At 42.7% G+C, this 144179-nt stretch overlaps 1 protein-coding gene and 1 pseudogene across 1 annotated transcript; both read left to right on the top strand.

Annotated features, from left to right (window-relative positions):
• Positions 1 to 5350: 5350 nt before the first annotated feature.
• LOC124712137 (vitamin K-dependent protein C-like) lies at positions 5351 to 87824 on the top strand. The gene is made up of 3 exons (XM_047242436.1): positions 5351 to 5471; positions 57646 to 57799; positions 87647 to 87824. The coding sequence occupies exons 1-3, from the start codon at positions 5351 to 5353 to the stop codon at positions 87822 to 87824; spliced, it is 453 nt and encodes a 150-aa protein (XP_047098392.1).
• On the top strand, positions 37197 to 37313 carry LOC124712928 (annotated as a pseudogene).
• Positions 87825 to 144179: the final 56355 nt, after the last annotated feature.

Genomic DNA, 144179 nt, shown 5'->3' on the forward strand with positions numbered 1-144179 from the left:
GTATCTTAAATGCGTAATTTTGTGCACACACGACACATGAGGTATCCTTCGTGTCAGCGCACCTTACTCTCATGTTCGCCTTTAAAATCAGTGCTTACGTATCTCCCATTTTTTTTCAAAATATATCCTAAGAGCATAATTTACAACATTTATATCTACTGACTTATTGAATAACAAGAAATAACACTTTTTCTAAACACTAATGGAAAATTCAAATTAAAATTCTTTCAGCATTCTGTGCTGTCATTCACGCTTGAATAAGTCTTTAGAACATACAGAAACTTATGTCATACATCATATTTTTAAACTTTTGAAATGATTTCAACAGCAGTATTGCTCTGCACTTGGTACAGTTACTCACATAAACTAATCTTCATTACTTGGTTTTTTCTACATATAATTATTAAAATATTCTGTCTTCACACTAGGAAAGAAACAAATCACAAGTTTAAACTACTATTTACATATTTAGGTGCTGTTCTGCTGAACAAATCTTTTTAAATCTTTATACGTATTAGTCCTTTGATTTACTGCCTCCTTTTTGGACTGTGAGACGGTGTAGTTAGCATGACAAAATGTGCTATGAGGAACTACTCCTATGTTGTAGGTATATCCCTTGATAGTACTTGGCCTCTCTGAGAACACATTCTCATATTGTATTAGCAACTGAGTCAGTTCTTTTTGTTGTGCAGGAGACAAATATTCCCATTCTAACACTTTAATATTTATGAGTTCCCTTTTTTCTTCGGTGTTCTCATTTGAAAAATTCATTATAATATTCTTTTGGCTCACATAAGCCAGCGTCTAAAAGCATAACCTGTAAACTTTCATAAATTACTCGAAAGCTTCGGTAGTACTTGCCGTGATTTTCTTGCGTGCGTTAAATTTGCAATACGATTCGATTACCCATGTTTACAAGACTTAGTTCTCCGCACTAGAGGTCGATTACTGCGTCCCTCTGGCGTAGGAACTCTATTCCCAAGATGCAAGCAACCATCAACCCTTTAACTAATACGAACGAGCTCTTTATGCTTTCATTTCCTACTCTGAACTCAACTTGCACCTCGTGCCTTATCACTTGAAACCGTGCGCCGATTGCGCCTATCACTCGGCTATTGTTAACCGGTAAGACAGTTATACTGTTATTTCGACTTACGTGGTTTTACAATTCTAGACTCAGGACGTTCGCCGACCCACCTGTGTCCCCTATCATCTGGATCGGAACACCGTTGATATGTGCTTGTAATACGGCCTGCATGACATCTTTATCGGTTTGTTGACACTTCTAAGTCACTTTCATTAATTCAACCTCAAATTTAACTGCATTATTGTACCTCAGCATTTTTAGATTTGCATCTTGTGAGTGGAATGTGCCCTCACAACACCTTCTCACAGCCAGGAATGGAGAGCAGATTGTGGCTGATTTTAGTTTGACGCGTCGGTTACAGTGGGTTGACAGTTGTCGGTCACCTCCACTATCTTCACATTACGATTTTGATTATTATTATGATTGTTGGGTCAGTTGTTTTGTCTCCCCTGTGGTGTAGTTTGATAAGCCGTATTATTTTGATACTGTTGCTGGCTGCTGTGCCCATTGTGGCACCGTATTTGGTTGCCACTGCGCTGGTTTTTCATTGTACTCTCGCCCTTGGTTACGGTTATCCCGCCACTGCGGGTTACGGTTACCATTGTGTCCGTGGTTCATGCGCCCGTCGTGACGCCTTTTCCTACATTGATTCGTATACCCATTACCATTGTTCAGCCCCCGATTCGGTTGCCTCCATTCGTTACGGTTACCATTACCATTAGGTGTTCTGTTAATACCGCTGCAGTCGTTTTCAGCTTTTTGCTTACTACAACCGGCATGATTAAATTTACCTTCGCTTTTCTTATCTTCGATAAGCAAATCAACAGCGTCAACAACCTCCATAAACTGTTCAAAGTCATATTCTGGTACATTAATAAAGAACTTTTTTATGTCACTAGGTAATTTCATTTTAAGTAGCCTTATTATGTCTCGGTCAGACATTATCTCATCCCAGTATCTAGTCTTATTAATATACTTTTCAAAATACTTGCGGAGGGTTCCCAGTCTTGGATTGAACATCTCAGAACTGTACAACTCCTTCCTTAATCTTTCCTGTATACAATTCGACCACAACTTTTGTAGAAATGCGTACTAAAACTGCTGCATGATATGGCATCTCTCGGATGCGTCCGTTACCCAGAGGGCCGCATCACCTTGTATCAGTGATACAGTGAACTGAATTCTTTGCCTTTCCATTCATCCCCGCGGAAAAAAACATTTCGGAAACTTTTAATGAATACCACGGGGTGTACGATACGCTTTTCGTTGTTGAACGGTTGAAACTGCCTATGTTTAATCACATTACCCTCTTTACGGTACGGTGAATTACCATAGTCCACTTCCATCCTTATATCCGGCGGTGAACAGTAAGGCATTCCGCACTGTGAATTACTGTTGTCAACCGGTGGTGCATGCGCGTAATCGCTCTGCACATTGTTTATTTTATTGCTCGTTTCCAAGCCAGGAATCTGACTGGGTACAGGTCTTCGACTGTCAGCTTGCTTTTCCAGTTCGGTTAGTCTCCGAGCGACATCTCTTTGGCAAGTGGGTAGCTCCGCTGGTACACGCGACTCTAGCTGAAGTAATTCTGCTTGAATTGCGGCAGCGCTGGCGTCGGTTTTCGCGCTCAGATCCGCTGTCGCTTGTTCAACAGCTGATTTTACGTTTACTTCGATCGCTGATGTGATTTCACGATCCTTTACAGCTAGCCAATCATCAAACACTTTTTCGGCCTTCATTGCTCGGCGTCTAGATGTTTGTCTACGTTCTGACGTGCCACAAGTTCTACATTTTCGACAAGATTTGCCAAGTTTTGAACTTCGTCTTTAAGGCTAGTGTGAGCTACTTGTAAATTTTGTACCTTACTAGTTAATTTCTGGACTAGATCCGGTATTTCTTTGTATACGCTACGCACTTCCACAGGTTCGGAAAGTATGTTACTCAGTAGTTTCCTAAAAATTTGTTCTCTTTTTTCATGTTTCTGATCGAGTCGTCGCAAAAATTCTGCGAAGTGGTCGGCTATAGGTGAATACACCGGTGTTCTATCCATCCTACCACTTGACTCGCCCCCCCCCCCCCCCCCACGCAGTTCCCTGGCATATGCACTGGGGCCATAGGTAACACTTGTTCATTACTCTGTGGTGTATTATTTGGTATCCACAGAGCCTCGTCCCCGCTTCGGAAAGTATGTTTTGCGATGCGTTGTCTTCTACTTCCATATCTAGCAAATGGTGCTCGTCAGATACAGGTGGCTTTGTCTGACCTACTTTACCCATCATGGATTTAATTTGGGACAACTAAAAGTTCAAACACCAGCACAAATGTAAATATATCCCTTCCAAAATAAAACACACAAATACATACACAAATGCACTCACTACACTGTTAGCACTGCTTACCGCTTTTCGCGAGGATTCTTCAGGCCTTGATATTTCGCACAACGTTTTCAGGACTCGTGCACTTTAAGCCTTTTGTTATACAGGTTTTCTGTTTCAATCCCTTTCGTTTCCTTTCTCAAGAATATCTTCTTTCTTTCGTTTCAGGCAGTTGGTTCTTGTGCATGAAAAAAAATTTTTACATAGACATTAAAATCATACATTGGTTATGTAAGTACATTAAAAAAATCACATACATATACATATATAAATTTTCATGCCCCAAATTGTATTATTGGGTGCCAAATGAAGTGGCTTTGCATGAATAGTAGTACATTTATTTATTGTATTTTATTGGTGACTTAGAAACATGCCTAACTTTAATTGTGTGGTCCAAATGAAGAAATTGTTAACTGATTTCTACTTCCTAGAATATTACGTGAGAATGAAAATATAACAGTATGATAATCAGCCTCGGCGTATTGGTCCTTTAAAGAGCATGGACTCAAAAATTTATTGTTGACCCACACAACACTCGAAAAATCCTCTTACCATCATATTCAGGCTGTGTTAGTAGAATTCTGGCTCTCGGCGTAAGCTGAAAAGTAAAATCTCCGCTGCGGTTCATTGCTGTGAAAAAATGTTTATTAAATGTTAAATCGGGCGATCTCTGCGCGTCCGCAATGATTTCACTTTTTAGATCGACGCGTAATGGCGTCCGTTGAAGCGGCGGCCGCTATTATTGTGGAGTTGTAAACGTCTGACTGATGACCAGAGATGTTAAGTCCCATAGTGCTCAGAGCCATTTTGTAAACGTCTTAAGAAAAATTAAACGAATGCAATGAACATGACACAGGCCTCACTGCACATTGAAATAACTCGAATAGAAACTTTCACGTATTATATTAACAAGGTTAACAGTATAAAAGCGTACATTACTTTTGTGCAGCAAGATGTCTTTTTCTTAACACCAGAAACAAGCGAAGGAAGAGGAAGAGAAGAACAATCTAGGAGCTTTCTTCTCCCTTATTAACATCATAGGTATTATTGCATTTTAAGAGTCTACTGCTTGATACTAAGATTACTATTTAATATTTGCAATAAAACATGGACATTTTCCGTCGCCTGTGAAACACATAACGTTTTTGTGCATTTAGTTCGTCATATAATATTTCTCGTTCCAAGTTTTTGTTTAGTTTTAAATGTCTTTACGACACAATAGTTGCTGGGACGGCACAAGTGGATGGAGTGGAAAAGAAGGTAACTGAAGACGAACCAACCCGCGGTGTTTTTCGTAAATATAGTGCGAGTAGTGGTGGCTAGTTTTAGGGACAGGATGAAGTTAAATTGGTCAATTACGTAAGATTCCCTTTCGATAAGGCCATAGATCTAATTTTGAAAATTATAGAGGACTCGGAGATGTTTTAGCGCAGGATGTTGTGTTCATGCTGAATATCGTAGCTGCTAAATTAGCTTCTCCGAGAGCGTTGTGGAAAAATGCTCCCGACAACTAAACCCTAACGCACGTATATGACAAAATTTCTTGAATAATCAGTGTCCACATGCGCAGGATATTACTGAATTAAAACAGCGAATCTTATCAAATGTCTCTACTGCTTATACTCTCATTTTTAGGAGCAGTAAATACTGCGAAAGGTGTACTGTAGCAAAAATCTGTTGAATGCATTCGTCTGCAGTGTATTTCTATCTCATTGACGTAGATGAGGGATCAAAGAATTATAGATATCTTAAAAATACGTTCCTTAGCCTACGGCTAATAGGGAGTTTCGTAGTTTATACAGATGGCGGCAGCGAGTTCATAACGAATCTAAAACAGACATGTAAAGACTTGCTAAGAGATGACCGAGACGTTATATAAGGTGACGCGATGGCCGGCTACTGCACTACTGATCAGGCAGTTGCAGCGAGAACACTGACTATGCACCTCCTGCTCACACTTGTGTCTGCTACGCTGGCAGTTACGGCGAGGACAAGTACTACCAAACGGGGTGAGTCTACCAGCTAGTGAAGGTCATTTTTCACATTGAAACGTCTAAAACGGACTTTTGAGTGACGATAAAGTTATATAGCCACTGTTTTCATTGCCAAGAGTTAATGTGTTTATAATGTCTGCTGTTTTCATCTCCCCCGTGTGTAACGGCCTGTTATTGTTTCCTCGTCTCTGCCAACCTCTTCATCTCAGAATGTCATTTACGTCGAACATCTTCAATTACTTACTGTTTATAGTCGTTTGATATTGTGCGATGTTTCAAAGAAACATGAAAAATGTCCTTGTTCACAATGGCTATTTGCAATGGAACTGTTACGGAACAAATGCAGTGTGTGAAGAATGAAGACAAAGTAGTAGTTAAAAAGTAATAAATATGACATTATCTATGAAAAGAGTATATATATTGCATCTCTCTTCCTCTGTCAAATTTTGCACTCAGTGAAACTCACTGGTAATATTGAGGTTATATTTTAGTATCTTAACACATGTCCTACCTTATCGTTCCTCCTTTTAATTGGTGTTATTTATATATTCCTTTCCATGACGATTCTGCACAGAATTTTTACGTTTCCTATGTGAGGTACACATGTAGTGCTGTGGGGCGATCGGTATGGTTGGAAACGACGAACAAGCTTCACACACAGCAGTTGCACTATAAAAGCTTTTTATGTTCCAGCATGTTACGCTGCCATCATCTGATATTATGGAACTTCTTATAAAAGTGCCATGTTATACTTCATGAAGTCAAAGCATAATGTGCGCTCCACACACACACACATATATTGATAAAAAACACATCGTTGATAAATTGCTCGTTACTGTGGCAGGCTTGGGACAGTCGTGTCCGACGACGATGTGCACGGATAGGAGGAGGACATTATCAACTGTGTGCATTTTCTCAACAACGTTATTTTTATCGGGATATGTATACACATGTTGTGCTTTGATTTCATATAATATGACATGCCATTTTTATAACACGTTCCGTAAGATCAGATGATGGCAGAATAAGACTATTTCAGCTGGTCATCTTGGAACAATGAAAGTTTCTAGATAGCGATCGCGGCATACTGAACGTGTTCTTCATTTCCAGCCAGTTTCATGCAGTCAGTCAACTTCATCTTCTGTGTCCTTCTGTAAAATTACATCTCTTCTTTACTGGTTTTCCCTCACTCAGTGATTCTTGAACATTTTTTTCCTCCAGGTGTGGTACGAGTCTATACAGAACTTCCAAGTAATGGTCTATTTTTTATACTAGTAGATTTACTCTGTCGACGAATGATATCTTTACCTGTGTTAGCCTGCTTCTTATGTTCTGGAGTAACTCATCACTTAGGAAGTATTGACAAAAGCGAGCAGTAAGAACAATACGTGTTTTTCGCCTATGAACATCATGTTATCTCTTCAACGAACTACGCATTTTCACTGCGCTGTCACAATACGTATATTCGCTAACGAAATTAGTCATAAATAATGGTATGTATGAGGCGGAACTATGGGCCTCATGGAAAGAGGGTGACCCGGCTGAGTCACGCAATTTGACTCTTAGTCTGATCACAAGGGGTGGCCATTATTGCATGCGTTTATCACGTAGGCTGACGTGAGGATCAATGAACTATGCTTAACGGGATGTATCTGGAACATCTTGGGAGGTTAGAAGTTAGTAGACAGGAATACAATTAAATACTTAGCTTTAATTCAGAATCAGCGATGAACGTCGATATTGACTTTGTACTATAATATTTACAAGTGCAGTTATAGACTGAACTGCGAATACTGCTTTACAATTCTGATTGCTTCACACGTACAGATCAGTTGGCAATGCATAAACTGTATGTGGGGCCTGGCTAGGTCGTAGCTAATGACTTAGCTGAAGGCTATGCTAAGTAGCGTCTCTGCAAATGAGATCTCTGAAGCTATTACGAGTGAACCATTCCTATTAAAGTCGGCTGTAGAACTGGGCAGTGCGCTAGCTTGTCTCGTAAGACCAGCCGAGTGGCGGCGCTCGGTCTGCTAGCGTCGATAGTAGCGACTCGATGTTTACTGACGGACCGCGGCCGATTTGAAGCCTACAACCTAGCCAGTGTGGTGACTTGCGGTGACACTACAAATAATCCATCACAGTGTGAGAAGAACGGCACTAAAGGCGATAAGACCTTCATTACTCATTATATAACATGTCAGCGACTCAAAAAGGAGTTCAATGCGCAGCAAAAAATTTTTTTTATCATCTGCTCAACAACATAAAATATGTGGTCTGACAGGTAGCAAAGCATGTTTTAAATGTAATCGAAAATTGTGTCTCCTGGACAGCACCTTCCGTTTCACGGACGAACTTCTATTGAAAAACTGGTAGCCAGCAACAAGAAAACACTCATTGGTTTTAAGTGTACTACGTCTAAAAAATAATATTTTCATTTGTGTTAACATATATACATACCCTGTAAACTTACTCATTCCGCATCATGTGGATAAACACATCGTTCAAACAATACGACTAATAAAAAACCAAGAAGGAGTTGTGAGACATGAACGAATGTCGGTGGGCATGTTTCTTCATCTGAAAGACTGCTTCACTACTATCAACATCTCACTGTGTTTGAACGAGGTCATATAATAGGGCTACGAGAAGCTGGATGCTCCTTCTGCGATATTGCAGAAAAACTTGGCAGGAACGTAGCCATTGGACATGGTTGCTGGCACGGAAGAAAGAAGACGGGGCTCTGGATAGCCATAAGGCACTACCGAGAGGGAAGACCATCGCAGCAGTTGGCACCACAGTGACACAACGAAATATTACAAATCGATTACTTCAAGGAGAACTCCGACCCAGAAGCCCTGTAGCATACATATCACTGTCACCCAAACATCGCCATTTGAGACTTCGGTGGTGCAAGCTAGAGCTCTTTCGAGGACAGAGTGGAGACCTGTTGTGTTTCCTTATGAAAGATGGTTCTGCCTCGGTGCCAGTGATGGCCGGGTAATGTTTCGAAGGAGACCAGCTGCCACCAACCTGTCTGTGTGCTAAACACTATGGGCCTACACGTGATGGTCTATGGTGCGATTTCGTATGGATGCAGAAGGACTCTCATGGTTATCCCACACGCCATAACTGCAAATTTGTAGTCAGTCTTGTGATTCTACCCGTTGTGCTTCTATTCATGAACAGCATTGCAGGGGGTGTTTCCTGACAGGATAACGCTCGCCCACATGTGCTTCTTGTAATCCAGTATGCACTACAGTGTCGGCATGTTGCCTTGCCCTGTTCCATCACCAGACCTGGCTTCAGTTGAACACGTATGGGTCATCATCGGACGACAACTCCATCGTCATCCACGAACAGCATTAACCGTCCCTGTATTGACCGATCAAGTGCAACAGTCATGTAACTCCACCCCACAAACTAACATCTGGCACCAGTACAACACAAGTCATTCACGTTTGCATGCTTGTATTCAACATCCTGGCGATTAAACCGGGTATTAATGTACCATCATTTCAGAATTGCGATAGTTTATCTCACGGTTACATTAACCTGTGATCTTGCAACGTAAAACAACTAAATATGTTGCCTAGACAAATATCTTCACGAAATTTCATTGCTCGACGTTAATTATTTATTTTGATATTGTGATTTTTCCGTTAGGGTATTTATAAATTATTACATTCTTTTTAAGTTTGAAACTATTTCTCCCTTCTCGTGGATCTTACATACCAGGTAGAATAGTTTCATGGCTGGAACTTTAAAGGAGTTCAGAAAGGCTGAAGGAATGCTGTCTACTCCAGGGGCGCTGTTTCCACTTACATCACTAAGTGCTCTGTCACATTCTTCTCACCGTATCATATCACCAATTTCATCGTCAATTTCATCTTCTATTTCTATAATATTGCCTTCAAGTTTATTTCCCTTGTATAACCTTCTACTCCACATTTCACCTCTTTGCTTAGCACTGGCTTGCCATCTGAGCTCTTGGCGTAGACACAGCTGCTTCTTTTCTTTCCAAAGGTGTCTTCAACTATTGTATTGCAGCATGTCTCCCCTACTACTGCATGGTTCCACAGCTTTGCATTTGCTCTCCATCAATTATTTCTTGACTCTTTTGCACTTTCTATCAATTTAACTTCTTTTACTCGTGTATACCCATTTCCTGTCTCAGTATCTCATGCGTTACCCAAGTACGTATTTCTGCTGGGTATTGTCTTTTTCCCTATATAATCTTCTGCTACCTTCACTATCTTATCTCTCAAAGCTAACCATTTCTCGTCTATTGCATTCCTTTCGTGTTTTCCAGTTAAATGTCTAATTCTCTCTCGGAAGCTTTCCACAACCACTCGCTCCCTCTGTATATTCAGGTTACATTTCCTTAATTCCCATAATTTTGCAGGTTATTTAGCTGCAGTTCATATACAATACATTATTGTCTGCGTGCACATCTGTACCTGGAAACGTCATACAGTTTAAAATTTCGTCTCTAAATCTCTCCTTTACCATTATATCATAAATTTGAAACTATCTTACATGGTCTTTAAACTTTCATTCCGTTCTTGCAGACTATAGTCTCCTACTACTTTTCTTTCTCTTTCTTTTCTTGCTATCGAACTCCAGTCCCAAGAAATACAACTAAGTTTTAGTCTCCCTTATGTATCTGGATAATTTCTTGTAACTCATCGTATATACTTTCAGTTTCTTCAACTGCGGAGTTACTTGGCATATAAAGCTGTACTGCTGTGGTGGGGCTTCGTGCATATCTTGTCTATGATAATGCATTCACAATGGCTTATTCATATTTCTATTTACTTATTGATTATTAGGACTCTTCTTCCATTACACCTATTTAATTTTGTATTTGCAACCCTGCACTGACTTAGCCAGAATCCGTTTTCTTCCTGTCACCGCACTATATTCAAACTGTACATAACTTCAACCTATCCGTTTCCCTTTTTAAACACTCTAACTTATTTACCTAATTAAAGATCTAGCATTTCACACTCCAACCACTAGAATACCAATTTCGTTTTTCTGATGGAAACATCTAACTGTGACGTCCCCGTCCATGAAACCGAATGAGGGACTACTCGTATTTTAACTCCGTAATACTTTAGCGAAAAGGGTTTTACCATCATTGAATTATAAGGTATAGCTGCATTCGGTTTGAGCCTTTCGCAGTTCTTACACAGCAAGGCCACGTTGGTTAATATTACAATGCCAGATCTGCAAATCTTGCAGATTGTTGTCCTTGCAACGACTGAAAAATCTGTTGCCCCTCTTCAGGACCCTCGGGTTAATATGATATCTCCTCGGATTCTTCTCCGTTGTGGTTGCATCTCCAGCACATCTGTCGGTGTCTTTGTGACATGCGAACGATGACACATCGTCGAGGTCCAAGGTTCATTCATGGTGGGAGGGAGGGGGGGGGGACCCTTACGTTAAGCCCTTCTTAATTTGAGTAATTCTTTGTTGGCCTCTGGCTCTTTATTACGTATTCCATGTTGTCGGTCTTTCCCTATTGCACGTTTCCGTTTTCATGGAGTTTTAAAACAACTTCCACCAGTTTACGTTGTCGGACTGTACAACAACACTGTACTTTGTCTGTTGTTGGATCTTTAGGGGGCAAAACGGATATGGCCGAGCGGTTCTAGGCGCTGCAATCTGGAACCGCGCGACTGCTACGGTCGCAGGTTCGAGTCCTGCCTCGGGCATGGGTGTGTGTGTGAAGTCCTTAGGTTAGTTCGGTTTAAGTAGTTCTAAGTTCTAGGGGACTGATGACCTCAGAAGTTAAGTCCCATAGTGCTCAGAGCCATTTGAACCAAAACGGATAAAATCGAGTGTGTCGATAGTATTACTCCTGTCAGTGAAAAATAAGCTGTGGTGTTTTATTCATTAGGACTCCATAGTCAGGAGTTAATTTGTCAGTCAGCATAAAGCATTATTAAAGGTTACCTTGACAAAAATGCTTCGGTACGCCAAATCGCATCATCTACATACATCTTTCATCTTATGTATTTGATAGACTGTACCTGTTTATCACACATAAAACTCCGTGTCTCATTTATCATCATCATCATCATCATCATCAGAGTTCTGAGATATAATGAGACACGGAGTACACATGAAACTCCGTGTCTCATTATATCTCAGAACTCTGAGAGCAACAGTTACAAATAAAAAGGAATTGACAGACATTAATAAGTACAATCCATTTTTTTTTTTTTTGTACAAGCGAGGTCATTATACGTCATGGAGACGCAAGTGCATATAATCTGATAGGTGAAAGATAAATCTCCTTCCACATATTAATCACGAAGCAAAAATACACGTATATCAAATAACATCTTAGTTTCCACATGGCGATAACACTGAAAGATATAGACAATGAAAAGCGCATAATACAGGAGAGGAGAAAGCTATGGTCATAGACGACTACCTGATGTTGTGACGATCGCTGCTTGGTCGGTAAAACGCCTGGAAGCTTCACTGCAAGAAGCATCGAGTCAATCGATGACTCGGCAATAGGGCTCCCTGTTTTGTAGACAGTTATCTCTGATACGTCAGTGGTTTAGGGCTTAATCTCTTTAACCTTGATAGCTATAGGATAGTGTCATTCAGACCGTCTATGAAGTAATACATCACCCAACTAATAAAGTAGGAAGTGCATTTTAGAGCTCTTACACCTCACGGAGGAGGGACTAATATATGGTGCCAATGGCCGGCCGCGGTGGCCGAGGGGTTCTAGGCGCTTCAGTCTGGAACCGCATGACTGCTACGGTCGAAGATTCGAATCCTACCTCGGGCATGGATGTGTATGATGTCCTTAGGTTAGTTCTAGGGGAAGTCCTAAGTTCTAGGGGACTGATTATCACAGATGTTAAGTCCCATAATACTCAGAGCAATTTGAACCATTTTATGGAGCCTGTCTTCTTAGTAGTTATCATATACTATCCTCTCTGTGGACTCAGTAGACCTAAAAGACAGCCAGTTGATTCTTGCATTCTTTCTGATATTGTTGAGGGCTGCCCTGCAACACATTCACGTGCATACAACATTCCGCTGACAACCGAGAAGGAAATCTTTGGAACGTAAAGGCCATTATAACGATTGCCTTAACTAAGACGCGAAATAATTAACGACGGTTATTGTCCGCCAGGGAAGCGATGACGAGATACTGCAAAATGGTTCAAATGGCTCTGAGCACTATGCGACTTAACTTCTGAGGTCATCGGTCACCTAGAACTTAGAACGAATTAAACCTAACTAACCTAAGGACATCACACACATCCATGCCCGAGGCAGGATTCGAACCTGCGACCGTAGCGGTCGCTCGGTTCCAGACTGTAGCACATAGAACCGCACGGCCACTCCGGCCGTCCGAGATACTGCAGTACCTAGGCATAAAGATATCAGTAGTCCTTGCTCTGTCTTCAGTTCGGAGGAAACATTCATCATCAACAAACGTAATGAGATAATAAATGACCATTTAATGGAAAATATAAATATTAGTAAAAATTACTGAGTAGGATACATCACATTTATATTATCCACTCCATCCAGGAAATTAATGTTCTCAGTTAGAGGCGAAATACATGGTCATAAGTTGTTTGGTTCGTGTTGTATCTGTGTTAACGTAGACCTTCCGTACCTGGACGAGAAAACTAACACCAGTCTAAAGTAATAAACAGGCTGAATATGATAAGGATGAGTAGTCTCCAAAGTCTTTCCTCATCCTTTGATATGGCCTCATATTTCCTATGATCACTAATTCCTTCCTAATCTTTCCGCATCTGGTCTTTTCACACCTTGATTAACTGCCATCAACACTATAAGCAAATAAAATATGCCCAGCTGTCGGCGTTATAGACCATTAGTCATATACTCCTGGCACATTTCGGCGTCCTTCACGTACCGTATTGTTTTTCCTGTAACTCATGAATGACAGGAACTAAGGGTATAACGTGATAATATTTTTATTCGTCAACAACATAAGGAAAAATGTGAATTGCTAGAAACTTGTAGTTTCATTCCAGTACAGAAGTAAAATCGATTTAAATCCTAATGAATGTATGTCGTTAACTGCATAACATACCTTAAAGACACTCCTATCTCTGTAATTTACCATCACCGTTCGTGTGTGGCTTTCTACACTCTTGAGAATTATCACTATCGGAATTAAATTTTTACGTGAGTTTCGCCTTCCTCATAGATAAGATAACCAGTACGAAAGCATTCTCTGCTTGCTATGGTTACGTACACAGCTGCTCGTCAAAAGTGAAACATCAGGAAGAATAGTTAATAATATTTTACATACTGTACGCGTACAGTGCTATAGAATCTATGAACACCACTCCGACATCTGTCCATAACAGGCCATTCTGTACCAACCGCCTTGTAATTCTCCGCCAATGGCGTCATTCAGATGTATTGTCGACAGACATGGGGTCAGTACACACAACTTCGGCCGTTGCCAACTTACCAGAGCTCGTAGTTGGTACGCCTCACTCAACTAGCTCCGAAGTTTGTATCACGAGGCTTACTGTATCCCGGTACAGACTTCCCACCAAGAAAAAGAAAAAGTCACTGGCAGCTTCGAGAAACGAACCTTGGTCCTCTGCATAGTAATCGGAGAAACTGACCACTCAGCTACAGAAACAGACTTGCAGGATGTGATTTGAGGTTTACAACGTTCAAAATTTAGCACACAGAGCTTTCAACTCTGATATCAACAACGGTTCTAATCCAGCTGCACTATGAATGGTACTGAGGACGGATGATAGATACAGCATTCCAGGCTGCTTTAACTCTGTACCATAGTTCATATACAGTGGCTGGAGGGTGAAGGTGTGCCAATACCTTGGCAATCCATGAGAAGATGTTTTTCACGGTTGGGAGATTTGTAGCTGGATAGGTGAACAGTGGAAAATGCTCTACATCAAGATAGGTCAGGGCAGCACGGGGCACATGAGGTCTTGTGTTATCTTGTTGAAAGATAATGTAATGGAGATCTTGAATGTTGGATAGTCTCCGGTCTTATCTCGTCAAAAATGTAGCGCCTGAGTTCAAAGTACTGGCCGTGCCGACCAGAAGTGATGGTTTTACGTACCCAACGGCAGTGCTGGGCCCTTATTACGATGATGAGTGCTATACGTCAATATAGTCTACTTGAAGCATTTATACTCCGCCTCTATAGCAGACTGATGCGGAAGACATGGGTTTGAATACCGATAGAGCCTAGGGCTATTCCCTGTTTGTACGACTGGTACGGGGTACACTCATCCTCATGATGCCTATTGAGGAGCAACCTGACTGAGGTGACATGGCTCCCAGGTCGCATTGCAGAGGATGACTTGGCGGTCGGTGGATATCCCGCCAGCCTGCACATGGGCCTCATGTATTCTTTTTTTCCTACATATGAACGTCGATCGTGTCGCAGCAGGCACAACGATCGTCGTGCTGACAGCCTGTGCTGCCCCTAGACGTCGTTGTACAGTCCATATGTACGTGTTTTGCCGAAAACAGGCCCATACACGTTGGTGTCGTGTGGCTTACGTTTCTGACGTCGGCCAACAATGTGTCATTTCAGACGTTAGCAGCATGTGAGCACTGAGATCCTGCAAGGCCCTTCTGAAATCATCAAGTCCATATTCGGATGGCAATCGAACTATCATGACACTCGCAAACACCAGTATCGCAGAATGATGAAACGCGAACTCGACAGACGACGATACTCTCCTTGTAGAATTCCGACTCGGGCTGTGGGACGTTTCTCCATCGTATCATATCACGACCTTCTCAAAAAGAAACCTACATCCAAATGCTCTTCCTGAATGAGAAACACTTTGTGTAATCTTTCCGTGTATACACAAAGCAGTTGAAGTTTCTTCTACCTATTTACAGCGATTGTGCTGAAGTGTTAGTAATTTGCATATCCAACATAGACTACTGGCGCCCGCATCTCGTAGCCGTGCGGTAGCGTTCTCGCTTCCCACGCCCGGGTTCCCGGGTTCGATTCCCGGCGGGGTCAGAGATTTTCTCTGCCTCGTGATGGCTGGGTGTTGTGTGCTGTCCTTAGGTTAGTTAGGTTTAAGTAGTTCTAAGTTCTAGGGGACTTATGACCACAGCAGTTGAGTCCCATAGTGCTCAGAGCCATTTGAACCATTTAGACTACTGGCCATTAAAATTGCTACACCAAGAAGAAATGCAGATGATAAACGGGTATTCATTGGACAAATATATTATACTAGAATTGACACGTTATTACATTTTTACGCAATTTGGGTGCATAGATCCTGAGAAATCAGTACCCAGAACAACCACCTTTGGCCATAATAACGGCCTTGATACGCCTGGGCATTGAGTCAAACAGAGCTTGGTTGGTGTGTACAGGTACAGCTGCCCATGCAGCTGTACATCGATACCACATTTCATCAAGAGTAGTGACTGACGTATTGTGACGAGCCAGTTGCTCGGCCACCATTGACCAGACGTTTACAATTGGTGAGAGATCTGGAGAATGTGCTGGCCAGGGCAGCAATCGAACATTTTCTGTATCCAGAAAGGCCCGTACAGAATCTGCAACATGGGGTCGTGCGTAATCCTGCTGAAATGTAGGGTTTTGAACGGATCGAATGAAGGGTAGAGCCACGGGTCTTAACACACATGAAATGTAACGTCCACTGTTCAAAGTGCCGTCAATGCGAACAAGAGGTGACCGAGACGTGTAACCAGTGGCACCCCATTCCATCACGCCGGGTGATACGTCAGTATGGCGATGACTAATACAAGCTTGCAATGTGCGTTCACCGCGATGTCACCAAACACTGATGCGACCATCACGATGCTGTAAACAGAATCTGGATTCATCCGAAAAAATGACGTTTTGCCATTCGTGCACCCAGATTCGTCGTTGAGTCCACCATCGCAGGCGCTCCTGTCTGTGATGCAGCGTCAAGGGTAACAGCAGCCATGGTCTCCGAGCTGATAGTCCATGCTGCTGCAAACGTCGTCGAACTGTTCGTGGAGATGGTTGTTGTCTTGCAAACGTCCCCATCTGTTGACTCAGGGAACGAGACGTGGCTGCACGATCCGTTACAGCAATGCCTGCCATCTCGACTGCTAGTGATAAGAGGCCGTTGGGATCCAGCACGGCGTTCCGTATTACCCTCCTGAACCCACCGATTCCGTATTCTGCTAACAGTCGTTGGATCTCGACCAACGCGAGCAGCAATGTCGTGATACGATAAATCGCAATCGCGGTAGGCTACAATCCGACCTTTACCAAGTCGGAAACGTGATGGTACGCATTTCTCCTCCTTACACGAGGCATCACAACAACTTTTCACCAGGCAACGCCGGTCAACTGCTGTTTGCGCATGAAAAATCGGTTGGAAACTTTCCTCATATCAGCACGTTACAGGTGTCGCCACCAGCGCTAACCTTGTGTGAATGCTCTGAAAAGATAATCATTTGCATGTCACAGCATCTTCTTCCTGTCAGTTAAATTTCGCGTCTGTAGCACGTCATCTTCGCAGTGTGGCAATTTTAATGGTCAGAAGTGTATATTACTCTTCATATGTTTGCTGCTTACTGTATTTATAGTGTTGCAACTTAAATAATCAGCAGCCTATTTTAGAGCATTATGTAGTTTTCTGCTACCTGTCTCAATGGACTATACTGAGGCGACAAAAGTCATGGAATTCTTCCTGATATCGTTTTGGACCTTCTTTTGCCGGAGTAGTGAATCAACTAGACGTGGCGTGGTCCCAACAAGTCGTTGACTCCTGCAGAAATATTGAGTCATGCTGCCTCTACAGCCGTCCATAATTGCAAAAGTGTTGCCGATGCAGAATTTTGTGCACGTTCTGAACTCTCGATTGTGTCCGATAAATGTCAGCTGGGGTGAATGTAGGGTGATCTGGATGATCAAATCATTCACTCTATTTGTCCAGAACATTCTTCAAACCAATCGCAACTGTGGCCCGAAAATATGTCATCCACAAAAATTCAGTCGTTGTGTGGTAACATGAAATCCCTGAATGGCTGAAAATGATTATCAAGTAGCCGAACATAACAATTTCCAGTCAGTGATCCGTTCAGCTCCATGTTAACACAGCTCACACCTTTATGGAGCCACCACTAGCTAACACAGTGTTTTCTTGACAACTTAGGTCGATGGCCTCGTGGGGTCGATCACACCGAACCCTACCATCAGCTCATATCAACTGGAATCGGAACTTATCTGACGAGGTTACGGTTTTTCAGTCGTGTCGGGCTCAACCGGTATGGTCATGAACCTAGGACAGGCACTGCAGGCCGTATCGCGGTGTTAGCAAAGGCACTCGCATCTGTTATTAACGCAAAATTTCCCCTCACTGTTCTAAAAAATAAGTTCATCATACGTCCCACATTCATTTCTGCAGTTATTTCACGCAGTGTTGTTTCTCAGGTAGCATGCCGCTGCTCACGGTCGTTAAGTGAGAATTAATGCCTGAAATTTTGTGTTCTTGGCACAGTCTTGACACTGTGCGTCCCGGAGTACTGAATTCACAAAGGATTTTCGAAATGGATTGTCCCATACGTCTAGCCACAGCTACCATTCTGCGTCCAAAGTGCGTTGACTTCCGTTGTGTGGCTATGAAACGTACCCTTTGAACAATTATACATGACTGTGCTTAAACTGACACACAATATTTTTAGCGCAACGCAATCTGACTTTCAAAAATCCCTACAAAAAAATGGCCCTGACTAACATTAACCTATGCGTTTCACGAATCGCTTACCTCAAAAAAATCTTGGTTACTCGAACTACTGCAATACAGCGAGCGCCACTACTGCCAGCTAAATAAAAGATTCAAACTACGGAAGGCACTAACTACTGATAGGCATAGTTAGCAAATGAAAGATTTTAATAGAGAACAAACAATATATTTACCTTAATAGTCATAATATATATAGCAGTTCATGACATCCAGTCTTACAAATTTCAAAACTCCGCCATTTCTCTCCCCACATCCACCACTGCTGGCGGCTCACCTCCAACTGCGCAACGCTACGCGCTGTTCACATCCAGCTGCCCAACACTACAATGGCAGACTACAATGCAAACTAGCCACAGACTGCACACAGCACAGCCAGTGATTTTCATACAGAGGGCTACGTAACGTTGCCAATAAGAAAACATAAACAGCCTACTTACAGCTATAATCACTTCGGAAACTTATTCATGACAATTACCTGTTTACAAATGAGAGTTCCACCAATGCACTGCTCTTTTATACCTTGCGTACGCGATATTACCGCCATTCGTATATGTACATACCGCCATCCATTACGTTGACATCGTAGTGTACAGTGTTTACGCTCAAATGCTCATTATTTGCATGCCGAAGCAGGAAGCACTCTTCATACTTGTATTGCTTACTGTGTTTATAGTGTTGCAATTTTAATGATCAGCAGACTGTTGTACAGTTTTCTGTAATTTTCTGCTTCCTTTCTGAATTATCTAGCTCATTAATGTACAGAAGTTTTTCTCCAGCGTTTGTCTGGGCGCTTGTGTGGATGAGTGTGTGTGTGTGTGTGTGTGTGTGTGTGTGTGTGTGTGTCAGTCTATGTAAGTGTGTATGTATGGAAAAGAGGGGAAAGTGAGATGATAATAGAAAGTGAGGGAGAGAGAAATGAGAAAAGGTAGTAAGATACGTAGACAGGCAGACGGATATATATATATATACACTCCTGGAAATGGAAAAAAGAACACATTGACACCGGTGTGTCAGACCCACCATACTTGCTCCGGACACTGCGAGAGGGCTGTACAAGCAATGATCATACGCACGGCACAGCGGACACACCAGGAACCGCGGTGTTGGCCGTCGAATGGCGCTAGCTGCGCAGCATTTGTGCACCGCCTCCGTCAGTGTCAGCCAGTTTGCCGTGGCATACGGAGCTCCATCGCAGTCTTTAACACTGGTAGCATGCCGCGACAGCGTGGACGTGAACCGTATGTGCAGTTGACGGACTTTGAGCGAGGGCGTATAGTGGGCATGCGGGAGGCCGGGTGGACGTACCGCCAAATTGCTCAACACGTGGGGCGTGAGGTCTCCACAGTACATCGATGTTGTCGCCAGTGGGCGGCGGAAGGTGCACGTGCCCGTCGACCTGGGACCGGACCGCAGCGACGCACGGATGCACGCCAAGACCATAGGATCCTACGCAGTGCCGTAGGGGACCGCACCGCCACTTCCCAGCAAATTAGGGACACTGTTGCTCCTGGGGTATCTGTGAGGAGCATTCGCAACCGTCTCCATGAAGCTGGGCTACGGTCCCGCACACCGTTAGGCCGTCTTCCGCTCACGCCCCAACATCGTGCAGCCCGCCTCCAGTGGTGTCGCGACAGGCGTGAATGGAGGGACGAATGGAGACGTGTCGTCTTCAGCGATGAGAGTCGCTTCTGCCTTGGTGCCAATGATGGTCGTATGCGTGTTTGGCGCCGTGCAGGTGAGCGCCACAATCAGGGCTGCATACGACCGAGGCACACAGGGCCAACACCCGGCATCATGGTGTGGGGAGCGATCTCCTACACTGGCCGTACACCACTGGTGATCGTCGCGGGGACACTGAATAGTGCACGGTACATCCAAACCGTCATCGAACCCATCGTTCTACCATTCCTAAACCGGCAAGGAAACTTGCTGTTCCAACAGGACAATGCACGTCCGCATGTATTCCGTGCCACCCAACGTGCTCTAGAAGGTGTAAGTCAACTACCCTGGCCAGCAAGATCTCCGGATCTGTCCCCCATTGAGCATGTTTGGAACTGGATGAAGCGTCGTCTCACGCGGTCTGCACGTCCAGCACGGACGCTGGTCCAACTGAGGCCCCAGGTGGAAATGGCATGGCAAGCCGTTCCACAGGACTACATCCTGCATCTCTACGATCGTCTCCATGGGAGAATACCAGCCTGCATTGCTGCGAAAGGTGGATATACACTGTACTAATGCCGACATTGTGCATGCACTGTTGCCTGTGTCTATGTGCCTGTGGTTCTGTCAGTGTGATCATGTGATGTATCTGACCCCAGGAATGTGTCAATAAAGTTTCCCCTTCCTGGGACAATGTATTCACGGTGTTCTTATTTCAATTTCCAGGAGTATATATATATATATATATATATATATATATATATATATAGAGAGAGAGAGAGAGAGAGAGAGAGAGAGGGGGGGGGGGGAGAGAGAGAGACAGAGATAGAGAGAGTTATAGAAATTGACAGAGACAGAAAGGGAGACTGAATGTAAGAGAAAGTCTATCAGAAAATATAAGAACCGAACGTGAGATGAGATTGTCATTGTCATTGTCATTGTCATTGTCATTCATGATTAGCTTTCTCCGCAATACCAGAGTATTTTAAAATCTGTATGTGTGGTTTAGCCAAACTCTCAGCTCATTATGTTCTTCATGAGCGTTATTAAATTGGAACCAAATGATATTTGTTATATCACTAAAGGAATGTATCTTCGTTTGCAGATTCGTCAGAAATCTGTCGAGCTGTGGTTAAGCCTGTGTCGGGTAAGTACATCTAAAGGTTACAGTGTCTTTTACGTTTGGACATCTTATCTTAGGTTTACTCCGCAACTTACAATAAAATACTAAAAAATATGCTTTCTAGCGTTGTTAGCACAACTCATTTGGTTTAGCGTATCGTTTTGTGCCAAGAAAGTACTTACCAACCGTTTGCATTCCAAATACCACACTTTGAGAAAAAGGAGAACAAAGAAGAATGTTTGTCACAAACTAGGTAAGACATTTGTAGTATCTATGTTACACATGATAGTGGGCTGTGCCCAGGCTCATACTTCTTTAACACTAACAGGTAACATTTACGGCAAAAACATGACCTGTTCCTCACGTCGAGGGAGATGATGTAGTGGTTTCCTTATTGGACTCTCATTCGTGGGGACGACCCTTCAAACTACCTTGAGTCCGTCAGAGTTAATTTTTCTGTCATTTCCCTTGATGGCTTAAGGAAAACCCCACGATGGTTCCTCTGGAAGGGCGCGACCGATTTCCTCCCCCATCGTTCCCTCGTCCGAGCTTCTGCTCCGTTTGTAATGACTTCACTGTAAACGTAACTTTAAGCCATATTCTTCCTTCCTTTTGCCTCAGGCAGTCTATCTAGCTACCGTGCTTGAACAGTTTACATAGATACACTGCTGAAATTTGGTTCTTGGAAACGAATTTTAATATGCGTATTCTTACGCAAACTGTAATTATTAATATGGGTCTCGGGGGCTACTGGTTATTTATGTACCAAATTACGTAAAGATTAACTGAGATATTGCGGAATGTAATGATTTTCAATATTTCTTATTCATTATTTGCAAGGCAAAACTGGAGCGAATATCGTCTGCCGTTAGGTGGCCAAAATGAAACATACTGAACTCATTCAGTGCTGTGAATTCGGGTAACTGAAATTAATTTTAATTTCGAAATCAATGAAAGATCAAAATTGAGAAGTCTCTCGCATTTACATTTAATATTATGACTTGAAATTTTAATTAAATGATACAATGAGCGTAATGGCCGACTAAATCCTGCTAGTGGAGATGAGCTCCCTGCACTACGAAGTTATGTAAAAAATTTGTTAATTATAATTAATGGTTGCGATGATGAGAGGTGACAACTAAGTCAATAATACACGCTATCTAATAACAATTTCTATTATATTTTTCAAAAATACAGATAACACGTTAACTATCAGACAGCACTACAATGGCGGCTTACCGCTAGACGAAACAAAACAGGAGCGATCGTTCAATCAAAGCATTGTCCCTGATCTTCATTGCCTATGTTACACAGAGATTATACCAAAAAAACTGTTTTTTTTTAATTACATCGATTTTTGTGTTTTGATAATAATAACTTACGTTCTTTACTATTTGTTATACATCGCTCACATGTACACAGTCTTAAAATAATTTATAATTCACACGTCTCATAACAAAAACTTCCTTTCCCTTTCTCCAAATGTCCATTTATGTGACGTACCGTCACAGAACCATGACTTCACGGCGTCTGCACCACACTCGAACCCTACCACCAGCTCTTACCAACTGAGATCGGGTCGCTTCTGACCAGGCCACGGTTTTCCAGCCGCCTAGCGTCCAAGCGATATGGTCACAAGCCCAAGAGAGCAACTACACGCGATGTCGTGCTGTTAGCAAAAGCATTATCATGGGTCGTCTGCTGCCGTAGCCCATTACCGCCTAATTTTTCCCCACTGTCCTAATGGATCCGTTCGATCTCCGTCCCACATTGATTTCTGCGGTTATTTTCTGCAGTGTTGCTTGCCTGTAAGCACTTGAAACCCTACGCAAACTCCGCCGTTCTCAGTCGGTAACTGAAGCACGTCGGCCCCGACGTGGTCTGTGGGATGTGGTGTTCTCAGTACACTCTTGACACTTGATCAGGGAATAATGAATTCCCTAGCAATTTCCGAAATGGAGTTTCCCATGTGTCTAGCTCCAACTACCATTCCGCATTCAAAGTTTGCTATTTCTGTCATGCGCTCATAATCCCGTCGGAATCCTTTTCACATGAATCAACTGAGAACAAATGATAGCTGCGGTAGGGCACTGCTCTTTTATACCTTGTGTACACTATACTACCAGCATCTGTACTTGTGCACATCGCCTATGCATGTCTTCTGTCATCTAAGTGTGTATACTACACAAGCCACGGTAAACACCATGAGGTAAGTCAACATGAGATACTTTCTGCCTTTTTCCACCTGTGAAAGATAAGTATAACATTATCTAAGTTCTCCCATTATTTTGTTTGAAATTGCACACATGATAGATGATTAGAAACTGAGAGCCGTGAGAAAAAAAACTAATAGCATAAAATGGCTGTTTAACTTTTCTAATAACATAAACACTTCAGCCTAATAATGCCATCTGAAGCTCATGGGAAATGTTCTGAACTACTTAATCTTACACTAAGTTCGTGGCAACTGTTCTAAGTTATGCCTGCAGGTCTCAACATCTGCATTACAACATCCACTGAAAGAACTGGTCTACCTGTTGCATCCATGTCAAACTAGGCGTGTAGGCATCTAGTGCCTGTATATATGAACTATTTTTCATTCTTCTCAAATTGTGATACTGAGTTGTTACAATTAAACTAAAAGTGCTCCGAAAAAATAGTAGTTCCACTTTCCGCCACAGGGTGAAAATATGGCAGTCAGAAAGTGAGGTGGGTGCAGGGAAGGGAAGAAACCTTCAAACATGTGATAATGGTGGTTCTGGCACGTTTATTAGGATATGATCACAAATTGTAACATGTGGTCAGTACGGTCTCCCAAATCAGCAACATGCTGCATCCGTAAGGAAGCATGCTCGACGGTTGCTCGCAATACATCCAACGTAATCAGAGCAGTATATCATTGTATGTTATCATTTAGGTCACAAAGACTCTGGATACGTCCCTGATAGAGACGATCTTTCAGATATCGCCACAACCAGAAGTCACATGGATTTAGTTCTGGGTATATGGCAGGCCACACGTCTTGAAATTACCTAGAGACGATGGTGTCATTATAGATGGTTTCTTGAAGCGAATCTTTCATCAGGCAACAGACACGTGGTGTTATCCCATCTTGTATGAAAACAGTGGGGACGATACGGCTGTCTTCTTGCAAATCTGACATCACGTGTTGCAGAAGGAGGTCCTTATGAAGTGGAGATGTCACTGTATACCTAACAGCCAATGAGATGTCAAATGTTCGAAGAAAAACGGCCTGAGAATGAAGGGGCTTTCGAAACCATATCACACAGTCACACAAGCTGAGTGCAGTGAATGTTTATGCGCAACATACGGAGGAGTAGGACCTCTACGTGGCAGTTCTTTGCCTACACGGAACTGTGCGATGTAACATGTGTCTCGTCTGTCCAAAGAATGTTTCCCGGCCACATGTCATCCACTTCCATGCCTGCCAAAAACAGAAAATTTGAAACCACGTCGTTGCAGCCTTTCTTGGAACTTCATTTGGTACGCATTCTGAAACTTGTGGAGGTACTAGTATAAAATGCATCTCAAAGTCTTTGGAACTGTGGACCAGGGAAGAGGCACGTCCCATGACACTGCTCGAGCTCTGGCTGCAGAATTTGAGGCTTGTGCTGCACGGTCGGCTATAACTACAGCAATTTCATTAACAACTGCCACAGGAATGGGTCGCGTCCCTCTCCCTGCTGTACCACCTAATTTTCCTATTTCTTCAAATTTCTTGTACATGCTATTTGGCCCATTTATTGACATGCGGCCTCTTTGCAGCTGTTTCTGCTGGAAATATTCCCGCAATGCAGCTCTGCTATTGCTGCCGTTCTGATAAAATATATTTACCACCAGTGTACAAACCTTCTTTAACCTATCACTCTAACATTCACTTCAGAAAAGAAATCAACACAGGTTGCCAAACGACAAACAGTACACAGAAGTGAAAGCAGGAAAATGTCATATTTTGTCTCTGTAGAGCGCCGTATTTTCATCTGCTGGCAGGCAGTGGAACAACTATTTTTTCGGCATATATTGTGAGTATACCGATTAATGGACATATCTACGATGTTTCAGTGTCTTGTGATGTACACAGCCCGCACTGCAGCACTCGGAACACTGTAAGTTTGCTTATGACCACCTAGTACCATGACATGTCCAGTGTCCTTGAAAAGTTTTCCACATTGAAATAAAGCTACTATTGCTACTACTACTAGCTCTCCTATTATTACTATCTGTGCTCCGAATCATGTGTCCTTATAAATCAAGTGTCCTTCATTTTTTTGAGTCATCTGTCTTCTGACTGATTTTATGTAGCCCGCCATGAATTTCTCTCCTGTGCCATCTTCTTCATCTCAGAGTAGCACTAGCAACCTACGTCCTCAGTTATCTACTCAATGTATTCCAATCTCTGTCTTCTTCTACAATTTTTGCCGTCTAGAACTCCCTCTAGTACCATGGGAGTCAGTCCCTGATGTCTTATCAGGGGTCCTATTATCCTGTCCCTTCTCCTTGTCAGTATTTTCCACATTTTCCTTTCCTCTCCGATTTTGCGCAGAACCTCCTCGTTCCTTACCTTATCAGTCCATCTAATTTTTAACATTCGCCCGTAGCACCACATGTCAGGTGCTTCGATTCTTTTCTGTTGTTTTCCCCCAGCTATGTTTCACTGCCATACAATGTTGTGCTCCAAACATACATTCTCAGAAATTTCTTCCTCAAATTAAGGCCTATGTTTGATACTAGCAGACTTCTCTTGGCCAGAAATGCCCTTTTTGTCAGTGATAGTCTGCTTTTGATGTCCTTGCTCGGTCCGTCATTGGTTATTTTGCTGCCCGGTAGCAGAATTCCTTAACTTCATCTACAGTGTCTCTCTAGGTCGCCTTGGTCCTTCTTGGCGCTGTGTTCTGCCATGGTTCACCCATTCCTGTCAACATCGTGTCAAGAGTGGCATTCCTCCTGTTCAGACGTCGAGAGGTTCGTCGATTCCTCCAGTTAGTTTCTTTGAACCCAACTGCAGGTCCTTTCTTAAATGCTGAGATCTGCGTATATTGTTCATGCATCTTCCTGCGAGGCACTGTTGCTGTCCAACTGAGTACAAGAAAAGAATTCGCAAAGAATTTATGCCGCGGAATCAACATGTCTCTTGTTTACTATCCGGGGTAGCTGCTTCGTGAAAGTTTAAAATTTAACATCAATACCTCTATGAATATAAATTTATGAACAATTTACATAACTTCTTCGTGGTGCCTTTTTTTTTTAGAATGTAAATCAGGGGCTCCGTGTAGCAGGTGACACTGGTCGATAAGATTGGATTAGGTTATATGTACTTTCGACTGTTGCCTGATGCAGAGACTGCGCTGGTCCGACGCAAGACGTCAAAGACTAATCTGGGAGTATTTATTCTTCCTCTGGAAAGGTGTGTTCTGAAAGGTCACAAACTAGGATGCCGAATCGGTCCCTTATGCTACACCATCTACGTACACAGTGAACCACAGGCTGCGGAATGCCTTGTTGCAGGGTGCTACGACAGCACTAGTGTGACGCCCAGCAGCTTCAGAATTACGTCGTTGGGTGAGCTACATATGACTTGATATATTGTGAGGACCTGCCTGAAGCTCAAGCCACAACACTACTCCATCCCTTGGCAGAGATTTGTCCTCGAAATTCCAGTCTAGTACTATTGTATGAACATTTGTCGCTCTGATCCTTTCCCACAACACTATTTCCATATCACCCAGTATCTGTTCTTCCTCCTTACACTCTCTGTCATATGGCGTATGGTGAGTGCTACAGCAAGAATGCCCCACCAAGGTCACGCGCAATGCGCAGCGACAGGCGCACAGCGTGCATAAGTGGATCAGTGTTTTTGTTAAAAAAAAAAAATCTCCCGGGGGATAAGGAAAGGAGATAAGGAACTTTATTGTTTGTAATAGAACATAGAGTCACCAGTGATCTTTATTTTACAATTATTGTTGCCTACTTTAGCCCATACGAAGAGATAGTCGCCTGCATTCAGCTTCTTTCTTCTCGTAGACAGAGTGAACGGCTTGTCTGGCGCCAAAGTCCCATGAGGAACCTCAGCAAGTACTTCTCTCTGCCGATGGTGTCCACCCAAACGATGATCAAGGTTAAGAAAATTCCCAAGCTCGTAATTCCTATTACCATGATAAAGTGCCCTTAAACACGGTAGTATTACTGCATATGTTGACACAATTGATGGCCACTACTGCGCCCACCTTGTGCTACTGATACCTTGTCCACTGACGACATTATCAAGGGAAGCATTGAGGTACGTCGCTTTCCTTACTGACAAATGAAGTATACAGTAGGTATAAGCAGGATACGTTGAATTCAGAACCGTAATCTCTTAATTGTCAGTGGTAGCTGAAGCGTTGTTCCCGAGTCGTCACGTTGAGTCCTGTTTAGCAGCGTCCAACTGTTTTGTGATTCCAATTGTTCTCGTTCAACTGACCCTCACGGCCCCTACAAGTTGGTGATATCTACGACTTCAGCCTGGAAATTAATTGACTGGAATAGGTCTTTAGTGATGAGTGCCGCTGCGAAACGTGCCCCAATGCCCAGCGGAGACCTGTCTCGAGACGCCCCAGAAAGTGGTGAAATGTCAACCTGAATGTCGTTCGCCATACAGCCCGACAACCAGGAGTGATGGCTTGAGGTGCCATTTCTTTTCATAGCAGGACCTCTTTGGTTGTCATTCGTGGCACCGTTGCAGCACAGCCATACATCGATGATATTTTAGGCCCCGTTTCGTTGTCCCAGCCTGCTGTGCCCTGCCATGCAACATTTCAGCAATATATTATTGCCCACCTGCAGATGGCAAGGGTTTCTAGTGTTTGTCTTCATGCTTACGAAACCCTTCTTTGCCCAGCATGGCACCCGAATCTCGGCCCTGCCCCCCCCCCCCCCCCAACACGCACAAATACACACAGATGAGAACGTTTGGAGCGTTATGTGTAGGACACACCAACCAACTACGGGTTTTGATGATTTAATGCAACAATTGGACAGAATTTGTCGCGATACCGCTCAGGAGGACATCCAACAGTCGATGCCAAGCCGAATAATTACTTACATAAGCGACGGAAGTAAACCAGTGGTTTACTGACTAACTCAATTTGTGAAGCTCTTTCTCTAGAATAGTATAATCCAATTTTCACAATTTTCAAGATTTCTCTCCCATTCAGATTATTCCATCGTGGTGCATCCTTTTTTTTTTTATCTCAGGGCATATGTAAAGTCGCAGAGCTGCTGATAAAATAAATCTCTTTCACAAATTACTATAGATTAATTGTGGACATAATTTGTCATACAAAATCAATATACATTTTCCAGGAGTATCAGCAAATACATTTTTTCAGTATAGTGTGCATAGCTATAAAGTATTAAGTTGCCAACTGATATACATATTAATTAGGGTAAGACAAATTCCATATTTGGTAGTCGATTTTGGTTTTCTTCAATAAAAGACTTTTCTAAAATATCTAGAAAATTTCGAATCTGACATTACCTTTAGGTCCCAAGTAACATTCTACTAATTTCTAACTGGAGCCATCATTTTAATTTCTTTTAATATTCCCACATAACCTTTTTATGACTTTATTGTGTTTTATCCCTTTCATTTATATTATTTTTATGTCATTTTGATGCCTCTTTTTTTAAGTGCGTAATGCCCTCTTAGGAAAATCTAAACAGATTTTCTGTTTCTCTAATGTGTTTATTAGGTAGTGACATTATTTTACAAAAAGTGTCCATCTAGCCTCCTGGCTATGGTTAATTCAACATCCTTAGAGTTAACTGAAAATTTTATGGACGAAGGATATAATCAACTTACACTCCAGCAAACAATAAGACAATTTCTTAAAACGGAATAGGTCATTCAAACCATATACTTGTGCACAATATTTACAGTAACTATTACTAGTTGCTACATACAAATAATGGAAAGAATAAACTAATACTAGAACAACAACATTCCTTTAATGAATGTTGCCCTCAATTACCTTCCCTCTTTCTGTACAAAATGTTGACTGCAATGTTCGCTGCCTACTAATGAACATTTACTCCATTCGACTCCAGCAGCCTGTTTCTCAAACCGAATATTGAAATTATGGCCTGTCTGCTCTATGTACCACGTATCACATTCACTACCCAAAATTTCGTAAATACCACAGCCGTCAAATCTGTTACAGTGATTTCTTACAGAGCGTTTCAGTTTTCTCTGAAGGGAAACCCTAATAACAAAACTGATGTTAATGTCTTTATTCCGAGTAATCTACACATTTCATCTGATACATGATCAATTTGTGTCATACTGACAAAATCATTATTTCTGTGGCTAATATATTCAAAGGTCCATGTTTCATTTTATTCATTATTGTGTCAACCTTAACAGCACTGTAATCGTTAACTCTTACTATATGTTTCGAGAAAGAAATCTCTTTGTGACCTCATTAGGTTCTAGGGATAGCCTTAATATTCTGTGAATTGAAGTACCGAAAAATGCTAGTTTATTTATATGGATGATCATATTTCACATTAATTACAGCTTCAATTGTAGTAGGGTTTCTGTAAATTCCAAAATAATTCTTTTCTTTCTAACGTGTAACAGTCAAAGAAGGACACTGTTTACTATATTCAATTTTGACAACGATAAATGTAACTTTAGGTGGCCTCCAAATTATCTATTTAGCCTTTTCCGCAGGTGTACAATATTTATGTGTCATAAACATATCTTTTACTGTAGATACTTCTGTTTTTTAATACCGGATTTTCTGAAAAAAATTTACATTAAGTATGATTAACTAACATATCAACTACCGCTCAACCTATTTTTGAATGAAAAATAGTTAATTCGCAGCATATTTTCAATGAATTCTACCAGTTTTCTAGCATTCAAGACCATATCAAATTTGCTGTAATAACATTTATACTTTCTTGGAGTGGGATATTAGAGTAGAGGTTTATAAAGTTCAGTGATGCAAATGTTACATCATGATGAATATCAACAGTTACAGTAATCTGCGCCAGTTATAACTATGAATATTTTATAATCAAACAATACTATTTTGTGTATATCAGTAACACGTCATCTTCAGATGTTGCGAGACCTCTTTCGCTACTGTAGTCATGAGACGTATGGGCTCAAGTTTTACATCTTGAAAATTTGAGCCACACACTGACCCCTACTGAGAGGCTTTAGAGATAGTCTTGTTCATTTTCCGTCCTGGGTACAGTAAAGAAGTGCTGGCGTAAGCTGTCTCAAACGCCATCTCGACAGCAAGTATTTAGGCTGCCGCCACTGACCAAATGGACTCACTGACTCACTCACACTCTAGTTTGGCATCTGTCAGTTAGTAACAGTGCTGGTTCATTTCATGTCTCAAGCTATGACAGTACATAGCGACATGGTTAGTGACTATAGTGAGACTAAAGTCTGTGATAGCAAGATACTGGAATTGTCTGCAAGAAGACTGTTACTGATGACCTTGTACCACAACACATGGACTCTATTCGAAATACGTAAATGTTCATGTAAATAAAGAACCGCATTAATCCACGTGTACATTTTCCTTGTAGAAAGAGGATACTGGCCACCCATAATAACATCCTCTCCCTTGCTTACTTGCTGTACAAGACTCTACAGTTGTGACGAGGGTACTGCAGTGGCGACGTGGGTACTACAAAAGATGTTTGTCTTCTAATTAGGTCTACAGTACTTCTGGACATTTCAACCACCTACGTTGTGCAGAGAAACATGGCCACCAAAGGTTATCGAAAGTGTCACTTTTTCGTGTTCGCTGGAGCATATATTAAGTAATATATTATCAACTCCTTGATATTATCAACTCCTTGTTTACCTGGCTCTCGCAACAGTTCTATAATTTCTAGCTAATCACATGAACCAACTGCAGTACCTTTTCATTATCAGAGATGTAGTAGTTTTCTGACCAAGTCTGATAAATCAACTATATTGAAAAGTGAAAGAATCTGGTACACCTACCTTATATCGTGTAGCGCTCGCGCGAGCACGGAGAAGGGCCGCAACACAATGTGGCATGGACTCGACTAATGTCTGAAGTAGTCCTGCAGGACTGTTGATAAATCCGTAGGAGTACGAAGGGGTGGAGATCTCTTCTGAACAACAAGTTGCAAGGCATCCAGGTATGAACAATAATGTTCATGTCAGCGGACTTTAGTGGTCAGTGGAAGTGATTAAACTCAGAAGAGTGTTCCTGGAACCACTCTGTAGCATTTGTCGACGTGTGGGGTGTCGCATTGTCTGCTGGAATTGGTCAAGTCCGTTGGAATGCATAATGGATATGAATGGACCCAGGTGATCAGACAGGATGGTTACGTATATGTCACCTGTCAGAGTCGTATTTAGACATATCCAACTGCACACGACTCACACCATTGCAGAGCCTCCACCAACCTGAACAGTCCGCTGCTGACATGCGGGGTCTGTGGATCCATGAGGTTGTCTCTATACCCGTACACGTCCATCCGCTACATAGAATTTGAAACGAGACTCGTCCAGCCAGGCAACATGTTTCCAGTCACCACTAGTCCAATGTCGGTGTTGACGGGCCCAGACGAGGCGTAAAGCTTTGTGTCATGCAGTCATCGAGGGTACACGAGTGGACGATGATGTTTCGTTGAATGTTTCGCACGCTGAAATTTGTTCATTGTCCAGCATTGAATTCTGCAGCAATTTGCGGAAGGCTTGCACTTCTGTCACTTTGAACGGTTATCTTCAATCATCGTTGGTTCCGTTCTTGCAGCATCTTTCTCCGGCCGCAGCAATTGCGGCGATTTGATGTTTGACCATATTCCTGATATTCACAGTGCACTCGTGAAGTGGTCGTGCGGGATAATCCCTGCCTCGTCGCTAACTCGGAGATGCTGTGTCCGATCGCTTGTGCACCGACTGTAACATTAGGTTCAAACTCACTTAAATCTTGATAATCTGGCGTCGTAGCAGCAGTAACTGATCTAACAACTGCGAAAGACACTTTTTGTCTTGCTTAGGCGTTACCGAGCGTAGCGCCGTATTCTGCCTGTTTATATTTCTCTGTATTTTAATATACATGCCTATACCAGTTTCTTTGGAGCTTCAGTGTACTTCTCCATGCTCGTCGTTAATATATGTCTGTCTATAGTTATTATGTATATTTTTTAATCTCAGTGGTCCTGAAGTCCCTTTTTCTACTGACATTACATTAATAGGATGGAAAAGTTTTTCAAAATAATTACTTATTACTCTACCAAACTCCATATGATCTTCATCGCTATAGTTCGTCCATTTATTAATCCGTTCATGCAGCCCTAAATAGCGGACCTTCACTGGAGTGACCATTAGTTTCCTACTGTGAGAATTGTTGAATGATCTTATCTTACAATTTCACTGCATCTGTGTAGATGTCCCTTTGGCTGCAAATTGTTATTATTATTATATGTAACATTATTATTATAACTATGGTGTTGTTCTTTTCTCTCATAATCTTCATCATTCTGTCTATCAAGTCTGCATATCTCAAAAATTGATCCAATGAGTCATCTGGTTAATGCACTAAATCCCATTGAATTTATGCTGGTAATCTTACTTACAAAAAATATGTTAGCGTGTTCTCTTCAAATGGTTTGTTGAAGTATGGACATTTCTCTGTTTGGTTTTTAGGGAAGTGCTTACCACGCCTATCTCTAGGTTCGGGCCCATTCAGATGGTATTTTTTGTTTCGTTTTTTGTAGCTTGTTCATTCACCGAGCCACACATGCATAAACAGTCTTTTTTCTAAATCTGCTTGTGAAACATCTGCAGAAATGTTTTGATCAGCCCAAGATAATGCTTCCTGGCTAATTATTTTTTAACAGTTTTAATTTTCACGCTGTCGATGAGACTGGGTACAAAATTCTGCCTAATATGTTGCAAAGAATCAATGCAGTGCAAAGTTTCATCATCTGAAACGTTTTTCACTAGAATACTAGGCAAGAATTAATTAAAGGCTTTTCGCTAACTAAATCGCTACGTCACTCTTAATCTTTTGCCGTTATCAGAGAAATATTGTTTTTTCGAGTCTATATACTTTTCATTTTAATTAACAAGCTCACTAACTACTTCGAATTCTCCACAATTTACTGTCACCTGTGTTTCAACATATGATACAAATTTTTAATATGAGTATAAAAATTTTCAGAAGCGTCTGTATTTTCTCTGTCAATAAATAATTCAGATCTCATTTGTCTAATGTTATTCCTGAGTTCTACTTTGTTTGATTTTCTTTCCCCTGCTTTGAATGTAAGTTCGAATTTTTTAGACTTTTCTCAAGATGACTATTATTGGTTGAAAACAATTTTGGATATTTTTCAGTGGTTTCATCACTTAATTGTTCCATGAGTTCTAAACATTCTTCCCGTTTTAACATTGACTATTGAGTGGATTAAAATTATTCCTCGCTTTGTTTCTTGCTCTCAATATCTGATAGTCTAATTTTCACAATCATATTTTCTAAGTGACATCATATTTATCTTACTCTTTCAACTATTTCTTTCTCGTGTTTAATTGTAAACACTAATTCTCTCACGTTCAGAAAATATTCACGTTCTTCTACCTCTGACTCTATAATTTTGGTTCCATTTTCACCAACAAAGTTCGCTTTACACAAGCAAATTAAAGAAAGAAAAAGTGATTATAGACGCTGTACCTCTAAATTTGTAATTGTACTTATCTTCACACGTTAGTTCATTATTACTTTCGTAAACTTTCTCAGTACATGAATTTTATCGTTATAGTTCCAGCAAATTCAGTTTTTAAAGGCTATCTATAAGAAGACAGTAGTGAGGGGTTCTCTGCTGCAGATGGGTGGAGATGCAGGCTATGTTGCAACCAACTTGTCGCTAAACCTTTTGTTAATAATCATAAACTAATGTGCAGTAGCGTGTCTCCAGCACACAAACAGCAGGCGGCTGGTGATGGCCTTTAGGCCAAGTGCGCTAACGTGGGCATGCTACGGCAGACTTTCCTTCAGGATGGGAGTGTAGAGCTTTTGCTGCCTCTGCACTGTAAGGGGAGGCTGCTGGCTGCGTCAGGACGGTGGTTTGAGTTAGCTGAGTGATTACCAGTGAACAAGGATAGGCAGACTCGCCCAGTGGTACTGCTCAATTTGTTCAATACGGACTCCATAGGCTATGGGTCATCGACACCGACCTGGTCGGATCTCACTACATTTTTCGGACTATGGGACAGCAGTGGTGCGGTGGCTGCCAGAAGTGCAGGTAGTAATTTAGCAGTTGTCGTTCGCATCTCAGAGGTGACGACGGCACCTGGGTCATAAGTGTGGCGTCGACTGGTATAGGCTGAGCACCATTATGTCACTCAGTTATACCATTGATGACGGACTGGTTCTGCAGATTTTAAATACCTCTTTCGGAAGGCAACAAGTATGGAAGAAGCCACGCTTCTGCGCTTCAGTTACAAGTGTCACCATGCAGAAAGAGGCTGACGCAAAAGTCGCCAAACAGAGAAAGCTTGCTGCATTGGCAGGTCGTTGTCCACAGCTGCCGGCAGAGATGGCGGCCTGGTTACGACTCTGAACTGTGGCAAAATTTTATGGCGTCACCTTCCCTCCCTCCTTAGACAAATCTGATCCACCGGATTGCTGTTCAGGACTCTTGCTGCAACAGAGACAATGATTTATATATTATTGTTACTACATTTTACATTCTACTGTAAAAATACGGAGGAAATGTTCCTCGTGTAACTTTTCACCACTGTGTGACTTTCCTTCCCTTTTTTGTTTTACACTCTATAAGCAGTCTGACCTCTACTATCTTCAAGCATTAATGTTTTAGGTCCTTTTTTTAGCTTCATTACTTTACTTCAGTCACTGAGGTTGAGTCACTGCTGCTGACGTGGCTACTATAGACCTACAAGTTAAAGTTACGTAAGGGTGGTATTTGCACAACTCTGCCTGTGAGTTCACAGTACGCGGTTCTTATTATTATCAGAATTGTGCAGGTAGCTGACGTGCAAGTTCCAATTCTGAAGAGTCAGTAGCTATGTTCGGTCCTAAGATTCCTCCCATGATCGAGAATGTTTTCCATCTTTAAGTGACTATTTTGTGTGGCTATCATCTCATCTGGAGAAGCAAGAATGGTCGAGTGTAGTGTGTCATTTAACTAAGTTAGGTTTTGGTTGGGGAGGATCTGGAACAGCAGGTCTGCGGGTAGATTAACGAGTAGTTGGTGTTTAATATTGTGGTTCCAGTGGTGGTAGTGGGTAGCAGGAAAGAAAGTCCTAAAATATAGCATGATCTACCGTTTATCTACAACACTTGCCCCTGAAGTTCTACTCGCTGTGTGAAATGACCTTGTTCATACCAAGTGCAAATGACTACTAACGGTTTTGATATTGAGGATAGCCAATGTGACTTCGTGTTTTGAAGGAATTCGGCTCCACTTGTAATAAGCTTCCTGGGGCACATGGTCACAGGCTTCTCGGAGCAAATCAGAGTGTACTCACATAATTCACTGTGTGTATCCGTGTTGTGGGGCACACAGGGAATTTTCCAGTTCAGTACTGCTGTGGAGCGTAGGGTCTGTGACAGTGTTTCGTCTGCCGGTAAGTATACAAATTTCTGCAGATTTTCCAATGCTACTGGAGAGTCTTTACATATTAATGGTATCTTTACCCAAACCCTCGACCTGGTCTCTTCTTCTGTACTGGTGACACCGGCCACAGTGGTAAAAGTTCTTCCTCTACTGCCGTTAACAACTCGTGCTGGCAACTCTGCACGATAATTATATAGCCCTTCTGCAAGGTGTCCCGAAGGTAAGAGAAACGGGGTCACATGGGCAGCATGGAGGAGCGCATCCTGCAGTTCTGTAGTCTCCATGGATTTGTTGGCGATCCTTTCAGCAAAACCATATATAAGTATGGTGATAGTCAGCTTTATCCAGATGGCCCCTGAAGATACACAAGTAGTGGCTCACTGTGTCTGCTGATTTCTAATGGCCAAACAGCCCGAGGAACATCATACGTGTCTCTTGTTTTCATATTCCCCTTCGCCTTCCATTCGATGTTATGAGCTTCAGGCGGTAAGGAGCTAGGTTGGAGCGGTAAGATGCTGGTTCCCAGTCTAAAGTCAGGCACTTGATTAAATTCAAATAAGATGAAGTACTACGTCAAATAAATGGAAGAATCGTGAAGTGAAATCAAAGCAGGCTTAGAAAATTTAAAAGGATTCAGAAACACACTCTTGACGGTTGCTTCAAAATTTGCACTAGCCTTGTAGTCAAAGAAATATCATAACATAGTAACCAATAACAAAACATTTGCTAGTTGAATGGCTTAATGAAAAATGCGGAGGCTCTACGTTTTGGCAGCAACAGCTTCTTCAGACCTAACAGCGGACAACAAGAGCTTATTCTCATTTGGGTTTTCAGGTAACTTCTCCAAGACAATTATTCAAAAAATCTGAAATCCATTAAACGCTACAGTGCTCTGTACAAGAGACAATTTTGAGTTACAATTCAAATGGTGGACCAAAAAATATACCTTTTGTCACACAAGCTACCACGCTGTGGAACCAATTCGGGCGCTCTCTCGGTTTCGTACCACTTAAGTAATCAAACAACAACCCATAGGGTGTGGTCTGCCTTTGAGCATTTAAAGCAACTTGGACGTATTCTTAACATACAGCACAGTAATTACCAAACTACTTAAAATACAATGGTACACAGGTATAAAAACGAAAGGAACAACTTAACACCAAACTGTGTAACATCTAAGGCTGTTTTTCAAGAGTTTAGGCTGTGCAGGTACATTCTGTTCTACCTCATTCTCGTATTTTCTCTATTCACTCCCATTGCCCCTTTTGGAAGACCTGCTGGTGAACGCGGTAGTGATATTGAACACCCTGAAAAGGACGAATTCTTCCTGCATGTACCACTGTGCTTCAGGTCAGAAGTTGTAGTTTTATCTTAACTGGAGGGATCTTCTCGACTGCCTGATAACGTCCTTGGTGATATGAAATGAACTTTTCGGCCCGTAAGGGTTAAATAATATTACATACTGTCATACATGTTACTGAGGCAATTTTACCTCTCTGTTGTGGACGTCCTTCAGTTATTCTACAGACTTTTTATTCATCTTGTTAACGTGGTAGTAACGGCCTTACCACAGTGGATACGCCGGTTCCCGTCAGATCACCGAAGTTAAGCGCTGTCAGGCGTGGCAGGCACTTGGATGGGTGACCACCCGGGCGCCATGTGCTGTTGCCATTTTTCGTGGCGCATTCAGCCTCGTGATGCCAATTGAGGAGCTACTCGGCCGAATAGTAGCAGCTCCAGTCAAAAAAAAAAACATCATAACTACCGGCAGAGCGTTGTGGTGACCGCATGCCTACCCCCCCCCCCCCCCCAATCCACGTCCTCACTGAGGATGACATGGCGGTAGGATGGTCCCGATGGACCACTTGTTGCCTGAAGACGGAGTGCTTTTTATCTGGTGTCAGACACGTTTCTAACATTATAGTATAATTTCAAATGGACTATATATATTCTCCTGGGGTAGGTTCAGATAATTTGAAAGAGGAGGGCACATTTTGGTCAAACGCACGTTATGTAGTGATATGCCCATATGTAAGTGGATCTTCAGTATATGTAGCACTACTACATATGGTAGTAGAGGGTTCCAAGCATTGTGGGTACTATTTACAAATTAACTTTGCATTTTTCCTAACATTCGGTCCTATCGCTTTTTAAGGATGTGGTGTACTAGTTTGTAACTTCTTAATGTATAATACTCGGCACAGTTTCTTCAATAACTCGGACATAATGTTAATTCCTTGTTAGGTTTTTACACTTTCTCGTGTTTCAAATTTCGGTGTCCACTGGTTAACCATAGTCTCTACCACTCATTCTGCCTGTTGATTTGGTATGATGATCACGTGCAAAAAATGTGAGAATTGGTCGACTGTAGTCAACACATGTCTATTTCCATCTGGCGCTAGGGCAGAGAGACTTAAAATGTCCATACTGATCGTTTGTAATTTACATTGAGACGCTACAGAGCCCCCAATGGGAAGGATAATTATATTTGTAAACTTGCCTGTCACCATTTTATTTTTTCTTGCTTCTCGGTGTCAGTTTCTTTTAAGATTTGATGTTAGGCACATCTTTGGTACCAGTCTTTGACTACATAGGGAAGGGTGAAGTAAGGGGTATCTCTAGATGCGCACAAACATATGACTGATATCACAGACAAATCATGGCACAACTGAATCATGTACAATACAGAACAGTTCATATTTAAGCTTAATGTAGTTACGTCAATAAAAGAAGTGACTCTGTTTTTGGATAAAAGTGAAATCAATGCAAACAGTTATTTATATGTATTGACATAAGAAGTACAGTTCGGCAGTTTGGAATGAAATGACACCATAATACCTATTATACGTTTCAGTAGTTTTTATTAATTTGGTGAAAATAATATGAATGGCGTGAGTTTGGAATAAGCTTCCTGGATTATCTTTTTATCCCCCATCCGAACGTGACCTATGTAGAAACAGGGTAAGGCCAAAGACAGGGCCTTCAAACTCATGCTTTGTTGAAGTATGATTTACAAAGAGTTTTTCATCGAGGGTTGATATGACTTTTTTGCATATACGCGTACTACTAGTCAGGACTATATAAATAAGCTGTACACAAAATAATGTCATTGATACGTATCACAGACAGTATTGATTGATACAAATTTTATTTGTGTATATACTATTCGTGTGGACATGCATATTTTAAGAATTTTCTGCCATGAGCCTTAGTCAAATAAAATTATTCTTTCTTCTGGAAGGTGGAGCTCCTCGTAAACCAGCTGCGTGTGCGGTTAAACATCTCTATTAAGAAAGGATCCTCGGTGGAAATCTTAAGCCCAGTATCTTGAAAATTCCATCCAGGAGCATATTTGTGTTATTGACACTGCCTCTATCCCTACCCACAATCAGCATTTTTCGGCTTAATGTGATTTCTCGTAGTGTCCTTGTTCAGAAATGGTTGGAAAGTTATTAATTTCTTCCACCGTTGACTCCGTAGGACAAGTCTTTCAATTCTAATTTTGTGACCTCTCCTGGGATGATCTTGCCAACTACTTACATTCTGATAAGCTGAATTATACTGGTTATCTTGCCAATGTTGTCAGATTGGTGTGACTCAGGCCGACTGCTGTTTGTACCATTATCTCCTTTCTGCGTAATTGTTGTGGAGTGGAATTAATTCTAGTTACTTCGTGTTAGTGCAGATCGCAACCTGCAGCGATAGTGATGTAACATAGCAGTTTAAATTCGGAATATTGTTTTTGGGAACGCCACGTATATTTTGAGCGCGAGTCAATGTGTCTTAAAAATACGTAGCGTGACTTAATCTCAATACGCAGGCAAAAAGTTATTTATTATTAATGGAAATGTTACGCTCACTTTCAATGAATGACAACGTAATGCAACCTGCAACTAACCCAGCGATAATATAGAGCATTAAATGATTTCTTTTCTCAGCAAATTAATCTTATGTTACACAAATAGAAAGAATGGTACAAACACTTGCGTATTTTTTGAAATAATTGCAATTGACGTCAATATTACTATTACCTTAAAAAATTTCACAGTGAGGGAGAGGTATTTTTGAAAGGAAACATGAGATACTTTCAGTTAATAAAGCTTATACAGACAGCTAGTTATACATACAACGATCCATAGGAGAGAGAGAGAACAAGCGAAAAACAGAGATCAAACGGAGGTGCGCAACATGGCTCTTGTGCATATATACGAGTATTACACTTGAAGTTCCATGCTTTCATGGAACGTATTGAAATATAATTTTCTTTGCGATTAATGTTTGACACAGAATGTTATCAGACTCGACAAAATGACTTATAATATTACAGGCATTATTTTCTCTTTTTACAATTTATTCATATCAGTCATAAATCGCGTCATACATTAGATAGGCTTCCAGGTGACGCCATATGTTGCATGCCTCATCAGACAAACTGCTTGCACATCACGATGGAAATTGCGTTTGCCATTTGGACCATCTGTTTTATGTACCATGCCGTCCCTATAATGAAACACATTACTAGTTCCTGGTGTAGCCTCTGCTTGTATAATATCAGTGGAATGCAAAACTAAAATGAATTCCTCCAGGTGAGTTTCTGGGACATCAATCAGATTTTCCCTTAATTCAATAGGACACTTAGCTTAAGCATCAGTAAAATGTCTCGGTTTGAGATTGACTTGTCTCAGTACTTGGTTTGATTAACATATTTTTTTGAACTGTTTCCTGAAATTTCCTTGCTTCAGGTTCTACTGCTACGGATTAAATACTCCTTCTGAAGTCTCTTCCGAATGTCCCTGGACCAGTATTTTGCAAAGAAATCACGTTGAAAATCTTCGTAACTATTGAAAAATTCTGCTGTTTCAGTGCCCCAAAGATTAGCTAAATCTTGCAAAAACCGCGTAACAAATCATGTCATTTGTAATTTGGCCCCAAGTATGGCAATATACATTACCATTCACCAACTCTTTTTCAAACGGAAATTCTGTCATGACACTAATCACTGCCTATTTAAATTTACTTGTTTTTATTTTATCTAACTCATGTTGTTCGCTAGCCTTTCCTACCCACTCAACGGTGTACCCAGGATCTAGTCTGGAGGGAGAGGAGGAGGTGGGCAGTTCATATTAGTCTCAAGGCACACGAGGAGAAGGAACAAAAGGCGGTATTTCTCAATAACTAAAACAGAAAACCAGTGGAAAATTGCTCTTAATAATTACTGTAAACATAACAATGCACTTGCATAACAACAAATTTTTTAAATTTAATGTTAATCTTGTTGAATTTGCCGCAGATTTGTCAGTTACTTTCTTTTCTAACATCTCGCAGTTTCCTTTCACGTAACTTCGGTGTATGCTCTTCAGGCACAACCCAGTACGCCTTTCTTCTCTCATACAGATTCTGAGCCCAGTCTTTACTCTTCGAAGCGTACAGAAGGATGTCTCCTCAGTCACCGTTGCGCGTGGTATATTGAGCAAATTTCGTAGTGCTTATCTCATACTAAGGAAAAAGGTATTGTTCTCGTTAGCTTCAAGTTTTTTTTTCTCCATACATTGTACCATAGGTTCCGTTCTGCGACAGAGTCATCCAAACCACAATTATTTACAACAGTTCTTGATTTTTATGAAATTCTGTTACACTAGTGTCGCTCATATTCAAGGGATGTAGCTTATTTAGAGCAAACGTTGGAATATTTTCTGGTGAAAATCGAGTATTTAACGATGAAAAGAGTGATTCGATGTATGGTATTACCAGTGAACGTCGCCAGTATTCGCTGTCAGTTTCCGATCGCGGATTGTTTCAAAATTTTTGCTTACAAGCAAAGCATGAAACAGTAATTTCTATTTACAGTTCCTCTGCAGTGCCTTGAGCTTTTCTAAGTACTTTTCTAAGTACTTAGTTTCCTTTCGGTCCCTCATCACGATCATGTTTATAGACTTAGATTGCATCACATTAGCCACTGGTTCCAAAATTGCCGAGTATTTGGCTGTTGTTTGCAAAGTTACGAGGAACACTGGTTTCGTAATGGCTGAATGCAACTGATGCACAAATTTCCTAGTTGCATAATTTCCCTCCGTGGACAATTTTTCTAGAGGTCTCACAACCTCTGGGAAATGTTAAGAAAATAGTGTGATAGATTTACATTGTTGAACAGCCATTGAAGCCAAATCCTGCGCGGTCTTCTGCTGGAAGATTATTACTGATCAGGAAAACGTCAATTGCTTCGGCGATTGATGAGGCATCATACAGATTTATCAATTCCTTTTGTATTTTAGCTAATGTGTAAACAGCAATGCAATGACAATTTTCCAGATGACTCCTTAACTTGTTGTCGTCAGAATCAATTCTTAAGTTCAATAAATCTAATAAAACACTTTCATCTGCCCTTTTTCCTCTAGGGGGCATATCATGTGTTCCACAAAAAACCATACAAGAAAGAATTGATGACAATATTTGCCTGTTTTCATAGATCACATTTTGCTGCAGGTTATGCATTTGAATGTACCTGTCCAAGAAAATTTTTGCTGCAGCTGATGCTGTTAAGTGAAGCAGGGCTTTAACATTTTTCCGACAGTCTTCATGCATATTCTTGAATTTTGTCTGCAGCTCGCGCTCTAGTGGCAAGCATTGTTTCCTCTGGATCACGGGGTACCGGGTTCGATTCCCAGCTGGGTTTGGGATTTTCTCTGCACGGGGACTGGGTGTTTGTGTTGTCCTCGTCATTTCAGCTTCATCATCATTCGTGACAGTGGCTAGATTGGACTGTGAAAAAAATTGGATTGCGTAAAAATTAGAACTTTGTATGGGCGCAGCTGTGCGCCCCACAAACCAAACATCATCATCTTGAATTTTGTGAATGGTCTAATTACTAATGATCCCATAATGCTTCTAACAGTGCCAGTGAGAGAGGAAACAAAACACAGTGCTTGCATAGGGCATCTTTCAGTAGCTTGGAATATACGAGCCACGGTGCGTATTGTTCTAACCCAGTATGATTACATTTTCTTTGCAAATGCCTCGCATCACTTTCAGAGTCATAAATCCTTGAAGTGATCCAAGGATTTAATAAGAGCTCTTTCTTCTTACCTAATTATCCCAATATATCACCCGAGATCATTTTCATTGCAGTCTCTTTTAATTGCAATTTCCGAGTCGTCTTTGAACATATAAGGAACTTGGGATACTGTCTGAGAATTATGGACAGGTACTGCTACAGTTACAGATATTGCTGTTGAACCTGAGTGTTCCTAAGTGCCACCTTTAGGTGTCGATCGTGACACTTCATTTTTGTTATGATCGTCATCGCTTCCGCTGCCACTATTTCGACTCCTTTTCTTTACATGAGCAGAAATAGAGAAATGTTATTTATTTCCAACTATTTAGCTATACAAAGAAAACAGAGTTAATATGAATGGAAGATAAATAGTTGAATGTAAGGTCTGCCAGTTATGCAAAACACCGTTTTTTCAAAGTTCCTAAAAATGTTTCAGCACCTCTCTGCCATCATCAGTGGGTTTCTGTTTTAATTAATCTTTAATGTGAACATTTTTAATAAATGATTACAAAATTACGGAAATATTTAGTTAAAACTACTATTTGTTTCTGTTACTATTAGTTAATACCCTCACAGCTAAAAAGTCTACCCCCCCCCCTTCCTCCGTTTCCATGATAAATGAATACACTATACTCTGAAAAGACTCACCATTTTACACAATAAAGGTTGTAAAAGACAACACAAACAGCTAAGAAGAATACAGAGCACACACACACATACATAAAATGTAAACAGAATTCAAATTTGGCACCGAACTCACTGGTGAACAAATGAAAACAGACTGGGCTGGGAAACACAACAACCACGATTGCAGTGTGTTTTGGTGAAGTGTAAAGCGATTTTTACGACAAAATTTCTGAAAATATGTGTTCTATTTACATGTGCTTCTCAACACCTTATCAGGATGCTGAGAAAAAAGGGCTTGCCACACAAAAACGTAAGTAAAAACTAAATTACGTTTCCTGAATTACGTTTGTAGCGTAAAATGACAGGTTAACGCCCAACAAAATTTCTCATCAACATCGTTTGGTTGCAGATGAGAAGCTGCCAGTAGGAAATAATATGCAAGTGGCCCTGCAAAACCACGCGAACGGAATGTAAGATATTAACTAACAGAAAAAAATAGTTGTTTGAACTAGATACTTCCGTAATTTTTAATGATTTAGTAAAAATGTTCACATTACAGATTAAATAATGCAGACACTCAGTGACGATGGTACATAGGTGCTGAAACATGTTTGGGACCCGGCCGGGGTGGCCGAGCGGTTCTAGGCGCTACAGTCTGGAACCGTGCGACCGCTACGTCGCAGGTTCGAATCCTGCCTCGGACATGGATGTGTGTGATGTCCTTAGGCTAGTTAGGTTTAAGTAGTTCTAAGTTCTAGGGGACTGATGACCTCAGATGTTAAGTCCCATAGTGCTCAGAGCCATTTGAACCATTTGAACTTTGAAGAAACGGTGACTTGCATAACTGGCGGACCATACATCCAAAAATTTTAGCTGCAGACACGAAAATACAAGACCTGCAAGTCCAAACGAGGAAGATAAATAGATTTCTCTGAAGTATAATAAGTTTCAAGTGCCAAGTAACTATATTATTTCTTCCATCAGTTCCAGACCCGTAAGAAATTGTTATTATAGTTTGTGAACTTGTTAATTTATCTGAGTCATTTGAACTAATACGGTTGATTTTGATAAATTCAGCAGAAAGTAGATAGGATTTGTAATTGAGGCAACAATCAATTTATGTGTGGGACTAATTTCCTGTTGTGATTCTCTCAGTACATTTCAATCACATTTCATTAATTGTTATTTGTTGCAGGGTTCAGCACAGGTGTTCCAGTATAAATAGCATCAGTTTCCAAAGAAAGTGTTATAAGCCATCCATCTACTTTTCCTAATATGTCTGTAATAATCTTTTTGAAGATCTGTAAATGCTAACTTAGTTGCAACGAAACCGGTTGCCTGCAATAAAGATTTCTATAGCGATTTCTGCTTAGAAGTTCTTCTTCTCCTAGGGGATCACTACACATCGCCCATTTCAGCTCAACATGAGTAAACTAAAAAGAGGACGAGAGCTGCAAGAGTCACCGTAGAACTAAATGTGCCTTCGCGATCCCTGTCTGCACCAAAACAATGCCATGGGAGCTTCATATGCAGGGAATTGCAAGGCGTGATGAAATTCCGAAACCACCTATCAGGGATGCATATCTCCGTAACAGCATACCTTGTCTATGGAGCAATGGAGGAAAGTAATTTGATCAGATGTGTCGTGATCACACTATTTTAATCCACTGTCCGAGTTTACGTAGGAAGAGTGAAATATGGCGGGTGTTCCGTGATGATTTGGGAGCAATATCGTGTTGTTCCGTCGGCCCCACGGTTACTCTGCAAGGTTGCGTTACAGTTAAGTATTGCATGACCACGTAGTGTGACCAGGTCCATCCGGTGGTATAATATACTACTGGCCATTAAAATTGTTACACCAAGAAGAAATGCAGATGATAAACGGGTATTCATTGGAGAAATAAATTATACTAGAACTGACATTTGATTACATTTTCACGAAATTTTGGTGCATAGATCCTGAGAAATCAGTACCCAAAACAACCACCTCAGGCCGTAATAACGGCCTTAATACGCCTTGGCATTGAGTCAATCAGAGCTTGGTCGGCGTGTACAGGTACAGCTGCCCATGCAGCTTCTATTCGATACCACAGTTCATCAAGAGTAGTGACTGGCGTATTGTGACGAGCCAGTTGCTCGGCCACCATAGACCAGACGTTTACAATTGGTGAGAGATCTGGAGAATGTGCTGGCCAGGGCAACAGTCGAACATTTTCTGCATCCAGAAAGGCCCGTACAGGACCTGCAACATGCGGTCGTGCATTATCCTCTTGAAACTTAGGGTTTCGCAGGGATCGAATGAAGGCTAGAGCCACGAGTCGTAACACATCTGAAATGTAGCCTCCACTGTTCAAAGTGCCGTCAATGCGAACAAGAGGTGACCGAGACGTGTAACCAATGGCACCTCATACCAACACGCCAGGTGATACGCCCGTATGGCGATGACGAATACATGCTTCCAATGTGCGTTCAGCGCGATTTCGCCAAACACGGATGCGACCATCATTGTGCTGCAAACAGAATCTGGATTCATCCGAAAAAATGACGTTCTTCCATTCGTGTACAAAGGTTCGTCGTTGAGTACACCATCGCAGGCGCTCCTGTCTGTGATGCAGCGTCAAGGGTAACCGCAGCCATTGCCTCCGAGCTGATAGTCCATGCTGCTGCAAACGTCGTCGAACTGTTTGTGCAGATGGTTGTTGTCTTGCAAACGTCCCCATCTGTTGACTCAGGGATCGAGACGTGGCTGTACGATCCGGTAGAGCCATGCGCAGAAGATGCCTGTCATCACGACTCTTAGTGATACGAGGCCGTTAGAATCCAGCACGGCGTTCCGCATTACTCTCCTGAACCCGCCGATTCCGTATTCTGCTAACAGTCGTTGGATCTCGACCAACGCAAGCAGCAATGTCACGGTACGATAAACCGCAATCGCGATAGGCTACAATCCGACCTTTATCAAAGTCGGAAACGTGATGGTACGCATTTCGTCTCCTTGCACGAGGCATCACAACAACTTTTCACCAGGCAACGCCGGTCAACTGCTGTTTGTGCATGAGAAAGCGGTTGGAAACTTTCCTCATGTCAGGACTTTGTAGGTGTCACCACTGGTACCAACCTTGTGTGAATGCTCTGAAAAGCTAATCATTTGCATATCACAGCATCTTCCTCCTGTCGGTAAAATGTCGCGTCTGTAGTACGCCATCTTCGTGGTGTAGGAATTTTAATGGCCAGTAGTGTATTTGTTCCCCAGTGGTAATGCAGTGTCGCAAGGCGCCAGGGCAGCTGTTCACACAGCTCGCAAAGTCCCGGAATAGTTCTCTGAGTACGAGGATGAATTATGGCATCTGCCCTGACTGCCATAGTCACCATGTATAGTTTGGAACCGCGCTGCTGCTACGGTCGCAGATTAGAATCCTGCCTCGGGCATGGATGTGTGTGATGTCCTTAGGTTAGTTAGGTTTAAGTAGTTCTCAGTCTAGAGCCATTTGAACCATCACCAGGTATATATACGACTGAACCCTCGTGATCTGCGTGGAAGGAATGGGTTCATGATCGCTATCCACCCCCGTCATCATTATCTGAACTTGCCACTATTAAGCAAGAATTTTGATATGAGATTCCTGAAACACCGTACAGGATTAGTATTTATCCATTCAGAGACATATGGAAAATGTTATGAGCGTCAGCTGGTTTTCTACGCCGTATTAGGCATAACACTGCTTCATATTTTTGGTGTTTCCATATTTTTCTCCTATCATCTGTGGGCGGGGCTATGGGTAAAAGTTTATTTTGTCTGTTCTTTAACTTTGCACGTTGTTGTCGCGTGCGATTTTTGGATACCACAACGTTTTACAAGGGTCCGAAAACTATTAGCTTGAGCTGCGAGAGCGCTATGGATGTATAGTCCTAAAGCGTCGACTGCACACCTACCAGCGCAGCGCCGCGAGACGGCGTCAAGAAGGCGCTGCCCTATGCACCAATGAAAGAGCGGGCAGCGCAACACCTCCAGGGAGACAAGTGTTCAGCGCCCCCTGTCAACGCTGATTTAACCAGCCGACCATTGCTGGTCTGCCCGGTTGGGTCGCAGACTTCGAGAGCATCAGTACTGAGTAATACGTATACTTACCCTACGTAATAGCGTGTTAAGTACATGCATGTAGGAGGCACAGGAAACACAACAATCAAGAGAAGCTAAATTTCTTTTCTATTTAGAAATAAAGTTTTCTGTTAATTAGTAAGTGTTTAGTACAGATTTTTTTGGGTTCTCAACTTTCTCCTTCCTCGTTCTTGCTGACTCCCACAGGAGCTGACACAAAAATGGGGAACGTGTTTTTCAATTATCGTCAGTCCACAGGTTTACAATTCAGCTCGCCGAAAGTGATATCAAAATTATGCAGTGGAGTCAGGAACCACCACCATGTACATGTCTACTGTCATTAAAGAGATCAGCATATTCTGATAAGAGTTCACACGCACAAGTAATAAGTATGAAAATGTTTTAACTTTGTCCCATCGTTCTCAGCACTCGAAACAGGTCAGAGACTATTTCTACTCTTTGTTCCCAATCATTGTAAAGTTAACTGGTCGTCTTAAAAGTAGAGATTAGTCTCGGACACTTAACCGCAGTGTTTTCTACTATATAGCGGGCAGTACACAAAACAGAACCAGGAGAACAAAGCACGGGATTTCCAGATAAATCGTTAATCCAATTAAATTCGCTTTTACACAGTTTCGCAAGATATGAGCGACATGTCATTCGACCGGAACACAAAAATGCCAGTCATCTTCAACGCTATCCTAGGCTTATGCGGCCACTGTTGCGAGACTAAATCACGGCACATTCTGTAGTGGAGCGTAGCCCGTTTCCGTATGACTGACAACGATCGAATAACCTCCCGGGTGTAGACACCTCGTTCTTTATGTATACTCGGTGCTTCCAGCTTTGGCAGCAGGGCCCATCCAGTACCTTTCACGACTACAAAATTGTTTATATCGCTGTTGGCTGAAGACTAACAATGATCCCATTTTTTCTGTACGTAAATCCGTACTTTATTTATGTTCAAATAATTCCTTAGACCAATAATTGTTAAATTTTAAACTCGATAATTTTCAAACAAAACCTAGAATAGATAAGGCCTCTGAACTGTTTCTGTTTTAAATTCTGTAGCTTCGTAAAATTGCAGTTTCACACTTGCTACAGCTTCGTTATTACGTATAATAAATATTGTGCCGCAGCCGTGGTTTTGTATCTTAATAACAAAAAGTGGTTTAATCTAACTCGTTTGACAAATTTGAGGTACGATTTTTTTCCTTTTTAATACGAGGGTCACTCCAAAAGAAATGCACACCATTTTTTAAAAAAAATCTGTCTTTTATTCTACATGTTTCAAAGTTTTACAGTGTGTAGATACATCCTTTAGGAATAATATTTTCATTTCTCCACATAATTTCTATCCCTCTCAACTACCTTACGCCATCTTGGAACCAGCACCTGTATACCGCCGGCCGGTGTGGCCGAGAGGTTCTAGGCGCTTCAGTCTGGATCCGCGCGACCGCTACGGTCGCAGGTTCGAATCCTGCCACGGGCATGGATGTGTGTGATGTCCTTAGGTTAGTTAGGTTTAAGTAGTTCTAAGTTCTAGGGGCCTGATGACCTCAGATGTTAAGTCCCATAGTGCTCACAAGGGAACCTCCCCATCGCACACCCCTCAGATTTAGTTATAAGTTGGCGCAGTGGATAGGCCTTGATAAACTGAACACAGATCAACTGAGAAAACAGGAAGAAGTTGTGTGGAACTGTGAAAAAATGAGCAAAATATACAAACCGAGTAGTCCGTGGGCTACATAAGCAACATAATGGAGAACAGCAACGTGGGAGCGCCGTGGTCCCGTGGTAGCGTGAGCAGCTGCAGAACGAAAGGTCCCTGGTTCAAGTCTTCCCTCGACTGAAAATTTTACTTCCTTTATTTTTGCATAGTTATTATCTGTCCGTTCGTTCATTGACATCTCTGTTCACTGTAATAAGTTTAGTCTCTGTGTTTTGCAACCGCATCGCAAAATGGTGCGATTAGTGGACGAAAGGACGTGCCTCTCCAATGGGAACAGAAAACATTTGATCGCAAGCTCATAGGTCAACCGATTCCTCCACAGGAAAACACATCTGATATATTCTATACGACACTGGTGACGGCATGTGCGTCACATGACAGGAATATGTTGTCGACCCACCTAACTTGTACACTTGGCGAATGGGTAAAAAGATTCTTCTACCTTGCCCGATTTAGGTTTTCTTGTGGATGTGATAATCACTCCCAAAAAAGTGATTAAAACATAAGAGTTTGTCACATAAACTGAAATTAAAAAATTAAACTTTCCACTTTTTTTTTTTTTTTTTACTGCAGCGCCTTTTTTTTTTTAATAAATATACTGGTTTCTCCTTCCAGTAAACAAAAATGAGTCTCCTTCGTCTTGTTGGCGAAGAAGCAATCTTTTGGAACAAAAAAGTTTCTCAAAGCCAAAATCAAATTTCTTTTTACTTTAAGAACAAATTGTGAGGAATAAATAAGGAAAAGTTTTTTTTTTAAAGAAAACAAAGACTCCGATTATACTGGTTTCTCTTTCCAGTAAACAAAAATGAGTCTCCTTCGTCTTGTTGGCGAAGAAGCAATCCTTTGGAACAAAAAAATTTTTTTTTTTCAAAGCCAAAATCAAATTTCTTTTTCCTTTAAGAACAAACTATGAGGAAGAAATAAGGAAAAGCTTTTTAAGTCGTCATGCGACTTGTAGTTAAAGTCTAGTTCTTACAGGAGCTCCTGAAGTGTATCCGCCTACAACATGCCAGCTCGTCCAAACGTGTCTTCTCATGGCGTAGGCGTGTGTTCTGGGTAGCAGATCTATTCAGTTCGGTTCGTTTTATACAGTTTTCAGCTTCTCAGGGCTTGGACGTTCCAGCTACTAGGTGGGTCATCGAAAGTGCTCCGTAAGAAATTAGAAAAATATTGTTTATAGCGTGGGTTGCGTATCAGGACGCAGTGACGTTCGTTGAGATAAGTCCAATATCCTATCGTAGACTTGTCGCCTGAAGTAAAAAGATAGCGGATCGTGTGGCCACAGATCCAATTCACAGAGTTAGTTTTGGCGGAGGGGTAGAAAGTCTTATCGGGGTACAAAAGCATGTGGACGTCGATCTGAGCCGGTGTCTGGCGAGTAAGAAACGCCAAAATTCGCCGCGCAAGTGTCCAGACGTCTAGCGCTGTGCCACAGTGGAACCGGTGGACATCCGTGTCATCCACGCCACAGTGGGTGCAGACGGATGAATCGGCGAGATGGATGCGGTGCAGACGATCTCGGTTAACTTGTTTGCCATTCACGGTGATGTACCACGCTGATTGAACGTCTGATTCGAGAAAACGCGCATGGATCGCCTTCCATATGTGTCGCCACACGTACTGTGGATACTTACGTTCGATGGGGTTGGACGGGCGGCACTGTTGTAACAATTCAGAGACTGTTTTCGTAAGGTACAAACGTGGAAGTGGTAAGGACCGGTAGATATAACTGAACTCCAGGAAAAATCGTTGGATGTAATAAAAGGGGGTTGGAATGGTCGATATCAGTACTGGGGCGGACAAGGAGGCCGGTGCAAAGTTGTGAAGCAGGAGGCTAGTAAGGCTCTGCGGGCAACGATGCCAAAGTTTGAGTTGGGAGCTGACGTATAGTGCCTTGACACGAGTCGGCACGTGGATGAGTCCCACCCCGCCCCGATCTCGTGGCAGTGCAAGGGATTCATACTGCACCTTGAATAACATCCCCGAGCTGACGAAGGAGCCGAAAGCCATCAACAGTCGTCGCGCCAGGAGATTTGGGATTGGTAGTACTTGAGCCACGTGTGGTATACGGGAAGCATGATACATGTTCACGTATTGCGCGCGTTGGATAACGTCGAGAGCTCGTAGCCGGTGATCTGCGAGATTTGCTCTGATTGTCTGTAGCAAGCGTCTACCATTGATAGCCGCTGAGCGGCGCAGGTCTGCTGTGAAATCAAGTCCAAGACACCGTATGGTGGCGGCGACACTAAGGGGGGCAGCGCATCTCTCCGGCAAGCCCTCACCAATGAGCAGGACCTTGGATTTTGACACACTGAGGCAGCTCCCCGACGCTTCGCCGTAAGTCGCCACCCATGTCAGTGCTGCTCGTACTTCATCTTCACTGCGCAGATATAGTACTATGTCGTCTGCGTAGGCTGTACAACAAAAACGGTGGCCTTGCACAGCCATGCCTTCCAAACGTTGGCGCATGCCCTGGAGCAGGGGTTCCAAGGCGAAAGCATACAAAATCGTGGAAAGAGGGCATCCTTGCCGTACAGATCGTGCGATGACCAGGGACGGTGTAAGACGACCATTGTACATGATTTTAGAGGTTGCATTACTCAAAAGGCGCATAACCACTGTTACAAAACCGCCAGGAAAACCCATATGCTGAAGAACTGTCCGTAAATAGAAGTGGTCAACACGGTCGAAAGCCTGGCTAAAGTCCAGTGAAGCCAAGGCGCCAGGGAGACGCTGATGATGCGCTAATGCTATCATGTCTCTGTAACGGCAAAGGGCCGTACGGATGTTGTTGTCGCCTCCTAGGGAAGTCTGGTCGCAGGATGTGACGTAACGTGCGACCTTCTTGAGTCGCGATGCCAGTAGCCGTGTGAATATTTTCTGTCGCTGTTGAGCAAAGTAATTGGTCGATAGTCCTGGACCCTCGATAACCCGCGCGGTTTATGTACGGGGATAATAATTCCTTCTAGAAAGGCGCTCGGGACCACTGTCCTCGGTGACATCAGCTCTTGTGCGATTGCCGTCCACGTGGAAGCCAACAAATACTGAAAACTTTTATAAAATTCAATGGGTATACCGTCAGGTCCAGGAGACCTGTTATCGGAACCCGCCTTGATAGCATCAACCACTTCATCTGTGGTTACGTCGTCTTGGAGGTCATGCACAGCATCCTCCGGAAGAGTGTTCGTAGTGAGCTGAGCGACTTCTGTGATCAGTGCTGCAGAATGCGGTACGGCTGCGTATAGCCCGGCAAAATGAGCATGGAGAGCACGACCGATGCTTTGTTGGGTGTCGTGCCGGCGCCCTTCCACATCAGTGAGGACTTGGATCAGAGCTCGTCGTCGTCGTTGTCTTTCCTGAAGGAGGTGGTACATCGACGGACGTTCTTGAGGGATTCGATTAGAAGCTCGAGAACGGACTACAGTGCCTTCCAAGTTACGCCGCATGATCAAGGAGATCTGTGCCTTCGTGCGATGGACCATCGATTGCCGGGCTGGCGAGAAAGGCATCGTCGCACAGTCACGTAGAATGGTGTAGTAGAAGTGCAGGGTATTAGTTTGCCACGCCTTTAATTCCTTCCCAAAATTCATCAGAGTCTTCCTGAGGGTCGGCTTTTCACAGGAGAGCCACCATGATAAGGTGGAGTCATAGGCTTCTCGACGATGGTGGCAGCGTGTCCACGCTTCTTCGACCATACGGCGACAGTCTGAGGAGGTCAGGTGAGCGACATTGAGTTTCCATAGACCACGACTATGCCACACTTGCTGTCGGGCGAGAGTGACATCACAGAGGTATGCATAATGGTCTGAAAAGGCCAAGGGCCAGACTTCCGCATGACGTGTGCCATCAGCAAGGGAGCGGGTAACGTAGATGCGATCTATGCGGCTTGACGAGTGAGAGGTGTAGAATGTATAGCCCGGTTGAATTCCGTGGAGCTTCTTCCATGTGTCAACAAGTCGGAGACGGTCGATGACCACCGAGAGAGATGCACAAGGGGAATGTCGCGGGAGTTGGTCCGCGGGCTCTTGTGTCGAGTTAAAATCCCCACCGAGTACCAAATCGTCCTGCGGACCGGTGAAGAGGGGTGTGACACTTTCGGCAAAAAAAGTTTGTCGGTCATGACGGCGGCCAGTGCCGGACGGAGCGTAGATATTAATAATACGCACGCCGAACAGTGTGAGGGCCATACCTCGCGCAGTGGGGAGGTAGATGACGTCCTCTGCAGGGAGTCCGTCGCGTAGCAGGATGGCGACGCCGCTACCGGTATCGGATGCGGGGGAAACATGGGCGTTGTATCCGGTGGGAACTAGGAAGTCAGCCACAAACACCTCTTGTAAGAGTGCTATATCCACATCCGCAGAGTAAATAGTGTCTCTGAACATGGCCAGTTTATGGGGGGCACGAATGGTGGCAAGATTCATCGTGGCGATACGATATTGCTGCGTGCGGCCATCCTCAGTATGTGCAGAACGTGCGGTAGATGTAGCCGGCAGGTGGAGACCCGCCGGTGGTCCCGCCGTGGTGATAATTACTGGCGGGGCGCCAGCCCCAGTGTCGCCGAGGTGGACTCCTGTGCAGACACGCTGGCAGTCTGTTCTTCTTCAACGTCATCGGTCCAGGAAGCTGACGACGTGGACATGTGATGGTCACGTACTTCCGGAACGGGTGTTGTGGATTCCGCAACATGAGTGGCAGGGGGACCGCCGTCATCATTCGTTGACAACGGCGAGGACACGTCCCTGGCTGGGAGAGTAGGCGTCACAGGAGGGGCTCCTGTTGCTGCCACATCGCGTGACTGGACGCAATGTGGGAGATCACCGTCAGACATCAGGTCGACATCTCGTGGGGCCGTCTGAGAAAGGGCGTCATCGGAAGGCGTTCGTCGTCGTTTCCTGTGTTTGCGAGGCGACCGCTGTTTTCTGATGTGGCCTTCTGAATCAGAATGTGGTCGCCCGTCGTCTGACGCCGAACCCGTCTGGACAAAAGCAGACGTCGGCACGACACCGAGGTCGACGTCCATGGTTCCAACAGGAACATCGGTTTCGGTCTGCAAACCAGACGGTCCTGAAGCGAGCACTGGAGTTGACGCCGTGCTTGTGTCCTCGGCGCGTTGTGCTGCGGGGAGTGGCGTTGACGATGCTGCTGGCGCAATCGAGATTGGTACGACGGGGTCCTGTGAAACCTTGGCGTAGGTGATGGGTAAGGACGTGACCGTCGAAGCCTGGGTCTCTTCACGTAACGGCGTCTGTATTAAACGGCGGTGTAAGCATTCGGAACGTACATGTCCCTCCTGGCCACATCCTGCGCACGTTCGTGGCTGTCCATCATACATGACGATGGCCCTCACACCGCCAATCAGCAGGTACGATGGGACATGTTTCGTCAGCTCAATTTTTATTTGCCTGACGCCATTTAATACGGGGTAGGTCGTAAATGTTTGCCACTTCTCCGCGACGTGACCCAAGACGGTTCCATATGGTTGGAAAGCGGCAATGACCACATCCTGAGGCACCTCGAACGGGAGTTCAAACACCCGCAATGTCCGGAGACCGAATCCAGCATGGGCGACTGTCACAGCACCCATATGTCCATCAGAGTGTTTAAATTTTAGTCCGGTGGCATGACGGTGAATTATGTCATTGCAAATTTCCTCCGTCGACATCTTGATGTAGACAACACTTCCAGTGATGGAAAAATGTATGCCGATTACCTCCTGGGGGTTCAAACGTAGATCCTCACGTATGAACTGTTCGACTTCGAAAGCTCTGGGTCGTGGATGTTCGGCCTGAAACGTTACTTTGATCGTTGCACGGCGGTACGAGTGCGCCATGGTGTACGTTAGTACTGGACTCGATAGATACAAACACCGCGACGCGGAAGTAAACACCGCCAAGAGCGGAGCGTCACACGGCGCGCGGAGCAGCTCCGCACGCTAGCACGGCTGCGAGCCGACTGATACTCGATGGAAGATTTGAACCACAGACCTTTCATTCCGCAGCTGCTCACGTTACCACGAGACCACAGCGTTCCGGCTTTCCCATTGTCCTTAATGTTGCCTATCTTCCTTTGAACTACTCAGTTTGTATATTTTGCTTATTTTTTCACAGTTCCACACAACTTCTTCCTGTTTTTTCAATTGATCTGTGTTCAGTTTTTTAAGGCCTATCCACTGTGCCAACTTATAACTAAATCTGAGGGGGTGTGATGGGGAGGTTCCCTTGTCAGAGGAACTTGAATCTGTATACCCGCACGTAAAATTCTGGACCAACCTGTTGGAGCCACTGTTTGGCAGCGTGCACAAGGGAATCATCATCTTCTAACCTTGTTCCAGGAAGAGAGTCTTTCAGTTTCCCAAAGAAGTGATAGTCACATGACTGTATGATAGTCAGCACTGTAAGGCGGGTGTTTCAGTGTTGTCCATCCGAGTTTTGTGATCGCTTACATGGTTTTTTGGCTGACATGTGGCCGTGCGTTGCCGGGCAACAGCAAAACACCCTGCTTTTGCCGATGTGCTCGAACACGACACAGTCGAGCTTGAAGTTTCTTCAGTGTCAAATAGTTCAAATGGCTCTGAGCACTATGGGACTTAACATCTGAGGTCATCAGTCCCCTAGAACTTAGAACTACTTAAACCTAGCTAACCTAAGGACATCACACACATCCATGCCCGAGGCAGGATTCGAACCTGCGACCGTAACGGTCGCGCGGTTCCAGACTGTAGCGCCTAGAACCGCTCGGCCACCATGGCCGGCTTCTTCAGTGTCATCACATATGCATCAGAATTTATGGTGGTTTCACTTGGCATGATGTCCACAAGCAAGAGTCCTTCGGAATCGTAAAATACGGTAGCCATAGCTTTTCGAGCAGAAGGTGTGGTTTTGAATTTTTTTTCTTTTCTTGGGTGAATTTGCATGATGCCACTCCATTGATTGCCTCTTCGTCTCTGGTGAAAAATGATGGAGCCATTTTTCATCATCTGTCACAATCCTACCAAGAAATTCATCTCCACCATTCTCGTACTGTTCCAAAAGTTCGCTGCATACCGTTTTTCTTGTTTCTTTGTGAGCCACTGTCAACATCCTGGGAACCCACCTGACACAAACCTTTCTTAACGGCAACACAATCAGTATTCTGCAAACACTTGCTTCCCCTATCCCAAGGTAGCGTGATAATTCGTTCACTGTGATGAGTCTGTCAGCAATCACCAATTCGTTAACTCCCTGCACATTGTCTGGAGTGTGTGCAGTACGAGGTCTGCAGTTGCGAGGACAATCTTCAATATTGCCGTGCCCGCTTTCATCACGTAACCTGCTTACCCACCGACTAACTGTACTGCGATGGACAGCAGCGTCTCCATACACCTTTTTCAATCTCTTGTGGATGTTTCCCATTGTCTCGTTTTCAAAGCACAGGAATTCTATGACAGAACGTTGTTTCTGACGAACGTCATTTTTTTTTCCTTTGTTGCATTTCGATTCCCCCTGAAGGGGGCGGGCTGGCAGCAGGTTATTACGCTGCTCTACAGCCTACAGACCTTTTTTTAAACGTAACGAGAAGTTAAGAAACAATAAAAGGAGGCGATAAAACGTGGACTTAAATTGTAAGAAAATTGTGGAAAGTTAAAACATAAAGCAAAGGGTTGGCAAAGCGAATAAAATACACAGAATGCAGACAGGTAACATAATAGACAGACAATTAAAAAACATGGCGACAGTCTGGTTTCTGTTAGCAAGAGATATAAAATCACACCCAGCGACAGTAGATGGCCGTTCGCAACACTTCGGAAAAGACACATCACTGAACACTCACTGTAAACACCACACTGAAATGCTGGCACAAAGAGGATACACCATAGCCTAGGGCAGATGGGGCGGGGGGGGGGGGGGTGGACTTGGCCAGATGAGGGGGAAAACAAGGAAGGAGGAGAGGAAAAACGAAAGGGGGGGGGGAACCAAAGGAGGGAGAAGACTCAAAAGGGGAGAGGGGCAGAGCAGACGAGAGAGGGAATGGGAAAAGGCAGAGGGGGGAATGCAAAAGGACTCGGGGGAGAGAAGGGGGGCAGAAGAGGGTAGGTGGGGAAAAAAGAGGATGGAAGGGGGGGAGAGTGAGCCCAAGAAAAGGATGCAGGAAAGGAGGGGGGGTGAGGACCAGGGTTGATAGGAGGGATAAATGGAGGGAGAGAGGGCATCATCCGGGAGGGGGAGTTGATGAACGTCAAGTATAGCAGCCATCTTGAAGACATGGGGTGACGAAACCACTCACGGGAACAGGTTGAACTAAGTTTGAAAACAAGCGGGAAGGGTGTACCTACAGACTGTAAGACTTCAATACAGAATGAAAACCGTATTTCTACAAAAATAGTGTGCATTTCTTCTAGAGTGACCCTCGTATTTCAAAAAGTAGAAATCTTTTACCGTAATGTAAACGTTCTCAGACTGGTCAACAGAGCAGAGAATGCTCCAGATATGTTTCAGTACGTGAGGTGTTGCTTCAGACAGAGGGCCCCTGCCTCGCGTCGTTAACGGGCAGGACGCAGCGGTCGGCCAGTTCCCCCACCAGGCGCTCGTCGTCATCGGCCAGCGCTCCGTGTGCGGCGGGTCGCTCATCTCCAAGGCTTCAGTCCTCACCGCCGCGCACTGCACCATCGCGTGAGTTGCAACAGCCGCTAGGAGGCGACTTGTATCAGGTTTCCCAAAAGTAACACACGAGTGGCGTTCAGTAAGTAAAGCAGCTATTTTTCTCGGGCAGTTTCTGTTGAAAAAATTAGGAATTTCTTGTGGGATATTGTGGAATACTTCCGCTTCATCCCCTGTAGTTTCATAAAGTTCCGATAGGTGGCGGTGCTTTACGTAGCCTTCAAAATGGAGTCTGTAACGAGGTGCATTCCAAGAAGACAGCCGAGTTTCTTTGGGCGGAAAGTCATGGCATTACAGATATTACACTACTGGCCATTAAAATTGCTACACCAAGAAGAAATGCAGATGATAAACGGGTATTCATTGGACAAATATATTAAACTAGAACTGACATGTGATTACATTTTCACGCAATTTGGGTGCTTCGATCCTGAGAAATCAGTACCCAGAACAACCACCTCTGGCCGTAATAACGGCCTTGATACGCCTGGGCATTGAGTCAAACAGAATTTGGATGGCGTGTACAGGTACAGCTGCCCATGCAGCTACAACACGATACCACAGTTCATCATCAGTAGTGATTGGCGTATTGTGACGAGCCAGTTGCTCGGCCACCATTGACCAGACGTTTCAATTGGTGACAGATCTGGAGAACGAGCTGTCCATGGCAGCAGTCGAACATTTCCTGTATCCAACAAGGCCCGTACAGGACCTGCAACATGCGGTCGTGCAATATCCTGCTGAAATGTAGGGTTTCGCAGGTATCGAATGAAGGGTAGAGCCACGGGCCGTAATACATTTGAAATGTAACGTCCACTGTTCAAAGTGCCGTCAATGCGAACAAGAGGTGACCGAGACGTGTAACCAATGGCACCCCATACCATCATGCCGGGTGATACGCCAGTATGGTGATGACGAATACACGCTTCCAATGCGCATTCACCGCGATGTCGACAAACACAGATGCGACCATCATGATGCTGTAAACAGAAACTGGTTTCATCCGAAAAACATGACGTTCTTCCATTCGTGCACCCAGGTTAGTGGTTGGGTACACCATCGCAGGCGCTCCTGTGTGTGATGCAGTGTCAAGGGTAACCGCAGCCATGGTCTCCTAGCTGATAGTCCATGCTGCTGGAAACGTCGTCGAACTGTTCGTGCAGATGGTTGTTGTCTTGCAAACGTCCCCATCTGTTGACTCAGGGATCGAGACGTGGTTGCACGGTTCGTTACAGCCATGCGGATAAGCTACCTGTTATCTCGACTGCTAGTGATACGAGGCCGTTGCGATCCAGCACGGCGCTCCGTATTACCCTCCTGAACCAACCGATTACATATTCTGCTAACAGTCATTGGATCTCGACCAACGCGAACAGCAATGTCGCGATACCATAAACTACAATCGCGATAGACTACAATCCGACCTTTATCAAAGTCGGAAAAATGATGGTAGCCATTTCTCCTCATTGCACGAAGCATCACAACAACGTTTCACCAGGCAACGCCGGTCAACTGCTGTTTGTGTATGAGGAATCGGTTGGAAACCTTCCTCATGTCAGCACGTTGTAGGTGTCGCCACCGGCTCCAACCTTGTGTGAGTGCTCTGAAAAGATAATCATTTGCATATCACAGCATCTTCTTCCTGTCGGTTAAACTTCGCGTCTGTAGCACGTCATGTTCGTGCTGTAGCAATTTTAATGGCCAGTAGTGTAGTAGGTACTCGCAGAATGTCACGGAGACGAGAGAGTGAGCTAAATCACGGTATCAAGTTGGGCGAGGCGTTTGTCACCATGGCAATGAGGTCACCAAACGCGCCTGATCTTCGGCGTGCCGTACGGCAGCACACGGCTATGTCTCCTGACTCCTGCAATGCTGGAACATGCGGCCACTCTCATTCAAAGTGACTGACGAATCACAAACGCCTCGCTGTTCAACTGGACGTCTCTGTTGGTAGAGCCGACACACTCGTCCACCAGTTGGAATACTCAAAGGTGTGTACCCGCTGGGTACCTCTTTGCCTAAGAGAAGACAATAAAGAGCAATGAAGGCCGATCTGTGCGGAACTCCTTGTGCATTGCGAGGTTGATCGTGATAATTTTTTGTCGAACATCGTTTCAAGCAATCAAACATTGGTTCATGCCTTCGAATCAGAAACAAAAGTTCAATCCGTGAAGTGGCGCCACACTACCTCTCGTCCAAAGCAAAGGCTTCAAACCCGCGCCCTCAGCCGGTAAAGTCTTCTGGGACTCTAAAGCTGCTGCTCTGTTTGATCCCTCATAGTGCAATGATCAACCCTCAGGACACTCAAGATGTCAGAGTGTTCGTCGCACAACAGCTCACAAGTCTAAGCACTGAGAGGAGCTCACAAACTTGATTGAACTGTTCTTCCTCATCCAGCCTACAACTATGATCTCGCACCCACCGACTCGCATCTGTTTGGCACAATGCAGGATGCACTTCCTGAGAAGCAGTTCGTACGCCGGCCGGAGTGGCTGAGCGGTTCTGGGCGTTACAGTCTGGGACAGCGCGACCGCGACGGTCGCAGGTTCGAATTCTGGCTCAGGCATCGATGTTTGTGGTGTTCTTAGGTTGGTTAGGTTTAAGCAGTTCTAAGTTCTAGGGGACTGATGACCTCAGAAGTTAAGTCCCATAGTGCTCAGAGCCATTTGAACAAAGCATTACGTACAAGATGGGGAGCTTACTGACGACGCAAGACTTTGTTTCTGACATCGACCAGTAGCGTGGTACCATGTGGGCATACACGTCCTCCCGGTAAGGTGACGTAAGGCCGCCGCATTGAAAAATAGGGTTTTTTACTCAAAAGAGAGAGGAATAGTTTTGTGTATTAGACTCCTAATTAAAACCAGCTTGGTTTTGGAAAAATATGTCTTTCATTACTTACTGAACGTCCCTCGCAGATTTATGTCTAAATTCGGGTGCCGAAACTTTGTTGTTAAAGTGTATTATGTCACATATTACAGCTTAGAACACACACTACTGGCCATTAAAATTGCTACACCACGAATATGACGTGCTACAGACGCGAAATTTAACCGACAGAAAGAAGATGCTGTGACATGCAAATGATTAGCTTTTCAGAGCATTCACACAAGGTTGGAGCCGGTGGCGACACCTACAACGTGCTGACATGAGGAAAGTTTCCAACCGCTTTCTCATACACAAACAGCAGTTGACCGGCGTTGCCTGGTGAAACGTTGTTGTGATGCATCGTGTAAGGAGGAGAAATGTGTACCATCACGTTTCCGGATTATAGCCTATCGCGATTGCGGTTTATCGTATCGCGACATTGATGCTCGCGTTGGTCGAGATCCAATGACTGTTAGCAGAATATGGAATCGGTGAGTTCAGGAGGGTAATACGGAACGCCGTGCTGGATCGCAACTGCCTCGTATCACTAGCAGTCGAGATGACAGGCACATTATCCGCATGGCTGTAACGGATCGTGCAGCCACGTCTCGATCCCTGAGTCAACAGATGGGGACGTTTGCAAGACAACCATCTGCAAGAACAGTTCGACGACGTTCGCAGCAGCATGGACTATCAGCTCGGAGACAATGGCTGCGGTTACTCTTGACGCTGCATCACACACAGGAGCGCCTGCGATGGTGTACCCAACCACTAACCTGGGTGCACGAATGGAAGAACGTCATGTTTTTCGGATGAAACCAGTTTCTGTTTACAGCATCATGATGGTCGCATCTGTGTTTGTCGACATCGCGGTGAATGCGCATTGGAAGCGTGTATTCGTCATCACCATACTGGCGTAGCACCCGGCATGATGGTATGGGGTGCCATTGGTTACACGTCTCGGTCACCTCTTGTTCGCATTGACGGCACTTTGAACAGTGGACGTTACATTTCAAATGTATTACGGCCCGTGGCTCTACCCTTCATTCGATACCTGTGAAACCCTACATTTCAGCAGGATAATGCACGACCGCATGTTGCAGGTCCTGTACGTGCCTTTCTGGATGCAGATAATGTTCGACTGCTGCCCTAGCCAGCACATTCTCCAGATCTCTCACGAATTGAAAACGTCTGGTCAATGGTGACCGAGCGTCTGGCTCGTCACAATACGCCAGTCACTACTCTTGATGAACTGCGGTATCGTGTTGAAATGTATGGGCAGCTGTACCTGCACACGCCGTCCAAGCTCTGTTTGACTCAATGCCCAAGCGTATCAAGGCCGTTATTACGGCCAGAGGTGGTTGTTCTGGGTACCGATTTCTCAGGATGTATGCACCCAAATGGCGTGAAAATGTAACCACATATCAGTTCTAGTATAATGTATTTGTCCAATGAATACCCGTTCATTTCTTCTTGGTGTAGCAATTTTAATGGCCAGTAGTGTAATTGGTTCCAGCAGTTGCAGCTATGCGTTTCATGAGAGTATTGTTGCAATGGTTCCCATCTTTGTCATGGCGACTCGTTATTGTAAAGTAAATTATGAGTTAATTCAATAGTTCCAGTTCAAGACGAATGTAATGAGCGATTTGTTATGGAACATATACACCGCAAGAAGGCAGAAGTGCCGCAACACGACGTGGTATGGACTCGACTATTTTCTATAGTAGTGCTGGAGGCAACTGTCGCCATTAATCCTGCAGGGCTGTCCTTAAATCCGTAAGAGTACGAGGGGGTGGAGATCTCTTCTGAACAGCATGTTGCAAGGCAACCCCAGATATGCCCAATAAAGTTCATGTCTGGGGAATTTGATGGCCACAGAAGTGTTTAAACTCAGAAGAGTGTTCCTGAAGTCACTCTGTAGTACCACCCCCAGATGTGCCCAATAAAGTTCATGTCTGGGGAATTTGGTGGCCAGCGGAAGCGTTTAAACTCAGAAGAGTGTTCCTGGAGCCACTCTGTAGCAATGCTGGATGTGTGGTATGGCACATTGTCCTGATGGAATTGCATTCGCCCCCTGTCAGATGTCTAGGCAATGTATTATGATCTTTTACTCACTGTAATCTATCTGCCATTAGGTATGCTATAGTCAGTCGTGTGGTTCAAGTCGTGTTGCAGGCTACGTTAGTTTTTGACATGTTTGTGAGCCTTATTGTACGCTACTGTCAAGCCTGGGAACGTATCACGATGTTTTACCTTCTTCCAAACGTATTTACCGTTAATGAGGTGTGTGTACGTACATATGGAACAGTACCTTTACATTCTCTCTCTTCCACCAATTGCTAGCATTGGAAGCCTAGTACTCCACAAGTGAAATGATGTTTACGATATTCTGCTATGCAAATGGACGTAAGCTATGAGTCCATGCCTTCTTCGCTGAGAACGTGCTCTCTGATAATGTGTTCAGCTACCTTTCCCAGCATCTGAGGGACACAGATACCCTTGGACAAGCCTGATTCACGAAGGCACCTCACAGTCCACACTCCTGACACGGAGGAGCGTGTGCTACGTTCAGTGAAAGAAACCCCTTGGACAAGTGTGCGAAAATTAGCAGCCGTGGAAGGCGTGTCGCACTCTTTTATCTGGGGGGTGGTTACTTCATTAACACATTAACACTTGCTGTACCCATATCATCTACAGTGCACTCAGGTCCTAAGGCCACAGGATCATCACGGCAGATGGCGGTTCTTTCAATGCCTGTAGCAGAAGTTTGCCGAAGATCTACTGTTCACATGCAAGATTTTATTTACCGGTGAGGCAGGGTTCACAAGAGATGGTGTTGTGAATTTCCGTAAACAGCATGTATGGCCAGATTTAAATCCCCAAGACATTCAGGAAACAGGGCACCAACACCGATTTTCAGTCAACATACGGGCAAGCGTACTTAGCGACAGATTAATAGGACCATATGTGCTATTACAATGGTTAACTGGAGCACATTACCTGCACTTTCTCATTTAATGTATTTCCTACCTTGCGGGAGGCTGTGCCATTGCAGCAACGAATAGAAATGTGGTTCATGCGTGATGACGCACCAGCATACTTTCGTCACACTGTGCATGAACATCAGACACAGTAGTTTCAGGACCACTGGATTGGTCAGCGGGCGCCACGCCTTGGCCTGCTCGTTCCTCAGACCTCAATTCCCTAGACTTTTGGTTGTGGGGACACTTGAAGGAATTGATCTACACCACGCGAATCAATGATGTGCAGCCACTCCAAGGTCGCATCTTCAATGAGTGCCAACAGGTACAAAAACAACATGGGATACTTCAAAGCGTGGGTCATTCCTCATGCCGGAGGGCAGAGGGGTGCATTGTCATGAATAGGTGTCACGTTGAACACCTCCTATAAACATGTTTTTATCACAGAAAGTATGCATTTCCGGACCCACGTTCATTAGATTGGTTCAAATGGTTCTGAGCACTATGGGACTTAACTGATGAGGTCATCAGTCCCCCAGAACTTAGAACTACTTTAACCCAACTAACCTAAGGACATCACACACGTCCATGCCCGAGGCAGGATTCGAACCTGCGGCCGTAGCGGTCGCGCGGTTCCTGATTGTAGCGCCTAGAACCGCTCGACCACTCCGGCCGGCTGTTCATTAGACTTTTGGACTTATGTCAGAAAGTATACATTTCTAGAAACATGTTTATTGGACACATGTTTCTTATTTCGATGAGTACTACCACCTCTCAAAATAATCGACACTTTATAACATCGAGAAATGTGAAGCGGGCTTTTGGGTGCTCCTGTGTGCCTATTTTGGCCAAGGACTAAGAACAGCAACACTGCGCAACATGCAAGTGTTGTAGGTAGTAGATGCTGCCGATCAGAAGGTGAGTAGTGCGACGGTGTGCGTGGCAGTGCCATCAATGACAACATCCACATCTATCTATTTCCGTTTTAACCAGCCGGTATTACGTATCGTGGCTAGTTGGCATAGGGAAAGGAAACTGAGGAGGAACTGCATTACTATGTATGCATGTTTTAACATGTGATTTTTGTGACCTGGATTTATTCTTAAGGAACGAGTACAAAGAGTCAGAATACAAAACACGACTACTCAGTTATGTCTCAGTTAATCCAGGCGAATACAGTACAGCTGTATAAAGCTAATCTAACATAGAAATACATGACCAGTAGCTGCATTGGCGTTTCTTAAGTAAATTTCAGAATGATAGACACGGTGTATGTGGCAAAATTCAACTCTTTTGCACAAAGGATTGCTGGACATAATCCGTCATATCCGTATCTCTTCGCATAATATCACAGTCCTGTTGTATTGTGCGTCTAACATTTTGACATCAACAATCCTTCCTTCATAAATCACAGATCTCAGATCGCCTCACAAATAAAAGAAAGGAAAGAAAAACAGTGGATTAAGGTCTGACGATCTAGCTGGCCACGCTACAAGGCCTCCAGGACCAATCCGTCTGGAAAGGAAGGAACAGTCCAGGAGCGTGACACAGTGCCGCTGAAATGAGCGGGGGCTCCGTCATCCATGTGCCACTGGTTCATATGAGAGGCCAAACTAACATCTTCCTAAAATTCCAGTAACATAACATCCAGGGAACGCACACATCGCTCTCCTGTCAGCCTTGGTGGTAGCACATGTACCTCTGTGAGATACCGATCTATAACATTACACCAGATATTGAACAGCGTTGTTGTTGATACCCTCGTCCCACCGGGCGTTTTCTTCTGTCCACTCGTCTCGGCTACACAAATTCGCTATGCCGTCCTTCGTGAAATAGGCTTCGTCGGTGGACAGTGGGATAAATTTGCAGAAGTACAGCCTCTGCTGCTAGTCTCGGCGACAATGTTTGTACCTTTAGCATGGAAATGGCTTCTGTGCAGACCTCATCGTAGCAACAGATTGTGATATCCCGACCGATCGAGAGACGTGGTGCTTATTCTTTGGTCCTCTGACCCAGTTTGTCGCAGATTCTCTTAGTCACCCGCACTGTACGTCGACCGTCGGCTCCAGCTACTATGTCCTCGAGCCGCTAAACATGCACCATACGGCATCAAGCGCCTCTCCACGGCGTAAAATGTTGTTGTAGATCGAACGCGACGGTTAGGAAACCTCTCACGATACATTTGTCCGGCAAGAACAGCTCTTCCAGCGGCAAGCCAATAATTAAGCTGAATGTGCGGGTATTCCTCGTACGTGAAACTTTCTACATAGTAACTTTCATACATGTATAATCTCGTTGAATGATACTTCATTCACGATTGTTTACCCTCGGAAATATTGAATTGCAAGACCGATACGAGCGTCCCAAGTGCGGCATTATATGCACCACCGCGGTGGTACGCGCCTGCGAGTCACACACGCAGGTCGGCAGAAAAAAGATACGTTTACACACACGAAGCATGTGGCGAAGGCGTACAGACATTCGATTTGCTTATCGATGTATGTTCTGCGGCGATTACACCATGACGACTTCTCTGCAGTTTAATTATCCCAACAGCCGGATTCCATGCTTTGTCCAAATTAAAACTATTGTCTCCGTTTGTTAAATCGTTAGCTAATCTAAACTCTATAGTTTCTTTGAAGACAGAATCCCAAAAGGAAGAGGTGGATCTTAGAATCTTCGCATCACTGTAGTTCATTGAATGCCTTGTAACAATACAATGTTCGGCCACAGTTGATTTGTCTGGCTGTGATAAACACGGATATCTCAGTTCACCTGAACACAAGACTGAGACCCAAACACAAAGGCTAAATTCAGAATATCAAAGAACAGTTGCTTTCTGTACATTTACTGTAACTAAACGTGACACTGTAAAAATCAGTTTGTACTAAATTAATGCATTCGATTGCAAATTTGCCGATTACAGTAATGATAAAGACAACGAAGCAGGTGAACACATACGTACATCGATGTCAATCGTATTGAAGTGCGGTTGGTGGAAACAGTATTATGACCCGAGCTTGGGATCGCGAGGTACCTGAAGTCTGATTGAGCATAACAATCATAATTGACGATAGCTGACAGCAGCCATGAGAACCCATAGTTGAGCAGTAGGGATAAGGTGCCCACAAAAAACGCGAGTAATCATGTCACGAGGTACGAGTGCGGCGTTAGGAAACAGGTGGAACAGACCAAGGCGGTGCATCACAAAAAGGGAAAATTGTCCATCATAAAATCATGTGTTGTCAGAGTTATATTTTTCTGAGAGTGTCTCCACTGGATCAGTCGAGCTAGGCGAAGAACGAGGATGAGAAGGACGGATATACCGATGGTCTGACGTTACTGCAGCATAGACAAGTTAGGAGTGGGTGTAACAAGCGACTTTTCAGAGTATACGAACAGCCTGTTGGAACAGATAGGACCTGCATCGAATGACAGCTCCCCTTCTATGAAATAATAACCTACTTTTTTTTCTTAATCTCTTGTTGGATTGACAACGTCTAATCAAGTAAAATCGTTAACTTGTGTTGATGAAGCATAGTTTGTTGAGACCATCTACACAGACTTAGATGATGATGAGATAACCCGCAAAATTTAGGCCGTACGATACACCATCACTCTTTCACTAGTCGGTAAGTGTGACGATGTAATCTGGTCGTTTACTGCTTCAACGTTGTCGCTATATCATTCCTGATGACTGCTCGTCGTGCCTGCGAACTTAGGTCATTATGTGTCTTGGAGAATATCATGTAAGTTTTTGTCAGCAGGTCCAATGCGGCAACTTAGAATTGTGAATTCATACGGGTGCAACTGTTTCATTCGTAGCGACAGTGGACTGGAAATATTTGTTCAAAAATGGTTCAAATGGCTCTGAGCACTATGGGACTTAACATCTGAGGTCATCAGTCCCCTAGAACTTAGAACTACTTACACCTAACTAACCTAAGGACATCACACACATCCACGCCCGAGGCAGTATTCGAACCTACGACCGTAGCGGTCGCGCGGTTCCAGACTGAAGCGCTTAGAGCCGCTCGGCCACACCGGCCGGCGAAATATTTGTGGTCGCATGAACTTCACGAAGTCTAATAAACGCACTTGTCGCATAAGCGCTGTAACGAATGTACAGCTACCAAATTGGAGGACAATGAGCCTCAACAACACAAGATGTTCCAGGATTAACGATCATTATTGAGGGATATGACAGGAACGCTCACTGGAAGCAAAATGTCTCAAACGAAGATTTGTCCTATTCCGATAGCTTTCCGTGATACAAAACATTTAATGTATATTTGTTTTTGACCTAGTGGCACACACGTGAAGCCAGAGATAAATTCTGCCGAAATTTTTACAAAGGTACAGACGGTGTTTAGAAAGGATAGATTGCATGCAACCGGTGGTGGAGTGTTCGTCGCTGTTACTAGTAGTTTATCCTGTAGTGAAATAGAAGTGGATAGTTCCTGTGAGTTATTATGGGTGGAGGTTACACTCAACAACCGAGCTAGGTTAATAATTGGCTCCTTTTACCGACCTACCGACCTAGCAGCATTAATGGCAGAACAACTGAGAGAAAATTTGGAATACATTTCACATAAATTTTCTCAGGTCTTAGGTGGAGATTTCAATTTACCAGATATAGACTGGGACACTCAGCTGTTTAGGACGGGTGGTAGGCACAGAGCATCGAGTGACATTATACTGAGTGCACTATCCGAAAATTACCTCGAGTAATTAAACAGAGAACCGACTCGTGGAGATAACATCTTTGACCTACTGATAACAAACAGACCCGAACTTTTCGACTCTGTATGTACAGAACAGGGAATCAGTGATCATAAGGCCGTTGCAGCATCCCTGAATATGGAAGTTAGTAGGAATATAAAAAAAGGGAGGAAGGTTTATCTGTTTAGCAAGAGTAATAGAAGGCAGATTTCTGACTACCTAACAGATCAAAACGAAAATTTCTGTTCCGACACTGACAATGTTGAGTGTTTATGGAAAAAGTTCAAGGCAATCGTAAAATGCGTTTTAGACAGGTACGTGCCGACTAAAACTGTGAGGGACGGGAAAAACCCACCGTGGTACAACAGCAAAGTTAGGAAACTACTGCGAAAGCAAAGAGAGCTTCACTCTATGTTTAAACGCAGCCAAAACCTCTCAGACAAGCAGAAGCTAAACGATGTCAAAGTTAGCGTAAGGAGGGCTATGCGTGAAGCGTTCAGTGAATTCGAAAGTAAAATTCTATGTACCGACTTGACAGAAAATCCTAGGAAGTTCTGGTCTTACGTTAAATCAGTAAGTGGCTCGAAACAGCATATCCAGACACTCCGGGATGATGATAGCATTGAAACAGAGGATGACACGCGTAAAGCTGAAATACTAAACACCTTTTTCCAAAGCTGTTTCACAGAGGAAGACCGCGCACTGCAGTTCCTTCTCTAAATCCTCGCACAAACGAAAAAATGGCTGACATCGAAATAAGTGTCCAAGGAATAGAAAATCAACTGGAATCACTCAACAGAGGAAAGTCCACTGGACCTGACGGGATACAAATTCGATTCTACACAGAGTACGCGAAAGAACTTGCCCCCCTTCTAACAGCCGTGTACCGCAAGTCTCTAGAGGAACGGAAGGTTCCAAATGATTGGAAAAGAGCACAGGTAGTTCCAGTCTTCAAGAAGGGTCGTCGAGCAGATGCGCAAAACTATAGACCTATATCTCTGACGTCGATCTTTTGTAGAATTTTAGAACATGTTTTTTGCTCGAGTATCATGTCGTTTTTGGAAACTCAGAATCTACTATGTAGGAATCAACATGGATTTCGGAAACAGCGATCGTATGAGGCCCAACTCGCTTTATTTGTTCATGAGACCCAGAAAATATTAGATACAGGCTCCCAGGTAGATGCTATTTTTCTTGACTTCCGGAAGGCGTTCGATACAGTTCCGCACTGTCGCCTGATAAACAAAGTAAGAGCCTACGGAATATCAGACCAGCTGTGTGGCTGGATTGAAGAGTTTTTAGCAAACGGAACACAGCATATTGTTATCAATGGAGAGACGTCTACAGACGTTCAAGTAACCTCTGGCGTGCCACAGGGGAGTGTTATGGGACCATTGCTTTTCACAATATACACTCCTGGAAATTGAAATAAGAACACCGTGAATTCATTGTCCCAGGAAGGGGAAACTTTATTGACACATTCCTGGGGTCAGATACATCACATGATCACACTGACAGAACCACAGGCACATAGACACAGGCAACAGAGCATGCACAATGTCGGCACTAGTACAGTGTATATCCACCTTTCGCAGCAATGCAGGCTGCTATTCTCCCATGGAGACGATCGTAGAGATGCTGGATGTAGTCCTGTGGAACGGCTTGCCATGCCATTTCCACCTGGCGCCTCAGTTGGACCAGCGTTAGTGCTGGACGTGCAGACCGCGTGAGACAACGCTTCATCCAGTCCCAACCATGCTCAATGGGGGACAGATCCGGAGATCTTGCTGGCCAGGGTAGTTGACTTACACCTTCTAGAGCACGTTGGGTGGCACGGGATACATGCGGACGTGCATTGTCCTGTTGGAACAGCAAGTTCCCTTGCCGGTCTAGGAATGGTAGAACGACGGGTTTGATGACGGTTTGGATGTACCGTGCACTATTCAGTGTCCCCTCGACGATCACCAGTGGTGTACGGCCAGTGTAGGAGATCGCTCCCCACACCATGATGCCGGGTGTTGGCCCTGTGTGCCTCGGTCTTATGCAGTCCTGATTGTGGCGCTCACCTGCACGGCGCCAAACACGCATACGACCATCATTGGCACCAAGGCAGAAGCGACTCTCATCGCTGAAGACGACACGTCTCCATTCGTCCCTCCATTCACGCCTGTCGCGACACCACTGGAGGCGGGCTGCACGATGTTGGGGCGTGAGCGGAAGACGGCCTAACGGTGTGCGGGACCGTAGCCCAGCTTCATGGAGACGGTTGCGAATGGTCCTCGCCGATACCCCAGGAGCAACAGTGTCCCTAATTTGCTGGGAAGTGGCGGTGCGGTCCCCTACGGCACTGCGTAGGATCCTACGGTCTTGGCGTGCATCCGTGCGTCGCTGCGGTCCGGTCCCAGGTCGACGGGCACGTGCACCTTCCGCCGACCACTGGCGACAACATCGATGTACTGTGGAGACCTCACGCCCCACGTGTTGAGCAATTCGGCGGTACGTCCACCCGGCCTCCCGCATGCCCACTATACGCCCTCCCTCAAAGTCCGTCAACTGCACATACGGTTCACGTCCACGCTGTCGCGGCATGCTACCAGTGTTAAAGACTGCGATGGAGCTCCGTATGCCACGGCAAACTGGCTGACACTGACGGCGGCGGTGCACAAATGCTGCGCAGCTAGCGCCATTCGACGGCCAACACCGCGGTTCCTGGTGTGTCCGCTGTGCCGTGCGTGTGATCATTGCTTGTACAGCCCTCTCGGAGTGTCCGGAGCAAGTATGGTGGGCCTGACACACCGGTGTCAATGTGTTCTTTTTTCCATTTCCAGGAGTGTATATAAATGACCTAGTAGATAGTGTCGGAAGTCCCATGCGGCTTTTCGCGGATGATGCTGTAGTATACAGAGAAGTTGCAGCATTAGAAAATTGTAGTGAAATGCAGGAAGATCTGCAGCGGATAGGCACTTGGTGCAGGGAGTGGCAACTGACCCTTAACATAGACAAATGTAATATACTACGAATACATAGAAAGAAGGATCTTTTATTGTATGATTATATGATAGCGGAACAAACACTGCTAGCAGTTACTTCTGTAAAATATCTGGGAGTTTGCGTGCGGAACGATTTGAAGTGGAACGATCATATAAAATTAATTGTTGGTAAAGCGGGTATCAGGTTGAGATTCATTGGGAGAGTCCTTAGAAAATGTAGTCCATCAAAAAGGAGGTGGCTTACAAAACACTCGTTCGACCTATACTTGAGTATTGCTCATCAGTGTCGGATCCGTACCAGATCGGGTTGACGGAGGAGATAGAGAAGATCCAAAGAAGAGCGGCGCTTTTCGTCACAGGGTTATTTGGTAACCGTGATAGCGTTACGGAGATGTTTAGCAAACTCAAGTGGCAGACTCTGCAAGAGAGGCGCTCTGCATCGCGATGTAGCTTGCTCGCCAGGTTTCGAGAGGGTGCGTTTCTGGATGATGTATCGAATATTATTGCTTCCCCCTACTTATACCTCCCGAGGAGATCACGAATGTAAAATTAGAGAGATTAGAGCGCGCACGGAGGCTTTCAGACAGTCGTTCTTCCCGCGAACCATACGCTACTGGAACAGGAAAGGGAGGTAATGACAGTGGCACGTAAAGTGCCCTCCGCCACACACCGTTGGGTGGCTTGCGGAGTATAAATGTAGAAGTAGATGTAGACGTATGTGTCTCTCCCACCCACCGTCTTTGACGTTTTATTCTAGCCCAATCTACCTCGTTGCTTTCAACTTCTTTCCTCGCATGTCTTTCTCCCATTAAATTAGCTCGCTGTATGCATTGTTACACTACAGATTAGTAAGGATATGGGAGAGTAAAATTTTATAAGTCGGTGATATTCAATCATGCGGCTGTGTCACCAGTCACCAGCTGGGAAACCTAAACGTTTCAGCACATTCCAATCTCTGTCTTCCCTTACAGGTTTTACCCTCTAGTACCATGGAAATCATTCCCTGATGTCTTAACAGATGTCTTATCATCCTGTCTTTTCTTCTTGTCAATGTTTTCCACATATTCCTTTCCTCTCCGATTCTGCGCAGAACCTCCTCATTCCTTACCTTATCAGTCCACCTAATTCTCAACATTCGTCTGTAACACCACATCTCAAATGCTTCGACTCTTCTGTTCGGGTTCCCACAGCCCATGTTGCACTACCATACGATTTTGTGCTTCAAACGTACATTCTCAGAAATTTCCTCCTCCAATAATGGTCTATGTTTGATACTAGTAGCCTTCTCTTGGCTAGGAAAGCCCTTTTTGCCGGTGCTAGTCTGCTTGTGATGTCCTCCTTGCTCCATCCGTCGATGGTTATCTTGCTGCCTAGGTAGCAGAATTCCTTACCTTTATCTTCTTCGTTACCATCAATACTGATGTTAAGTTTCTCGCTGTTCTCATTTCTGCTATTTATCATTACTTTTGTCTTTCTTCTATTTATTCTCAATCCATATTCAGTACTCATTAGAATATTCATTCCATTCTGCAAATCCTGTAATTCTTCTTCACTTTTAATCAGGATAACAATGTCATTATCGAATCGTGTTATTGATATCCTTTGGCCTTGAATTTTAATTCCATTCCTGAGCGTTTCTTTTATGTCCATCTTTGCTTCTTCAAAATGTTCAAACGTGTGTGAAATCCTATGGGACTTAACTGCTAAGGTCACCAGTCCTTACGCTTACACACTACTTAACCTAAATTATCCTAAGGACAAACACACACACCCATGCCCGAGGGAGGACTCGAACCTCCGCCGGGACCAGCCGCACAGTCCATGACTGCAGCGCCCGAGACCGCTCGGCTAATCCCACGCAGCTTTGCTTCTTCGATGTAAAGATTGAACAGTAGGGCCGATAGACTACATCCCTGTCTTATACTCTTTTTAATCCGAGCATTTCGTTCTTGGTCGTCCACTGTTATTATTCCCTCTTGGCACTTCTGCAGTTCTATATTATCCGTCTCTCCCTATAGTCTATCCATATTTTTCTCAGAATTTCGAACATTTGGCACCATTTTACATTGTCGAGCGCTTTTTCAAGTTCGAAAAATCGTAAGAACCTGTCTTAACTTTTCATACTCTTGCTTCCATTGTCGACCGCAACGTCCGAATTGCCTCTCTGGCGCCTTCACCTTTGCAAAGCGAAAGTGGTTTTCATGTGACGTATCCTCAATTCTCTTTTCCACTATTTTGTATATTATTCTTGTCAGAAACTTGGGGGATGAATGAGTTGTTAAGCTCTCGCACTTATCAGCACTTGCGGTCTTCGGAATTGTGTGCATGATATTTTTCCGAAATTCAGATGGTATGTCGCCGGGCTCATACACTCTACACAACGACGTGAGTAATCGTTTTGTTGCCACTTCCCCCAATGATTTTAACAACTCTAGTAGAAGGCTATCCATCCCATCTGCCTTATTTGATCTTAAATCCTCCAAAGCTCTCTTAAATTCTGATTATAAAATTTGATCTCCTATCTCCTCTAAATCGACTCATGTTTCTTCTTCTATCGCATCAGACAACGCTTCCCTCTCATAGAGGCCTTCAATGTGCCCTTTCCAACTATCGACTCTCTCCTCTGCATTTAACAATGGAATACCTGTTGCAATCTTATTCTTACCAACCTTATTTTTGATTTCACCAAAGGTTAGTTTGACTTTCCTATATGGTGAGTCAGTCCTTTCTATAACCATTTCTTCTTCGATTTTTTCACGTTTTTGATGTAGCCTCGTCTTCTTAGCTTCCCTGAGTTTCCTATTTATTTAACTCATCGGTTTTTTTGTATTTTTGTATTCCTGAATTTCCCTGAACAATTTGCACTTCGTTCTTTCATCGACCAACTGAAATATTTCTTCTCTTAGCCATGACGTCTTCCCAGTTCCCTGCTTTTTAACTATTTTTGCTTCCAACTTCTGTGATTGCTCTTTTTAGAGCGTTCTACTCCTCTTCAATTGTATTGCCTATTGAGCTATCCCTTATCGTTGTATCTACAGCCATAGAGAAATTCAAGCGTATCTCGTCATTCCTTAGTACTTCTGTATCCCACTTCTTTGCGTATTGATTCTTACTGATTAATCTATTAAACTTCAGCCCAATCTTCATCACTACTGCATTGTGATCTGAGTCTATATCTACTCCTGGGTAAGGATTAATATCCAATAACTGATATCGAAATCTCTATCTGACCATGATGTAACCTAACTGAAATCTTCCCGTATCACCCTGCTTTTTCCGAGCTTTGACTAAGCAGTAAATACGCTGTATGAAATTCGTTAAGCCAATGTAGAGCAAGTGAAGACCGCTAACGAGTCGAGAAATCAGAACCGATTTGATCACTTAGGATGACGCCGTAGGGCGCCGTCGACGACATAAATACTTCACCCCATTAGCCTACAGCACTAATCAGGAGTATCCACGGCGGCCATGTCGTTCGCAGTTGATTCTCTGGTTATGATAACGTGGGTGAGAGTGTTTTAATGTTGGCCTTACACTTGCTGCCCCACGAGACGATCAGCTATCCGCTGCCGTAGGTAACGAAGTCCGCCCCGATAGCTAAATGGTCAGCGTGACGAACTGCCGTCCTAAGGGGCCCGGGCTCGATTTCCGGCTGGGTCGTGGATTTTCTCCGCTCAGGGGCTGGGTGTTTGTTGTCTCCATCATCATTTCATCCCCATCCGGCGCGCAGGTCGCCCAATGTGGCGTCGAATGTAATAATACCTGCATCAAGGCGGCCAGACCTGCCCCGTAAGGGGCCTCCCGGCCAATGACGCCAAACGCTCATTTCCATTTCCATAGATAACGAAGTTCAGAATCCAGTCCTAATGTCAGCACAGTAGCCAGCAATGACGGGTAGTCCACGGGTCCAGAGCAGAAGCTACCCTACAACTCCAGCGTCTCACGAGTGTGATGGCGTTCCATACCGATGGGGCAGTTTCAGCGCTCAGCACATCACTGCATCTGATATCGCCGCCTGCCTGATGGAACAAACCGGGCAGTGATCAGTGAGGCAGTGAGGCAGTGAGTACTGCCCAAAACGGTGCGTGAATTCAACACATAGGTCGCGGTCACCGCCCTCTCCAAACAGAATCACCAACGGGGCGTGCCTACCTTGCCAGAAGGCGGCAGATCGCCCCATCAGGGTACCATCGACTTCCAATCCCAACTGATGAGCCCCCTCGGCATCTGTGAGTCCGCTATTGGATTCCGCGAATTCCTCTCCGGATTACGTAGCCCCGTTGTCGCATAAGACACTGCATTCTGAGTATGAATAGAATAATCTTGAATACTACGAGGGTTGTTTTTTTAAGTAAGGGCCGTTCGCGCGTATAGTCCCGTAGTTCGCGCGGACGCCGCAACAAGCCACCGCGCCACTTGCCGACATCCTTCCCGTTCACACTGATGCCAAGTTGCAGCTCTGTAGCTGACGTGTACGCATCGCTGTGCTACTTTATAATGTTTACGATTATTGAATCGCCCGCCGCGTTTGAGATACGGTCAGTGATACGTTTTTTGACCGCGACAAGCCTCTCAGCTGCAGAAATTCATCGTCAGTTAACAGAAGTTTACGGCTTGAATGCAATGGGTGAAGGTAAAGTGCGTCAATGGGTTAGAGAGTTTAAAAATGGCCGTCAAAATGTCCGTGACGAAGAACGTTCAGGCCGGCCCTCTGTGATCACTGATGATTTGGTGGCTGCAGTCGAAACAGAGATTCGTGAGGACAGAAGATTCACAATTTCCACTCTTTCTTTGGAATTTCCACAAGTTTCAAGATCGGTTTTGTACAAAATTGTGTCTGAAAACCTAAACTTTAAGAAACTGTGTTCTCAGTGGGTACCCACACTCCTCACAGAGGACCACAAAGGGAAGAGATTTGCCACTTCATTGGACTTTTTGATTCGTTACGAGGAAGAAGGGGATGACATGTTGAGTTACATTGTCACTGCAGATGAAACATGGGTATCCCATATCACTCCCGAAAGCAACCGACAATCGATGGAATGGTGACACACAACCTCACCCATCAAGGTCAAAGCCAAACAGACGCTGTCAAAGCCCAAGATTATGGAAACTGTGTTCTGGGACCGGCGCGGTATTTTGCTAGTGGACTTCATGCTACGAGGAACGACAGTCAACTCAGATGCCTGCTGTGCAACTCTAAGGAAGCTCCGCAGAGCAATTCAAAACAAAAGGCATGGCAGGCTGAAAAAAGGAGTTTTGCTCCTGCACGATAACGCTAGGCCTCACACCTCTCAAAAGACTCGGGATTTGATTGATTCTTTTGGCTGGGAAGTTTTGGATCATGCACCATACAGCCCCGACCTTGCTCCTAGCGATTTTCGCCTTTTCCGGTACCTGAAACACCATCTTGGCGGGCAGCGCTTCAATGACGACGATGAAGTGAAAGCGGCCGTGAACTCTTGGCTGTCGGAGCAGGCGGCCGAATTCTTTGATGAGGGAATTAAGTACTTAGTTGTACGGTATGACAAGTGCTTAAATAAACAAGGCAACTATGTAGAAAAATAGGTAAAAGAGTGTAGAATCAGAAAATAAAAGTTTTTTTAAAAAGTATTTGTATCTTTTTTTAAAAATAAAAACGGCCCTTACTTAAAAAACAACCCTCGTATTTTATTACGTCTAACGACACATCCTGATATCGCCAGGCAGTGGGCGACCCCTATGGTACAGCTGCACATGCTGTGTTGTGAGTGAAGTATTGTGAGAGGTGGAGAGTGTATCAGTGAAAAGCATCAGTTAACTGTGTCGTGGCAGTACAATTAACTGGCCACCAAGATTCTCATTAGATTCTTGTTTATGCTTCTGGATGAAGTCTGAGATGGGCAAACGAAAGGTGAATATGCTTGATGAACTGTTCGATCGCATCATGGGTATCGCACTATGGATGCTGCTGCCCTCATTAAGAAACGTGGAGAGACACACACACAAGCAATGCATGTTCTCCCAAGAGATATGAAGCGCAGAAGTTGACTGTGATATATTAGAACGTTTGTTATTGGCTGCATAGCAGCTGTAATTTAAGGTGTACGTGTTAAAAAGAAAAATGTACTTTTTAACCGATGCTTGGGAAGCGGCCTCTGAATTCTCTTTTCTACCATGAGGCAATAGGCAGATAAACTGTTTGCTGAACTCGGAATTCTATTATAAATTCCCTCAATGCGATTCTTACGCGCTTAATAACATCTGGCTATGCAGTCCTGGCCTCTGAAGAAGAATCGGATTGGGGGAGGTCGCTGGCCTCTTAGAAAATAATTATCCGTTTAAATTGTTAACATAACCCCACCAAAAATTGAGACTTGATGAAAGGAAAGGTTTGGACTGTCAATATATGTACCCTAAAATACCGGAAAAGGTAATTAGATTTATTCTGTTTCAGAATTTACATGCACTAAGAAATCGAATTAACGAGGTGATGCCTCTTAAATGTGGACAAATTACGAGTAATATCTCAATAATGAGAAAGAAGTATAACACAAATGTACAAGTATAAAACCTAGCAATGCGGTTTGGCACTTCCCCTTAACTGGATGAGAGCACAAGATTCTACGTCACGTTCTTTCCAGCAGAATCTAATCCCAGAACTAAATGCGAGAAAGTTCTGCAATGCTCAGTGGCTCAATGGCTACTGTTTAACTTCTGTAAACTGCAAGGCTGATCGCACTACGGCCAGAGTCGAGTATATTGCCTATTCTGCTTTTCAATGACGGGGTGCCTGGCTGGCTGTCCACACAGCGCTGTTATGCAGAAAAGGTGCGATGCCCCCTCAACCACCGCGCCGCACGTACATGGCACAGTCCCCTGACATTATCCGCATTTCCGGATAAGGCACACAACTACCCCGCAATTACTTCGTATCGATGCAAAGTACTGCGCCCTTATTGGACGTACGCTGCAACATGAGTGTCCTATTTCTATCAAATTCTAGTGCAGCTTGCCGCTCCGCTGCTGCAAGTGTCCAATAGCGAAATTTTAACAAAATTTTAATCAATGAACACGTCTCTCGTCCGACTGTGGGCGCGCAGGAAACATTGATTACGTCACATCAGTATATCCTGCTGTCGCCTCTGGGAGACGACGCTCTCCCGAAACACTTTCCAGATGCTTCCTTGCCAAAAGCGTCTATATGGGCACATTGAGCTCCTCTGCCCACGATTAAAAAGAAATAGGAATGGGTGATTTACGGAAGTATAGGGCCAGGAACCCCTGGGGCGCTGTAGGTTGTAGTATTTGACCACCAGGCTAACATGCTGATTCCTTCAAACCACCAACTCCCTACGAAAATCACGAACGAAACTCAGTCCTCAGTATTGTTTGCACCTAACGCAATGCAGTACATTCTCATTCCTCATCCCACAGCCACCTCTGTTAGAATAGTGCTAATAGCCGTAAATTTGCTGGTCATTACTACCCTAATTACAATCATGCATTCGCATTCGGGAGGACGACGGCTGAATCCCGCGTCCGGCCATCCTGATTTAGGTTTTCCGTGATTTCCCTAAATCGCTCCAGGCGAATGCCGGGATGGTTCCTTTGAAAGGGCACGGCCGACTTCCTTCTCCGTCCTTCCCTAATCCGATGACACCGATGACCTCGCTGTCTGGTCTCCTTCCCCAAAAAACCCAACCCAACAATCATGCAAAGTGGCGATTGATGAGGACCTTGCACTCCCAGTGCACGCCTCATATAGTCTGCTACCTTGCATGCTTTGTAAAACACCTGTTGTAGCGCTTAACTACATGAAAAATGTAGCTTCGGGCACAGTTTTCATTTTCTAGCTTACGCATTCGTTTCACTCTCTCATTCACAAGAAAATGAAAACTTACCCAGAACATACACTTTTCTTCTACTATAAACATCTGTTCATATAGGTAATATTAGCACAGCGGTATGCTTTCAACCACCCAGTTTCAACTACTTTTCGAAAACAATTAAATTTTATATCTTTATTAATAATTTTGCATCTCTAATTCTAATTACTTTTACACAAACCTAATATTTTTTTCCTGTGTAAATGGGAGTTGAGAATAATATCTACTACTAATAAAAAGAAATATTCTATAAGAGAACTTATTGTAGTGACAATTGTTTATAGCTTACTGAAAATTTGTAGTAGTAAATGGAGGAAAATTGAAATGCTAATATTTTATATCCATCCTACAAGAATAAAATGTATTACTAAGAAACGAGAGAAAAATTTCATGGCTTTCTAGATGAAGAAACAAAGTAGAAGGTTTGGACTTAATTTTACATAAAAATGGTAATGTAAAAATTACAGGTTGTGATGAGGAAGACGATTCTGTTGTGAATTAAAGGATTATTTTTTAAAGTAGTAGAAACAAATAAATACAGAATGCTCTTAAGGCAATAACAAATGTAATTTAAAAGAAAACGCTTCGTTTTCTAGTGTAGAAAGCGAAACTGATATCAGTAAATAATATAAAGACTATTTTCCACAAGAAGAAATTCCTAAAGAGCACAATGGAGGTCGAATTTACCGAAGAATAATATAATTTTTATTTGTTGTTTAGTTTGTTTAAGATCTTGAAAGATTAAATTTTTTAATCTCTGAATTTCCAAGATTACTTTCAATAAGAAAAAAAATAAGACTATTCCAAACATGCCCCCAAAAAAATTCAACTTTTTTGATAAAAATAATGGAGCGGTCATTGGCTATATACACAAAAATTCAACACGTACTTCAGTGGTCGTTACATCAACTGCTAAAAATTAACTTGAAACTAAGCTAAATTAAGTAATGATAAATTAAACTTATTGGAATAGAGATGACATTAATCAGCATCAAAGTGGAGAAAGTAGAGTAATGACGCATTTCTCTTATTGGAATATAGAGGAAATTAATCAACTTAAGAATGGAAGTAAATTAATTAAGCTCAAAATGGAGAGATAATTATTAAATGTGAAATGAAAATAAAATTAACAAATATTTTTCTGTTGAACAACGATTGATTAAATTCGAAACAACAATAAAACAACCAACCAAATATTAAAAGAACTGTAGACTACACATGAACATCAGCAAAAAGATAATTAACATAAATTACAGTGTCTAACATTCATTTAACATTTGGTTAGATGGTTTATTGTTCCGAATTTAATCAGTCACCATCCAACAGAATAGTAAGTCGATTTAATGATGAGAAAAGGTATATATCCACATGATTACATGGATTCTTGGTCAAAAATTCGAATAGACACAATTACCAGCGAAAGAAGAATTCCATAATAAACTTAATGACTGTGAAATAAGTGATGAAGATTATAAATAAGCAAAAACACTTTGGAAAAAATTTAATATTAAATGTCTTGGTCAATATCATAATATATATATCTTAAACTCATGTACTGGTATTGTCTGATGGATTTGAAGATTTTAGAAAAACTTTTATAAAGGAATATGATTTCTACACATCTTTGTACTTTACTGCACCAGAGTTATCTTGGGATGCAATGTTGAAAATAACTAAACAACCACTTGATTTGTTACATCATTGTGATGTAGTTTAATGATTGAAAAGGGAATATGAAGAGGAATATCACATTGTTGTGAAAGATATGTTGCAGCAATCAAAAAATATATGAGGGGTCTTGATAGTGAAAACATATTGAATTCAGGCATAGTAGATGTCAATACTTTATATGGATATGCCATGAGTCAGTATTTATCATATGGTGAATTTGAATGAGATAATCCAGATTCTGTTCATGGTACAACAATAAGTGAAATTTCAGGTTCTGATGAATCTGAATATATTTTTGAAGTAGATTTAAAGCATCCAAAAGAATTATGTAATGAACCATTAGTTTCTGAAAATAAAATTGTCTTTGTAAGTAAACAAAACAAATTGTTCACTACTTTAGAAACCAAAATCAATATGTAGTTCATTATAGAAATCTTAAGCAGCATTTATCACTAGGAATGAAATTAACAAAAATACATAGAGTTTTCAAATTTAGGCATTTGGACTGTTTGAGGAAGTGTAAAGAAATACAGAAATGAGAACTAAAACCACAAATGATCCTGAGAAAGATTTCATAATTTTGTCTTTGGCAATCCTCTGGAAGACATTAGAAATAGAGTTGACATAAAATTAGTGCAGATGGAGAAAAACGTGATAATTATCAAAGCGAAACTTTAAAGTGAGAATTTTATTTAATGAAAATCTTGCTGCTATTCATATGTATAGGACGAACATGAAATTTAATAAACCTATCTATGTTGGGATGCATATACTTGATTTATCTAAATAACTGACTCATGATTTTCACAATAGAATAATGATACTGAAATATGTAGAAGATATGGAGTTGTGTTAATAAGATACAGACAGTTATATCTATAATATAAAAAACACAAAATTTTTATTAAGGTACGAAATCGATATTTAATAAGTTTGTTACTAGTGATTATCGTGAAAATAATGTCTATGGTATTCCACAAGGCAAAAAGAAAGTTGCAAGGAAACTGAAAGATGAATGCAATAGAAAAATAATGGAAGAATTTTATGGTCTGAGCACTAAAATGTATGCTTATAAAGTAGGAAAGAAAATAGAGAAAAATTTTAAGCGGTTAAAAAATGTACTGACAAAAATAGAATAACCTAGAAGATTATAAAGATAGTTTTTTTAAAAATAGATAACAGTCAGAAGGATTAATGTAATTCAAGGTGAAAACAAAATACATGCAGTTGAAACAAACAAGAAAGTATTGAGTCCTCATGATGACAAAAGATATATATTGGAAAATATAATAGATACATTACCATATGGTCATTACAAATTTAAAAAAAAAGACCTAATAAATTTTTTTGTGCATTAATGGAGACTCTAAGCAAGAAGCTCAACAATGCAACTGACTCAAAAGAGATTAAAATATTTTGGGAGTTAGCGATAAATGTTTTATATAATGTTACTGGATGTGAATATTTATATACTATATGAAGAAAAACTTTGTGTTGTGCTTAATAAAGAGTTTAAGATTATTTTACCAGATAGATTTTTTAAATTAATTTCTGACTGGTATTTTCAGATACTTGAAAATGAACAGATGAAAATGAAATATGAAAGAACAAAGAAATTTAAAAACAGTTATAATGAATTTCAGGGTATTGATTCACAATGTGAAAATTTTGGATTTTTTGATAATGAATTTATTATTCCAGGGTTCTCAAAGCAGATCCCTGGAATTTCAATATATAATTCCAGGGTGTATGCTCATACACCCTTTAATAATAAAAGATACATTTTACATTCACCATAATACATTTTATTTATTTTCTTAAGTTCACTTTTATAAAAACAATAGTAAATTTTATTGTATTACATTGACCATTTATAAAAAAACATATTAAATTTTATTTTCTTAGGTTCACCTTTTTATGAAAAAAAAATTGTTTTGGAGATTGGTGAACATGATATGACAGAAATTTATTTTTAGCAATTTTTGTAACTAATTGAAATGAAATTTAGTTAGAACTAAAAAGTTGATTATAGTAGATCGAAAGTGTAGGTTGTGGGTAAGTTTTCGTTTACCAGTGAACAAATGGGTGAAACGAGTCAGTAGGTAGAAAATGGAAACTGAGACATAAATACACTGGTTTACACATTTACTGGTTTACTAACTGCTGTAGGTGTATATTTGTGTAAACCTCACAACGTACTGAATAACAAGAAAGAATAACACTGTACATTAGATGTGTTCTATCTCAGAGGTCATTCAGCACAGAAGTCCATATGAAGCTTTTCTTCAAATGACTGTTCTTGTCATATCCCTGAATACTGATTATTTCTCTTGGTACACCCTTTATATTAAGATTTTATGAGATTTGTTTGCCCTTCATTTGCTTGTGCACCAATCTCAACAAGTGTATTTGGGCCCCAGAAATGAACGACTGCACTAGACATAAAGATAGGTGAAATACACAGTTCGAATTGTCATGGAAGGATTTCGAGTATGCTGTATCAACATGTAGGTCTGTGTTAGTCTCCCACTTCCTCGTACAGGCAATGGGTTCCACAGTACGTTGTTGGTTACGTTTGGTATTTATTTTCTCTCGATGTAAACCGATGTATTTTATTGTGATCAGCTTCAAAAGGGTCCAGATCCCATTAATTTCTGGCACTAGACCATTTAGTCTGTTCCAAGTTGCAGCCACGTAGGGTGGAAACAGCACAGTGGTCACCAAATTGTGACTGCATGATCTACCAGCACGAGGACAGCAACAGGAGCATGGGTATCACAATACGCCAATGTCCAATTGCAGTAAACGAATTCTCACAGAAAAACTGTTACAACCCAAGAGAGTTCCGTGTGACGTGACTGGTATGGCTATCTGTCAGTACAAACAGCTACTCAACACGTTGCAGCATTGATAAATGTGTATAAAAGTTTGCCTGCCTGTTTGTGTTAGACAGGGTTGCGTCGTCTCAGTGTGTTAATGAAACGAGAGGAAAAGATTTGTCGTTTTACTTTAATATTCTGTCAGATGAACAACTTAAGCTAATTTGCTAGCATTTTTATTTCACGAGGAACTTTCGTGAGAAGCTTTGATGAGAAACTCCTGCAGACAGTGATGACGTGTTGAACGTGCTAACCACCAGTCACTGGAGTGTAATGAGGGCTTTAGTTATCTGCACTACTTTCGCTGAGATTAACGTATGGCGAAGCACGTGGTGTAAGATGGGCAATACCTTTGGATATTTGAGCACGATGCTATCACAACCAAGACACTGGGCCGCAGTCTGAGCTGAGTTTATTGAAGAACTGAGTAAATTTTCTACTACATTTGGATTTCTCTCTCTTTTGTTCTTTTGGAATGTTATCGCCAGCTCACGACACAGTAGACATTCACACAATTTTTGTAAGTACGATAGTCATCTATATCTACATCTGTATATTCATAGATAATCCGCAATCCACCATATGGCGCGTGGCAGAAAGTACCTTGGACAACTACTAACCGTTCTCTTGCCTCTTCCATATGCAAGCAGAGCGAGGGAAAGACGACCGTATATATGCGTCCGTACGAGCTCTAATTTCCCGTATCTTATCTTTGTGGTCCTTGCCCTCACTGTATGTTGGCGGCCGTAGAAGCGCTCGTCAGTCAGGTTCAAAAGCCAATTATCGAAATTTTCTCAGCAGCGTTCCTCGAAAAGAATGTCGCCTTCTCTCGAGGGATTCCCATTCGAGTTCCCAAAGAATCTCCGTAGCTCTTACGTGTTGTTCCCACCTACCGGTAACAAATGTAGCGGGCAACCTCTGAATTGTTTCGATGTCTTCGTTTAATCCAACGTGCTACATATCCCAAACACTCCAGCAGTACTCAAGAATAGGTTGTACCAGCGTCCTATATGCGGTCTCCTTTACAGATGAAGCGCACTTTCCTAAAATTCTCCGACTAAACCGAAGTCTTCACATGCTCGTCCCATTTCACATCGCTCTGCAACGTAATGCCCAGATATTTAAATGTCGTGGCTGTGTCAGGTAGGACACGACTAATACTGTTGTTTTTCCTATTCATCCGCGTTAACATATATTTTTCCACATTTAGAGCTAGCTGCAATTCATCACCTCCATTAGAAATTTTATTCAAGTCACCTTGTATCCATCTACAGTCAGTCAACTTCGATACGTTACCGTACGTTAGAGCATCATCAGTAAGCAACCGCAGGCGTCTTTTCACCCTGTCCGCCAAATCATTTATGTAAATAGAAAAAAAGCGGTCGTACTTCTCCGGAGCACTCCTGAGGATATCTTTCTCTCTGACGATCCGTCGACGATAACATACTGTGTGCTATTGCTCAAAAAGTCACATATCCGTGGAGCTATTCCACATGTTCGTGCCTCCGTTAGCAGCTTGCAATGGGGCGTCGTTTCGAAATGTGGAACCTGTCTGTCGCCATTCATCCATAGTTCGCAGTATATCGTGTGAGAAAAGGGCAAGTTGTGTTTCGCACAAGCAATTCTCTCTAAAACAGTGCTGATTCGTGGACATAAGCTTCTTGGTCTCAAGAAAATTTGTTATATCTATACCGAGATGGATTCAGGAGCAAACCGAAGTTAGAGATATTGGTCTGTAAGTTTTACGGGTCTCTTCTTTTACCCTTCTTATAAACAGTAGCCGCCTGCCCTTATCTCCAGTTCCTTGGGACTTTGCGATAAATGGATGCTCGGTAATGGCTAATGCCCTAGAGTATGCTTTGTAAAACCGAACTAGGATTCCATCCGGACCTGGTGACTGTTGTGCATTCAAATCTTTCAGTGATGCTTATTACAGATGACATCCATACGAGAGTCTGTCTGATGGTCAATTGATGGTATGTTTGTACGATTTTCCTGCGTGAACGATTTCTTGCACGTGAAATTTATAACTTGGGATTTTGTTTCACTATCTTCAGCTGCCACACCATACTGGTCAACAAGAGGCTGGACGAAAGCCTTAAGTCCATTTAGCGATTTTGAATTTTCTGTCGGCCGGAGTGGCCGTGCGGTTCTAGGTCGCAGGTTCGAATCCTGCCTCGGGCATGGATGTGTGTGATGTCCTTAGGTTAGTTAGGTTTGCGACTGATGACCTCAGAAGTTAAGTCGCATAGTGCTCAGAGCCATTTTGAATGTCTCGGGTTCTTACACAGATATTTTGCTAACAACGGAAACTCCCCAGCGCATCCCCCTCAGATTTAATGGTGAGATGGCGCTATGGACAGCTTGTCAAAAACTGAACGCAGATCAAGCATGAAGACAGGAAGAAAGTGTACTGAACCACGAAAAAAGAAACAAAATGGAAACAATGAACGGTGAAAGGTTAACATGTTTAACATCGACGGAGACAGAAAAACCACGGCGTGTTGGTTATGCGGTTGCGGTGTTGGACTGGGAAGGGGGATGTCTGCGTTCAAACCTCCCTCGCGACCAATTTTTTTTTCTTTTTGATGAAATTATGAACTGTCCGGTCATAGCGAAATTATGAACTCTCTGGTCATTGACATTTCTGTTCCCTGTATTCAGATTTGTGCTGCGTCGTTGTGTACGTCTGTTTACAAGTTGTAACGACGTGAACTCGAGATGTACGTACCTCCTATTTGTTCCACACAAGTACCTGGAGGATTTGATCACATATTTCCCACCTGGCACTAACAGTGACCCCACACACACACTACTCCGTGTTGCTGTAACTCCCTCGATGTTGCACATCTTGAGGTTGGCCAGTTTACTGTTCCTATTTCGCTTCTTTTCTCCCAGTTCAGTACACTTTCTTCCTGTTTTCATGCTTCATCTGTGTTCAGTTTCTGATGGACTATCTACTGAGCGACTTTAACACTAAATCTGGAGAGTTTTGCTTGTAAGATACGACGATGGTAGCAGTTGTATGTTTCGCGCATAGACCTTTTCACAAAGGCACAAATCTATACTAACCTTTGCTAGTCGTAGTAGTCTAACTGAGATGCTAACAACTCAAATGGTTCAAGTGGCTCTGATTGGACTTAACATCTGGTGTCATCAGTCCCCTAGAACTTAGAAGTACTTAAACCTAACCTAAGGACAGCACACACACCCATGCCCGAGGCAGGATTCGAACTTGCGACCGGAGCCGTCGCACGGTTCGAGACTGAAGTGCCTAGAACCGCTCGGCCACACGGGCCGGCTGCTAACAACTGATTATCTGCTCTTACTAGAAGAAACACTCGCCTACCCGTGTTGACTGATTTATTACCTTTCGTAACCATAGTTGCTGTAACGACATTAAAATCGGTAATCCCCGTTTCTAGATTGACATTATTGATACGGTCCCGCGTATTTTCAGCTACTATGTTTAAGATATTTCCACTGCATGTGGGCTGCCGAACTAGCTGCTCAGCACAGTTTTCAGAAAACAGATCTAAAGTACCTCGCACGACTCTAGACCTGTACGCGCCGCAATAAATCCATAGTCATCCCAGTCTATACTCGGGACGTTAAAGTCACCTCCAACTAGTAGTGCATGTTCTGTGTACGTTACGTGTCACGGACTGTAGACGTTCTTTGGTTTCCTAGCGCTTTCTGCAAAAGCACAATATATCTGTAGACATCAGCAATGTGCACCTAATACAGCTTAACAGGAACTTACTGAGGTTTCAGCTGCTTTTGAATGTTCCTATTACTGGTTACCATTCTGCCATTCGTAAAAATTAGTAGTGTCAAAGTCTCAGCCCTGAAACTGGAAATTCGAAATTTACTGTCGCAGGGCTAAAAAGTACACCATCCGCCTGGGAGGCATCCATCAGCGGGAGGACGAGTACTCGGCCTGGATCACCGTCTCCACCTGGGCCAAGGCGTACCCGGATTTCAACACAACGAGCAGTTCCGACAACGACGTGTCTATTATCTTCCTGACTGAGGAACCTCCTCTGAGCCGTGAGTAGCCCAGAAGTAACGTCGTTCTTTCAGAGACAGAGAGAGAGGCAGATCACAGCTGCTGAACGTACGAGGGTGGTTTGATAAGTCTAGTAAATTTCCATGAAGGAACGAAACATTTTTGTTGCGCCTTCATAGTTGGTAAGCTTGATTATCCTCAGGATCGTACGAAGATTCACAACAATTTGCAGCGTACAGTTCATTGTTGACAATTATCTCGATTGGTCATTGTGTCGACTCCGACTGACAATGGAGACAACCGAGTTTCGTGCTGTAACCATGGATCTTGCCGTTGGTGGGGAAGCTAGCGTGCCTCAGCGATACAGATAGCCGTACCGTCGTGCAACCACAATGGAGGGGTATCTGTTGAGAGGCCAGACAAAGGTGTGGTTCCTGAAGAAGCGCAGCAGCCTTTTCAGTAGTTGCAGGGGCAACAGTCTGGATGAATGACTGACCTGGCCTTGTAACACTAACCAACACGGCCTTGCTGTGCTGGTACTGCGAACGGCTGAAAGCAAGGGAAAACTACAGCCGTAATTTTTCCCGAGGGCATGCAGCTTTATTGTATGGTTAAATGATGATGGCGTCCTCTTGGGTAAAATATTCCAGAGGTAAAATAGTCCCCCATTCGGATCTCCGGTTGGGGACTACTCAGGAGGACGTCGTTATCAGGAGGAAGAAAACTGGCGTTCTACAGATCGGAGCGAGGAATGTCAGATCCCTTAATCGGGCAGGTAGATTAGAAAAATTAAAAAGGGAAATAGGTAGGTTAAAGTTAGATATAATGGGAATTAGTGAAGTTCGGTGGCGGCAGGAACAAGACTTCTGGTCAGGTGAATACAGGGTTATAAATAGAAAATGAAATATGGGTAAAGCTGGAGTGGGTTTAATAATGAATACAAAAATAGGAGTGCGGGTAAGCTACTACAAACAGCATAGTGAACGCATTATTGTGGCCAAGATAGACACGAAGCCCACACCTACCACAGTAGTACAAGTTTATATGACATCTAGCTCTGCAGATGATGAAGAAATTGATGAAATGTATGATGAGATAAAAGAAATTATTCAGATAATGACGGGAGACGAAAATTTAATAGTCTTGAGTGACTGGAATTCGGTAGTATGAAAGGGAAGAGAAGGAAACGTAGTAGGTGAATATGGAATGGCGGTAAGAAATGAAAGAGGAAGCTGCCTGGTAGAATTTTGCACAGAGCATAACTTAATCATAGCTAACACTTGGTTCAAGAATCATGTAAGAAGGTTGTATACATGGAAGAGGCCTGGAGGCACTGGAAAGTTTCAGATAGATTATATAATGGTAAGACAGAGATTTAGGAACCAGGTTTTAAATTGTGAGACATTTCCAGGGGAAGATGTAAACTCTCACCACAATCTATTGGTTATGAACTGTAGTGGGAATTTAAGGAGATGGGACCTGGATAAACAGAACCAAAGGTTGTAGAGAGTTTCAGGGAGAGCATAAGGGAACGATTGACAGGAATGAGGGAAAGAAATACACTATAAGAAGAATGGGTAGCTTTGAAGGATGAAATAGTGAAGGCAGCAGAGGATAAAGTAGGTATGAAGACGAGAGCTAGTAGAAATCCTTGGGTAACAGAAGAAATATTGAAAGGAGAAAATGTAAAAATGCAGTAAATGAAGCAGGCAAAAAGGAATACAAACGTCTCAAAAATGAGATCGACAGGAAGTGCAAAATGGCTAAGGAAGTATGGCTAGAGGACAAATGTAAGGATGTAGAGACATATCTCACTAGGGGTAAGATAGATACTGTCCACAGGAAAGTTAAAGAAACCTCGAAGGCTGGGGTATTTCCAAGGATTTTTACTCAGAAGCGTACCATTGTACTAGTATAGGTTTTTCCTCGCAAACCTTCCGCGTTGGACGACAAAAGACTAAAATATGGTTGGTCGGCGTACGGAAGAATTTGTGGAGAGGGAGAATATTCCGTGGTTTCGGGAATATGATTCGTTTTCGGAATTAAGAGGGTGGGGAGCCGAACCTTGCTGGGAAGCCAGCGGTGGAGAGACGTGGTCTTCTGTTGTGAGCACCCGTGTGTGACGGCCGCTCGAAATCAAGTTTGTTTGTACGGATGGACTTGCTATCTTTGCTCTCAGGAGGGTTTATAGTTAGAACTGTTAGGCACTGTACTGTTGCGAACCTATACGATTCTGGACTTCACATCCAGGCTGGAAGTCGTTGAGTACGCAGCGTTCAGTAATTGAGAGCACATCCTCTGCCTATATTTACGTTGGGACCATATCTGAACTCTGCCCTTGTAGCGGGGAGTTCGCGTTTCTTGTCTGTAAAACACAGAGAGGAGAATACAGTATTAGCGTATATTAGTCAGAGGACTGCATTCTGCCGCCCTAGTGTTCGAAAGAGTATATCTGTGGCTGGAGTTCATCAATCGTCGCAGATGAGTACGAGAACCATCACTTCGACGCACCGGACGGAGTACATACGGTGATATCGCAAACTGCTTCGGCTTATTAGGGCTACAAAAGCTAAACAGCTGTGATCACGTTAGTTTATTTCCACTGAGGTTCCACACTACCGTAGATCATCTTTGAAAGTAGTGTCTTCTAGTGTTCGGTACGTAGATGATGTCAGTCATTTCGCGTTATTCATATTAGACCGTGCAGTCATAATAAAGGGGCAGAGTTGGGCAATTGATTAGTGATTTTACTTAGTAAATGCAAACATTGTAATATAAAGGTTTTTTATCTAAAATAAATATACAGGGTGGTCCATTGATAGTGACCGGGCCAAATATCTCACGAAATAAGCGTCAAACGAAAAAACTACAAAGAACGAAACTCGTCTAGCTTGAAGGGGGAAACCAGATGGCGCTATGGTTGGCCCGCTAGATGGCGCTGCCATAGGTCAAACGGATATCAACTGCGTTTTTAAAAATAGGAACTCCCAATTTTTATTACATATTCGCGTAGTACGTAAAGATATATGAATGTTTTAGTTGGACCACTTTTTTCGCTTTGTGATAGATGGCACTGTAATAGTCACGTAACATTCCGCCAGTGCGGACGGTATTTGCTTCGTGATACATTACCCGTGTTAAAATGGACCGTTTACCAATTGCGGAAAAGGTCGATATCGTGTTGATGTATGGCTATTGTGATCAAAATGCCCCAAGGGCGTGTGCTATATATGCTGCTCGGTATCCTGGACGACATCATCCAAGTGATGTCGTTTGCCGGATAATTACGTTATTTAAGGAAACAGGAAGTGTTCAGCCACATGTGAAACGTCAACCACGACCTGCAACAAATGATGATGCCAAGTAGGTATTTTAGCTGCTGTCGCGGCTAATCCGCACATCAGTAGCAGACACAATGCACGAGAATCGAGAATCTCAGAAACGTCGGTGTTGAGAATGCTACATTAACATCGATTGCACCTGGACCATATTTCTATGCACCAGGAACTGCATGGAGACGACTCTGAACGTCGTGTACAGTTCTGCCACTGGGCACAAGAGAAATTACGAGACGATGACAGTTTTTTTGTACGCTTTCTATTTAGCGACGAAGCGTCATTCACCAACAGCGGTAACGTAACCCGGCACAATATGCATTATTGGGCAACGGAAAATCCACGATGGCTGCGACAAGTGGAACATCAGCGACCTTGGCGGGTTAATGTACGGTGCGGCATTATGGGAGGAAAGATAATTGGCCCCATTTTATCGGTGGCAATCTAAATGGTGCAATGTATACCGATTTCCTACATAATGTTCTACCGATGTTACTACAAGATGTTTCACTGCATGACAGAATAGCGATATACTTCCAACATGATGGATGTCCAGCACATAGCTTGCGTGCGGTTGAAGCGGTATTGAATAGCATATTTCATGACAGGTGGATTGGTCGTCGAAGCACCATACCAAGGCCCGCACGTTCACCTGATCTGACGTCCCAGGATTTCTTTCTGTGGGGAAAGTTGAAGGATATTTGCTGTCGTGATCCACCGACAACGCCTGACAACATGCGTCAACGCATTATCAATGCATGTGCGAACATTAGTGAAGGCGAACTACTCGCTGTTGAGAAGAATGTCGTTACACGTATTGCCAAATGCATTGAGGTTGACGGACATCATTTTGAGCATTTATTGCATTAATGTGGTATTTGCAGGTAATCACGCTGTAATAGCATGCGTTCTCAGAAATGAAAAGTTCACAAAAGTACATGTATCACATTGGAACAACCGAAATAAAATGTTAAATTTACAATACCTACCTGTTACCAATTGTTCGTCTAAAATTGTGAGTGATATGTTTCTGACTATTACAGCGCCATCTATCACAAAGCGAAGAAAGTGGTCCAACTAAAACATTCATATTTCTTTACGTACTATGCGAATATGTAATAAAAGTTGGGAGTTCCTATTTTTAAAAACGCAGTTGATATCCGTTTGACCTATGGCAGCGCCATCTAGCGGGCCAACCATAGCACCATCTGGTTTCCCCCTTCAAGCTAGACAAGTTTCGGACTTTGTAGTTCTTTCGTTTGACGCTTATTTCGTGAGATATTTGGCCCGGTCACGATCAATTGGCCACCCTGTATAAGCAGGAACAACGTTTATCGTTTAGTAGAATTAGTTGCTTTCATAATTAATTTATGTTTAGATTGTAATTTATAGAATTAAGAGATACTAAGATCTGCTTGAGGGGGTAGTCAGAAAGGGCCAAATAGTTCAAATGGCTCTGAGCACTATGTGACTTAACATCTGTGGTCATCAGTCCCCTAGAACTTAGAACTACTTAAACCTAACTAACCTAAGGACATCACACACATCCATGCCGGAGGCAGGACTCGAACCTGCGACCGTAGCGGTCACGCGGTTCCAGACTGAAGCGTCTATAACCGCACGGCCACACAGGCCGGCAGAAAGGGCCAAATCTTCATTTTAGCGTTTATTATTTTCCGTTGCGCACATTCATTTTACACCCGCCTGGAGTAGCATTTTGGAATGGAACTTGAGGGCAGGTACATCCATCAGGCGACCACATATGACCTCCACAATGAAAGATCGCCGTGTTGTGCGTCAAGCGCATAATAACAGTTCCACATCTGTGTGTATCACCCGAGAATAAGAAATGGACCCCTTGCAGCTCTCTGTGTTATCCCACACCAATGGTAGAAATGCTCCAGTTGCCGGACAAAGGAATTACCGTTCTATGCGTAGCCTGCGTTAACACCATAACACGAACGGTCGTGTCTGGAGTGGTGCCGAGACTGGAAAGCATATATTGATGTTAAATGGCGTCGCATTATCTTCACCGATGAACCGCAGTTTTGCACTGCCCTGGATGACCGTTGACAGAATGTATGGCGGTGATCTAGGAAGAGGCCCCACTCTTGCAGTTACTTTGAGAGGCACAGAGGTATTACTCCTGTCTCCAGGGTGTTGGAAATCAGTGGCTACGACTTCAGATCACAGACGATAAACCCTTCCATAGGACTGGCATAGGGATTACCTATAGCGTGAGTCTTCACTCCAAATCACTGCTTTTAATTCATACACTCTTCAGTGGTAAAGATCTTTAGATGACCTCATACCTCGCCAGACATTGAGTAAATAAATGTGTTTCTGATAAGGGCACCTCGACCATTGTATTCCACACCTTTTAACTCCCTACACTCAGTCATTCGTGCATCATGACGGATACAGGAATTTGCGACCTCAAGGCAGTTGCTGTTAGGCTGAATGCCGTAACGCCCACAACAATCAAAATGAAACGCAAAGTACATCTGCTTAAAAAGCCAATAAAAATGCTCTTAATGCCTTTTTAAGAGACAGTCTGCACTCCTTTCGTTCAGATCATGCAAGCGTAGAAAAGATGTGGAATGATTTCAAAGAGATAGAATCGACGGCAATTGAGAGATATATACCACATAAATTAATAAGTGATGGTACTGATGTCCATGGTATACAAACCGGGTCAGTTCGCTGTTGCAGAAGGAACGAAAAGGAGCATGCCAAATTTAAAAGAACGAAAAATCCCCAAGATTGGCAAAGTTTTGCAGAAGTTCGAAAGATAGTGCGTACTTCAATGCGAGATGCTTATAATAATTTCCACAACGAAACTCTGTCTCGGAATCTGGCAGAAAACCCAAAGAGATTATAATCATGCATAAAGCGCACCAGTGGCAAGACTCGATCAATACCTTCACTCCGCGATAACAATCATGAAGTCACTAATGACAGTGTGGCTCTGAGCACTATGCGACTTAACTTCTGAGGTCATCAGTCGCCTAGAACTTAGAACTACTTAAACCTAACTAACCAAAGGACATCACACACATCCATGTCCGAGGCAGGATTCGAACCTGCGACCGTAGCGGTCGCTCGGTTCCAGACTGTAGCGCCTAGAACCGCACGACCACTCCGGCCGGCACTAATGACAGTGTCACTAAAGCAGAGTAAACACGGTTTTCCGAAACTCCTTCACCAAAGAAGACAAAGTAAATATTCCTGAACTGCAATCAGGAACAACTGCCAAGATGACAAACTTAGAAGTAGATGTCCTCGGTGTAGCAAAACAGCTTACATCACTTAATAAAGGCAAGGCCTCCGGTCCGGATTGTATACCAGTCAGGTACCTTTCAGAGTATGCTGATACAATAGCTCCATATTTAGCAATTGTATACAACTGCTTGCTCACAGAACGATCCGCAGAATTACGTGCTTGGACATTATGAAGTACCTCGAAGAAAACGATTTATCGACACATAGTCAGCAAGGATTCAGAAAATATCGTTCTTGTGAAACACAAATATCTCTTTATACTCATGAAGTAATGAGTGCTATCGACAGGGGACGTCAAATTTATTCTATATTTTTAGATTTCCAGAAGGCTTTCGACATCGTTCCTCACAAGGGTCTTCTAACCAAACTTCGTGCCTATGGAATATCGCCACAGTTGTGCAACTGGATTCGTGATTTCCTGTCAGAAATGTCACACAGTTCGTAGTAATAGACGGAAATTCATCGAGTAAAACAAAAGTAATATCCGGCGTATCCCAAGGAACTGTTATAGGCCCTCTATTGTTCCTGATCTACATTAACGACACAGGAGACAATATGAGTAGCCCTCTTAGATTGTTTGCAGATGATGTTGTCATTTACCGCCTTTTGAAGTCATCAGATGACCAAAACTAATAGCAAAATGATTTAGATAAGATATCTGTATGGTGCGAAAAGCGGCAATTGACCCTGAATAAAGAAAGGGTGTAGTTATTCACATGAGTACTAAAAGAAATCCACTAAATTTCGATTACGCGATGAGTCACACAAACCTGAAGGCTGTAAATTCAACTAAATACTTAGGGATTACAATTACAAATAACCTAAATTGGAACGACCATATAGATAACGTTGTGAGTAGAGCAAAGCGAAGACTGCGATTCGTTGGCAGAACACTTAAAATGTGCAACAGGTCAACTAAAGAGACTGCTTACACCACGCTTTCCCGCCCTATTCTGGAGTATTTCTGTGCGTTGTGGGATCCGCATCAGGTGGGACTGACTGATGACATCGAAAAAGTTCAAAGAAGGGCAGGTCGTTTTGTATTATCGTGAAAAAGGGTAGATAGTGACACAGACATGATACGTGAATTGGAGTGCCAATCATTCAAACAAAGGCGTTTTTCGTTGCGTCCGGATCTTCTCATCAAATTTCAATCACCAGTTTTCTCCTCCGATTACGAAAACATTCTGTTGGCACCGAGAAATGATCATCACGATAAAATAAGAAAAATCAGGGCTCGCACAGAAGAAATTTAAGTGCTCGTTTTCCCCCGCGCCGTCCGAGAGTGTAACGGTAGAGTGACAGCTAGTAGGTGGTTCATTAAATCCTCTGCCAGGTACTTTATTGTAAATAGCAGAGTAATCTCGCAGATGTAAATGTAGATGTATCTGGACTGCTGGTAGTACTCTGCAACTAACGTGTCGTTCTGTCCGCTGGTTTGATGAGGTTTTTTTTTGTGTTTGTGTGTGTGTATGTGTGTGTGTGTGTGTGTGTGTGTGTGTGTGTGTGTGCAGCCATCCTCTGCAATGCTCGACAGTTTCTGTCCATCAGTACGTGTGGTCTGCCAGGTCTTGGTTTAATAGTGGTTGATCCTTCGCGTTTCCACTTTACACAATACCAACAGTTGACTTGGGCAGCTTTGGAAGGGTTAAAACTTCCCTGACGGATTTGTTACGTAGGTGACATCCAATAAGTGGTAAACGTTCGAAGTCACTGAGCTCTCCTGAAGGATCCATTCCGCTGTTGTGGCTTTTTTTGCTGACAACATAATACTCACAGCCATCTTTTATACAAATGGGTCCACCTCTCGTGACATCCAGCGGTCAATTCCTCATTACGGTGGTGTGTTCGGATACGCTTCATCAAATAGTGTACGTCTTATCCGGAATTAAACTTGTGCCTTTCACTGGCAGTACTAACGTTTTACAACAGTAATTCCCACTTTACCCTCCACCCTAATCTTCGAACTGCTTGTTTTCCCGGTGAGTTCTACGTCAATAGTGGTGCCCAACAGTATGGATAGGTTTACAGATGAAGAACTGGCCGATACTGATCTCGTGTATTGATTCAGTCACTTCAAACGAGGTGCAGCGTAATAACGCTATACTGGCATATGCTGTGTTTCCTATAGCGCGTATAAGGTGATTACATATCACAAGCTTCCTCAATGCTGAGAAGAAAGTTCACAGAATGACTGTATCTTGGAATAACAAACCTAATAAATCATAATAACATTATTATAACTGAAGTTGATGGTTCCGTGATACCAGAATTCCATGAAAAGATCCCTGAACAACATTCAAAATTTCGTCAGTGCATTTTGGGTTTCCCTTCTAGATGAAAGAAGATTATAACTTCTCAGCGACAGCAGGATTCTGAAGCTGGTGCAGAAGATTGTCTGAACAAGGGTGGGGAAGGAGGTCGACCAGAGACTATTTCCGAACAACCTGCCAGACATTCACGTCAGAAGAATTGACGGAATACTGCTGAAAATCAAAATTGACAATGGGACGGGTCGAGCGGTTCTAGGCTCTACAGTCTGGAACCGCGCGACCGCTACGGTCGCAGGTTCCAATCCTGCCTCGGGCATGGATGTGTGTGATGTCCTTAGGTTAGTTAGGTTTAAGTAGTTCTAAGTTCTAGGGGACTGACGACCTTAGAAGTTAAGTCCCATAGTGCTCAGAGCCATTTGTACCATTTTTTGAATAGTGGGACGAAATTTTACATCTCACTACATACCAACACAAGCCCAGGAATCCTAAGAAGTGTCCCATTTCACTTCTTTCTAGCGTTAGAGAGCATGTACGGCCTTTGACATAAGACCTCGCAACTGGCTGCCGCTTGCTGATACAAAGTCCAATAGGTCAGATAAGGCGGCAATAAAACTCTCCGACTCTCATAAATCTGAACGACCTGCCAACGCTGCAGGACGAAGAACTTCGTTGAGGCGGTATTGTCTTTTACTGGGGCCTTTCTGGTGCCGTATGTGCTCTAGGGATAAAGGTTGTGTTCTGTAAAGATGATGTCAAAAGTTCAAGCATATAGCTTCCTTTTTTTAACCCCATCATCTGCATTCTAAGAGTCTCAGTCTGACGTAAGCACAAACATATGTTATTACACTGTTTAATGCAACACTAAAGGCAAAAACTTGTGAATACACCTCTACTGGAGGGTTTGCCTCGACAAAGAGACTAATGGTTGCGGGCCACGGACAGCGCTTCATAGCCACCGCTATCAGTCCAAGTGGTTGTAGCACGTTGAACATCGTTAAACGGAGGGAACACTGTGACATAATAACGAGAGTGTCGCCATTGCCGTGATGTGTTTAATGTGAAGGACACTGAACTACATAATTTACACCACTGTTAGAATTTACCTAAGAATATCAGATTGGTAATTACGTTTGTAGCGTTTTTGTCTGATACGGAGATGCGTAGGTTCCTTTGAACGTTTTTTCCGTTTGAAGTTTCTTTAATTTGAAGTTCTAGTACTTGTCCTACTGGCAGGTATAAATTTTTCATATACGAAAGTTATGCGTGTTGCTTATGCGTTATAAATTGTAGTTTAAAATAGGACACTGACTAACTATTTAGACAACTTTTTCACTTTGGATTTAACAGAGTTCTGAATACAGCAGAGCCAGCCCTAGACATTTGTGCTGCGCGGAAGATGATTTTCATCGGGAAAATCACATATGTAAATGTTTTTCTGATGTAAGACGGAATATTCAGGCATCATTAATAAAATATATTGTGGAAGACGTAAATATAGAGAAGATAAATGCTTAGCCGGTCCACATCAGTATACGAAAAATTTGTCAAATGTAATGACAACAACCATTTGACCTTCCTGTGACATTTGTATGCTGTGGGGAAGATTCGTTCGTCTGGTGTGCAGGTACAAAGAGTGCTCTACTTGAAAGCAGCAAAGCTGAAAAAGGTAGTAGTGTACGCATTTTTGCTTGAACGACACCAATTCTCCATAGCACATTCCTGTCCAATTTCGCTACAACTGACCAGATATGCTGCATTTATCTTAACTGTATAGCAAAAACATTATACTTAAGGTTCAGCCAATAATTATTTCCTAAAGCAATATACAGACTGCTATGAAGAAAAGTACGTAGCTGGATTAATACTTATCTTTAATCAATCATTGTGGTACATCGCTCTTGACGATACACAGGAGACTTTAATTACAATCACTGTAAGGCTAATGGCGCCTTGCTAGTTCGTAGCCATTAACTTAGCTGAAGGCTATTCTGTCTCTCGGCTAATGAGAGAGAAAGGCTTCGTACATCTAGTCGCTAGCTAGGTCGTCCGTACAACTGGGGCGAGTGCTTGTTCGTATCACGAGACCTGCCTTGTGGTGGCGCTAGGTCTGCGATCACACAGTGGCGACACGCGGGTCCGACATGTACTAAATGGACCGCGGCCGATTTAATCTACCACCTAGCAAGTGTGGTGTCTGGCGGTGACACCACATTCCTCCCCCACAAATCGGCGAACGGTCGTGAGATAAGGCTTCCGCCCGCCGTGGGGAGGACCCCATGTTGACGTATGCGATGAGGTGGGGAGCCTAACAACAGGCGAGGCTGTGCCACCCGCACCCGGCCATTCGGTCCGAGGGGAGCTAGGAAACGCCTGAAAACCTAGTCCAGGGTGCACGTCAACATGCGGTGTATGCGCCCGTAAAGAAACAGGAGGGGCCGAAGGGTCGACCTCCATTGCGTCGGGGTAGCCGACGCGCGATGACGTCATGTGGTCCGGAGCGGGCGGGAGTTCCATGGCGGAGGACAGCTGGTCACGGGAAGCGAGCGGCGGCGCGTGACCCTGGGAGGCGCTTGGCGGCTGCAGCGAAGCGTCGAATGCGGGCGGCGCCGGCCGGAGTACCGGCGGCTGCGGCGGCGGCGGCGGCGGCGGCATTTCGCCATGGGGCAAAATGGAAGGCATCGTCGGTAACACCTGGGGATGAGGCGAGCCAGTAGATGGGTCCCCAGGGCGCTGACCGGACGGCACCGTCGCTGAAAGCAGACGGGGAGCGGCAGAACGCGTGCGACGACAGAGGCGCAGCTGATTGAGATGCCGACGCACCTCACCAGAGGCCCCCAAAACCAAATACATCGCGCGGCCGAGGCAGCGAAGAATGCGCCCTGCGAGCCAACGCCGTGAACCTCGATAGTTGCGATAAAATACAACGTCGCCAGGAGCAAAAGCAGGAGTCTGCCGCTGCAAAGGAACCTGATGCGGCGGATGCAGCAAAGACATCAAGGTGCGATGAGGACGACCGTGGAGCAACTCAGACGGCGAGCGACCATCTCGGGGCTGAGAGCGATACGAAGACAAAAAGAGCAACAATGCGTCCTCCCGAGAATGCGACTCTTTCAATTTCAACATCTGTGACTTGAAAGTCCGGACCAATCGTTCAGCGGCACCGTTTGACTGAGGCGAAAACGGCGCGGATGTCAGATGTTGAATACCATTGGCCTGGCAGAATGACTGAAATTCTGCGGACATGAATTGTGGGCCATTGTCGGAAACAATAGTCTGCGGAAGACCTTCAATGCAAAAGATAGCAGACAACGCTTGGATGGTGGCGGAGGACGTCGTGGAAGACATCCGGACAACAAAAGGAAAATTACTGAAGGCGTCGACCAGAGCCAACCATCGAGCATTCCAGAATGGACCAGCAAAATCAATGTGCAAGCGTTGCCAAGGGGAAGTGGCTTTCGGCCATGCAAAGACTTTCCGCGGCGGTGCGGATTGTTGTTCGGCACACGCCATGCAAGAAGAACACATATTCGTAATCGCAGCATCGATGCCGAACCAAGTACAGTGCTGACGAGCAAGTTGTTTCGTTCGCACTATACCCCAATGTCCTTGGTGAAGAAGCCGTAAGACAGAGGACTGTAACGAACGTGGGACCACGACTCTGGACTGATCATTATCAGAACGCAACAACAAAACACCACGTCGAACAAAAAGTCTCTCCCTGTGAGCAAAAAATCGGCGAACCAACGGATCCTCGATCCGAGACTTTGACAAAGGCCATTGCGTAGCAACAAAACGTAAAACAGTAGCAAGGACAGGGTCAGCAGCTGTGGCGGTAGCGACACGACGAAAATCGATCGGAAACGATTCGACCACTTCATGGGTTTCCGAATCAATGAACATGCAAGCAAGTTCGGAAGAATCGAATGCTTTATCCTCAGCAACAGGCAAACGGGACAACGCATCAGCGTTTCCGTGCTTAGCAGTGGACCGATACAAGATATCGTAGCGGTACTGCGAGAGGAAAATAGACCAGCGAATGAATTTCTGCGCTGTACGTGGAGGTACAGGCTTGGTCGGATGAAAAAGCGATGTCAAAGGTTTGTGGTCTGTGATGATGGTGAAGTGACGACCATACAAGAAATCATGGAACTTAGTAACACCAAACACGAGAGCCAAAGCTTCTTTCTCTATCTGGGAATAATTTCTTTGCGCAGACGGGAGCAATTTGGACGCAAAGGCAATAGGGCGATCATGGGAGCCAACTTTGTGCGCAAGCACAGCACCGATCCCGAAATCCGATGCATCTACCATCAACAAAAGGGGTTTCTGGGGATCGAAAGGCGTGAGGCAAGTATTAGAAAGCAACGCCGATTTCAACTGGCGAACAGCGCGTTCGCATTCCGTCGTCCAGAGAAACGGAACACCTGCACGGCGTACGCGATGAAGCGGAGCTGAAAGAGAAGAGGCATTGCGCACATTCACTCACACCTTGTGATTCTACATTGTTCAATGTTCTTGCGACCTCATGACGCAATGCGTGAGGAACATTGCGCACCCTGAAAAATGTCGGTTGCGCGTTGTCCTTCAGTTCCAATTGTGCTGCACAGTATTTAGCGCAACCTAAGCCCGGTGCAAAAATGTCTGCAAATTCGTCACATACACTAGAACCACTGTCTGTAGGCACAGTTTGAGTCACTGATAGCACCTGATTTACAATAGACATGTTAAACAATTGAAATAAATCTAAGCCAAACAAGTTCACTGCATGCTACGGTCGCAGGTTCGAATCCTGCCTCGGGCATGGATGTGTGTGATGTCCTTAGGTTAGTTAGGTTTAAGTAGTTCTAAGTTCTAGGGGACTGATGACCACAGCAGTTGAGTCCCATAGTGCTCAGAGCCATTTGACTCATTTTGAAGTTCACTGCAGTAGAAGAACGAAGAACGTAAAATGACACAAGTTTTGATTGTCCCTTATGTGTTGCAAGAAGAGTGCACTGTCCTAACACAGGAATTGTCTGTCCGGAATAACTTTTTAACTGAACATTTGCGGCACGCAACGGAGGTGCGCCCAGTTGTTTGTACGTGTCGTGATTGAGCAATGAAACTGCAGCTCCGGTATCGAGCTGGAATGGTATCACTTTGCCTTCAAAGTCTAAGTCCACAAAAAGTTTATTGTCCTGCCGACGACAAGAGCGACTGTTTTGTGCAATTGGAATAGACACTGGTACAGAATCACTTGCTAATTGACGTGATTTCCGGCGACGTCGACGCACAGTTTTTGTGGGACGAACACAGTCACTGTTAGAGAAAGTGGCACTGGACGAATCGGAATTAACTACATGAATGTCCATGGGCGAAGGTCCACGATCCTGAGTGTCCTTGGTTCGATTCCGGCGCGAAGCAAAGGGCCTGGAATGATTGTGATTGTCTGATCGGAGCTTTTTCTGGCAAACACTTTGAACATGTCCTTTCCTATTGCAGAAAAAGCAAATAGCTCGGCGTGACGGGCAATGTTCACGCGAATGTCTAGTAGCACACCGCGGGCATGATTTCACTGCATTTGTGGGCTGGCGCGGCACACGTGGCTTAGAGCGCGGCAACAGCTGCGTTTGTTTGTGCGATGGCAGTTGACCGGGCCGCGCAGCTCGCCCGGCAGGCCGGTTAATGTTACACACTGCTGGCGAAGTTGCAAAAGATTCCTGAGCACAGTCAAGTGTGTCTTGTCTATCTAATATGTCTATCACTTGTTGAAGGGAGGGATTAACTAGTTTCAAAATGTGCTCCCGTATGCGAACATCAGAAACGTTCTGTGCAATTGCATCACGCACCATTGTATCTGAATAAGAAAGACCACAGTCACAGTCAAAGGCACAGTCCCTAGTAAGTCCTTGCAATGTTGCTACCCACTCCCTATTAGTTTGACCGGCCGTACGTTTTGTACGAAAAAACGTATACCGTTTTGCAACAACATTAACTGTTTCTTTGAAATAGGCATCTAAAGCAGACAAAATTTCCTCGTAGGACAGAGTTGCTACGTCGCGTCGGGGAAACAATTTCACTATCACACGGTAGGTGGACACACCGACGCAAGAAAGCAAAAACGGCTGCCGCTCATTACTTTGAATTCTGTAGGCGGCGAGGTGGAAGGCAAACTGGCAGGACCATACCCGCCAAGTCTCGTGGGTGTCATCAAAACTTCGAAATGGTGGTGCAACGGCAGGTTGTGGCTGCGGTACCGGTGAAGCGGCGGCGGCCGCATCGGTTTGAATGGCACGTTGACCCTGGACAAGCTGTCCAAGGGCATCCAATAACGCCTGCGTCTGCTGATTCTGCAAGCGATAAAATTCGGACAGTACATCTGGCGAATGTGGCGAAGCCATGACACAAATAAATTAGGGCAAAGTAAAACACAAGATCCTTCGTAGACTCGTCGCCATGTGATGTGTCGGCAGCTGGGCCAACACCTTGTAGTTCGAGATGGCTGAAAATGCACGCTAGACTAACGCAGACGGGCGTGAAGTACTGGAACAGGCTACGTAATTAATGCTATGAAGAAAAGTACGTAGCTGGATTAATACTTATCTTTAATCAATCATTGTGGTACATCGCTCTTGACGATACACAGGAGACTTTAATTACAATCACTGTAAGGCTATTGGCGCCTTGCTAGTTCGTAGCCATTAACTTAGCTGAAGGCTATTCTGTCTCTCGGCTAATGAGAGAGAAAGGCTTCGTACATCTAGTCGCTAGCTAGGTCGTCCGTACAACTGGGGCGAGTGCTTGTTCGTATCACGAGACCTGCCTTGTGGTGGCGCTAGGTCTGCGATCACACAGTGGCGACACGCGGGTCCGACATGTACTAAATGGACCGCGGCCGATTTAATCTACCACCTAGCAAGTGTGGTGTCTGGCGGTGACACCACACAGATGACATATATTATGTATCTAGTGACACAGAGGGGATGCTGTATATCATTAATTGCATCCCACTGTCCATCGTATCTGGCATTTCTTGCCACAGCCGAGACTCCTTTCCATCAAAAAAACGACCAAGAAAACGGCATCAAGTAACGCGATGCGGTATGCTGATTTCAAAAATAAAATAAAATAAAATGACTAGAATAAAATACTCAAACAGTTTGATTTGGAACCCTTCCCTCATCACGTTTAATCTCCGTAGCTTGCATGATCTCGCTCCTTATCTAATGACCATCACGAAAAATTCTTTCCATGTGAAACCCTTCTAAAAAATTAGCTGGAGGACATAGAAAATAGGCAATCAAATGAAAAAGAAACAGATGGAAGAAAAGTAAGTAAACCCTTTATTGGTTCAAAAGTAGTCGTTTCAACTCTTAGTACATTTATCCCACTGTGAGGCACGACAGTCAGTGCCCTCACGGGAAAATGTTTGCGATTGCCTACGAAACTGTGCTTGTACCGAGGAGTGCAATTCTTCGATACAGATCTTAGACCACGAATCTCTTTGTTCATGGCTCCAAAATATGGAAATCGCATGGGGAGAAATGGGAAGACTGTGGAGAAAGGGCTTCTCAGCGAAACTCCTGCAGCGCGTTCGAAGCAACCTTGGCAACGTGTGGGCCCAGCCTGGGAAGCCCTTGCTCATCCTCCACACAGTCCCGACCTCTCCCTGTGCGATTTCCGTATATTTGGAGGTCTGAAGGAAGGGCTTCATGGCCGCCGATTTGCCTCGGACGAAGAGGTGCACACCTAGATACAATCATGGTTGCGCATTCAACAGCAAACATGTTTCCATGAAGGCATTCACTGTATTGTCTCACAAACTCGAAGTTTAACATTTATCTGTACAATAGTTACACCTGTTTTTAATTTTACATTTGTAATTAATTTTAATAATATTATCTGCATGTGACTTGAGAGCCTCAGAACATTATGAATATGTCATGTTCTACATAATGTAATCCAAGTAAATCCTTGATCTTCTGAGGAAGATATCCTTAGAGGGTTTGGAACCTGCGGTAAGACAAAAAATAAATAAAAATCGCAACTGATTGACTGTGTAGCTCATTAATTTGGAACTTACTGAAAGTTGTAACAGCCATCTTTAGTATTGTCTTACATTATCGTTGTCTTCAAATAGGCGATTTCCTTATACCTAATCAATTAGCCTACTGTTGGTTTTTGCTAGATATGTCTATCTGGTTCATATTCCAGCATAGTGTAGGCCATTCTCTGTGATGTTTAAACTGTGAGCTTCAATTGTTTTTGTGTTAGTTCCCATTTGAAACGCTTATTTATGAAAGACCTTTTGTCACATTTTTTAATAGAATCAATTTTGTGTAAAAACAGAACCTTAATGCTTGATTACGTTGTTTATTTACAAAAGGTCGTTTGTCACACGGATTCAATACTGTCACTAGACCATATGAAACGTGTTTATTTAAGGAATGCGTCTAGTCATGTAGAAGGTGTCTTTTCAAAATATGAAGTGTTGCGGCCGCGCTGGAAACCTGCGCTTTTCTGTTTGTTTAGTTCTGTTGTGTTGGCCACATTTGTTATCTGTCACAGTTTCCTGTGCATTCTCTTCTCATTTACACTGTGACTGTGCAAGTTCCATTTTAGTTTTTTGTGAACTATTGTTTTTAAAGTGTTCGTTGCCTTAGTGACGTGAACAACGTCAGATAGTGAGAGGGGAAAGTGCTAATGAAGCTGATTTAGACGTATATAAAAAAGGTCTTCGTAGGCCTGTGAGCTACAAAGTCAGACGAATAGAGAAAGCAAGAATTCCTGGATGTGAGCATGTTAACTACGAAGGAAACATTGTGGAAGCACAGAAAACAGAAATGCCTTGCACGTAAGTACTGGAACACACTCTTACTGTAAGCTAATTTTAAGGTTTTTCCAGGTGCATACTGAAATTTTTCAATAAACTAACTGAATATGACCGAACTTATATCCTACTCAAAAATTGAGATTTTAACAGCAAAAATGAACAAGACTTGTTTTTCCACTCCTTAGTGGATGAATTTCCTGTGAACTCCAAACGCTCTAGGCTTAGGTCTATAGCAGATAATGGGGAAGCTGAAACGAAACCTAGACTCAGTCACTCCTCGGATGATGCAAGTTCATTCAATTTTTTTAATGACTAGATAATCAAGAATTAAGGTATGTAAAGAAGCGTTTATAACTCTGTATGGTACATGTCAAATGAGAATGTCAAAGCTAAAAGAGTCATTACTGATGGGTATGGTCGCAGAGATCCCAGGGGAAAGCAAAACAATCGCAAGACGTTTCCCAGCGATTTTATAGACATGATTCACAATCATAATCATTCATTTCCTGTGAAGGCTAGTCACTATGCTACCGAGGAAATAATGTACTTAAACGCAAAGCTTGATATTATAATGATGCATTTTTCTTCAAAAAAAATGCAGTTTAACGCATTCTGATTGTAAAACAATTATTATTCTAAAATTCACAAGGAACATTTCAATTATTGTTTTGGTAGGCTTTAAATAGATACGCACTGTTAGTGTGAGCAGCTCAGTGTGAGACTTAAAAACCCACAGCTCAATGATACTGAAAAAAGAGTATCCGCTGGACAGCTCCTTATCCATAAAAGGAAGAATGATAAATTTTATAGCAGTTCAGAACTACTTAAACCTAACTAACCTAAGGACATCACACACATCCATGCCCGAGGCAGGATTGGAACCTGCGACCGTAGCGGTCACGCGGTTCCAGACTGTAGAGCCTAGAACCGCTCGGCGCGTCCCATTGTCAATTTTGATTTTCAGCAGTATTCCGTCAATTCTTCTGACGTGAATGTCTGGCAGGTTGTTCGGAAATAGCCACTGGTCGACCTCCTTCCCCACCCTTGTTCAGACGATCTTCTGCACCATCTTCAGAATCCTGCTGTCGCTGAGAAGTTATAATCTTCTTTCATCTACAAGGGAAATCCAAAATGCACTGACGAAATTTTGAAACTTCCTGGCAGATTAAAACTGTGTGCCGGACCGAGACTCGAACTCGGGACCTTTGCCTTTCGCAGGCAAGTGCTCTACCATCTGAGCTACCCAAGCACGACTCACGCCCCGTCCTCACAGCAGTTGCCGAATACTAAAGAGTACTGTACCAACCATGAAAACGCACTCCTTTTATGTTCTGATTACATATAAAACGTCTCGCTACCAACAATCGCAGACAACTGTCCGTTCTTCCTTTTAGTGTGCATAAGACTATGAACAAGAATTTAACTTAAATTTGTGTTACTAGGTGGTAGTACGAAAGGGAAGTAACAAAATGCGCACCTTTTTATTGAGATATATCGGTGAGACTGTCCCCTCTGCTGTTGACGAACTCTACCTGTATGGCGACAACTGTACTGGGCAGAACAAGAATTATGTTATGATAAGATTGTTAATGTTTCTTAATGGCAGCAGATTTCAAAAAGTAATCTGCAGGCTACCAATCAGAGGCCATTCTTATGTAGCCTGTGACAGGGATTTTGGTATAATTTAAAGTAAGTTGGGAGAAAAGACAGGTACTACGCTGCTCAAGAAGTTGCATCTTTCACTTTGTCCTCGACATAACAAGAGAAATTTATTGTTGATCTTGTTCAAACAGAATATATTTTCGATTTACGGAAGTGGTGGCCCAACTAAAAAAAATTACTGAATAAGGAAAAGAACTTCAGCTTCCGAAGAAATTAAGAAAAAAACGAAAACAAAAGGGAATTTTCTACTGTATCGATATAACATGAATTTATCTTTGAAAACCCAAGGAAAAGAGGAGTCTCATAATCTGCCTTCATTGATGGATTCGTGAGAAAAACATACCAGCTTATTTCTCACAAATGAGGTCAGTTTATCAACGTAAAAGGCCTATGACGACGAAAGGCCAAATGGCAAAGGAAAGATTAATGACTTTAAAAATTTCTTTCGTTATGTACAAAGTGAAAATAGCTGGTTTTACAATGAGTTGTTACAGCGGTTGACTATGAAAGTTGGGCTGAAATAATAAGAAGAAGTTTACTTTTACCTTTGTAGCTATATATTATTATAGTTTTTATTTTTCAAACAATAAACCTAGGCACACAAATACAAATTATTTACTTGTGTTACAGTAACAGTCTGACTTGTTTTAGTTCGAAAACGGAAAGCTAAATAACCAGAAACAAAAATGTTGTACTGCTATTTTTCTGATAAAAATTTAGATATTTATATGTATTTTAAATATAGTTTGCGCCAATAGTAAATGACGTAAATAAAATATGTTCTTCTTTGACTTAAAGTGTCAATTTCCTTCGAGAAAATCAAGTGCACAAAATTTTCTTCATCTTTGTTTATGAAATGCCTCATGTCAGCGACTTTCAAAAAAGAAAGAAACGGTGAAATGTTACGAAGAAATTTCAAAATAAGTAAATAAATGAAGAAATAAAATAATTAAGAGTTCTGAGAAGTGTAATCACTCACACTGTATATAAAAGTCTCACAACCACTGGGTAGATCTTCCATTATAAAGTTATAGAAATCTATTGGTTTTGATTTAAAATGGTCAACCGAAGTTGAAGCATATCCAGAAAGATATTTTTTGTTGGTTCTACGAGAAAGACTAGAAAAAGTAATTTTGTAGAATGCAAAATTAGGAGAAGCAATGTCTTTAGCACATAGCTATTTTTGTCAAATCAGCAGAGGGCAGTAATTTGTGCTGTCTCCTTTTGTCGTTGTTCTTACCAGAATACCTTTTATGCGGTTAAGGTAAAGGCACAATACCTTGTCACAGTTAGCAATGTTTGGGAGGAATGCTCAGGCAGAATCAAATGGCGTTCAAACAAAAACGCAGATCTAACGTTCCTTCATTTTTGTTGCTTTGAGCAATCAGTACCTCTACACCCGAATAAACAATGTTTGAGTACAAATATCACACGAAGATTAAACAATCTCAGTTGTAAAATCTGACAAATACAGGATGGACCACTTAAACATTTCGGCTCAAATATCTATGAAGTAATAGCAGATACTAGAAAACGACTTTCACGGGTATCAATTTAAAATAGACGCTCATAAATGTATAGTCTATGAGACACTCTGAAGTGTTAGCAAACCATAGTTTCGATACTTCGTTTTTTTGATAGACACCTCTTATCATTTCTTACAAAATCAATAACTTGAAAAATCAGAATAACAATGTTTGCATGGCAACACTTCAGTTGCATCCTGAGGCACAACTAAGCAAAGTTGACGCTTGAAATAAAAGAAATGCGCCGCTATTGTACATCCCGAAATGCAAGCGGTAACCTAACGTTAGTCGTAGCCGCGATACGACTGACGTACTATGATGTGCATAACGTGGTAGTTATCGCTATTTACACTATTGTTAAGTGCGCTGCGAACAATACATATATCCAGTCACATAAAATGAAAAATAAGGAATGGGTTACTCGTTCATGCTTTGTTGTTTTTGACTACAGTACAAGAATGAACATAACGGTAACAAAATACCAGATCACCGGCCTGGGTAAACATAACTAATGGCTGACCAAGGATATAAACAGTGCAGTAAATACTAGTTATATGTGTTCCATTAAGTTTTGGGTGTGCAGCCGCAATAATTTTCCTTCTTCTTCTAATATTTCGGCTGTAAAACGTTCAGCCATCATCGGAGTAAGCCGCAAGACTGGCGCTCCAGTTTTTTTCTTTTTTTTTACTTTATTGTTATTTTAACACATGAACAATCAGGTAGGCTGGCAGCGGCATGCTACGCGGCTCTTCAGCCATAGAGTTGACAATCACAGTACAAGAATGGAGAATGAAAATGAACATAGTGACGGGCAAAAAATAGTGGTCACAGACACACAAAAAACACGGAGCCGTTCACACTCGACGAGAAAGACACTGACCTAGTAGATAGTGTCGGAAGTTCCATGTGGCTTTTCGCGGATGATGCTGTAGTATACAGAGAAGTTGCAGCATTAGAAAATTGTAGCGAAATGCAGGAAGATCTGCAGCGGATAGGCACTCGGTGCAGGGAGTGGCAACTGACCCTTAACATAGACAAATATAATATATTGCGAATACATAGAAAGAAGGATCCTTTATTGTATGATTATATGATAGCGGAACAAACACTGGTAGCAGTTACTTCTGTAAAATATCTGGGAGTATGCGTGCGGAACGATTTGAAGTGGAACGATCATATAAAATTAATTGTTGGTAAAGCGGGTACCAGGTTGAGATTCATTGGGAGAGTCCTTAGAAAATGTAGTCCATCAACAAAGGAGGTGGCTTACAAAACACTCATTCGACCTATACTTGAGTATTGCCCATCAGTGTGGGATCCGTACCAGATCGGTCTGACGGAGGAGATAGAGAAGATCCAAAGAAGAGCGGCGCGTTTCGTCACAGGGTTATTTGGTAACCGTGATAGCGTTACGGAGATGTTTAATAAACCAAGTGGCAGACTCTGCAAGAGAGGCGCTCTGCATCGCGGTGTAGCTTGCTCGCCAGGTTTCGAGAGGGTGCGTTTCTGGATGAGGTATCGAATATTATTGCTTCCCCCTACTTATACCTCCCGAGGAGATCACGAATGTAAAATTAGAGAGATTAGAGCGCGCACGGAGGCTTTCAGACAGTCGTTCTTCCCGCGAACCATACGCGACTGGAACAGGAAAGGGAGGTAATGACAGTGGCACGTAAAGTGCCCTCCGCCACACACCGTTGGGTGGCTTGCGGAGTATCAATGTGGATGTAGATGTAGATGTAGAAAACACGTTGACATGGCGCACATAACACTGATGAATCCGATGGCACAAGTGAACGGAGAAGCGTGACGGCGGACACTAAAAACACTAAACGACGTCACACACACGAGACACAGTTGGCGATGATCTCCGGCGCGCAAAAGTCCACGTAGCGTGTGCGAGTCCGGGGACCTGCCAAGAGGGGAAGAAGGGTGAGGGCGGGTTGGCGCTCCAGTGCTCGATTCGTCCCTTTATACTCGTGTACCGCGCAACTGCGCATGCGCCCATAGATGCAAATGAGCCAGAGACGTTGGTCGGCGGCAGACACATGCACAATGCGCGAGTCACATCTATGACTCCGCAGTCGATCTGTGTTGGCATGTCGAGTTGCACTCTGACGACGTCGTCACCAGGGAGGTAGAATAAGGGGAGATGGCGCGACAGACGTACGCTGTACGTTGTTTTGAAGCCAGTGGACGGGGCATGCGGCCATCTTGGATCCCCCAAAACGTTAGCAGACGAGTGTTTACAATTGCTTCTTGTTCGTTATTTCTGTCGTGTGCACGTGATATTAGTTTTTAGTGAACAACACGGCATAAGGAACGCAAGTTCAAACGCTTTTCTGGTCTTAAATGCGTATTCGCCACAGTAATACGACACGAAAATATGACGCATCTGGCCTCAGTACTGTGACTCCTTTTTGTTTATACACTTCGAATAACCGATAAGAGAAGTATGTGCTATGAAAAGCGTGCTTTCGTTATCCGTTTCTATTCACTTTCATTGTGTTTGTGTCGATAATTGACAAAGCCAGAACTCCAAAACGATGATTGATAGTTTAGAGGTACCGACTTGTATTCGTTGCATTTTCGAGTCAAATGCAAATTTTAAATTTTCAAGTTTGCAAGGAACTTACCTTATTTCCTTTGGTGTCCCATAGATGTATGCAGGGATGATATAAACAAGCCAGCTGTCATGTCAACAAAGCGAAAGATTCGTTAAATTACGAAGGAAAAGAATTGAATTTAAGATTGTCAGGCCCGTTGTAGTTTACACATCTGCTTTTTTTTTAAATTGTACCTACCAGGTGGCATGCAGGGTGGCAAATTACAGCAATTTACAAGGTAACACGACAGCACAGTGATTAATGTAATGATCTAAATAGCCTGGACTTAGATAGGGTAATTTGCTTTAAAAAAATATGTAAACCTTTAAGTACTTATAATTTAACCACTGTAACAGATATTCCACACATTTTACTGAAGATTTAATTAAATAACGAATCTGATGTTCGCAAGCCAGCATTTTTTTATCAAAACACAGAAATAAAATCATACAGTAAAACCTTACAGTGCATCAGAATTTCAAGTATATATAAGAAAATAGCGCTGACTACGCGGAAGTACCGACACGTCCGATCGCTGTCGCGTCCCAAGCGGAACTGCCCTTGGGCCAGACGGCCGCTCGGCAGTGTACTAAAATTTTATACTCATAAGGCACCTAATAAACTTTGGATCGATTTTTCTCGGGATATTCCGGGTAGTGCGTGCTAATATTTTAACCACGTGAGGTGTTAGGGGTCCTCTTTCACCATACAAAATTACGGACAAATCCCTGACCCCACGGTCGTGCCGTCTCCTTGTAAGTCTACAAATGCTAGAAACGTAGGTTTGCCTTTCCTTAATCTATTTTCTAAGATAAGTCGTAGGGTCAGTATTGCCTCACGTGGTCCAACATTTCTACGGAATCCAAACTTATCTTCCTAGAAGTCGGCGGCTTATACCAGTTTTTCCATTCGTATGTAAAGAATTCTTGTTAGTATTTTGCAGCCGTGGCTTATTAAACTAATAGTTCGGTAATTTTCTCATCTGTCAACACTTGCTTCCTTTGGGATTGGAATTATTATATTCCTCTTGAAGCCTGAGCGTATTTCGCTTGTCTCATACATCTTGCTCATCAGATGGTAGAGTTTTGTCAGGACTGGCTCTTCCGAGGCTGTCAGTAGTTCTAATGCAATGTTGTCTAGTCCCGGGGCCTTGTTTCGACTCAGGTCTTTAAGTGCTCTGCCAAACTCTTCACGCAGTATCATATCACCTATTTCATCATCATCATCTACATTCTCTTCCATTTCTATAACGTTGTCCTCAAGAACATCGCCCTTGTATGGACCCTCTATATACTCCTTCCCCCTTTCTGCTTTCCCTTCTTTGCATAGAACTGAGTTTCCATCTGAGTTCTTGATATTCATGCAAGTGGTTCTCTTTTCTCCAAAAGTCTCTTTACTCTTCCTGTAGGCAGTATCTATATTACCCTAGTGATATATATACTGACATACTTTGCATAATGTATTGAATATGGGTGTAGGGCTCCGATAATTACCAAAAATCTTAGTAAAATATAAAGTGATATAAAGGTAATATACTTTGTGGTTGCTATAGAGACGCTCAATTGCTCAGTCTTTTTTTAATGTAATTTACAGTTTGTGACCAGAATTGAGGTGGCAGAGTTGGATGCATTAACTTCAAAGTTAAACAGAATAATGAGGAGGCTCATGTAGAAACTCTTTCTTCAGGGAAAATGCGAAGGAATCGAAAATGAAAAGATCGTCGGAAGGAATGATTCAGCATGTAGGAAAGTGAATTCAGCCTTCGATAAAATTAAAAGCAATGATCGCAAATTTACGAGTGCAATGGTAATTGCACTGTTAAGCGCAGAGAAAAGAGCTGGTACGTGGAAAGAGTATACTGAAGGCGTCTATGAGACGCAGAACTCACCTGATGACGTGCGGAAGAGGAGACTGGAGTCGATAACGAGGACATAGGCGACCCAGTATTAGAATTTAAAACAGCTCTGGAAGATATGATATCAAATTAAGAAGAAGGGATAGATAATATTCGATCTGAATTTCTAAAATCATTGACGGAAAGAAGTATATGGCGTGTTAATCGAACAAGTCAAAAAAATGGCTCTGAGCACTATGGGACTTAACATCTGTGGTCATCAGTCCCCTAGAACTTAGAACTACTTAAACCTAACTAACCTAAGGACATCACACACATCCATGCCCGAGGCAGGATTCCAACCTGCGACCGTAGCAGTCGCGCGGTTCCGGACTGAGCGCCTAGAACCGCGAGACCACCGCGGCCGGCTCTAACGAGTCATTAGCTTTAATTATCTAGGGACGGTTACCACGATCTATAAGCGGAGTATGCGCTGATACGAAACTTCTGGCAGATTAAAAGGGTGTGCCGGACCGAGAATCGAAATCGGAATCTTTGCCTTTCGCGGGGTGGTGCTCTTCAGACTGCAGAGTGAAAATTTCATTCTGGAAACATCCCCCAGAGTGCGGCTAAGCCATGTCGCCGCAATATCCCAGTTCCGCAAGTTTCGCAGGAGAGCTTCTGTGAAGTTTGGAAGGTAGGAGACGAGGTACTGGCGGAACTAAAGTAAGGGGGGGGGGGGGGGGGGTTGAGGGGCGTGCTTTGGTAACTCAGTCGGTAGAATACTTGCCCGCGAACGGTAAAGGTCCTGAGTGCGAGTCTGGGTCCGGAACACTGTTTCTACCTGGAAGGAAGTTTCTCTAGGAATTATCACAATCCAATTATACTCTACAACACGAATTAAGTCACTGCCTATGCTACTGTTCTTATTTTGACTTGTCCACATCAGTGTATCAGTGTGACCTGTGACCACCGACATTATTCGATGCCAACATGCAACAAACACTCAAAGACGGCAGAGAGTATAATATGTGTGCGGCGAGGTGGTGGGTGGTGGTGGGGGAGGGGGGGGGGGTGGAGAAGGTGGAAGGGCGTAAAGGGGACGCGAGTGACTGTGTAGCCGTTGTCTTAATGCGGAAATGGAGCGATTTATCTGACGTGTAACTGTTGAGCAACTCACCGCCCAGAAGAACCAAGGAGCTACCAACAGTGTGTTCTCAACGGCAGCTCAGCAAGCACTGCTGAGTATGTGGAATCGCCGTAGGCGCCTGGTTCATGCAACCATGTTGACTGCTGTTCACCAGCGATGAAGTCTGGAATCTGCACGCCAGTACCGCAACTGGACGTGCAATGAGTGGCGACAGGTGGCTATTTTAGATGAATCACATTTTGTGCCCCATCGGAGAGATGACCGTTGGCATGCACGCCGTGAAACATCTGAAAGCACACATTCTGCAACCAAGACGGAGCCTCATGGGCTGGGGAATATTTTCATCGCATTATGTGTGTGATCACGTCATACTGGGAGGCACAACGGGTCAACAGAAGTACGCATCTCCCTTGAGAACCATGTCCACCCCTACATCCGGTTTATTTTCCGTAGACACGATAGCATCTACCAGCAGGACAATGCCTTGTGTTACACAGCTGGCAGTGTATGTGCGCGCTTCGAAGAGCACAAGGATGAGTTTACCGTACTCCCCTGGCCACCAAACTCTCAGGATTTAAACCCAATCGAGAACCTGTGGCATCACGTCGATTGGGTTATACACACCATGGATCCTCAATCGAGAGAGCTAGACAGCTGACTACGATTGTATAGTACGCCGGTGCTACATCCCCGACGGTACCTTTCAATAACTCGTAGACTCTCTTCTACAAACTTCGCAGTGGTCTCCACACTGACATTTGCTTATTCAGGCTTTGGACAGGTGGTCACATTAGTGCGAGTGGACAGTGTACCTTCCTATCCGTCATCGCCTTCTGCTATTTCTCTTTTCCTCATGGCCTCTTTTTTCCCTTCCAACCAGCAACCTCCGGTCTACTTCTTCTTTTGCTTTCCTGAGGATGGTACATTAAAATTTTCTTTTGCCGTCTGTCACCCGCCATTCCCATTGCTTGGCCATACCAGGCGAACAGATGTGCTTGTATTCCATCTGTGATACTTTCATTTCTCTTGGTGATTTCCGTAACCGTCGTATTTCGTACGTAATCTTGCCGAGGTATTCTAAACGATCTTCGGAGATAGTCCATTTCTACAACTTTTTACCGTTTGAGGCAGTTCAGCCACTGGACTGCGGCTTTCCGAAGGCTTTCCGAATCACTTGTTCCGTCTTCCGACAGGACTCTACGTAAATATTTAAATTTTATACGTGATGTGCTGGCCTTCTACTATTATGTTTCCTATATTTTCGTCATTGCATGGATATTCTGCCTTTTCAAAATTTACTCTCAATTCCCACTTATCAAATTGCTCCAACAATTTACTTAGCTTAGGGCAGAAATCCTCTTCAATGGCCACCACTACCTGACCATCTCCGAAGAACAAGGTGTACAGTTAGCTATCCTTTGTTATCGGAATGTCCATTCCTACAAGTATATTGATGCGATATTTGTAAGCTCCATTATGTAGGCTTTGTCATTTTAGGGAGAAATCAGGAAAATATAAGTAGATTGAGCCAAAGCACAGATTATTTTGACTTACACATTGGTGATTTTTAAAATTAATACAAAAAACCGTGAACAATTCAAAAGGGGCACGAAAGTCACTTCATCACTATGACACACCCCTGTGAAGTTATTATTTACCGAGGAAGGTGTGACAGTAGTCAAGATAGGGCAATTTCGGAGGCGGTTCCTTCGAGAAGGACGCAGTCGATTATCTATCTCGTGCCTCCTCAATGCACAGCAAGCAGCCTGTTTCCAGTGGCCGGTCTTCGATGAGACGTAAAACCGAAAACCATCCTTCCTCCTTCTTCCGTCACAGACGTGAAAAATACACAAACTCCACAAGAACAAGTAAAATATTCCACTGAATGACCATTCCAGCTTTAGAGCCCGCTGAAACGAGAGGTATCCTAGTTAATGGACGTTTCAGGGAATCAAAGATGACATACGATAAGAATTAGACCTATACAGCGTCGTACATGAAGTAGGTGAGTACAGTAAACGGAGTGACCACTGAACCCCTATATCAGTTGGCAAGCCAAAGTGAAAGACCGAAGAAGCAACATACCAGTACTAGAGACGCAAGAAGACCACGTGAATGACACAAACAGTGTATTTAGCCTAATTTTTAAACGATGATGATGATGACGACAGTGATAACGATGACGACGTCGATGTTGATGTCCACGGTGACAATGACGATTGCGATGACGACGAAGATGCCTAAGACGATGACGAAGACGGCAATGACTACGAAGATAAAAATGCTGATGATGAGAATGAAGTTGTTGATGATGCTGACGTTGATGACAATGTAGGAGAAGGAGAGCAGCGATATCTACATCTGTCCTCGGCAAACCACGTGAAATTCATAACAGAGGCTACTTCTCATTGCGCCACGTACTTTGGCTTCTTCGTGATCCATTCACTTATGGAGCGTGGGAAGAATGACTGGTTAAAACGAATGTTTAAATGACTCATCCAGCAGTAAGAATTCTAATTTTACTTTCGCAGGTGTTGTACGTGGGGACTTGAAGAATGGTTCTCAATTCTTAACACAATAATAATGGTTTAGAAACAGTGTAAGTAGGGTTTCGTTGGATAATTGGTTTCTACCTTCAGGCGTTTGTCGGTTCAGATTTTTCAGCATTTCCTAATGCCTGCCTCTGTGTCAAATGTAATGTCACAATTATTGCCAAAGCGTCATCCTCTAGAAACAAGTCACAATATAACACAAATACCTTAAGATAAGGTGTTAGTATTATTGTGTTAACGAACAGTATTGCCACCTCATAGTATCGCTATTTAGTACATTTTGCCAAGGTAACAAGCATTTTAGAATGAAGTAGTATTTCAGTCATCGTCATGACATAAATACTTCGTTCTACATCTGGAGAACTCATCTAAGACATATTGTAAGTGTGATATGTAATATTTTGTCCTCAAGGGTACATCAAACCAGTGGCGTTACCTTCCCTCCTCGACGTCAATGACTCCTTCGTGGGACGACCAGCTCTGCTCAGCGGCTGGGGAATGACCGAATGCAGTAAGTGTAGTGACTTACTTCTTTTTGTTACACGTACTGAAATACAGAACAAAATGAATTCTGTTTCTGTCGGTGAATACCTCTTTCCCAAAGTAAAAGTTTGTACTGTGTATATGTTCATGCTGGAAAGTATGAAACTATAGATCGTTTCTGACATGGCGAAATACAACTGGCAAACTACGGCCGTTCAGTAATGACCATCTGCACATTAATAAAAAAGGTAAACTACTCGCCATTAAAATTGCTACACCAAGAAGAAATGTATATGATAAACGGGTATTCATTGGACAAATTTATTATACTAGAACGGACATGTGATTACATTTTCACGCAAATTGGGTGCATAGATCCTGAGCAATCAGTACCCAGAGCAACCACCTCTGGCCGTAATAACGGCCTTGATACGCCTGGGCATTGAGTCGAACAGAGCTTGGATGGCGAGTACAGGTACAGCTGCCCATGCAGCTTCAACACGATACCACAGTTCATCAAGAGTAGTGACTGGCGTATTGTGACGAGCCAGTTGCTCGGCCACCATTGACCAGACGTTTTCAGTTGGTCAGAGATCTGGAGAATGTGCTGGCCAGGGCAGCAGTCGAACATTTTCTGTATCCAGAAAGGCACGTAGAGGACCTGCAACATGCAGTCGTGCATTATCCTGCTGAAATGTAGGGTTTCGCAGGGATCGAATGAAGGGTGGAGCCACGGGTCATAACACATCCGAAATGTTACGTCCACTGTTCAAAGTGCAGTCAATGCGAACAAGAGATGACCGAGACGTGTAACCAATGGCACCCCACACCATCACGCCGGGTGATATGCCAGTATGGCGACGACGAATACACGCTTCCAATGTGCGTTCACCGCGGTGTCGCCAAACACGGATGCGACCATCATGATGCTGTAAACAGAACCTGGATTCATCCGAAAAAATGACGTTTTGCTATTCGTGCACCAGGTTCGTCGTTGAGTACACCATCGCAGGCGCTCCTGTCTCTGATGCAGCGTCAAGGGTAACTGCAGCCATGGTCACCGAGCTGATAGTCCATGCTGCTGCAAACGTCGTCGAACTGTCCGTGCAGGTTGTTGTCTTGCAAACGTCCCCATCTGTTGACTCAGGGATCGAGACGTGGCTGCACGATCCGTTACAGCCATGCGGATAACATGCCTATCATCTCGCCTGTTAGTGATAGGAGGCCGTTGGGATCCAGTACGGCGTTCCGTGTTACCCTCCTGAACCCACCGATTCAATATTCTGCTAACAGTCATTGGATCTCGACCAACGCGAGCAGCAATGTCGCGATACGATAAACCGCAATCGACCTTTTTCAAAGTCGGAAACGTGATGGTACGCATTTCTCCTCCTTACACGAGGCACAACACCGTTTCACCAGGCAACGCCGGTCAACTGCTGTTTGTGTATGAGAAATCGGTTGTAAACTTTCCTCATGTCGGTACGTTGTAGGTGTCGCCACCGGCGCCAACCTTGTGTGAATGCTCTGAAAAGCTAATCATTTGCATATCACAGCATCTTCTTCCTGTCGGTTAAATTTCGCTTCTGTAGCACGTCATCTTCGTATTGTAGCAATTTTAATGGCCAGTAGGGTGATCGAGCGCTAAACGCTCTTAAGTTCAGGATTTTGGAATTAGAAATTTATTTGATGTTGTGTCGCTAGTGTTAAAAATATCGTTGGTTTCACACGTATATGATTTCGTAACCAAAAAAGTCACCCATCAGTGCAAGCCAGCATTCCTGACCTATAAAAACAAAGATATACAACCACGCAACTGGTTGCTGCAAGAATTCGGCAACAATTCCCACTACAATCTTAAATGTTTCTGTTCAAGTTAGCAGTGTCTGCCGAAATCGATTAGGAGTTAAAAGTGATTCTGACCAATGCTATGTTTGGCTGAAAGTATGGTTCAAACATAGTTCAATATAGTACAACTTATAAAGGAGCCCCTCACACATTCCCAATGTTATTAGTTTTAGATCACATTAAAAATAGAATTGAGCAGGATTTGCAAGTTCTGCAACCAATGTCCACTTGTATCTGCTCATAATAGCTCTCTCATCTCACAGCCCCCAACTGCAACCACACTCCCTTCACTGCCTTAACGCCTTAATATTTCAGGATGCTTCATATTAAGCGAACCTTTCTTTTAGCCAAGTTGCGAAGTAAACTACTGTTGTCCTCAGTTTGATTCAATAGTCTTCATCAGCCGATACGTAGGAAGGTGGCATTGTGGAAGACATTAAAAATTCAAACTTACATTTCTCTAATAACACATAAAATTATGAAAACAAATTACTAATGCATTGACTGTATTTCTATTTATAATGTTTGTGTTTTTTTCACTAAATTTTTCCTGAGATATTAGTTTAAGCTACTTAAAGATTCAAAGCGGGGACGTTAATTAAATAATTAAAATTAAGCAATAGCTTTTTATTTGTATTCTGTGTCGTGGGTAGTTCAAATATCTGCATTGTCTACAGTGGACCAGTCACTTGAATGTAAGGTTTAATGAACATGGTGGATTCGAAATCACATATCAGATGTGCTGCATAAGTGAAACGAAGCAGTCCGTTTCAAAATCTGTTGTGTAATTATGAACTGTGTGTCGTCCCATCTTCCAGATAATGTTTGGCTGATTTGATATGCCCAAAAGACTGGGAACTGGACACGTGTATTTGACTCCCTCACTCATATCCGTACATATGAATGTGTTGAGAGTGTTTGGTACCGACAAAGTCGTACAAACTCGAGCAAAATGATGTCAGAAACAACTTCACATACAGTGAGTCCGGAGACAGTGGCACGTGGCTGTTGACTTCTGCCGCATTGGTTTGGCGCTCATGACGACCCTTGGGAGAAGCAGCGCAAAGGGAAGTCTTATCTTGCCACCGGCCTTAGATCAAGGGCAAACGACTATATGCTCCAACCGTCCTGTTCGGTGGAAACCTTCGATGAAGAGTGATGCGTCCGCTCACTCTGTCATCAAGTACACAAATGTGTGGGGCACTGACCGGTGATGACAGAGGTCAGTAACAAAAACTTTGTGCCCATCCCACCCGCACAGAAAGCATAGTGCAAATGACTCGTTAAACAGTAGTTATCTCCGTTTACATTCCTATCCTAGTGATAACGGCGATGTGTTACGTTGTTGCGTAAATTAGTAGTGTTTTTCTTTTCCATGTTGGTATTCTGGCTGATGTGGGTTTATTTACTGACTGTCATTTTTTTTATTTTAGTTCACTGTTGCTATCTCAGTTTACTTGTTCTCATTTTGTTGTTTGGAGATAGTGAGTGGAACTGTGGATACTAGAAAATGGAGTGACAAATGGAGAAACAGGAACATTTGCGACATATCCTTCTGCTTGAGTTCAATAGAAGGGTGACAGCAGCAGAGGCAGCCTAAAATATTTGCGCCGCGTATCGGGATAATTTAATTGGACACAGCACGGCAAAAAAATGTTTTTTTAATTTTAAGGAGGGTCGTTTTGACATTAGTAACTCTCCACATGCAGGAAGAAATTCAAGGTTTGACAAAGATTGTTTAAACGCATTAATTCACAATGATACACGTCATTGTGCTCGGAACTGGCAGGCGTGATGAAGTGTGATCTTTCCGTCATCGAGCGACATTTGCATGCAGTGGAAGGTTCAAAAATCTAGTTTATGGGTACCGTAAGCTCTAAGCCAAAATTACAAAAATCAGCAGGTGGCCACATGCGCATTTATGCTTGTTCGTCATCAATTGGCTCGTGAAAGACACCGACCATTCCTATCCTGTATCGCTAATGGTGCCGAGAAATGGTGTCTTTATAACATATGCGAAAGAGAAAAGTGGTTGAACCCAAACAAAGCAGCAATTCCTCGTTCGAAGGATTGCGCGAATCCACAAAAGATATTTTTTACGCATCTGATACACATGTAATCATCGCTCCTGACATTCACTCTCAATAACTGAGACATGGTACAGACGCAGCGCAAGAATAACGACCAGGAAGACTACTTGAAGTGAGGCTACGCACGATAACGCCTATCCGCATTCGGATATATAATGAAAAAAAAATACTATAGGGCAGTTAGGTTGACAAATAATTACACACCGACCTTATTCACCTGATGTAGCGCGCTCAGGTTTTTACGTTTTCCGCTCTCTGTCGAACAACATTCAAGGAACTACCTTTCCGGATAAAAATGCGCTCCAAACATGGCTCGTCGAGTACTCCGCAACAAAACCGCGTGATATTTGTTAAAGTTGCCTATTCAAGATAGCAAAAAACGGGATTTTTTTGGAACGTCAGCTACATTGTAACAAACAGCGCCGCAACTGTGGATACCGATGAAAGAAGACGGGTATACGATGCAGTGGTTATAGAAACGTCACTGGACACAATATATTGCTGAAATTTGCTGAAAGCGACATTGTTTAAAAACTCACTATTTTAAGCAGCGGCAACTTTCAATAAATGATGCGTACATCCAGTCGGTTACATAAAGTTAACTGCAATAAGACTTGGCCAGATTTAAGATCCACTAGGGTTACCCACTTCAAAAGGAATAAGGTCACATTACGTTAAAATTATCAGCATAGACTATGAATTGAAACACTCAAGTTAAATGGCAAAAATCATAAATTTAAAGTTTCCTCTTTGGCTAGAAGAGAAGTTTGTGAATTAAAGAGTCCACGTGAACTAGTATGTAAGAATCAGTTAGCAGAAATAGAAACCTTATCTAACAATTTCGATCAAGTGATATCAGGAGACACTAAATAAGTCCAAGTTGTTGAGTGCAAAATTCAATTCACTATTTTGGAAAATACATCTGATACGTTAAATCAGAATATAATGTACTTGTATCTGTCAAACACGTTTCTAAAAAAGGTGATGGTGAAATATGTTGAATTAGAATTACTTAAGTTGGTTACATGTGATGCAGTATGCGATATGTAATCAGTGGTATCTTTTAAATTATTTGAGGGAATATTTCTTAAATGTTCGATAAATATTAAGAGAATTAGAATTATTGTTGGTCAGTTAAGAAGAGAAGCTGCTGGGTGTGCTTTTAAATTCGAAGATATATTTAAAATATTGAGTAAGTTTCAAGCAACATTGAACAGAGAATTTCTGTGCTCTAGAGAGTATACTGGATAATATAATGATGGTAAACTTTGAAAGTTATTTTAACTACAATGAATATTCAGTTGAAACTTTGAATGTATTGTGTGTCAGCGACGTATGGCTACTAATAGAGCATTAATGAGTTTAGTGCTCGTATTTCAATAAGTATATGGACATAAATCTATATTTGAATTGAGCATTAAGCTATGATGGGTTTTACATGAAGTATTGTATCAATTTTGGTGACTTCTGAGAAGCACGTTTATTGGCGACAGATCCTAGGTTGTGTCAGGGTGCTACATTACGTATATATATATAGTATTTACTACAAGGAAGTGAATATTTTATGGAAAGATTGAAATAATAGTCATTTATTGCTCAGATCTAAGTGGAGACTATGTTTCTTAATGCTGAGGGTGACATGGATAATTGCTCATTAACCAGTCAAAGGACTGAAAAGAAACTTTTCTTTAGTTAAAACTTATTTAGTGATAGTTATACAAGTATGTTTAACTTAATTTATTCACTTCAGGTGATATAACCCTAATTATTTGTACATTTATTTGTTTATGGTCTAATGAAAATAATGAAGTTCCAAGAGTTTGAATTTTAACCTAAAATGAAGAATATTGTAAATCTGTTACTATTGGTTATCCTTCTTCAGCTGACTGCAATTTACTTAAAAGTAATTACACCAGACGCATTTTGCATTTATTTATAAAGCAGCTTTTGTGGTTATTCTGTAAATCAGACACATTCATTTGTACATTTTTGATTGTCTTAGGTTAAAAAAAGCATTTTGTTTATAAAATTGATGTGTAGGTTACTTATGATGTTTCTTTGGATACTCTGCTACTTCCCTCCTCACCAGCAGCGGTTAACGTCGAAAGACTTCGATTCACATTTTCACTTGGCAGTTTTTACCATATTGCAGTATTTCTTGCGCTGCATTATTTAGATATATCTTCTGTAAACTGTTTCTCACTCCACAATGAAACAGTGTTTATGTCTGTTCGTTTGTTTTTGTTCATGTTGTGAGTGCTGCCAACCTATGGACCTAATTTTTGTTTGTGTGTGAGGTAGTGAAACTCTATGAAATTGTCTTCTATGTTAGGTAGAGACGTAAGAGGGTTGAGAGTGCATTGATAATTTTTTGTGGGGGCATGGGGGGGAGGAGGAGAGTGGGGGTTAGAGGACAATCTGCGGGGAGATGGTAGTGGTAAATGGAGCCTGTAGTTATATGTGTATATTTGGTTAAATCGTCAGACACTTTAAAGAGTTTGTGGTTGTCGAGTTGGTCTCATCATTTATGAGTTGTTTCTTTTCTGTTATGGCCTTTTGGATGTGGTAGTTTACTTGTAAGGTGAAGAAGTGTTTTTTGTTGTTCATCCCTATGATTTCAATGTCTGTGTCTCTGGCTGTAATTTTATGTTGGTGCTGGTGTAAGTGTTCTGCAAAAGTTGAATGGTTTGTCCTATACTTCCAGCTCTTACTTGTTCTTTGTATCTGGTGTCAAACGCCCTCTTGGTTTGAGCTATGTTTCTTCCATCACATGTATAGCATTTCAGTTGGTATATTCGTGATTTCTGATATAGATCAATATTTCCTCTTGTTCTTGGGAAGTATTTCTGAATTGAGTTGTTTTGATGGATTATTTTTATGTCTTGTTATTTTTGTAAATATTGGATATTATGTGTGTTTATTTCTTATTCTATGTCAGTATGTACCATTTTTATTTTCTGTTTCTTTTACACTTTGTGTTGTTCCTATTCTTATATTTTGTATATTTGTTTGTGTGTTTTTGTCCTTGAGTTGATGACAGCTGTTTCTTGATTTTCTCATTCAGCTTTGCTACTAAGTTCTCTTTGTATTCATTACTTGCTACTACTTGTGTTATGGTATTCATTTCTTTTTTGTAATTGCCTGTATCTAATGGTACTGTGTTTGGTCTGTGGAGCATGCATCTAAGTGCTGCCCGCTTTTGAGCACTGGTTTGCTGTGATGTCTCATGTTATCTGTGTCTGTTGTCGTCGGTTTTCGGCATATGTCAACTGAGTGTTGGTTGTTTTGAATCGTTATGGTACTGTCTAAGAAATTTAACTGTCTATTTTACTCTTTTTCTGTTATAAATGTATCTTATTATGAACAGAATTTATGTCTGCGTGTAACTGGTGAATTTTATTGCTTGGTTCATCTCTCAGGCACAAGATGTCATCGATATATCTAATCCAGTATAGGATGTTGTGCCTATCTGGCATTATTTTGTTAAAAATAATCTGCTCTACATGGTTCATAAATAAGTTTGCTATGGTTCCAACCACTGGGGAACCCATTGGTAATCCTTCACTTTGCAAACAGAATTCATTATTGAACCAAAAATAGTTCTGTTATGATATTATCTCTAGAATCCTGACTGTTTCTTTGATGTATTCGCGTGGTAGTGTGCTGTGTGTCTTAAGAGTTTGTTCTATAATGTTTATCATTTCAGTTATTGGTATATTGATTACATATTCTCTGCATAAAATGACAGGAGAGTGGCTGTGTTGGAACTTGTATGTCTTTTATGTGCTGAATCAATTTTGTGGTCTTTCTTACAGTTCTGTCTTCTTGTAATTTCCAGTTTTCTGCTAAGATATGCAGCATATACCTTGCAGTGGGTAAATGGAAGTGTCTCTACATTTCACAATAGGTCTAATGGGGAGATCTTTTTTGTGATGCTTTGGTTGACATCGGAGGGAACTTGCACTGGGATTTGTTTGTAGCAGTTTTCTTTTTTCATTGTTTTCTGTTGTGTGTTCAATGTCTTTCAGAGCTTTTCTCAACTTTGTTTAGAATAATTTTATTTTTGTGATTAATTGTCATATATAACTGACGTATTGCTCTTTAGCAATGAGAAGCACTGTGATCCCTTCACATGTCCTTGTGATGATGGTGCTGTGGTCCTGTAGTTTCTTTCTAAGTTTTGTCAGTGTTATGGAATCTGCATTGATATGCTTTTGTGTGTTTACTTTCATCTATGTTACTATGTTTTTGATGTCATTACTGACTAGCTCTCTCAGCAGACCAGCATTTACCTCTCTTGTTTTGTTTCTGTTTCCCTGTGTGAGAATGCTTTCTGAGTCAACTATGAAATTTTTATGTATTCTCTGTATTTTTCGTCTATTTGTCTGCTTGCCTTGTGTTTCAGATGTTTTACGAGCAGTTTTCTTTCTTCTGCATGCAAAACAGTGTCAATTATGTTCACCGGTCTTGGACAGGAGACATATTTTTCGACAGATTTGGTGTGATTTGTGGCTGAGTAGGGTGTTTGTTTAGCTTTTAAATTTGCTGTCTTTCTTTTGTGAGATTTCTTATTTTTTCCATACTGCATATATACGATTTTCAATCTTGCTAACAATATTGGAGGAAATATCTGTATTATTCAGGACTCTCCGAAGATTAAGATGTGATTTATATAGCTCCCAATTTATGGTTTGATTTTTGGCATAAAGAGACTTGATTTCATTGTTTACCCCAATTTTTTAAGCTATTTGTCTCGTTTTTTGAGCATTGGAGAACTATATTTAAGCTGTACATTAATACACTTAGATGTTTGATCTGCAAATCTTGTTGGACAGTTTTATGAAGGTTGAGATGCAGACCAGGGGGACATTTGATACCACATACAAAGACCATGTAAGAGCATGAAAGTATATGACATATCATTCAACTTTTGCAGATCACTTACCCCAGCATCAACATAAAATTACAGACAGAGACACAGACAAGAAAATCGTAAGAATAAACAACAACAAAAGACACCTCCTCACGTTACAAGGAAATTACCACATCCAAAAAATCATAACAGAAAAGAAACAACTCATAAATGATCAGACCAACTTGCCAAACCACATAATCTTTAAACTCATTGATTACCTAATACACCATTAAATACACTCGTATAGCTACAGGATCCATTTACCACTACTATCTCCTACCAGATTCTGTCCTATAATCACTGCCTAGACCAATTCCCACTCCCCTCCTCACAAAACAAAACTGTCAACCCACCTGCATTCCTCTCACGTCTCTACCTAACATTCAAGACAATTTAACAAATTTTCACTAATCCCCACACACACACACACACACACACACACACACACACACACACACGCACGCACACACACACACACACACACACACACACACACACACACACACACACACACACACACAAAACTTAGGTTCACAGATTGGCAACACTCACAATGTGAATGGAAAAGGACGAACAGACATAAACACTATTACTGAGTGTAATGAGAAATAGTTTACAAAACTGGAATGTAAGTAACCCAGGGCGAGAAATACTGAAGAATTGCAAAAACTGCCAAATTCAAATGTGAATCGAAGTCTTTCTACGTCAACAGCTGCTGTTAAGGAGGGAAGGAGCAGTGTATGTAAAGAAACACCGTAAGTAACTTGCATATCAGCTGTATAAACAAACCGCTGTTTTTAACCTAAAACAAAAATGTACAAATGTATGTATCTAATTTGCAGAATAACCACGGAAGATGCTCCATAAATAAAAGCAAAACTCGTCTGGTGTAGTTATTTTTAATTAAATTTCAGTCAGCTCAAGATGGATAACCAATAGTAACATATTTTAACAGTTGCTGTGGAAGATGACCTTGCAAACAAATGCATAATGTTGTAAATATGCAGTAGTTTTCAGTTGCTGCAGCAGAAAGGTAAGTTGCAATTGCAGAAATGTTACTTTAGTGCAATAAAGAATATGCATAAGGTTGAACAAAATTCTTGCTGGCACCATTGTATGGCTGCATAATAAATATGCTGGTCCCTTTACTTGACCTATTACTTAAAATTATTTATTTAAAATGAAATGTTTAATTAAATTTTTTAAAATTTATTTCAGGATTTATTAAATTTTTAATTTATTTAAAATTAATATTGCAGTCAGTTTTGTGGAGTTGTTTGGTAAATGATCACTGAATTAATTCTTTAATATGTTAACTATGAAAAATAATTAAATATTAGAAGTACATAAGGGGAGCACTGCACTGGTACTGGCATGAAAGATAATCACTGTATGCACTATTATCCTGTTGCCTTCAGTGTAGCACTTTTATTTTGTGTAATAGAAATCTGAATCAAGTTACTTTAGCACTTCTAAATACACATAGTGAAAGATTTACTCCCAGTAGAGACATATCAAATTATTTAGTTAGTAGAAGAGTGCTAAATGGTATCACATATGAAAAAAACTAATCCATTTAGTAAACTATATGCTCAGAATGGAAGATGTATTCCTGTTACTGACATATGTACAACAGAACTCTATAACTGGCTCAGTGCCAATAAACTTTTTCCGAATTATTCAGATTGTTTGTTTTGAAAATCCTCAAAAACATTTTATTTATTGTCTGCAGTAAGAGTCACATGACTATCGCAAATTTTTTAAGTTCAGTTCCTTTTATAAATAAAAATAAAAGTGTTGTTATAAAAACGCAGAACGTGCTAAATGCGATAGAGGTATCAGCAAAAACTGATAGTCTTTTATCATTTTTTTAAACATTTCACAGATTAACTATCCTGTGATAAAATTATTATTATTCATTCTTTTAATTTTATTGTGCACAAAGAAATTTTTGTTGACGAACTGTACGGAAAATGTTCTGTTAGCTACTTTCTAATACGCCAGTACCTGTCGCGGAACATTTTTCATTTCAGCTGACAAGATGTTTTTAGACTGTTGTGATGGTAAAACGAAGTTCTTTATGATGTCAGTGGTAACCCTTTTCATGAGAATCTTGTAGGAGCGCCAGTCATCAAGTTCGTTAAAAATTGTTCTCATCTTGACGACATCAGGTCCACTTTTTTTCACTTGAATCCAACTACATTCGGAAATTTTTACTGTCGTTGTCTTAGTATGTGTATAGGCTGCTTTTTTTTAAAAAAAAGAAATAAAAGACGTCCTCCGATTGGAGAATAGAAACCACAAGTAGATAGTCAGGTGTCGCATTCTGCATAAGTTTTACAAGGATTTTACTTGACACTCAGACATTCTTCCAATCTCTTACGTCTTTCAATCTGGGCAAAATTCTGTCACACGCCGCAAGCAATGAAAAAAGCTGTATGGCAGTTAGCTCAATTTGGACTCACCAGTGGGCTGCCACATACCGTTCACGCCGTCTTTCCGACCTTGTAGGCACTATTACATATGATAGCTACGCAGGTTTTTGGCAGCCGAACTTAGCTTCAGCGCAACGAAAAACCAGTCCAAAGTTGCATATTTTACTTTTTTTAAATTCATTCGACGACTAGTTTCGGGCGAGACCTTTCTTCAAATCATGGCAACTTAGTCAGAAATAGTATTTCCGAAGACGTGAAAATCATGCCAAAAATGTCCAACGAACAGTTACAGCGCTGTAACTTCGTTGCAAATTTTTTATATAGTTTTCAAATCTTCGGAAATACCATTTCTATGTTACCATGGTTTGAAGATGGGCTTCGGTTCGTAACTAGTCATCAAGTGAATAAAGGAATTAAAAGTTGCAAATTTCGACTGGTATTTTGTTGTACTGATTAACTGAAGTTGCTGACCGATAGCTACTCCAGCATACTGGAAGTTCGGAACTTAGTTTGGTTTCTCGGCTCTAATTAAAAAACTTTTTTTTCACTTAGCCCGTTATTCATTTTGACTCTACATATAACGTCACAGAGTAAAATAAAGCTATTTACTGAGTCAGTCAGTAGCTGTGGAACTGGATAATGAAAATAGATGAATCACGTAATATTTTAAGGAGAAAAAATGCCATGTATGTACGTAGACTTAATTTTAATCTGTACTGAGACTAAGATGAATTGTTATGAGGGTGTAGTGTGGGAGGTGTATGAGTGTCATCGAATGCTTACTCTGAAATTAGACATATATATGTTACTTGTGGTTATTATGAATAAATAATTGAAAGTATTAAATATTGTGCATACGAACGTAAGATTTGTGTGCTGTGGGGGTTACAGCGAGAATGCAGATTTACATAACAGCGTCACAGACACATTTGTGGAGCCATTAAACAGATACGCCAGTCATTCGGTGGATTTACTTAAAGTAAATATCACTGCCACATTGGTAGGGCAACAAGGTGAATAATGCAATTACCAGGTCCAACTTTTAAACTACACTCATGTTCAGAAAAAACAGAACACACTGAACGCCTAGAGATGGACGTTCATACTCATACATTAGCACGTTCTGCAGAAATGGTAAACATTTCAGCCATGTCAGCCCGTGAATTCGAGGTCAACATCGACATCGCGGCTCAACACCACCTACTCGTAAAATGTGACTGCGGCTCTTGTTCTTGCTGTAAATCGAAGGTAATGGATCAGCGTGATTTGAGCAGACGTGCAGGAAGCCTCGCAGACGTATGCGCGAACCTACCGTTAAATCATTGAGTTTGAAAGAGAGCGCATTATTGGCATGAGAGAATGTAATGCTTCACTCCAAGTTTAAACGCAGCCAAAACCTCTCAGACAAACAGAAGCTAAACGATGTCAAAGTTAGCGTAAGGAGGGCTGTGCGTGAAGCGTTCAGTGAATTCGAAAGTAAAATACTAGGTACCGACTTGACAGAAAATCCTAGGAATTTCTGGTCTTACGTTAAATCAGTAAGTGGCTCGAAACAGCATGTCCAGACACTCCGGGATGATGATGGCATTGAAACAGAGGATGACAAGAGTAAAGCTGGAATACTAAACACCTTTTTCCATAGCTGTTTCACAGAGGAAGACCGCACTGCAGTTCCTTCTCTAAATCCTCGCACAAACGAAAAAATGGCTGACGTCGAAATAAGTGTCCAAGGAATAGAAAAGCAACTGGAATCACTCAACAGAGGAAAGTCCACTGGACCTGACGGGATACCAATTCGATTCTACACAGAGTACGCGAAAGAACGTGCCCCCCTTCTAACAGCCGTGTACCGCAAGTCTCTAGAGGAACGGAAGGTTCCAAATGATTGGAAAAGAGCACAGGTAGTCCCAGTCTTCAAGAAGGGTCGGCGAGCAGATGCGCAAAACTATAGACCTATATCTCTGACGTCGATCTGTTGTAGAATTTTAGAACATGTCTTTTGCTCGAGTATCATGTCGTTTTTGGAAACTCAGAATCTACTATGTAGGAATCAACATGGATTCCGGAAACAGCGATCGTGTGAGACCCAACTCGCTTTATTTGTTCATGAGACCCAGAAAATATTAGATACAGGCTCCCAGGTAGATGCTATTTTTCTTGACTTCCGGAAGGCGTTCGATACAGTTCCGCACTGTCGCCTGATAAACAAAGTAAGAGCCTACGGAATATCAGACCAGCTGTGTGGCTGGATTGAAGAGTTTTTAGCAAACAGAACACAGCATGTTGTTATCAACGGAGAGACGTCTACAGACGTTAAAGTAACCTCTGGCGTGCCACAGGGGAGTGTTATGGGACCATTGCTTTTCACAGTATATATAAATGACTTAGTAGATAGTGTCGGAAGTTCCATGCGGCTTTTCGCGGATGATATTGTTGTATACAGAGAAGTTGCAGCATTAGAAAATTGTAGCGAAATGCAGAAAGATCTGCAGCGGATAGGCACTTGATGCAGGGAGTGGCAACTGACCCTTAACATAGACAAATGTAATGTATTGCGAATACATAGAAAGAAGAATCCTTTATTGTATGATTATATGATAGCGGAACAAACACTGGTAGCAGTTACTTCTGTAAAATATCTGGGAGTATGCGTGCGGAACGATTTGAAGTGGAATGATCATATAAAATTAATTGTTGGTAAGGCGGGTACCAGGTTGAGATTCATTGGGAGAGTCCTTAGAAAATGTAGTCCATCAACAAAGGAGGTGGCTTACAAAACACTCGTTCGACCTATACTTGAATATTGCTCATCAGTGTCGGATCCGTACCAGATCGGGTTGACGGAGGAGATAGAGAAGATCCAAAGAAGAGCGGCGCGTTTCGTCACAGGGTTATTTGGTAACCGTGATAGCGTTACGGAGATGTTTAACAAACTCAAGTGGCAGACTCTGCAAGAGAGGCGCTCTGCATCGCGGTGTAGCTTGCTCGCCAGGTTTCGAGAGGGTGCGTTTCTGGATGAGGTATCGAATATATTGCTTCCCCCTACTTACACCTCCAGAGGAGATCACGAATGTAAAATTAGAGAGATTAGAGGGCGCACAGAGGCTTTCAGGCAGTCGTTCTTCCCGCGAACCATACGCGACTGGAACAGGAAAGGGAGGTAATGACAGTGCCACGTAAAGTGCCCTCCGCCACACACCGTTGGGTGGCTTGCGGAGTATAAATGTAGATGTAGATGTAGATTCCGAAAAACTGCTGCTCGTGTGAACGAAGTGTTTCGGCAATGAGTGTGTGCAGAATGGTTCACGGAAGGCCGTAGAAAACGACGAGATGAGTTAGGTCGCACCACCCACACCACTCCCAAGAAGGTCGACACCTCACCCAAATAACATTCCAGATCTGCGTGCTCGGCTCTGGCGCAACAGTGGAACAGTGGAACACATCGAATACTATCAATGGATAACAGTCCGTCGCCATTTATTATGGCATGGGTTACGTGCGTGTCGTCCACGTATCCCCCTACCTTTGAGGAATGTGCAGAAACATGCTAGGCGGCAATGGTGTACGGAACGACTCACTGGGGACGGGAATGGCATCACAAAGTGTTTTTGGACAAATCTAGGTTTTGTTTGTTTGAGACTGATGGTCATATTTTGATTTGTCGCAGACAGGAGGAGCGGCATCACAGTGATTGCATTCACACGAAACATACAGCGCCAACTCGAGGCCGTTTGGTGGGCGGTGTTATTGGGTACAAACACAAGTCACAGTTGGTGCTTCTCCAGGCCACTGTGACCAGTGTGATCTACATGAATGACATCCTGTGACCCGTAGCCATACCGCTTGTGCACAGACCCCAGACGCCATTGTTCAGTTAGACAATGCACGACCACGTGTTGCTGCACCAACACGTGCTTTCTTGGTGTCACAGGATGTCAGCCTTTTGCCCTTGCCTGCTAGATCACCGCCAGACTTGTCACGAATCGAAAATGTGTGTGTATATGGGGAAGCGGCAGGAACAGCGGTGTGACCCAAAGCCAACCACCACAGATGAACTTTGGGACCACGTGAATTCAGCATGGATTGCTGTACCAGAGGACACCATACGTGTCGATGCCATCACGCGTGGAACAAGGTATCTGGGTCCTGGCGGAGTCTGTGCCTACTAGGACACATGTTGAGCGAGGTGACTGAAATGCGAATCATTCCAGCAGAACATACTAATGTACACATCCTGTGAATGTGAACGTCCTATATCTGATCGTTCAAGTTGTTCTGTTTCTTCTGAGCATGAGTGTATGTTTGATTTCGTCAGATATTTTGCAACAAGACACCATTTTCAACATTATTTTATTATTATGCTCATTAAATACAGATTTACGCAAGTGAATGCAAATATCTTTCAATTTCACGGAAATAATGTTTATCTTTGACCTTGGAGGTTATTCAAATGAAAGGTACATAATCTTTTACTGGATATCTTCGATGTTGGCGCCATTTTTACGCAGTTGACTGCCTCATTTTAATACTACACGACGACTGGCTGAAGAGAATGGTAGAGGTTACAAACCACAATTCATCTCGTTCCGCCATCTTGGAATTTTTATTTTCCCAGCAGTACAACTGGGCTAGTTCCGCCACCTTGGATTTTTATTGGCTGGTGAGAGGGAGGGGGGAAGGAACAGGGCTTGATTACATTTTTGATAAGAATGGTGTCGTCACTATTAGAGTGATGGTGTCACTGATAAGAGATGTCATCGGTAAGGTGGGCCATCCGTTGATGACATGGGTAAGTCAATGACTTTGATCATGAGACGTCACAATTGTAGAGAGAGCCCACCTTATAGTTCACTGACGTATAGATCATCCCAAGTAGCAAGAGACGTTAGACAGTTGCGACGGACACGTTTTACTTAATCTGCAATTGTTTGTTTGGGCCACTTGATTCATCCCACTGACGAATTCAGATTAAACACAGTGTACATACATAGGGAAGAGGATACAGAAATTTTCTTTAAAAGTAAAATAAAGCTGTTATCAATCCGAAGCTTGTTTTCAACAGCACAACACTTTAATAGGCACGGTCCTGTTAGAGGATGCGTGGCATTGCCTTTCTTCCATCTTTGGACGGATTTGTCCAGCCAGTTGCAGAAGGAACAACAGTTTAATGTGAATTCCGAACCACCGAGCAACTCGTTATTTCTCATTCAACAAAGATTACCAAAAGGGAAAGAAGTGATAACTGACAGGTGAAAATCCTATGAATGACCAGGGTCAGATGGGAGACCTTTTTAGATCTATAGTCTGACACATTAACTCTTTTCCTTTAAATTTTGTTCCTCATTATTTTCATCACTTGGTATGGACGGATGTCATATGACACTCCTTCAAGTAGTTCATCACTGAACACTTATCATGGATTTTTTTTGAAGTTTTGCGACTGGATTAATAACAGTTTGAGACAAGTCAATATGGTAGATTTAACATTTCATGTGTTCTCATTGTCTTTCCCAACTTGAGCAGAACGCACATAACTTTTATGAAACCATGTGAAACTGACAGAAAAGTGATTTTTGGGATGTTGTTCAACTCGCACATCGCATTGGCTTCAGTTTCGGTTATTTCGTCAAAGAATGATACCTGCATGAGAATTTCCACTCTCTATCGTTTTGAGAAAGGTTTGTACTGATAACATCTAGTCAGGTCACATGCGATGGCGTCCTCAGGAAAAGAAAACGTTTTGCACTTCAGTCGCTGCAAGAGTCCATGCGTCGTCGTTTTCGTTCGAGAGTCGGGATGTGTGAGACAAACTTTGCATACAATTTTCTCTTCTTCAGAACATTTTGGGGAATAATTTAATGTTTGACTTAGAGATGTTGCTCCATTGCGATTTGCGACACACCAACGTTGACAGTCATCACACGTTCACAACTTAAACCTGCCTAGACACAACTGAGTGGTCGAATGCAAACCACTTGTTACTTTAAGGCAGGCCCGTGTCTAGTGGACGAGGATGGGGGGGGGGGGGGGGGGGAGACTTGCTGCGGCGAAAAAAAAACCTTGTTTCACAAAGCGACTAGTATCCAGTGGCGTTGATCTGTCAATTATTCACATGATTTCGAATCGCTCTGAACATTTTTGAATACATTCTTTGTTGATTTCTGAACTAATCATGCTAATCATGCGTGCATAGTGTTCGTGATGGCTCTGCCAGGGAAATCCCCCTCGCATCAAGAAATAAAGTAGGGGACCGGGCTAACCCGAATGAACCAGAACCGGTGAACATCATCTATGAAATTACAATGAAATCCAGACCTTTAGCTCCTTACAGGCGTTGATACTTATCAACGGGGACAGTTGAAAATGTGTGCCCCGATCGGGACACGAACCCGGGATCTCCAGTTTGCATGGCAGACGTTCTATCCGTCTGAGCCATCGAGGACAAAGAGGCTTGTGCGACTGCAGGAATTTATCTCTGGCACGCTCCCTGTGAGACCCACATTTCCAACTGACTGTCCACACACTACATTTGTAGCGCCCTCCCCAGTATGCTCATTACTCGCGATAGTCAATCCACCAAGTCCCGTAAGAGTTCGGGCAATGTGAGTGCATCCGCACTGAAGAAAGATCATTAACCGGTAAGCCTTATCTATATGAAGATGGTATCTCTCCGAAAGAAATCAGTCTCGGAACTTTTTGGACGGGTGATATTTACAGGGTGGTCAGAAACAGTATGGAAAACTTGTAAGGGTGTTGCAGGGTAAATTGTGATTGGAATAACAGTTAAGGAAAAGAGTCGATACGTTGCACCGTTTTCGAATTAAATAGCACCGAAGGTAGCCAATCAGGCCATTGCTAACGCACATTCAAGCCAGCCGCCAGTTACAGTTAGTGTCATTTGCTCTTATAACGCACGAGACTGTTCAGCGTTTGACTCGGGTTCGATCCTCACTACCGTCTCATGGCCAATTTTGGTGCCACTGTCTTGTTTAGTTTTAGGAAACCAAACGAGAAACACGCATGGGGCATCGTCTATAGCAGGCCACTTGAATTTGCGCTCGCGACAGCCTGACTGTCTAACTTCAAAGCTAATGAACTCGGAAACGGCGTTACGCATCGAATTTTTATCTTAACAATCTTTTATCAGAACAACCTACCTTGCAACACCCCTACAAGCTTTTCAGACTGTTTCTGACCACCTTGTGTAAACCTGTAAATAAAATTTTGTATATTTCGCTATGGTTTTCGTTCGCCTGTGAATAACAAATATGTAAATACATACAAATATTATCGTTTACGACTAAGAACTAATCGATTCTGTTTCATAATGAAACAAATTGGAAGTACGGAATGCAGTAACTGTATTAAGAACTGCCACTAATTACTTAAAAGATTATTATTATAATTTTCGTCTTCAGCGGAGATCATTACATACACAATATCTGTGAATAGATACTATTAATTTATTTTAAATTGCTGCGGAAGGGTATAGTGAATGGATGTCCAGGTTGCTAAGAAATACAAGTACGATATCATCAAATTCCTATTGTTGCAGATTCAACCACTCAAGAGACTCTTCAATGGACTACGGTGTATGTCATCTCCAATCAAAAATGCAAGAAGTACTACAGACCTGGTATCATTGTTGAAAGTATGTTGTGTGCCCATGACGTCGGCACAACTGCATGCTTTGTGAGTGGAAAGTAGTACATCCTACTTACTCCTTAGTAACACCTACTCCTGTAGCTTTCCAAGATATACAGTAGTTGTCAAAATGTAAATGATATGTACAGTACAAACTTGTAATTAATTCATTTTGTCACTACTTGTTATATCAGGTTAACAATATTTGCTATTGATGATTGAGGCTCACTCTGTGTTTCCACTCACTGATGACCTACTAACATATATTGTAACACAACTGAAGGCGTCATCTAATCTCTGTAGTTTTCAGTTGTTACTGATCTGTCACCGTGAGCAGGTGTGATTATGACAGAAAATGTAAGACCTAGAAATCGTTTAATGCATTTCTCTCCCACTACCATTGTTAGCTTGTTGGTACCCACAATGAGAACAAAGTTACGTGGTGTTGGAAGTATTTAATAAAAGCAGTTGTGAAACTGATAAACATTAATCACAATTATAAATTATAAAAATGTTGAACTTGAATTATAACATGTAAAAGGATTATGTGCACCACCTTGAGAAACGTAAAAAGATTATATTACAGTCGTCTGGAACCGCGCGATCGCTACGGTCGCAGGTTCGAATCCTGCCTCGGACATGGATTTGTGTGATGTCCTTAGGTTAGTTAGGTTTAAGTAGTTCTAAGTTCTTGGGGGCTGATGACAGCATTTAAGTCCCATAGTGTTCAGAGCCATTTGAAGCATTTATATTACAGTCATTTAAGTTCCATCAAACCATTTTTTGATCACATGTAGACCGATTGTAGTGATAATTTACAATGCTCATTATCACTCATTAAAGACTTCTCAATTAATTAGTAAACAAAAAAGTAGTTGAAATATGCCAACTGCGATAATTGTCTTACCACTATTTTTCTGGATCTTAATCGTCCGAGACTTTTCATGGAAGTGTTGTAGTTTCGTTATTAGTCTCTGCAGCGAAGGTGAGTTGGCGTAATGGCATTACTAGTGCAGTGCGCCTGAGGTAGCAGAATTTATCGGCAGCAGGTAAGAAGGCGGCTTTCGGACGCTATATCAAACAGAGAAATCTTGACGGAGTGTCAGAGATCGTTTACACACACACAAGAAAATTCTTGCGCGTCCGAGCAAGCGTGCAAGCCCCTCACAAGAGGCCTCACAGAAACTATTCCACTCCACGTGTAAGTCTCTCACCTTGCGTTCAAAACAGTCATTGTTCGTGAATATTCATCTAACTAACCAGCGTGCATTTTTGATCTTTCCAATAAAACGAGTTTTTAGAAATCTTTGTCGCTCTTGCGTAACTCCCTTATTCCGTGCCCCTCCACTCACACACACACACACACACACACACACACACACACACACACACACCGGCCAAGAACGTTTATCCCTTAAAAGTATTCCAGCGTCATCATGAATAATATGCAGTTTGTCAATATGTGCTAAACCTCGTATTCTGTTATGTTACAAATTTTTCTTCTCCTAATGCTCAATTAATGTCCGTTGTCGCCGACATACAGGGCACCGACATGCATTATGTTGGGTTGCTCCAGCCTGAATCTACTACTGCCATCCATAGGTCACACTGAAAGTCGTTGACTAACGAATGGTTCAAATGGCTCTGAGCTCTATGAGACTTAACTTCTGAGGTCATCTGTGGCATAGAACTTAGAACTAATTAAACCTAACTAACCTACGGACATCACACACATCCATGCCCGTGGCCGGATTCGAACCTGCGACCGTAGTGGTCACGCAGTTCCAGACTGAAGTGCCTAGAACCACACGGCCACACAGGCCGGCCGTTGACTAACAAGGCGCCTCTACGGCCTCCCCCACATTTCGTCGCCACAAGGACCACCTACGTTAGATGCGTCACACTTGATAGCAGATCTGTGTTTCGAAGTAAATCCACTAAGTGAAGTTTTCTACCAGCTTCTTTCTACTGTATTGTTTCGGACGCTACATCCAGTCTAGGAAAGCCCTTCAACGTGATTGTCGTCCTCTGTTACCCGCTGAAGAGACATTTGTCTGCAGTATCAAGACTGCTGTATGTCCAAGACAAATGCGGCTCCTATTCATAAGCAACACGTTGCCCCCTTCACCTAATCTCCCATTCAAGTAAAGGATGTGGTAACTTGTCTCAACTCGAGCTGTTGCTTGATGCTTCAAAGTGCAGTAAGTGTCTTGTAGTCGTTCTGTAAGTTATTCAAGTGAACTGTGCTGCATTCTGTGAAATCTGAGGGGTGTCTGATGCTTGCATTTTTTCTGTCTCATTTAAGGGATTTCTTCAATCGTTTCCGATCTCCGATGTTCCTGTCAATAATGGTGTTCGGACGTCGATAACAAAATGGAGGTCTAGTGGTGATGGCTCCTTTTTAAGTGTAACCGTAACCCTTAGATTCTGGTTCTGGTGGTGGTCGCGAAAATTTTACAAAAAATTGTTGGCAGCCGACAAAAAATTTGTCAAGCGACGAAAGTCAATCGATGTTAAAGTTCTGCTTAAATTGAGGTAAACTGATTTCACGAGCAGAAACTGCGCAGAAGCGAAGAACGACCAATATCGGCGCACGTTGTGATTTTTAAATTACAGTGTCCGCCTCCGGTAGCTGAGTGGCAGCCGGTACGGTAGCTCAGCGTGTTCGGTCAGAGGGATAGCTGCCCACTGTAATAAAAAAAAACTGAGTTAATGGATCAACGACGAACTGAAACGGATGTCTTGCGACGTCCGCCGCGAGCAAACACAACGAACAAAATCAAAATGAGATTTAAAATTTTTTTTAAAAAAAAGAGGTCAGCGCAACGGACTGTCAGTCCTAAGGGCCCGGGTTCAATTCCCGGCTGGGTCGGAGATTCTCTCCGCTCAGGGACTGGGTGTTGTGTTGTCCTTTTTTTTTTTGTCATCAGTCTACTGACTGATTTGATGCGGCCCGCCACGAATTCCTTTCCTGTGCTAACCTCTTCATCTCACAGTAGCACTTGCAACCTACGTCCTCAATTATTTCCTTGACGTATTCCAATCTCTGCCTTCCTCTACAGTTTTTGCCCTCTACAGCTCCCTCTAGTACCATGGAAGTCATTCCCTCATGTCTTAGCAGATGTCCTATCATCCTGTCCCTTCTCCTTATCAGTGTTTTCCACATATTCCTTTCCTCTCCGATTCTGCGTAGAACCTCCTCATTCCTTACCTTATCAGTCCACCTAATTTTCAACATTCGTCTATAGCACCACATCTCAAATGCCTCGATTCTCTTCTGTTCCGGTTTTCCCACAGTCCATGTTTCACTACCATACAATGCTGTACTCCAGACGCACATCCTCAGAAATTTCTTCCTCAAATTAAGGCCGGTATTTGATATTAGTAGACTTCTCTTGGCCAGAAATGCCTTTTTGCCGTAGCGAGTCTGCTTTTGATGTCCTCCTTGCTCCGTCCGTCATTGGTTATTTTACTGCCTAGGTAGCAGAATTCCTTAACTTCATTGACTTCGTGACCATCAATCCTGATGTTAAGTTTCTCGCTGTTCTCATTTCTACTACTTCTCATTACCTTCGTCTTTCTCCGATTTACTCTCAAACCATACTGTGTACTCATTAGACGGTTCATCCCGTTTAAAAGATCACTTAATTCTTCTTCACTTTCACTCAGGATAGCAATGTCATCAGCGAATCGTATCATTGATATCCTTTCACCTTGTATTTTAATTCCACTCCTGAACCTTTCTTTTATTTCCATCATTGCTTCCTCGATGTACAGATTGAAGAGTAGGGGCGAAAGGCTACAGCCTTGTCTTACACCCTTCTTAATACGAGCACTTCGTTCTTGATCGTCCACTATTATTATTCCCTCTTGGTTGTTATACATATTGTATATGACCCGTCTCTCCCTATAGCTTACCCCTACTTTTTTCAGAATCTCGAACAGCTTGCACCATTTTATATTGTCGAACGCTTTTTCCAGGTCGACAAATCCAGTGAAAGTGTCTTCATTTTTCTGTAGCCTTGCTTCCATTATTAGCCGTAACGTCAGAATTGCCTCTCTTGTCCCTTTACTTTTCCTAAAGCCAAACTGATCGTCACCTAGCGCATTCTCAATTTTCTTTTCCATTCTTCTGTATATTATTCTTGTAAACAGCTTCGATGCATGAGCTGTTAAGCTGATTGTGCGATAATTCTCGCACTTGTCAGCTCTTGCCGTCTTCGGAATTGTGTGGATGATGCTTTTCCGAAAGTCAGATGGTATATCGCCAGACTCATATATTCTACACACCAACGTGAATAGTCGTTTTGTTGCCACTTCCCCCAATTATTATTAATTACAGTAATTTTCTAATTTTAAATAAAATGGGGTTTTCTCTGACTAAATGTACTCATTACTATCGTAAGATGGCTTTTATCGCTCACATATTCTGTACAAGTGTTTTGCATACCAGCATTTATTAGGATTGAATTGGATTGTTTGGGGGAAGAGACCAAACAGCGAGGTCATCGGTCTCATCAGATTATGGAAGGACGGGGAAGGAAGTCGGCCGTGCCCTTTCAAAGGAACCATCCCAGCATTTGCCTGGAGCGATTCAGGGAAATCACGGAAAACCTAAATCTGGATTGAACCGTTGTCCTCTAGAATACCAGTCCAGTGTGCTAACCACTGCGCAGCATTTATTAGATTGGTGCATAAGTTCGTTACGTTTTTGTTTTGCGTGTTGGTGTACCGGTTGCTTCGTGTTTATTCTCGGTCCTCGTCATTTTTATTTGCGGTTAACTACTGCTATTTGAGTTTACATAGTGTCATTTTGTCATTTGGAGATAGTGAATAGAGAAAATCGACCGCCAAGTGGGAAAATCGAAACATTTCCGACATATTCCGAAATGCCTTCGCAAAAGAAGGCGAAGTAAATACTCCAGAATTCGTATCAAGAACAGCTGCTAACATGAGTAACGTAGAAGTAAATATCCTCGGAGTAGTAAAGCAACTTAAATCAATAAAAGCAAGTCTGGTCCAGGCTAATGCCAATTAGGTTCCTTTCGGAGTATGCTGATGCATTAGGTCCATACCTAACAATCATATACAACCGTTCACTCGACGAAAGATCCGTACCCAAAGACTGGAAAGTTGCATAGGTCACACCAATATTCTAGAAAGGTACTAGGAGTAATCCATATCGTGAACGTCGATATGTAGCAAGATTTTAGAAATATATTGTGTTCGAACATTATGAACTACCTCGAAGAAATCTGTCTATTGACACATAGTCAACATGGGTTTAGAAAACATCGTTCCTGTGAAACACAACTAGCTCTTTATTCACATGAAGTGTTGAGTGCTACTGACAAGGGATTTCAGATCGATTCCGTATGTCTGAATTTCCGGAAAGCTTCTGACACTGTACCACACAAGTGGCTCGTAGTGAAATTGTGTGATTATGGAATATCGTCTCAGTTATGCGACTGGATTTGTGATTTCCTCTCAGAGAGGTCACAGTTCGTAGTAATTGACGGAAAGTCATCGAGTAAAACAGAAGAGATTTCTGGCGTTCTCCAAGGTAGTGTTATAGGCTCTTTGCTGTTCATTATCTACATAAACGATTTGGGAGACAATCTGAGCAGCCGTCTTCGGTTGTTTGCAGGTGACGCTGTCGTTTATCGACTAATAAAGTCATCAGAAGATCAAAACAAACTGCAAAACGGTTTAGAAAAAATATCTGAATGGTGCGAAAAGTGGCAGTTGACCCTGAATAACGAAAAGTGTGAGGTCATCCACATGAGTGCTAAAAGGAAGTCGTTAAACTTCGGCTACACGATAAATCAGTATAATCTAAAAGCCGTAAATTCAACTAAATACGTGTGTATTACAATTACGAAGAACTTAAATTGGGAGGAACAAATAGAAAATGTTGTGGGGAAGGCTAACCAAAGACTGAGTTTTATTGGCAGGACACTTAGAAAATGTAACAGACCTACTAAGGAAACTGCTTACACTACGTTTGTCCGTCCTCATTTAGAATACTGCTGCGCGGTGTGGGATCCTTACCAGATACGACTGACGGAGTACATCGAAAAAGTTCAAAGAAAGGCAGCACGTTTGTACTATCGCGAAATATGGGAGAGAGTGTCACAGAAATGATACAGGATTTCGGCTGGAAATCGTTAAGAGAAAGGCGTTTTTCGTTTCGACTGAATCTTCTCACGAAATTCCAATCACCAACTGTCTCCACCGAATGCGAAAATATTTTATTGACACCGACCTACATGGGGAGAAACGAACACCACGATAAAATAAGGAAAATCAGAGCTCGTACGGAAGGTATAGGTGTTCATTCTTTTCGCGCGCTTTACGAGATTGGAATAATAGAGAATTGTGAAGGTGGTTCGATGAACCCTCTGCCAGGCACTTAAATGTGATTTGCAGAGTATCCATGTAGATGTAGATATTCTTCTGTTTGAGTTCAATAGAGGGGTGACAGCAGGGGAGGCAGCCAGAAACATTTACGCAGTGTATGAGGATAATGTCGTTGGACAGATCACGATAAGAAAATAGTTTTATCGTTTTAAGAAGAATCTTTCTGACATTAGTGACTCTCTACGTGCAGGAAGATATTCGGGGTTCGATGGAAATCGTTTGAATTCATTAATCCTGAGGATCCTGGTCTCTGTACTCGAGAACTGGCAAATGAGATGAACTGTGATCATTCCACCATTGTACGGCATCTGCATACAATGGGGAAGGTTGAAACATCGGGGTGGCGATATGTGCAATTCTGCTAGCTCGCCATCCATTGGCTCGTGGACAACACCGACCATTTTATCCTGCATGGACAGAATGGCGACGATAAGTGTAGTCTCTATGCTATCGTAAGGATAAAAGAGAAATGGCTGAGCTCAAACAAAGGAGCAGCTCCCAGTACAAAGACCTGCGCACATCCACAAAAGATAATGTTATGCATCCGGTGGAACAGCGAAGGTGTGGTGTGCTAGAAATTGCTTTCCCGAGGTGTAACCACCACTGCTGACGTTTAATGTCAACAACTGAGACGCCTTGCAGACGCAACCCAAGAACAACGGCCAGAAAGACTGCGTGAAGTGATGCTACTCGACGATAATGCCTGTCCGCATTCTGCTAGACTGACAAAAAACACTTGCAGGAGTTGAGTTTAGAAGTCATTCACACCCACCTTATTCATCTGATCTTGTACCCTTAGATTTTTACCTTTTCCGATCTCTATAGAACAACCTTCAAGGAACTTACTTTTCGAATGGAAATGCGTTTCGAACATGGCTAGACAAGTCTTACCGTAGCAGAATCGTAAAGTTACTCCACTGTTGACAGACTGTTGTAAATAGTGATGGACAATATATTAATGATGACGAAAGTCTCGGTTATGTGTAGGTGTTGTGTTTATTAAACCTATGGAAAAAGGCTACGAACGTATGCACCACTCACTATATAAACGCTACGGTCGCAGGTTCGAATCCTGCCTCGGGCATGGATGTGTGTGATGTCCTTAGGTTAGTTAGGTTTAAGTAGTTCTAAGTTCTAGGGGACTGATGACTGTTGTGGATTGGCAGGAGAGCCAACACCGTATTATTAGAGGAAGCCGAAAGACACGCGTTAGCTCACGCAGGCTGGCGTGAGGTCTGGAACAGGACAAGGAAATTAGACTTTAGAAAAAACGGACGTAGCTGGTGGAACACTTAACTTTAATCCATTAATGGTGAGCGTCGCTCTTGACGGTACATGATTACAGTATCAATAGTAACTGGTACTGGCGCCTTGCTAGGTCGTAGCAATTGACGTAGCTGAAGGCCATGCTAACTATCGTCTCGGCAAATGAGAGCGTATTTTGTCAGTGAACCATCGCTAGCAAAGTCGGTTGTACAACTGGGGCGAGTGCTAGGAAGTCTCTCTAGTCCTGCCGTGTGGTGGCGCTCGGTCTGCA

The sequence above is a fragment of the Schistocerca piceifrons genome, chromosome 8 (assembly GCF_021461385.2).
Source record: "Schistocerca piceifrons isolate TAMUIC-IGC-003096 chromosome 8, iqSchPice1.1, whole genome shotgun sequence".
NCBI classification, from domain to species: domain Eukaryota; kingdom Metazoa; phylum Arthropoda; class Insecta; order Orthoptera; family Acrididae; genus Schistocerca; species Schistocerca piceifrons.

Bases quoted from the DNA above. Each gene is read 5' to 3' on its own strand.
- LOC124712137 (XM_047242436.1), top strand. From the start codon at position 5,351: ATGGCCGGCTACTGCACTACTGATCAGGCAGTTGCAGCGAGAACACTG. The intron at 5,472-57,645 runs GTGAGTCTACCA...GTGTTGCTTCAG, and splicing joins GACAAGTACTACCAAACGGG to ACAGAGGGCCCCTGCCTCGC. The intron at 57,800-87,646 runs GTGAGTTGCAAC...TTACTGTCGCAG, and splicing joins GCCGCGCACTGCACCATCGC to GGCTAAAAAGTACACCATCC.